Source organism: Rhinolophus sinicus, chromosome 5, assembly GCF_057876585.1.
Source record: "Rhinolophus sinicus isolate RSI-liver-muscle chromosome 5, RSI-T2T, whole genome shotgun sequence".
NCBI classification, from domain to species: Eukaryota; Metazoa; Chordata; class Mammalia; order Chiroptera; family Rhinolophidae; genus Rhinolophus; species Rhinolophus sinicus.
The window spans coordinates 33737480-33881658 of NC_142505.1; the positions used below are offsets into that span (position 1 = coordinate 33737480).

At 39.8% G+C, this 144179-nt stretch overlaps 1 protein-coding gene and 1 pseudogene across 2 annotated transcripts; both read right to left on the reverse strand.

The window, feature by feature from the left end:
• Positions 1 to 15223: 15223 nt before the first annotated feature.
• On the reverse strand, positions 15224 to 100765 carry RYK (receptor like tyrosine kinase). 2 transcript variants are annotated; one of them, XM_088798339.1, is made up of 15 exons: positions 100337 to 100765; positions 74724 to 74845; positions 63733 to 63832; positions 61870 to 62004; positions 59281 to 59334; positions 55503 to 55647; positions 50418 to 50518; positions 47385 to 47510; positions 46054 to 46140; positions 42216 to 42285; positions 36963 to 37095; positions 35695 to 35804; positions 35372 to 35531; positions 17285 to 17421; positions 15224 to 16360 (listed from the first exon to the last, which is right to left on the reverse strand). In XM_088798339.1, the coding sequence occupies exons 1-15, from the start codon at positions 100563 to 100565 to the stop codon at positions 16249 to 16251; spliced, it is 1821 nt and encodes a 606-aa protein (XP_088654465.1). In that variant the 5' UTR covers positions 100566 to 100765; the 3' UTR covers positions 15224 to 16248. The 2 variants fall into 2 exon arrangements, with proteins under 2 accessions (XP_088654465.1, XP_088654464.1); XM_088798338.1 differs by having other exon boundaries at positions 47385 to 47518; positions 50417 to 50518.
• Positions 100766 to 124037: 23272 nt separating this feature from the next.
• LOC109455145 (ferritin light chain pseudogene) lies at positions 124038 to 124550 on the reverse strand (annotated as a pseudogene).
• Between the last annotated feature and the right edge of the window lie 19629 nt (positions 124551 to 144179).

Sequence of the window (144179 nt, forward strand, 5' to 3'; positions counted from 1 at the left end):
TTTAGAGGACACCCTCTGGTTCATAATTGTTTTAAATTCCTAGTCTGATAATTCCATTATGCCTCCCATGTCTAGTTCTGCTGCTTGCTCTGTCTCTTCAAATTCTTTTTTCTTTTAGTATGCTTTGTCATTTTTTTTCTTGATAGCTAGACTTGACGTACTGGGTAAAAGAAATTGCTATAAATAGACATTTAGTAGTGTGATGGGGGAAACATTCTATAGTCCTATAATTAGGTCTTTTACTGAGCCCATGCTTCTGGAATGTGAACTTCACAAGGGTTTCTCAGGTGCTTTTCTCCCCTCTTAGGTGTGAGAGGATGGCTAAAGGGCTTAGAGTTGGGAATTTCCCTTCTCCTGTGTGGAAGCGTAGAGCTAACTGGAGTTGGGCAGTTAGATTAGTTAGTTCTGGTCAACTAGTTTCCCCTGAAGGCAGGCCTAAGGAACAGAGCTCTCCGATGAATTTCAAAGTGGTCCCTTTACCCCCTCTCTTTGCTGGAGACATGAAGGGATTTTTCTCTATTTATTGTGAGAACCTGGCCAAGCTCCTGGAGGTAAAACCCCCAAAATTTGCGGGGAGCTTCATATGACTGGGTCCCCTGGAGTTTTTAACTCTCATAGTTGTCCACACTGAGCCTCCAGAAATGTGTCAATTATGGTTCAGTTTCTTAACCCCGGCACTGGTTCCCACGGCAGTTCCTGCTCATGAGTCTGCTCTGGTAAGCCGAGACTCCTTGTGTTTGCCGGTCTCTCCAATCTTGTGCTCTGTGTCCTCATGTCTCTCACTGATCCAAGAAAAGTTGATTTTTCAGTCTGTTCAGCTTTTAATGGTTGTTAGGATGGAGTGGCTCCTTACATGTGGAACTGGAAACTGGAAGTACCCACACCAAGTTCATTTTAAAAGCTTTCATTTATAACTGCATTAAGTGTTATTAGTTAATTTGGGAAGAATTGATACGTTTGTAATTTTGGATCTTTGCATTCAGGAGCATGTGTGACATCTCTATTTATAAAGGATTGGTTTTTAATAAGTTCAATAATATTCGGTAGGCTTTCATATAAGTTTTGCACATTTGTTGACCTGTTTATTCTAAAAGATATTATATAGTTGTTTTTAAAGCTATTTTTAGAGGATCCTTAAAAAAACTACCATGATTGGTTATTACTGGCTTATTGGAAGGCTAGTGATTCTGATAAGTTATTCTTTACTAGGCCTCTTTCCTTTGTTTTTTGTTTGTTTTTGCTTTTTTGTTATTAGTTCTAATCGTATGTCTAATAGTTTTATTAGCTCTAATTGTCAGTTGAAACTCCTGCACTTTCTAGGTACGTAATGAAATCATCTGTAAATAATTACAACTTTGCCCCCACACCCCCATTATTTCTTGTTCATGTCTTACTGTCCCACTGGATTTTGATCCATAAGGCCAGGCAGAACATGACGTCACAATCCAAGCTTATGGATCACATTAGAAAAGAAGCCACCATGAATAAGTCAGCAAAAGCCTAAGTAGCTTTAGACTTCCAAGAACTTCAAAAAATGGAATGAACAGACCTATATTTAAAAGGCATGTGTACAATGATTAAAGAAACAAAAATGCAATGAAAATCACTCCAATTACTTAGATATATATATACATATATACATATATATATATATATATATATATATAAAGATCTATTTTTACAAGAAAAAACAATTTAGAAACGAAAAACACAGCCATTAAACTTTACAACCCAAATCAATTAAAAAGTGGAGGGGTCATAACTGAAAAAAAGAATTGGTGAATCTGAAGGTAGGTTACCCAGAATGCAGTACAGAATATTAAAATCAGGAAAAATATTAAAGAACGGTTAAGAGACACGCAAGATAGAACAGGAAGAGGCAAAATTATCCTTCAAAAAAATTTTTTTCTCCCTCTTGTTAGGTTTAATTAACACGACAATAAACTCTAGTCCTATACCCACAGCTTTGCATTTTCTCCCAGACAACAGGAAGTTAATCAAATGCTTACTATAGCAAGTACATGTGTTATAAAATATATATTTTCCTTAGATCTTTAAAAACAATTTCAAAGCCACTTTCTGGTATCTTGTGCTTAGGTGAGAAAGTGTATTTGTAACAAAGGCACTGGGCATTAATTTCAACGCATACATTTAAAAATAAATAAATAAAGGAACCTAGTTCCTGGAACAGGAAGGAGTGACGGAAGGCCATTTGTCATGAAGTCACCATAGCAGTTGCCAGTGCCTCCCTTTCATGGTAGGTCAGCCAACAGTGTCAACTCTTCAGAATGACATTCTAGGCAGTGCTTGTGCTGGTGAATTAGAGCAAGGAGTTGGTGATGTCTAGGTCATGGGTCATTTCCTTAGTGGCTCACGGCCACAGGCGCAGCCCAACCCCAGAAGGCGCCTTGTGGTCCAGGTCTGGGTCCAGAGGTCACGGCTGAAGTTGTTACCAACTCCAGAAACTCTAGAAAAGCAACTCCAGAAACTCTAGCTGGATTGTGTACATGTATAAATATAAGTTGAGTGAATACATGAACAGATGAGGCCGACATTGTTCAATGTCATGGGGACACAGCTGTGGGAAAGGTATCCTATCAGTAAAGTTCATGTAAAAAGCTCCCTACATGTGGCTATCTTGCCCTGTAGATCAATAGTAAGGATTAAGTTTATCCATGTCTGTCTATCTCTGTTTCTTTCAGGAGTGTCTTAGAAACCATCTCTGGCATACCTTTCCCTAAGCCTTTTGAATACATTTCGATTTTTTTTTCTGCCAGTAGGAACCCTTGGAATAATGAATTCCATATGTGTATATTTTTCAGTGGGAAGATTACATTTGATCAGTAAAATTACCCTTTGCTCCAAGAATCACATATTTAGGAACTCTAAGTGCTAGAAGTTGCAGAGAAAGGAGTGGAAGGGTCCTCTGCTTGGAGAGCTTACAATGTGATACCAAGAAAACAAAATGTCTTCAACATTCACATGATTCTATGCATCCATACTGGTTGAAGGAAAAACATTTCTCACAATTTTTCAGAAAGTTCAAAATGAATGCTTGAGTGATTTTCAAAAAAAAAAAGGAAACAGAAGGTAACTCTGGTAGCCAGGATAGCACTGGGAAGAAAATGGGGGCAGGTGGCCCAAACTGGATGTTACTGCCAAAGACTGGGGAGGGAGCAGAGGGGACAGAAGAGGCTGGTCCCATTGACCCTGGAGACATTCTAGGGTGATGGAGAGGGCCTTTCAGAGACCCAGAATTCAGCCTCTGGATGACTCAGTAAGAGCAACAGGCGGTGGCTCCCTGGGGAGGCCCAGATGCAAGACCAAGAAGGGAGGATGAGTTCTGTGCTGTCTGTGGTGGGGCTGAGGGAATTGTGTGATATCCAGGTGGGGATGTCCAGAAAGATACTCACAAAGGCCTGGACCCAGGTGTCGGGATGCTGAGCACAGAACAGTTCTCTGGGCATGGACGGAGTCACTGAGGAACAAGATGGAGAGAGAAGACTGGGATGGAACCTTAGGGAATCCTTCACATTTGGGGGAATCGGGGGGAGACGGAAGCCTGTGTAGAAGGTTAAGAGGAAGAAAAGGTCCAGCAGTAAGCGCTAAGGGCAGAGGGTTTCAAGCAGTGTGATGTGTCTGGTAGGGTCAGGAGGATGAGGACTGAGAAAAGGCCACCGAATCTGACAGCCCTGGGAGTCAAAGGACCTATGAAGGGAGCAGCCTCCAAAAGTAAAAACAGTGGTCCCAGGTTAAGGGGTGCTGGCACCCCGAGTAAGCCAAGAGATGGACCAGGAGTGGTTGAGCCCTTAATCCTTCCAGGCAGTGTGATGGCACCAGGCAGGGGAAACAATGAATGGGGAGTAAAGCCATGCTGGGTTTGCAGCATGGACAGAGCGGGAAGCCACCAAAAATGGGGAAAATCATAGGGAATGAAGACGGTAAGTAGAACAAGGCCTAGCGGATCCAGGGTCGGAAGGGATGGCAGTGTTGGCAAGAGGGAGATGAGAAGGCTCTTCTGAAAGCCCAGGAAACCTTTCTGTCTAGTAGAACCACCCTGGCCCTTGGTTTGTTTCCTGGGGCTTCCTCCCCACAGCTTCCAGGGTAGGGAGGTGATGCCTCCTGTGCAATTCCTTCTGGAATTCCTGCCCAGGCCTTCGGGGTCTCCAGCTGTTCTGGAGAATCAAACCGCCATCCTCGGCCACTGTGATGATACACACAAGCCGGGTCAGGAGCCTCCTGTCACAGAATGGCTCATGCAGCTGTGAGGACACTGGACTGGAGTGGGGCAGGCCAGGGGCAGCCCCATTAGGAAGGGGTTCTAGTTGTCCAGGCAGGAGTGCTGAAGGGCTAGACCAGAGGGGTGGTGGTGGAGTGAAAAGAAGTAGGGATGCAGGGACACATTTTACAAGGAGTGGATTGAGTATGGGGATGAGAGAAAGAATGAGGGCTGATCTCATACTGAGTGGCACTGAATGTCGTCATCTGAACGGCAGACTTCCAAGTAAGAAGTGTAGCAGGTGAGTGACAGCCCAGAGTGTTTTTTTCCATGCCTGGGAAACCTCAGGGAACACAGCAAATGTCTCTTTTCCTGAGAGGGTGGGCGGGGCCTCTGGAGGACTGGATGGGAGCAGAGGGGCCACTTCTCATGTCCAGCCTCTGCAGGGGCTTCCCTGAAAGTTTCTGAGCCAGTTCTGGGGGGGTGGGGGCGGCTATGGGACATCCAGCCTTGTGGGACCACCTCAGGCCCGACCTCAACTTCTACCAGCTCCCGCCCTGGGTGCAACCGTGGCAGTCAGGGCCTGGAGGTCTGGCCAGACTCCTCACCATCCTGAGAAGAGAAATCCCCCTTGACCTAATGTGATGTAGCTTTCCACAAGATGGGCAGCTTTTGTTTTTACCCCTGGGAAATGGAGTATTTGTTTTCCAAGAAACAGATTCTTGGATAGAAAGGACTGAATTTGCAAATGCAAGTTTTAACAAAAACAGGGAGGGGGAAATGGAGGAAGGCAGGCTGACTGATTCCAGCTGATGCCACAAGTGGTTTCCTTACTGTCAGCAGGAGGCCCAACTCCAGGGTGTGTGTGCAGAGCTGCAGTCATACCCTGGGACCGGGTGGTCTGAGACACTAGGTGTAGAGAGGCGAGGGCTGGGGGGCTTTGAGGGCCACAGATGCAGTCTCTCATCACACCATTGGGGCCAATTAGAAAACCAAACTCAAGGACAGAAGTGATGGCCATTCACAGGCACTGCCCCTCCAGGGATCACCCCATGTCTCTGCCTGGAGATGCCCTCTCCAAGGGTTCAGGCTTTTAGGTTTCAGTAGGCCTTTGAGAAAGGCTCTCTGGGGCTAGAACTTTGGGGGTGTCCACAGCTTCAGAGCCTTTCCTCCCACAAACATTTCACCATAACTGGTTGGTTACGTGCCCTAACCCCCACCCCCTCGTCCTTACCCCAGCACCAGAATGAAGACAGGAATGGCCTCCTTGCCTTCTCCATTCCCAGGGCCTGGTCGCTTCTCAGTTGTTCTAGTTGAATAAATAGACCAATGACCAAACCCTCAACCAGCTAGTTAAATCCTTCCAGTACAGTATAAACTTATTGTTCCTGAGTGGTGAGGAGAAACAGCCAACTTGTATCTCCCTAAAAACCCCTCCCGTACTCAAGGCCTGGGTGGAAGAGAAAACAATGGTGGAGTTGTATTCCTTCCGACACCTCTGCACCCACAGGTCACAGCCTCGCACTGACACCAGCATGGAAAGCAGCCGGCTTATGCAGTGTCCTGACCTGCCCATTCTGTTTTCCTGCACATGACTGACCAGCTGATGGGAGCTAACATACAGGTAGCTATGGTCTGGTGTGAAAAGATGAGATGAGCTGGGCCAATGAAACTGTCAATCCTGAAAATCTGATACAAAAATCAGCAAAGATTTCCAGTTAGCAGCTATACATAGTAGATATGTATTGTGTATATAGTGGGTTAGAAAGGCCAAAGTGGTCATATGTAAGGTTAAGTTACAAACTAAAAATAAGCAGCAGCAGAAGACAGCTGGTAGCCAAACAGAACCAAAGAGGAGACTTCAAGAGGCTAAGGATCCAGGACAGCCTCCTGGGAGACATGACACATGAGCTGGTTTTGTGGTGAGGTGGAGTTACCTAGATCGACGGGAAATGGGGTATGAACAACGGGTTTAATATGATGAGTAGAGAGGAAGGGAGGAGAGAGGGTGAGCGAGCCAGGAGCCAGATGCTAAGATGGGAAATCTGACCACTACGCAGGGTACACCAAACATGCTCTGTGACTGCCGCAACTCTGGAAACCCGCATCTCACCACGTCAACCTCCTAAACCCATGGCTCCACCACAGGTCCCATCATCTCCCAGAACTAAGCCAACTCTAGACCGAACCCCAGATTCTACTCTAACCACAAACCACTAACTTCTATTCCAACCACTTTCTCCTTTAGTCTCCTATCTACTCTGCACCTCCTAGACTCAAGGCTTCTGGGACCTCAATATCCTGGTTTAACTTCCCTGCCCAGCTGGAGCTCACAGCTGATCAACTGAACTACACCTCATCAACACCCCAAACCTCTTGCACTGCTGTCCTCACACCTGTCCAGAAAAACTCCAATCCTCCATCAACCCCACAGTCACTCTTATCTTCTGCAGCAGGCTGCTAGCTGGTTCCCCAAATCTCTTCTTCCATAGTAATAGTTTTAGTTAGGAATACAGCTACCCAGCTAGACCCATTTCCCAGACTTCCTTGCAGCTAGGTGCCTAAGTTCTCACCAATGAAGTATGAGAAGTGACGTGTACAACTTTTCTCTCTTACCTAAAAGGAAATTATTTACTTTCCAGTTCTCTCACCCCCTTTCAGGGTGAGATGTGGCAGAACCCCAGCTATGGCCAAGTAGCCATATTAGCAGTCTACAGAATGGCAGACCAAGATGGAAGGGACCTAACCCTGAGTGGGTCTGGAAATGACCACTCCTCCAGCCTGGGCTTCCTGCTCCCCTCGGACTGTAATGCGTGAGAGAAACAAACATTTATCTTATTTAATCCACTCCTTGTTACAGCCGATTCTCCTATCGTCAAATTCATGGAGAAAAATGCCCTAACCAATCAGGACAATACGACCATAAACTCCTGATCTCCAACATCAACTGAGCTCCATTTTCATTAGATCTTAGTCAGCTCCCTTGCCAATTTCCCCCAGTAAAGGCTTCAAACTCTCCTGACGTTTTTCAGAGGTCTGTCCAACCCCTTATGTCACTACAAATGTTGAGATTACCCAGTAGGGTCTCCCACCACATCCCTCCCACTCCTGCAATCCTCTCCTCATATCCCAATGGTACAGATACTCTGGTCAGACTCCCTGCATTAAAATAACAGCTCCACTATGTGCTGCCTGTGCGACCTATCTCAGCCTTCCTTTCCTCAACTTTAAAAGGAAGGTGCTGACAATGCCACTTAACAGATATGTGAGGATTAAGTAAAACAGTGCAGTAAAGTGACTTGCATGATGCCTGGTATATAGTAAGCAACGGCCATCTGTTGTTACGTTGCTAAAACAAATGTGACCATACTACTCCCTGATGGAGTCCACCAGTGAATCTCAGTCACCTACAGAACAGTCTACATCTCTCACTGTTAGGCCCTTCATGACACATCTACCATTTACCCCCTGAATCTTCTCTCTTGCTACTGTCTGCCTTGGACACTATGTTCCAATAATACCAAATTGCCCACATAAGTAAAACAATAAAATAAAATCAATGTTCATAAATTCAACAGCTATGTATTAAAATACCCACTTTTAGAGCATTAGTGACTACTCCAATAAATTAATTCCACTTCCTGGGAAAGCACACCCACCTCCCCCAAAAGCACCAACATGAGAGTCTATTTTTCATCTTCTATCTAAGAAGTGATACTGAATTCAGTTTCTTTATTTGTAAAACAACAGACTTAGGTTACTCTCCTTTTAGCTCTAAAATATGACGCGATACTAACGTGGCTGTGGGGAGAAAAACAATCTTTATAGCAACTTTTAAACCTTACTGTATTGCTTAAATGCACTTGGAAATGTTACATCCTGTCAAAAGGGAATGAGGTTCCTTTAAGAGGGCCATCTGCCACATTAGCCACACAGTGAGGCTGGCAAAAAAGGGATGCTAAAGAATAGGAAGAAGTCCCAAGTGGCCAGAGGAAGGTAGAGACAATGGAAGGGCCTCTAGGCAGAGCCAGTCCCAGTCCCAGGTTTCCACAAAGCCCAGCAGTGCCAGGCTGTCGTCTCCTGTCTCTTCCTTTTCCTGCCTTCCCAGAAGGGGCAAGAAAAACCCCAGGGAGTACTTACCAAAAGACAAGAGCCTGCTTAGCTGACCAAGAATGTCTATCAGGTCAAATAAAGCTGCGCTTCTTTCTGCTAAGTCATCTCTGGGTCTTTCTCCGGAAGGAAAAAAAAAAAAAGAGAGAGAGCAAAGGCCAGAAGGACACTGCCTAGAGATTCCAACACAAAACTTAAACCACAGGATTACCAAGACATTGTACTTTCTGATGCAAACACAGGTCGAGTCAAACCCAGTGGCCTGGGCAAAGTCAGACTTAGAGGGAGTTTATTCAGAGTATTAAATAGCTCTGGTGCTTTTCTGGAGCCAAGAACCATGACCAATTCTTTCTCAAGTCCACCAGTTTCCAGATTACCCTGTTCTCTGAGTTATGGAGACAAGTTCTAAGGTGTTCTTTGGATGTATATTAAGCAACGCTGAGGCCAAATAGTTTCGATCCAAAAATTAACAAACTTTACATGAATGCAAATATTGTCTAAATAAAGGTATATAAAATGTAGCCCAATAAATTCATATGCTGGAGCAGTAAATGAATAAATGTTTAAGCTCTTAATAAGACTTTTTATGAAGACATATAGCCAATCTTTGGCTTACTTCCAAAGGCCGTATGTAATGAGACCATGAAGCTAGAGGAAAGGCAGGTGGGGGAAGATACTGCAGGCCAACTACTGAGGAGATCACAGATATCCTTGCAAGCCCAAATCTATAAAGTAGTGGCAGAATATGGACTGGTGGAAAACATTAGGGCCAGAGGCCAAAGTAACAACAACCACAATGAAACAGTAGATTTTCTGAACAGACTTAGAGGCTGAAAAGTTAGATAGTAATTCCTACTAGGCTTTCTCCTCAAATAAAGGCAGTATTCACCAACATTAAAAAGCTGATTGGGGACTCCCTACATTTACTAAGGCTTCACACTCACTGCATCTCCTCTCGTACCTGACAGAACATTTGAAGCATTACCTATAATAATGTTAAAGGAGGCCAGATTCCAGTCCATTATCCCATTTCTGCACAGAAGCAGACACTGCAACTTGCCTACCAAGTCGTTCCTACTTCTTTACCAATGGAAGCCTAATTCTGTTCAAGGTAAGAATGTGCCCAACTGAAAACTCAGTTTCCTCAAATGTACCTAAACTGATGAATGAATAGTAATATATATCCATACAATGCAATATTATTTGGCAATAAAAAGAAATGAAATAGTGGTATGTCCTACAACATGAATGAACCTCAGAAACACGGTACTAAGCAGCCAGACACAAATGGCCACATACTGTATGATTCCATGTATATGAAATGTCCAGAATAGGTAAATCTAGAGAGGTAGAAAAGTAGATTAGTAGTTGCCTAGCGCTGGGGGTGAGAATGGAATCAGGAGTAACTGTTAATGGGTATGGACTATCTTTCTGGGATGGTAAAAATGAATTTGATGGTGGTTAATGGTTGCACAACTCTGTGAAAATCATTAAATTGTACAGCACTTCAAATGGGTGATATGTGAACTACAGCTCAATAAAATTGTTGGAAAATGCACACCAACAAAACCTAGTTTCCCAAGATGCCTAACAGCTAGGGGTGCCCATGTGCTACAGTTCTGGGCAGTAAGATGTGGGTGGAAGTAGGCAATGGGTAAGTCAATAGTCTCCTCCATAAAAAAGGACTCGATTAACTTTTGCCTTCCACCTTTTTCCCATCTTTTTCCCTAATAAAGGTCTAGGCCCTGGGGGTACCTAAGAACAAAACATGTCACAGACGGAAGAGCAGCAAAAATGGACGAAATGGGTAATGGATGATATCCTGGGATCAATGCACCAGCCCGGTTTATCACTCTCTGAATTTGTTATAGGATAGAAATAAATCTGTATTTGGTTAAATGATTAGAGGTGGCTTTCTGTCACGTGCAGTCAAATGCTATCCCTAATGATGCATGCCTATCTAATATCAGCCTGTGCTTATTCTTGGAGCCAAGAAAGCAAAAGGTAAAAACTCAGAAAGATGAAAAAAAAAAAAGAAAAAAAGAAGTTGATTCCAAACGTAACATTCAGGCACCACAGTCAGCCTTAATTTCTTTTTTTTTTTAAGGGTAGTTATTTTATTTCCAAACTATACATGTTTTTTCCCCAATTTTGATATATCACCAGGAAGTGCTTACCCCTCTCTAAAAACAAATCACTAAAAAATGCTTTAGTTTTGAAATACTGACACACCAAGTATGAGCAAACGGCGTATTATTTTCTCAAGAAGGAGTAATTTCAAATATCATCAATTCCCATGTTTTTAAATAAGTTTTAAAACATCTGTTCTTTGAAGAGTTAGGAACAGATGCCCCCAGATTCAGTTTCCTTATATCGAAAATGTAGGTACAACCAGGTGTGGCATAATGATGTTTCCGTCAATGATGGACTGCATACACACGTATGACGGTGGTCCCGTGAGATTATAATGGAGCTGGAAAATTCCTATCGCCTAGTGATGCAGTAGCTGTCTCATTGTCCTAGCACAAGGCATCACTCACGTGTGTGTGGTGTTGTAGCGATGCTGGTGTAAACAAACCTACTGCAGTGCCAGTCCTACGGAGGTATAGCACACGCAATTACAGTTGTGGGCTATACCACCTCGGTTTGCATAAGTTCACTCTATGATGTTCACATGCCGACGAAATCACCTAATGACATCTTTCTCAGAACGTATCCCCATTGGTTAAGCGGCACATGAGTGCCCTCAATACACTTACGCGGGATGTTGATGTGTCCCAGAAAATTAAGTTCAATGTTATCCTGAAATATTAAAAGCAAAAATGAGTGCAGAAACAAAAATTATTAACAAACAACTGTTTACATTTTTCTTGCTTTGCCCCGTCAGTTATATCACCTCCTTTTGATTGTATGAAGTTGGGGTGAGTGAAGGGCATGGGAGAATAACACCCGGGAAACAATCTTCCACTGAAGTCACTGAATTACTTCATTTGGGATCATTATTTTCATGCATAACTCCACATAAAGTTGACCTTGTAGAAATACGAAGCAGAATTTACAATATGGCTAATTATCCCTGTGACCAAAGAAAAAGCAGGGAAAATAAGAAAAAAGGGTATTGGGACTGGAGACGGGCGGCACGTAAGCCAGCACTGGGGTGGGATATGGTCTTCCCTACCGATCGGTCTTTTTATTTCATGCCTTATTGGTTTATATTACATAAAACATAGGCTCTTCAAATTTGAATATAAATATCACATTGATGATAGAACGCAATATTTTAAATATGAGATAATGCTTTAAAGGAGTTAACAGACGTTTAAGCCTTTCTAATTGCTCTCTTATGTAAATTTAGGTGTTTTTATTCATCAATTCGTTAAAGATTTAATGCTACCATATGTCAAGTGCTAATAAAGCAATGGAGATTCAGACCTGGAAACATAAGTTCCTATCCTCAAAGAATGCACAGCCAAGTGGTAAAAAGAAATATGTATGTATATATATGGTCCCAGCTTACCTTTGTCAGAGTGCACACCCAGGGAATAAGGCTGTAAAGCTCCTGCAGGAGCAGGGTAGGCGTAGAGGAGTCTCCTGGGCACTGGGGTAATCTCAAGTGAAGTGCGACCTTCTAAGAGCAGCAGCACATGCAAAGGAAAGGACACGTGCAACAGCATGACAGGCTCAGGCAGAAGTAGTGAGCTGGTGAAGCCGCAGGAGGTGAAACTGCAGAGATGAGTGGAGACTGTGCACCTAGGAGTTCTGAACTCTACCCTGAAGGCTTTGAGAAACTGCTGAAGGATTTTAAACAGGGACAGCAGCTGTTTTAGGAAGCGTTACTGTGGCAGAAGCTGGATGGATGGGTTAAGGGCCGAGGCCAGTCAAGCAGTTATGGAGGAAATGGGGGGGAAAGATTCAAGCAAGATAACTGTGATGGGTCTGAGGTTCTAGGGAAGTCAACTCCACAGACGCAGATTTTCATATGAGAACCATTGAAGTTTTTGTGCACCACCTCCCCTCACCCTTACATTTTTTTCCCCAATAAAATCATAACCTTTACCACAACCAAACGGACTTGGGAGGGTTAGAGTGGAGAGGCTGTCACTCTTGGGGATCAAATGGCAAGAAAGAGGAGTGTCCCATACTCCAAAGGGATTTTTCTTCCTCTACTGGATCGCTTCCATTAGCTTGTGAAACATTTTCAGGTACCTGTATCTTCATCTGGAAAACAAACATGCTCTCCTCTGTCCCCCACACCCACCAAAACAAAACACACTTTGACCTCTAGTTACTGCTCCATTTCCCTTCGCAGCGAAACTTCAATAGCGCTGACTATAGTCGAATCTCAACTTTCCCACACTGTATTCGTACTTCAACTTGCTCCAACCCTACTGCTTTTGTCAATCACCTCTATAATGCCAAATCTCATAGAGGTTTCTCTCTCCATATTGAAATACTTTCTTCCCTAGGCTTCCACCTTCCCTGGGCGACACCTCATTTTCCTGTTTTTGTTGTTGCTTTTTCCATCTGCAGTGACTTCTTCTCAGTCTTTTTGTTGTTGTTGTTATCTCTTCTTCTTTCACTAGACCATTAAGTGCTGGCATGCTTAGGACTCAGTCCTAGCACCTCCTCCATCTACACCATCTCCTGAAGCAATTCGTCATACCCTGGCTTTAAACATAGTCTATATGTTACACTCCGACATTTGTATGTTAAATGAGACCTCTTCCCTGAGCTGCAGGCTCTCATCTATCTACTCAAAATCTCCACTTAGATGGCCAATTGGTAACTCAAACAGCCTACAACAAACTACTGATTCCCCCTGCCAAAGCAAAGTCCTGTTCCTCCTAGTGTTTTTCCTCTCATTATAGTTTGGCCATACAACCAGATGCTCAAGCCCCAAACCAACTAGTCAGCCCTGCTTACTCTCTTTCCGTATCCACCACACCCTCCAACATCCCATGAATCCAGGGTCCTGCCTATTATTTTTAAAACCTATCTCCAATGTGGCCCTTCCAATTGCCCACACTACCCAAACTGGTCCCAAACCACTCTCTCTTCTTCCCTAAACTATGCAACAGTTTCTTAAAAATCTCATCACTTCCATCCTTGCCTTCCTACAATCAAATCTTCATAAGAGTTGGCATAATCTTTTTTAAATGACAAATCAGATCATGTCACTCCCTTACTGAAAAACATCCTTGAATGAAACTCCATTGTATTTAGAATAAAATATAAATGTATCCCATGGCTTAAAAGGCCCTGCTGCCTGCTCCTGCGTCTCCCAGACGTCATCAGGAGCCCTCCCTTCCCTAACTACATCCTAGCCGCACCGGCCTCTGTTCTCTTCTTTCAGCAGCAGCAGCTAGAGGATACACAGGAAGGGCCGAGCCTGGAGGCCAGCTTATTCCTGCTTTAAGGCCTCTGAAATTATGTCCCTTCTGCCTGGATCTTCTCATCGCTGGCTTCTTGTCATTCATATCTCAGCTGAAATGTCACTTGCTCAGAGAAGCCTGGCTAGTACATCTAAAGTTATTCTTTCTGATTCCATTCTGTATTTTTCATAGCACTTACCGAAAGCTAACGTTCATTATCTGTTTCTCCTAACCAGAATATAAGACCTAAAAAGGGAGGAATTTCCCCTGTCTTGTTCCCTACGTATCTTGAACCAAATATACAGTGGGCACTCAATAAATATATATTGAATGAATAGCCCAATACTCTTTGCTTCTACAAGTAAAATATTCTTATAATAGGGGTGTAAGAAAGGACAGGATATAATACAGCTCTCAGTCACTAGAGCCAGCTTATATCACATCAGTGCTTTGTCCATTTGCTTCTTTCCTATAAAAATAACATTTTTCTGCAAAATCTGCTCAGTAATATTCACAGTCTATGACAAAACAACTGGAAGAAGACCAGCCATGAAATTCTTACAACTCCTCTTTTTTTCCCATGTCAGTGACTCCAAGTAGCTCAGCAAGAAAACTCTCTTTAAACTTTTAAACCACCTACTAAACCAAATGCACATACATAAACCAGCTTACAAACAAAAAAATAAGGTTAAAGGCACACACATGCCAGCTGAGAGCACCTCTTCCTACTCGCTAATATAAGATAGAAGTCAGATGTCAGTACTTTTTCTTTTGAACTGATCTTGGATATAGAACTGTGATATCTAAACAATGCACTAACCTGAACACAAAAAAATGTACTGACTGTTGGAAGGGACGCTCGGGTTGAACCACTCCACGGGCGTAACACCATAGTTAGTGCTAAATGATACCTGTTGGTTGAATGCCTTCTGAGATTACAGGTTGTGTATAAAAAGGTATAACGTACAGTTCAAAGAGCTTTAAAAAAAAAAAAAACCGGCCATTCAGGGGGCTGAGTACTTCCTAAAACCATAAAACCAGTGTGAAACGGTATATAGAAAAATGATGCACTCGGCCTGCTGGGGCAGAACATGTACTGTGCGAGCTCTTCGTCCAGAAGTACTGCTGATTCACAAAGCTTCTTTAAGAACAGCAAAAGCCTCCAACTGTTACATATTGTGTGCTGGAGAGGCCAAGAGTAGAGGCAGGCACCCCCAGGCCTGGCTATCTAGGAGCCCCAACGATGCCTTCGGCCGACTCTAACCAAACACAATAAATACATGCATCCCCTAATATAATGGCTCTGGAGAAAAGTTTCAATGTTGTGATACTTCCTGGTAATAATAATGCCAACTTTTTATTAGAACCCAGAGGTTGAGTACTGGTAGCTGTGATTGTGTTGGGGACCGGAAGCCTGTGTGAAGCTCCCATGAAACAAAACAGGGTACCTAGCTGTTGCATGTTCAAAGACTTACCAGACACAACCAATCACTCATTATGAACGAAATTTTCAGTACTGCCATCATATAAAACAAATCCTTTAATTTTTCAAGTGTTTTAAAAAACAATTTTATACTTAAGCCAGCCTTGAAGATAAGCACAAAATTTACCAGTTTACATTTTTTAACCGACATCTCAAGCACCTACTCTGTGCATAGCACTATTCTAGGTGCAATAAAAGGGATTCTTAACCTTAGAAACGTGATTTCACTTTCTGAAATTGTATTATCACCTTTTCCAGAGAGTAAAAATAAATAAAATCATCACTGTTTACTACTCACCTGCCCCCAAAACTCACTTCTAGCGCATGGAAAAGCTAATTTCTGCCAAATTTAAGATGTTTCAATGAATTCAGCTCCTACTTCCCCCAAAATAAAGGAGCAGAACTCCTTTTCATTAAAAAAATAAAATAAAAAAGACACAATTTTACAAAGGGACAGTTTCTGTTACTAATCAATTATTATTTTTTTAATTTCTTTTTTCATACTCTAGCTTTTCGTAAAGTTTTCTTCCTCCAATATTGCCTTTCCCTGTAAGACAAACCAGACATCTTTTTATACTGTTTTTCTTTTCCTAAGAAAAAGTAATGCATCTGGAAGACAATCCATTCCCAAGACTAGTGATAAATATTCCAAAAACTTTAAAGGTGAATCACCTACATTACCTTGATGAAGTCAAAAAATAAAAAGCAATTGGCACTAAGATAGCTATTCCAAATATCTGTGTTTAAACAATTTAAAAAACTGTTTATTTATTTTGTAAGAATGTACCCCTAGTCCAAAGTAACTATGTTTTAAAATTTTTTGGCCCAAAAATTTACAAAAAACTTTTCAGTTCAACCTAATAAAACTGATATCTAGAAAATTATTCCACATTATTAAGTGTGTCTTAAAAAGTTCCGATTCTAAAGCATTCCTAAGGCACGGTGTTCTGGAAGACAAATGTGCTCCTGCTGGCGTTGTGTCATGGATGAAGCGTCCGTGACTGGCTCCAAGCGAGCCCTGACAGGCACCGTCCGCTGGATGCTGTGGGACTGTGGGAGGGGCGTCACACATAGGCCCCCAGGGCTGCATGGAATTCTGTGAGACACTGTACCAGCTGCTGGAACTTGGGCCTCTCCTCCGGATCCAAGGCCCAGCAACAAGCCATCACGGCAAATCTGCAGTGACAAAAATGGAAAATTTGGCAAGTGATGATATAGGATTCCTAACCTTTTGGAAAATCGGATGCCAGTTATGTTTTCTGTATAAATGTGGGTGTGGAAAGGACGACACAAAAATCAATCAATATTACTATCTTTTGGCAGTTCTAAAATGAAAAGAAGCTAAAGTGAGTAATCTGGATTTTACATGTAGATTTCAATTCTTTGTGAGAGCACATGAAAATACATCAGCAAATATAGAGATTTCATGTAAATACCTGTTATCCTATATTTAAGTTCTGAGAGAAAGAGGAAGCTTTATCCAAGCTCTGAAAACCTTGAATCTATAGTAAAATCAGTGCAAAAGCTGCCACATTGCCATGGTGTAGAAACCTTCAGGTGATTCTGGAACTCTGACCACATTCACATGTGCACTCAACCACCTGACTAGCCCCGCCTGCCCACCCCAATCCAGTTATATGGAAGATCAGCTATGCAATGAAAGCAAACAGGAACTATCTCACTGGCTAGCCCAGAACGTCATCTTTATATATCAGCTGACACCAACTGGAAGGCAAGACAGCAATGAGAAAGGCTTTTTATAACTAAGAATGTCCTTAAGGCTCTAGCGGGAAAAGTCAGGTCCTCACTCTACCCAGAATAACCCACATAATATTCAGTGTTTTCTCACTACATACATTCGCCTCTTGGATTAGAATAAACACTACAAATATAAGATGCAGAAGCCCTAACGTCCAATGCACTAAAGAATGCACGAGTCTGGCTGACTTTGTGGTTCTCTACAGAAGTCTAATTCAAGTCCAAAGAGGCATTATTCTCAAGAGGAAAGTCTCTGGATGAATATGGACACCTGCTCTTTTCATTTTATCCCAGCATTGTACAGGGAATGAAACCCATGTCTTTAAGCTCAGAAAAACTTACAGTTCATCAGGACAGTTGATAGGTTGGGCTATTCGGTAACCATCTTTCAGGTATGCGGCCATCTCAAAGGGGTCAATGTCCACATAGGGCGTTTGGCCCAGAGTCATGAGCTCCCACAGCGTCACTCCGAAGGCCCACTGAGGAGAAGCAGCAACACAAGCAGGGGATATTTAAAACAGTGTCAGAGTGCTGCCACCTGGGGCCAGGTATGGCCTCAAAACAGCAGCTCAACCCACTCTTAAGGGAAGCAAAACATTATCTACACAAAGACGTCAACTATATCCAGTTAGTTTATCTTGGTAGGACAGAAAAAAAGCATTTTAATGACTGTATCCTTCAATGTGAATGTCATTATTGTACATGTTAATTAGATCTATTGGAAAGAACGGCTTTTACTGTTGATTACAAGCCCCACCACCCCAAACTGTTAATTAATTTCCTAATATGAAAGCTTGTTACTTAAAAGGCTGGGGCCGGACTGGTGGCTCAGGCGGTTAGAGCTCTGTGCTCCTAAATCCGAAGGCTGCCGGTTCGATTCCCACATGGGCCAGTGGACTCTCAACTACAAGGTTGCCAGTTCAATTCCTCGAGTCCCGCAAGGGATGGTGGGCAGCGCCCCCTGCAACTAGCAACGACAACTGGACCTGGAGCTGAGCTGCGCCCTCCACAACTAAGACTGAAAGAACAACAACTTGAAGCTGAATGGCACCCTCCACAACTAAGATTGAAAGGACAACAACTTGACTTGGAAAAAAGGCCTGAAAGTACACACTGTTCCCCAATATAAAGTCCTGTTCCCCTTCCCCAATAAAATCTTTAAAAAAAAAAAAAGGCTATAGCTCGTATGCATAATTGAGAAGTGGAAACTGAATATAACTTTGGTCTAACTGGATGGAGGAAAGAACACCATGAACAAGTGAAATATGCAAATTATATAAAATATAAGATGTCATGGATTTTTACTATATTAAAAATAATTTAAATCAACAGGTGAAAGTATCCTGAAAAAAATATTTTCCAACCTTGCTTGAGTAAAAGATCAGATTTACTTAAAATCAACATGTTCTATTGGTAGGAGCAGAAATCATAAGCAGTGGCAACAGTGCTCTTTCATGGTCCAATCAAACTACACCGTGGCTCCCGCGAGTGTGTGGGGCAGGCGATGTGTCCACACAGAACTGCTGCCACGTGGCCTGGAAGGACCCAGAATGGGGACTCCCACTGATGTGCTGCCACATGTGAACCTCGAGGTCAGAAAGAAGGTACGCAGGAGATATCTGTGTATCAGGTATCGTGTTTATGAGTCCTTTCAAGTTCTAGACATTTTGCGTTCTTTATCTCACTTCATTTTCACAACAAACCCATGAGAATCATTGGCAGCATGATTTTACAGGTGAGGAAACTGAGGCTCACAGAAGTGACTTGCCTCCAAAAATACACTTTTTGTGTGAAGGAGGAAAAAAGAAGAGGAAAAAAAAAGTCAAAAATAAGTTTGTTTACAAATCTAAGCACAGTGCATTAAATTTTAAGTTACAATTTTTTAATAATAAAATCCAGAAATAATCCCTAAATTATACGGATTTTTTTAAAAGCCTTACATTAGTGAATAGCTTTTTTTCTTATCATAATCTATGCAAACAAGAAAACAGTAGAATGTTATCTTTTAGAATACTTTAAAAACTGTCAATGGAGGGCAGCCAGATGGCTCAGTTGGTTAAAGTGCAAACTCTGAACAAGGTTGCCAGTTCGGTTCCCACATGGGAGCTGTGCCCTCCACAACTAAATTGAAGACAATGAGCTGCCGCTGAGCTTCCAGAGGGGCGGCTCTTAACAAGGTTGCCAGTTCAATTCCTGCATGGGATGGTGGGCTGTGCCCCCTGCAACTAAAGATTGAAAATGGCAACTGGACTTGGAGCTGAGCTGCGCCCTCCACAACTAAACTGAAGGACGACTTGGAGCTGATGAGCCCTGGAGAAACACACTGTTCCCCAATAAAATTCATTTAAAAAAAATTGTCAACAGAAACTACTATACCAAACCAAAATATATTTCAAAAATGAAGGCAAAATATAGTTTTTGAGGCAAACCAAAGCTAACAGAATATGTCACCAGCAGATCTACACAGCAAGACATATGAAAGTACTTCTTCACATAGAAAGAAAAAAATATCTGATGGAAATTTGCACCTACACAAAGAGTGAAGAGTGCTGAAAACATGAGTAACAACTAGGTAATTTTTCATTAAAAATTTTCCTTAATAGGTTGTTTAAAGCAAAAACAGCAACAATGTATTATGGGTTTATAATATATAGAGAAGTAAAATGTAGGTTCACAATAACATGAAGGAGGAAAAGGGATCAGTGGAAATATTACATTATATTGTAAGCTGCTTATATTAAACATGAAGTGGCATAATATTTGAAAGTAAAAGGTATACATTGTAAACCCTAGAACAAGTTTCTCAACCTCAGCCCTACTGATGTTGTGGGATGGATAATGCTTTGTTCTAAGAGGTCTTGAGCATCGTACGATATGTGGCAGCATCCCTGGCCTCTACCCACTCCATGTCCCAAATTGTGATAATTGAAAATGCCTCCAGATATTGCCAAATGTCCCCTCGTGAGGGATGGTGAGAGGGTAAAGTTGCTTCCTTCCAGTTGAAAACTACTAAGCTAGATCGATCAAAGAAAATAAAAAGACACAAATTATCAATATCAGTAATGGAAGAGGGAACATCATTACAGATGCTATAGACATCAAAAAATATTATGAACTCAACTTTATGCCAATTAAATTAATAACTTAGATGAAACGAACATATTCCTTGAAATACACAAATTACCAAAACAGACACAAGAATAGAAAATCTTTATAGCTCTATATCTAGTATTAAAGAAATGGAGTTCATAATTATAAATCTTTCCACAAAGAAAACTCTTTATCCAAATAGTTTCACTGGATGAATGCTATCAAATTTGAAAGAAAATAATACAAATCTGTGTTAGTTTCCTAGGGCTGCCATAACAAGGTACCACACACTGGCTGACTTAAACAACAGAATTTACTTTCTCACAGTCCTGCAGGCTAGAAGTCCAAAATCAAGACGTCAGCAGGGCTATGCCCCCTCTGAAGCCTGTGGGGAACTTCCTTACTTGCCTATTCCCAGCTTCTGGTGGTTTGCTGGCAATTCCTGGTGTTCCTTGTTTTACAGCTGCAACATTTCATTCTACCCTGGAATGTCTTCTTGTAAGGATACTACTCATGCTGAATTAAGGTCCACCCTAAATGAGTATGATTTTATCTTAACATTATATCAGCAATTACCCTATTTCCAAATAAGGTCACATTCTGAGGTGCTACAGTTTAGGACTTCAACCTATTTTTGGGGAGACACGATTCAATCCTACACAAACTCTATCAGAAAACAGGGGAGAAGGGAACATGTCTCAACTTATTTTGAGGCCAGCATTACCCTAAATACCAAACCCGAGTTCAGCCTTTTGGAACTCAAGTGTTTTTTTCATTAACAGTGACCATCAGAGAAGAGCAATGCCCATCCTTGAGGTCTGTGCTTTGAGGGGTGGGGAGGGACAGGGACAGACGAAGATGGATGTATAGTTTTTAAATCGCCATAGAAACAGAGCCTACTGGTTTAAAGAGAATGTTCTAGTCTGCTTCAAAATGGAAAAATGATGTCAAATTAACAAAAGTTAAAGAAAGCTGCCTGCTAGATACAGGTATTTGTCTATCTTAAAACCTTATTCTTTGAACTTTTAATACTGACAGTGACTAGTAAATGTAATGCTTTGTTTCTAAAAGTGTCCAATTTCCACAGGGAAGGAAGTTCACTACACAGATACAACAAAGCCCAAAGAAGTGATACTGGTTAGAAGGGTGTTCCCATCCCTTCTTCATGAGATGAGATGGGTCTGTTCTTATTCACTGATTGTGGCAGCAGCTGTGGGGAATGAATAATCAATCCAAATCAGCTTTTGGAGGAAGAAACCGTGGGAACTGGCCACAAGTGGACACTGTGGCCTTGTACACAGGGCTTAAGTCCATCCACTGACAAAGGAGGAACATTCTAACAACTCTGGGCTGTAAGGGACTTTCACAGCAATGCTGGTGGTATGTGCACTTTGGCGTGTACCCAGGTACCGTAACAGTACAAGCTGACTTTAAAAAATTACTTCTTTCACATTGTTTTGTCCAATTATTGCCGCACATTCACCTAAGGTCCTCATATTACAAAGTGCAATGCTAATGAACACTAAACAAAGAACAATAAAGCCAAAGGGTACACTGCAGTTTCATTTTCTTAAAAGCCAACAAAAGTGATTAATTATACGTTGGTTCACCAACCCTTTAAAAAAAAAAAAAAAAAGAAAAATCAAGATCAACAGCACCAGGATGATTTGTGGAAAACTTGTTCTCTAAAGTCTTCTGATAACTGAACTATTTAAAATTTAGACAGACTTATTCTATAATTTCCCTTTGCTTGACGTCGTTGGAAAGGGGGCAATAAGGAGGTCAAGCTGTTTTTTCCAGAGTTTTTAAAAGGCTGCTGCTATGCCCATTTAAAGAACATGTAGAGAATAACACTGTTCTTCTATTCATCTTCTCCCAACGATTTTATAGCTTCCCAAAATATAAGATATAAAACATTTTTTCCACTAACAACATATACTTATGTGACTTGTCAAAAACTATATAAATAAAATTCTTTTTAAATCTTTAATGTAATGTTTACATTAAAGGTCTATTAAAAAATTTCCATTCTGCGACTTCATGAACTTATCAAGCGACGCTGACCTCAGTGTACTATATATAATGAGGAAAAAACTTTGTCCAATTCTCAATGATCTCGCCTAACCACAGTAAAAGCATAATCAAGTGTTCCCTGACTAGGCCTTTCTGTTAATACTAGAAACCCAACATTCCTTTCTCGTATGGAAATGGGTTCAAGATGACTCAAGTGCGATTAATTTAATCTGGGAAAGAGCTTTCCAAGCTTCACTAATGAATGAGAAGAATCATCCAGGGAGTTAGTTAAAAATACAAATTCCCTAGTCTTATCCTAAAAGTTCTGGACCCTGGAACACAAAAGTTTTAACTAGAGTACCTAGCTGGGTCTTAAGATCCAGCAAATTTAGGAACTAGTCTTAGATATTGAGCAGGGTGGTCAGACAGTAAAGACATTTTTTAAAAATTACAGTATGGCTGACATACAAAGAACTGCACATAAAGTATTAGATTTGTTAAGTTCTGATATGTGTATATACCCCTGAAACCACTGCTACAAGTTACTAAACATATCCATCACCTCGGAAAGATTTTTCCTGCTTTAATCCTGTCCCTCCACCCCTACCATCCCCAAGTAATAACCAATCTGCTGTCACTATAGATTATTTTGCATTTTCTAGAATTGTATATAAATGAAACCAAACTGTACACTTTTTCTTGCCTCGCTTCTTTCACTCAGAATAATGATTCTGAGATTCCTCCATGATGCAGCATGTATGGACAGTTCTTCCCTTTTCCTGGAATTATAGTCCACTGTATGAATAGCAATTTGTTGATCCGTTTACCTGTTGGACATTTGATTTCCAGGTTCGACTAAAAATAAAGCTGCTATGAACATATGTGCACAAGTATTGGTAAGGACATAGGCTTTCATTTATCTAGGAGCAAAATGACTAGATACGGTACATGTTTAACTTTTTAAGAAACTGCCTGTTTCCAAAGTGAATGTACCGTATTAGATTTCCACCAGCAGGGTCTGACAGCTACCATTCTCCCACATCCTTGCAAGCAATTCAGTCTTTTCAATTTTAGTCATATTAATGGATGTGTAAAGGTATTTCATAGTGGTTTTAGTTTGCATTTTCCTAATGACTAAAGAAGTTGATCATATTTTTGTGTGCTTATTTGCCAATCATGTATTTTCACTGGTGAAATGTCTGTTCAAATATTTTGCCCATTTTTATATTGGGTTGCTTCTTTATTACTGAGTTTTGAGAGTTCTTTATATATTCTGCCTATGTCCTCTATCAGATAATTTGCAAATATTTTCTCCAAATATTCAAGTACCAAGATTTTCTTCTATGATCTCTTCCAGAAGCTTTAGATTTCACATTTAGGTCTGTTATCTACTTGGAGTTAATTTTTGCAGATGGAGCAAGGAATGGATCAAAGTTCATTTGCTTTGCCTGCATATCCAATTGCTCTAAAACTGCGTTTAAAAGAGAATTCCTTCTTCACTGAACTGCCTTTGCACTTTCGAAATTAGTTATCAATACATTATGTGGGTCTATTTTTAGATGCTCTGTTCTGCTCCACTGATCTACCTGCCTACCTCAATGCCATCACTACAATCTTCATTACTATCATTTGAAATCAGATCTCCAACCTTGTTCTTTTTTCAAAGCTGTTTTGGCTGTTCTAGCTCCTTAACATTTCCATATGAATTTTAGACTCAATCTGTCACTTTCTACCAAAAAATAATAATAATAAAAGCCTGCAAAGATTTTCTCTGGGACTGTATTAAATCTACTGACTAACTTGGAGAACTAACATCCTAATACTGAGTTTCCTGATCAGTGAACAAGGCATATTCCTCCATTTACATAGGTCTTTAATATCACTCAACAATGTTTTATAGTTTTCATTGCATAGGTCTTCACATTTTTTGTCAAGATATATTCCTAAGAATTCTAAAAATTTCATATTTTTGGATGCTTTTATATTCTTTAAAAACTTTGATTTTTCATTAGTGTAAAGAAATAAAACTGTACATTGATCTTGTGTTCTGTAATCTTTCTAAACTCGTGTTAGTTCTACGTTAGTAGCTAATTTGTGAATCACACTGGATCTTCTTGATAGATGGTTGTGTCATCCACAAATAGTTACTTTTTCCTAGCCAATCTTTTCTTGCCTTTTATTTCCTTGCCTGCCTTAGTGCACTGGTTGGGACCTCATACAATACTGAAGTGATGGGAATGGGCGTCCTTATCTTGCTTCTGTTATTAGGTAAAAAGAATTCAGACTTTTGGCATTAAGTATGATGTTAGCTACAGATTTTGTTTTTTTGGTAGATGTCCCTTATCAGTTTGAAGACGTTCTCTTCTACTCCTAGACTGTTGGGAATTTTTATTAGAAATGAATTTTGAATTTTCTTCTAATACTTTTTCTGCATCTATTGAGATGATCATATAGTTTTCGCCCTAGAGGAATTTTCAGCTTAGTGGGGAAGAGAGGTAATTATGTAACAAGTTACATAACCTTGGGAAAAATAAAGTTATTTCCAGATACCAATAGGCAATAGGATGAAATGTACGTATGTGCGCCATAAAAATTAAAAAAGGAACAAAATTATTTACCATATGCTTAGCTTTATTTGCACATCATAGCAAAATTTTACGGTTGGTAGGATTCCCATGGTAGAGGTATGGAATCTAAGGCCAAGAGAGATGATCTCAGACAGTAAATGGTAAATTTAGGATTTAGACATCAGATTCTAAATCCCATTTGACCAGCTAAGGACTTCTTGGCTTTTGTGTCAATTTTAGCCTCTTAGAGGCCTTAATTATATTCTTGTCCACAGTCTGCATTAGGGCTCTTTTTTTAAGTGTGATGATGGACAGAGTGGGATATTATCATAACATGCTCATGGTCAAGTCATTTTTATTTTTTAAATTTGTTTTTTAAACTTAGTTTAGGTGTGTTTTTCCAGGATCCATCAGCTCCAAGTCAAGTAGTAGTTTCAATCTAGTTGTGGAGGGTGCAGCTCACAGTGGCTCATGTGGGGATCGAACTGGCAACCTTGTTGTTTTTGTTTTTCAGTATGTTAATAACTATATTGCCGTTTGACTTTCAAATGGTAAAACAAACTTGTATTCTTGCTATAAAGCCTATGTGGTCATTTTTAAAATATATTTTTGGATTCTATTTGCTAAACGTTGGGTTAAAATTTTTGCATCTATGATCATGATAGATTATGAGCTATAGTTTTTTTCTGATCTTTGTCTGGCATTGTTTCAGGGAATGCTGAACTTATAGAATGAATCAGAAAGTATTCTTTCCTCAATTTTCTGAAAGCGATTGTGTAGTTTGTTTTATTTCTTCCTGAAATGTTTGGAGGTACTCCCCAGTGCTGCAGAATTCACTCTGGACCTAGAGCATTTGGGGGAGGGCAGGCTTTTAACTAAAAATTCAATTTCTTTAATAGATATAGGACTAAGTTCTAATTATCCACTCCTTGAGTGGGTTTTGAAAGTTCTTATTTTCCAAAGAATTTGTCAATTTCACCTAAGTGTCTGAATTTATTGGGAAACAGTTGTTCATAATATTTTATTACTTAATACCTGTGAGCATCTGTAATATCATCTCTCATTCATTATATTGCTAATTTGCAACTTCTATTTTTCTCATTAGTCTAGCCAAGAGATTTATCATTAATGATAATACTCAGAGTTAAGCATCGGTTTCACTGGTTTTCTCTATTGTTCTTCTCTTTCATATTTCACTGACTTCTAATCTTTATTATTTCCTTTCATCTATTTGGGGTTTGTTCTTAAGGTGAAAACTAAGGCACTCATTTGAGACTTTTCTTTTTTTCTAATATTGGTGTTTAATAGCATATATCTCCCCTTCAGCAGCATCCCAAATTTTTTGAAATATTTTGTTTTTATTTCATTTAATTCCCATAGTTTGTAATTTGTATTTTGATTTCTTCTTTGACACATGGGTTATCTGGAAGTTTATTATTTAGTTTCCAAATATTTGGGGATTTTCTAGTTTCCTATTTTTGATTTCTAAACTAACTACATTGTGTTCACAAAACACTACTTTGTATGAATTAAGTCCTTCAAAATTTACTTGTTTTAAATGAGAAACAGAAACTCATAGACACAGACAATAGTTTAGTGGTTACCAGAGGGTAAGGGGGTGGGGGTGGGGGGTGGGAGATGAAGGTAAGGGGGATCAAATATATGGTGATGGAAGGAGAACTGACTCTGGGTGATGAACACACAACGGGATTTATAGATGATGTAATACAGAATTGTACACCTGAAATCTATGTAATTTTACTAACAACTGTCACCCCAATAAATTTAATTAAAAAAAAATTTACTTGTTTTATGGCCCAGAATATGGTCTAGCATAGTAAATATTCCATGTGCACTTGAAAAGAATATGCATTCTGCGATTGTTGGGAATGTTCTGTAATTGTTAATTAGATCAAGCAGTTGATCATGTTATTCAAATTACTGATTTTCTGTCTATTTGATCTATTGAGAGAGGGGCACTGAAATGTGCTCAGTGATCTTTTAAAGAGATATAAACAATAAAAGAAATCTTGTGCTTTTACCCAGGTAGTTACCATTTCTGGTGCTCTTTATTCCTTTGCAGAGGTCCGTATTTCCATCTGGTACCACTGGTTCCTAAAGGACTTCCTTTAACATGTCTTGTGTAGTATGGGTCTGCTGGTGATGAATTCTTTCAGCTTTTGTATTAGGTTGGTGCAAAAGGAATTGCAGTTTTGCAATTTTTAACCCTTTAACTGCAATTACTTTTGTATCTAATAGTTCTGAAAAAGTCTTATTTCTCCTTCATTTTTGAAAGATATTTTTGCTGAGTATAGAATTCTATGTACACAGTTCTTTTCTTACAGTAATTTAAAGATGTAGCTTCACTGTCTTCTCCCTTGCATTGCTTCCAATGAGAAATGTCCTGCCATCTTTTCCTTGGTTCTTCTGTTAAATACATTACCATGTTTTATTTTTCTAGCTGCTTTTAAATTTTTTATCACTAGTTTTGAGCAATTGGATTATAATGTGCTGTGGTTTAGTTTCTTCAAGCTTTCTGTGTTTGGAGTTTGTTGAGTTCTTAGATCTGTGGGTTTATATTTTTCACCAAATTTGGAAACATTTCAGTCATTATTTCTTCATCATTCTTTCTTGTCCACCTCGCGCCCTCCACTTCATGTCTTTGGGGACCCCAGTTACACATATATTTAGTAAACTAAACTGTCTAACAGCTCAGTGAGAGATCCTTCCTCAAGCATTTTTGGTATCTTCTCTTTCCTTCTATCTCTTGCTTTATTCCTATCTCAGAAGAGAGGGATACTTCCTCCTGCAACAAGATTATACCTTTACCTGGGCTCCTGATACCATTCACCCATGATCTCTTAGATCTCCCCTCCAATAACCACTTGTCCAAACTCTTCCTTCCCACCACTGTTCCCCTGGCCTAGAAACCAAACCAAATAACCCAATATGAAAAATAAAACACAAAAATAACAAATCAGCCGCTCTTGATCCTGCCATCTCATCAAGCTATTATCCTTTCACTCCTCATAGATGAACTTCAGAGTGTAACCCACTTATTGCTACCACTTTCTCACTCTGACAATCACAGAGCCCTTGACAACCACACCTATCTTTAATGATTTATTAAACCCGCTTGTTCAAAAACCCAGTTATTTCTTCATACTTTCTGACCACTGCAGATATGTTTACAGACTAGATAGTTTACAGACTATTTCCTTCCTTGGTTTCTATGACACAGCAGTCTCTGGATTCTCTTTGCATCTTTCTATTTCTTTGTTGCTTTCTTTTTTGACTAATTAAAAATAAACATTCTCTATTCCCTTGGCTTTCTTCTCTCTCTATATTCACTACCTCTGGGATCAATTGCTCTGTTCATTCAATCACCACTGTTAGGAAGCTGATGTGCAATTTCTAATATCCTGCTTCTATGCCTTTCCAGAATTCCAGACCCACATTCCACCCATCAGTATCTTGAACTCAACATGCACCACATCAAATTAATCAGGTTTTCCCCAAACCTCAGATAGTCTACCTGCTGTCCTCAATCGTGTTGTACCTTCAGAGTGATTTAGGATTTATTGCAATAGTAAACTAAAGTACAAATCGAAGATTACACTAAAGTTTTCAGAAACATGGGCCCTGGGTAAAAGACATCTATGCAATATATCTAATAGTAAAGCGGTGGGGGTGCTCAGGCCACAAAGGTGAATCAATAAATCATTTACTCAAATAACTGTGGTCAACAGCACAGATGGAATCTCTGATGTGAAGTCCATGGGAGTGAAACAAGGAGAAATGTGAAGACTCAGCATGGAAATAGAAAGGAGACGAGGACAGTGTAAGATCATTCAGGATTCTTTTACATAGCTCTCTAAGGAGAAGATTAGCACTGCTGGCTGTGACTGTTCTTAAAATAAATGACCCAAAAGGCACAGATATGTACGTCAACTTCAGTTCTACAGCTATGGAACATCTGCTAAAGGAAAATAAGATGGAGCTCCCATTGCCCATTCTGGGAAGAGCGACTTGTCCATAAATATATAAGGCAGTGTGTGACAGATGCTATTAGATACAAAATCCTCTGGGGATCCAAAGAAGATAAAATCAAAGGTCATAAAAGTACCTGGTGTGTTTGGACCCAGAATGAATTCCAGATACGCAGAAATGGAGAATATAAGGAAATGTACAGTGGAAAACATGAAGCTAAAAGAGGGAGATATGGTAACAGAAGGCTCTGAAAAACAGGGGAAGGGGTTTGGATCTTTCTTTACCAACTCCCTTGAATTAAGACTTCACTTTGAAGGTCAAAATATCATGGAGAAATATTCCTAGCAGGGGAACCCTGAGTTCACTCAATTTACCAACATTAACTAACCAATTTTCCGAAGTTTTCAAAACGGATACCCCACTATGCACAGGTATAGGCTTTATTAGTATGTATCCTTTTCCTAAATATCCAGTTTTGAAGCTTTTATTATTCTACGAATTTATTTTTTCAGACACATATTTTCTAGGCCTTTTCAATAACCATAACTGAAATCTACACCTATAGGATTATGTTACTTTAAAAAAGTTTTCCTATTTAAATTTTAAGACTCAATTAATAAATTTATACAAGGATTCCTTTTAACAATTCTTCAATATTAACTGTTACCTACAAATCTTAATATTCCTCCAGATTTATCACTGTGGCAAATTTTTTTTTTCATTCCAGCTAAACAGATGTACAATGACTGTGTACAAAATGCATTGACTGCATCAGTATCAAATTTAGTACATGTTGCTAACTCAGGCACCAAGTGTCATACATGACTGAAAAGAGACCACATGTGCTATGAATCTGTCCTAGGATCTGTGATTAGGAAAGGCAGAGGAGCCAATACTGGATGCCTACCAGGCCATCACACATATCTGCTATTTATGGCACTTTCCTCCACTGCACCAGATGCTTAGATACAGCTCCACCAGAACACTGAGTCTATTTGAAGGGAATGTTAAATAGAAAGTGCAGAACAGTTAATAAGATCTCTTGAGAAAAACATCTATTCTTAGGGAAAGCCAAATACAGAAAATACGTCAAAGGCAACTACTCAATCAAAAGATAGCAACTGGTCACCTGTGAAAATATATTAAGTGCTCCTAAAGTAAATCCATTTACGCCTCATTCACCGGAAATACTAGGACTATTAAAATACTATTAAATAAAACTAAACAATAGCTTCATAATAATGCTCAACTTTAAATCTTTATTTCCTAATGTCTGAATGATACTGTCACCTCTCCAGCTTTTTCTTAATGTCTTTATATCATTATAAAAGTGAATTTAACATTTAAATAATATGTCTGAGATTGTCGATGTGTAAAATCTGCAACCAAAATGGAAACAAATATTAGGAATCTAAGCATTATTCTAAAATTAATAATGAAGAAATAAAATAGAAAGCTTTCTATACTTTTAAAAGTAATAGCATTCTCTGAAAACTAGAGCTTTCTCTTTGATACTACCGTAGTTCAGAAGATCACTCTTCATGGGTATGCTATAAATGTGAGCTGGTGCTACTCAAGTCTGCTCAAGGTGTGGCACTAACTTTCCATGGCACTGAGCAAGCAGGAGTAATAAGAAGTAGTCTGCTATAGATATAATATTTAGATAACTTCACAGATTTCCCTCCGTCTAGGTAATCTTTAATGTTCACAGAAGAAATACCGTAAAGGCACAAGGAACATATTTTAATTTGCCCTGCACCCTAAAAACTGTTCAAGTACCTTGATGGACCTCCTCATGGTCATAAACACACTGATAAGATTAGCATGCAAATCATTTCCTTGACTTGTTTTTCCCAAGAAAATGCTTTTTAAACACAATGTAACACCATAAAGACAAGAAAACCACCAAGAAAGAAACTCTTAATTGTGCATTCTTGATTTCATTTAGTCTCTTACAAGGTGGTCTCTTAATAGCAGAATTATGTTAGCTACTATAATTAGCTAAATAATTCAAAGAAGACATAAATCAAAAAATTATTTTCAAATAAAGGAAAAAAAGTCACCAAAAAAATCTATGGTGGTATTCACATCTGATGAAAACAGAATAAAAACAATATCCAGAAATTCTTATGAATGCCCATGATGACGTCATACGCCTATCTTAAAATAATACTAGAGATTTATAACTAGTCAAATCTAGTTGTGCATATTTCCTAAGTTCAACAGTTAAAAGCTGATATTAACATAAGAATCTTGACATATTGAAATATTGAATCTTTCCATTAATAATTATGAAAACACAACCCAGAGACACAATGTATTAATGTTATTTATAAGATGGAAAACATTAGTGTATTTCCAAACAAATCATGTAGAGTTTTTAACTATAAAGAAACACAAAACTGTTGAGGATTTTTAAAAAAATACAATGTCCCCTTGAAGGCAGTAATATAGTTTGTTAGATGTTACATTTATACCTAAAATATATATTTTACATGTGTAGAGACTCTGGTCAGAGTGAGATTACATTACTTGTTTTGCATATAACTGCATAAAGCCTTTCAGCCCAAAAGGAGAATAATATTAAGCATAGCTTTTAAATTCCCAACTCCAAGAAAAAGTGGGAACAGAGCATAATGATTATACATATACATTTTTTTTCTTTTTCTTGAATTATTTTTATTGATTTTTAACTAGAGTTGACATACAATATTATATTAGTTTCAGGTGTACAACATACTGATTCAACATTTATAAACCTTAGAAAGTAATCACCAGAAAAAGTCTAGTAACCATGTGTCACTGCACAGTTATTACAATATTATTGACTCTATTGCCTACACTGTACATTTCATCCCTGTGACTTATTTTATAACTGAAAGTTTGTATTTAATCCTCTACCCTCTTTGCCACCCATTCTCCCACCTATTCTCCCTTCCAGCACCCAACAGTTTGTTCTCCATATCTATGAGTTTGTTTCTGTTTTGTTTGTTTGTTCGTTTCACTTTCAGTTCATATGTTAAAAAGCAATCTCTAACATTTGTGCTTTAATATAAGAATTCAAAAAATATCCAACCTCACAAAACTGAAAGGAAGGATTTTTACAATAGTAGTCACATCAGCATCACAGAAAACAGAAGGTTATTCCTATTTCTTTCAATCTCAATTATCCAAGGCAAAAGATATTTAGGGGAATATATGTATTATATAATATATGTACACACATGTATATGTATACATATATTTAGGGGAATTTTATACATATACATATATACACACACACACACACACACACACACACATATATATATATATATATATATATATAAAATTTTAAAGTAAATGAATTTATAAGAATTTAAAGAAGAAAAATCTGAACATTTTAGGATTTAATCATGATAAATGTAAATCAATGAGTATTCTCACCATCACATTCCAGGTTCAGCTCAGAAAAACTTGGGTCACACAGACATTTCAAGTAAGCTTATGCCAAAACATGCTACAAGTAATTATGATTTTAAAGTAATTTTCCTGTTAAGTTGCTCACCATTAAGTTCATGGTGATTTTTTAAAGTAAAGCTGTCAAATGATCAAGCAGCAACAAGGTATTTGGCAGGACTGCATTCTGATGGAAGGCAGATTCTTGGATAAAATATATGAACTCTTACAAAATTTATAAACTATCTTAACGATAAAAATACCTAATTTTAAGTATGATTTTGAAATATTTGCTTAACTAAAACATGTATCCTCAACATGGACTTTACCAGCCAATACAGGGCTGTGTACCCAGCTGAAGAGATATACGTAGATCACATTGCTTAGAGACATATTATAAACTACAGTCTCATTGGTTGAAAGTGTATTATCTAATTTAATTTTCACTCTGAAGTTCTTGTGAAATATTTGATCATAAATATTAGAAAAACAATTCATATTAGTGCTTAAGTATACAATAGAATATCTATATAGAAATAAACAAGTACATTAAATGAAGCAATGCATATTTTGGGGGTTTCCATTGTGCAAGCAGACAACCCTACTGGCCACCTTGCATAACCCTCTGAAATATGAGCTAGCAATACTTTTTGTAAGAGAATAATCAAATAATCTCCAATCTCTTGAAGTTACATAGTATACTTATAGATTGTCATTTACGAAATATCTTCTATTTCCTGCCCATTAGACTAGTTTTGGGTTCACCCCAACTGCCACCACATTTCTGCTAAAGCAACTATGCTATTTATTTCAATGAGTAACAAAATCATAAATATTTTAAGTCAACCATTGAAAAAAATATTAATATCCCAGAGATGAGAGAATTAATCTTTTAAATCAACTATGGAATGCGATTTTCAAAGAAATCACTGAGGAAAGTTTCTTTTACTTTTCTACATTCAAAAATGTTCAGGTGTAGGCTCTTCTACTGAAAGGGTGGATCTGAAAACCATACAGCTCTAATACCACTGATACTGTGTTTTAAAAACACATCCTAAAACCAAAGTTAAACCCCTTTTTCCCCTATGAAAACAGCTTTGCTTAACGTAGAAACTGGTAATGAATTCCAGCTACACTCCAGAACTTCTGAATAAAGATTTGGCAAACTTAAAAACAAGCACCTTATCAAGCAGTACAATTGGTCCTTACTGTCACTCAGTACAACAGCTGTGTGCTGGCCTAAAATCAAATTCTGCTTTCTTTTTTATGTTATTTGCGAAAAATAAAAAACAAAACAGCAACCCCTCCCTAAATCCCAGGTTTTCTTTAGATAACCATTAAAACTGTGTAAGTTGCTTTGCATATTTGACTTGTTTTACTTGAAATTTTAATTTCTTGACATTAATGTTCGAGAAGTTTAATTTTATTGTCAAAGTTCTGAAAAAAACAGACTAGGCCTAGTTCCCACTGCTATACAGGCTGAGCCCTCAGAGTTCGGTACCTAAGAGTCTGGATGTATTTCCCCCACTCCCCACCCATCCTCTACAAGCTCCATGCCTCTGGCTGGGAAAGGCTGCAGCAACATGAAGAGCTTCCCGTCCACTATGAATCTCTGTAGCTCCTTGTGAAGCAAAGCATCCCTTCTCATCGACACTCACATTTACTCTATGCATCTGACAGAAGTGTCAGATTTTTTTTTTCAAAGTGGTTGATTTTAAATTAATCTAAAACAAAACATTTTGAAGATATACACAATAAAATACCTTAATTAACAGAAAAAGTTGAAAAAAACAACGTAAATAAACTGTTCATCCACATCAGTGAACACATTTGATCAAGACATTTGGTATGTAAAAAAGGCACAATATATCAGATAGCTAACCTTGCTTCTGAAAAAGAAAAATAAATGTCATTAGATTTATTTAACAAGAGAGGGTTTCTCTCCTTTTCAAATCATTCTCATTTCAAGGATTTTAAATTAAGACATTGGTTTTTCAACAAGGAAATCTTAAATCATTTCAATTACTGAGTGTAGTAAGTTGAATGCTGTCCCTCAAATATGTCTACATTCGAATCCCTGAAACTTGCAGATGTTACCTTATATGGCAAAAGATGTGATCAAGTTAAGGACCTTGAGAACAGAAGCTTATCCTGGATTAAGTAGGTGAGTCCTAAATGCAATCTTATGCATCACTATACCAGAGAGGCAAACAAACACATGTGGAGGATGAGGTGATACAAATATGGAGGAGGGAGAGATGTGGCCACAAGCCAAGAAATGCCAAAAGTCACCAAGCTGAAAGAGGCAAGGAAGGTTTCCCTCTTAGAGCCTCTGGAGGAAGCACAGCCCTGCCTACATCTTGATCTCAAACAGTTGGCTTCCAGAACTCAACTAGGAGAGAATAAATCTCTCTTGTTTTAAACCTCCAAGGTTATAATTTGTTACAACAGCCACAGGGCATTAATACACTGAGGGAAAGAGTGTATTAAAAGAGTAATCCTTAAAGCATACAAACTTAGTAGTAAAAGGATAACTCTATATTATAAATACGTAGAGACACGAGATGCAATAACATAGTAGCCTAATTTTTAAAGTTGTAACTAAGAAGCAAATTACTGTGTAAGAGTCTACATGTTAATACTATCAGGTATCACTGAGTGATTGATTATACAGGGGGACCTTTTCAGCAGACATTTAACCAGTCTCTAAATATTCAACTACAATAATAATAAAGTACAGCAAGCAAGATCAGACTAAAGGATAACAGAAATTAAAAACAATTAAAAATGCTTGCAAAATACCCACAAGTATATGTGACTTCTGAAATTAGACATCACTTAGGATAAAGGATCCCATTATATGATCGGTTCAAATGGGCAGAACCACCCAGAAACTGACAAAAAAGAAGAGAGTGACATTTGGGGAATTATAAATTACACAGGCCATAATACTTAAAGAGGTCATAAATAAATTTAAACAATAAGTCTTTATGATCTGGCAACCACTTGGTCATTCTTAGAAAAATAATCAAATACTGCAACCTAAGCCTCCATATCGTCACCTTTATAACTGGGATAATAGTGTCTACCTACCTCATATCGTTAACAGTGCCCCCTCTCAACGTGTTATTATGAGGATAAAATGAGACTACACACAGATAGGCCATGGTGGGGATCACAGCTTCTCCCCACAAACTGGATGACTAGGAGCTAACTACACTTGCTTCCTCAAAGAAAACTTTCAGGAAATAGTTACTAGATTTTTAAAAATTATCATTTAAAAACAAAGCCTCATTTGCATTTGTTGCAATCCGGGGGTCCCAGTACTTACCACATCACTAGCGCTGGAGAACTCATTATTAACCAGACTTTCCAGAGCCATCCATCGAACTGGCCTGTTTTCATTGTCCCCTAGACAGTGATAGTCCATGGGGAACAAGTCTCTGGAGAGGGCATTGTCTGTGATCTTAACTTGAAGTGTGTCATCAATGCTAAAAAGTAGATATAAACATCAAATGCAATCAGAATATGATTAAAATTATGGATCATGGTCACTCTTAAATACAACACAATTCCCACTGTGACTCCTAGATAGAACCCCAAATACAGGGAGCCCTAAACATCAAATGACAATGATGAGCCCATGGCACCTACACACAGTTCCTAGCAGCCAGATCTTTGTGGATGACTTCCCTTCTGGCCAGATAGCTCATTCCACAGGCAATCTGAATAGCCATATGTACCAGGTCTTGTTGAGAAATTGCCTGTGGTAACAAAAAATGACAATGCAGTTAGCATAAAAATTATGGCAGCTGCTTATTTCGTGCCACAATCCCACTTCATCCCAAAATACTTCTTTATACGTACACAGTGAGTGTTAAAAAGCTATTTTTGGCTACAAATATGTTCCCATAGCTCCCTATATACTTGTATTTTCTATAGTCCTTATCATTCTGTAATTACCATTTACTTTTCTCATCTGTTAGGTACATCTCTCGAACATCTAGCACACGCAGTTACTGCTCATAAATATTTGCTCAATGTTGAATTCACAAGGTAATATTTCAAATGCGTATTACTCAATAACTAGTTCTTTTCTTTTAAAACAGTTTTTATTAGGAGATTATCCCCTGGGGACCATTTCCAAAGTAAGATAAGTCTATAGCTCTCTCTACTGACAGCTCCTCTGGAGCGCATATGCCAGTATTGTGGGCTTAGGGATGAAATTCTTCCTTAGGTGATGCCAGTGGGCCTCAGCCTCCAACCACCTGTTGGAAACCCTGGCTTTAATCCTGTCAATTTAAAAAGCATATCACACTTATTAAGCCAAATACTCAATTCAGCCTTTGAATCCATCTTCTCCTGGCAACTCTAGTAAGTAAATTATTGTAAGTCCTAAAACCAACTTAATGGGGCTATAGGATATAGCGGGAACAAAACACCCACTGGGCTTTACCACTAATACCATCAAAATGTGTTTGGAATCTGACCAAATGCTTCATGCTATGTGCACAAGCAATGCATCTTACAGCCAACATATTAAATATATATCCTCCAGTCATCACCAGCTTTTGGTACATTATAAACCAAATGGGTATGTTTCCACTCCTAGAAGGGAGATCTAATACATGTGCCTTCAAAGAGTTCTCCTCAGAAAAATGACTGAGATGGTGTCACAGAGTGTTTGAGATGATTATGAATAAACACACAACGGATATACAAGGGAAAACTTCAGCAAAGTGTAAGCCTTCAGACAGGAGCCATAAACCATCTTCCTCCTAACCAACAGGTTATAAATATCTCCCGGTTCACTTTCTTTCTGCAGGCCTTTAAACAGTTTCTATTTCAGAATAACATCTGCTGTCAAAGATAGTATCAGAAGCTACCGGTAAATAATTGGCATTTGGGCAAAGTTTTCTCACCTGAGGATTATTAGCCTCTACTAATTTGCACTGCCGTAAAAACAATTTAAGATTCCCCCAGTTCATGTAAGGCAGTATCACCATGGGCTTTTCTCCTTCTTCTATACACACATGGGTAATAGGAAGCAGATTTCTATAAAATAATAAGAAATCAGGACAAAGACAAGTGAAATCTAAAACCATAGGGGCTTCTTTTTAACAAAAAGCAACAAAATAAAGATAGCCTAAAATAAAACAAGAAAATCTCAAACACACTTAAAAACATTATCATTAAAAATGTTAAATTATAAATGCTCTTTTAAACTAGACTTTAACAGTTCCCATGTATGTACTTTCTTGATAGGGAAAAGTTACAAACATTTTTTTTGTTTGTTTCCTATGGACTAGATTCTCTGAAGAGACACTCTAGCTATACTAAATCTTTATTCTAAAGAATAACCAGAGACAGCTAAAAAAAAAATAACTTGACCGGGGCGGTTAGCTCAGTTGGTTAGAGCGCGGTGCTCTTAACACGTTGCGTACGGCGGGGTTTAAATCCCTCGTGAAGATTCTCGTGATCCGTACGCAACGTGTTAACAACAAGGTTGCCAGTTCGATCCCCACATGGGCCACTGTGAGCTGCACCCTCCACAACTAGATTGAAACAACTACTTGCCTTGGAGCTGATGGGTCCTGGAAAAACATGCTTAAAATAAATAAAAGTTTAAAAAACTGTGGGTACAGAATCCCAGAGAGCAGTTTCCAGGCTCTCGGCCTCATGTGGAAAGGTGCTGGCTCGGGTAGTAGATGGCCATCAACTGCGGCTAATTGACCATCAGCTGTAACCAGTTAGCCAATTAGCCACTGATACAACTGCCGTGGCTGCACTGGTTGGTGAGTCGGGATTCGAGAGTCGAGTCAGTGGGTGGGTTGGCAGGCAGAGAAGCAGACAGCAGGTTGCAGGCTATGTGACTATAGAGCCTCCATTGAGACCATAGTGGTATGACTCCCCTACCTATGGCTCCGTGGGTGTTCCTTTTTGGCCTAGCCACATCCTGCGTTCTTATGTGGGGAGCGGGAGCTGAGACCCTGCAGGCCGCCTCGCACGACAAAGGGCGGAGTGAGCAGGGTCCCCCGCAGGACAAAAACAAATTTAAAAAAATAAATAAATAAATGACCATGAGCATGTTATGATAATATCCCACTCTGTCCATCATCACACTTAAAAAAAGAGCCCTAATGCAGACTGTGGACAAGAATATAATTAAGGCCTCTAAGAGGCTAAAATTGACACAAAAGCCAAGAAGTCCTTAGCTGGTCAAATGGGATTTAGAATCTGATGTCTAAATCCTAAATTTACCATTTACTGTCTGAGATCATCTCTCTTGGCCTTACATTCCATACCTCTACCATGGGAATCCTACCAACCGTAAAATTTTGCTATGATGTGCAAATACAGCTAAGCATATGGTAAACAATTTTGTTCCTTTTTTAATTTTTATGGCGCACATACATACATTGCATCCTATTGCCTAATGGCACCTATTCTATTGGTATCTGGAAATAACTGTTTATTTTTCCCAAGGTTATGTAACTTGTTACATAATTACCTCATCTTCCCCACTAAGCTGAAAATTCCTCTAAGGCAAAAACTAACATGGACTCTTATTTTTACGTCCAATGCCTTGTATTCTATACCACAGAAAACAAGCATTTAATAAGTATTTGATAAACACACAAATAACATAGCCTTAAAAACATTTGTATTCCTTAACTTAGCATATTCTGCTTCTAAGGATGTTTAAGGGGGGGGGGAAGCTACATAAACAAGGGCAGTTAATGCAACATTAATAGCAAAAAGTTGCAAACAAAAGTCCAAAAGGAAGTAAACAGTTCGCCTAAAAACAATAGGAAAGTAGGTATCAATTAAATGGTCACAAAGAAGATGTTTGGAGAATATGAGTAAAAACCGATTTTACAGGAATGCAAGATATAAAATTCACATGTTTGCAGGACAATTACAGATATGGAGAGAAAAAAAAACAAAAAAATAACAAAAACCTTTGCATAGAAATATGCCAAGAGTTAAGAACTGTTGTCTTTGAGTTGTCTATCTTGTTTTTCTGTATTTCCTAAAATGTCTCAATTGAGCATGTACCTCTTTTAAACCACTGTCCCATAATTGTGGCCTAACAGTGCACAAGAGAAAGCTGCAGGCTCCCTTTAAGCTGTGCAGGAGCTACTATCAGGAAAAATGAGGTAAACCTGTATGATGTAACCTCAGCTTTATAGCCTACAAGTGGCAGCGATTAGTCCTACTTTACAGGAAACCCATGAGGAAAGAGAGAGAGGTTAGGTCATCTGTCAAGGACAAACAGCAAGTACACAAAGAAAAAAGTTCAAATCTTTATCTAATTCTAAAATCATTACGCTTGCCCTGGGACAACTGGACATTCCCTCCCAGGGGAGCAGGAGGGAGTACAGAAGAGAGGACAGCACCTCTTTTCACACTAAAATGACTACAACAAGTCTGCACTCAGGATTAAATGAGCATACCACAGTTTCAGGGGTAATGTGAAGAGCTCCCGATCTCTTTACCACCACCCCAAAATTACTTCTCTGCTCCTTCCCTCGTGACTAAAATTCACCGAGCAGACTTTAAGGCATTTTCTCCAGGCAAAGTAAGTTCGTTACATGAGATTAAATTGTTAATTCTATCATCAAAGGATTAAAAGCCCTCTGGGAAAGGTAACAAGATGCATGAAAATGTTTCCAAGTACAAATGGCTGCTCTTCATTCTGCCCATTTTATAAAGGAAGGGAGGATAAAAAGGAAGGTCTGGGATCTACAAGAAGAGTGGGTGAGAGCAGAAGCAGGTGCTGCAGAGAAGAACAAGATAGAGGAAGGTAGATTCTGTGGGGACTTATCCATTATCCATCCTGCCGAGTGTGGGCGAACCTGCAGTCAGAGCGGTGAGCTTTCAGCAGAAGAGCCTGCCAGCAGGTACCCGGGGGCCAACAGAGAATTAAACTACCAGTGGAAATAGCTTCAGAATACTTTGATATGAAGCACTTCTGATGTAACTAAAATAGATTGATGGCCATCTTTTATTTATACAGCTATTGTAATTTATAATAAAAATTATTCTCACAAATTCCAGTGGAAACAAGGAGTGAAAGGAATTTCAAAATGCCTTAAAATATTTCAACACTTTACAACTCTTAATCATAGAATGTTAAACCATGAAGTAAACATGTTTTACCTGTGGAATTACATTAACTAGTTTAAAAAGGTAAAATCTAAAACCAAGTGTCATTTCTTGCTAAGTGTATTTAGTTTCCTTGATAAATTCTATATGATCACTGAAGATCATTGTTTCATTTTTATCCCTCATGCCTAGAGTTCCAAGTACAAAATGGGCACTTAATTAATTAGAATGAATGGACAAACAAATGCGTAAATACAACTGAGAGTAGTCTAGCCATCAGGGGTCAAAAAGAAATGGTGGTAGGTCCTAGTCCCCTTAAAAATGAGTGAGTGGAAAGAACAACATACTTTCCACATACTGACAATGTTTTTTGCTCATTAAAAACTAGGAGTCCTGGTATCGCTTTATAGCCAAATAATAACAATTAACCACGATCTGTCTTTAAAAGACTTTTACCAATCACTGAATGTCCAGTATCAAAATAACCCAATTCAGCATGTCACTTCATTCTATCATCTAACGGTAGTGGGGCTGCTAATTCATCCTGGTAGGATGCTGGAAAACCCTAGCGCTTAAAGCCACAAGAGAAAATGCTGCAAATGCTTGCTCTGAACTTTTTTTCAGCCAAAGACTGGGTTAACAGTGAATATAAAACTGCTTCTTGGGAAAATCCTGGCTTTGTCTACATGTATCCCTGCCCCTACTTCTGTGCCGAAGTGGTGCAGACCTTTTATCAGTGTAAGAATAGTAGCTAGGTACCTAAGTACTACGTTAACATTACATACTAGTACCGTGTTTCCCCGAAAATAAGACCTAGCGGGATAATCAGTGTCTTTCGGAGCAAAAATTAATATAAGACCCGGTCTTATTTTACTATAATATAAGACCGGGTCTTATATAACATCTTGTGTTATGTTATATAAGACCCGGTCTTATATAAGACCAGGAATAATATAACATAACATAATACACAAAGTTCAAACATAAAATTCTGTGTAGTCATTTTTTAGTAGAACTCAAGTTACTGCTCAAAGTACAGAGAAATTAAAAGGCAGGATGCCTCCTGTATGTTTCGCTGTTTTTTTTCATAAATCTATAAATATCTTCCAATACGGATGGTCACTGTTCCATTTTTTAAACATGTGTGACCAAATTTTCAGGCCACAAATTAAGCTAACTCTATACAGTGCTGAAAACAACCATGTTGGCCCAATATTGATACTGCTACACACTGTGGTACTATATTCCCCTTTTGGTTTAGAAGGGAGAAACTTTTGTTATAACTCTGTGAAGAGGATTGAAAATCAAGCTTTTTAAAAAAATCTCTTCATAAAGAACTACACGTTATCTGTTTAAAAATCATACTATGACCTAACCATAAAAGACTGGTTAAATAAAATGTGGACATGAATTCATAGTTACTGACATGAAAAGTTAGATACATTGTTTTGTTATATCAAGAAGAATGTTAACCCTGTTAAAGATAATAATAGTATTGTAATCATATAGAAAAAATTATCTTTTTTTTTTTTTAAATGCATACTGGAAATGCATTGAAAGTGTTGAGATGTCCCATTTACTCTAAAATATTTCTAGATGCAGAAATATCTATCTATCATTTATCTAGAGATATGACAGATGCACATATATGTACATACATAAAACAAAAATGGAAAAATGTTCTAACATAGAATTTAGGAGGTGGATTTATTCATGTTTATTATTCTTGTCTTTAGTCTTCTCTACGTTAAAAAATTTCACAAATATTTTTTAGCATATGCATATCATTACCCTATTTTTTAAAAGGAAATATGCACATAAATATGTATAAACTCTTTCTCGAACACTTAGTTATGATTATCCAGATGTGGGCTTACATGCTCCTTATATTTTACTGTGTTTTTAAATTTTATGCAATGCATATGCATTTCACTTTATATTCAGGAAAAAAACAGAGCTATACCAAAAAGCTTTCAATTTAAAATACATCAGAATGTTCTTAAACTAATAATGTTAACATGCAATGTTACCAAGTTAACGCTTAAATGCTGGTGGTTTATCCTCACCTGTGATGAAGACCTCGCAGCTTACAACTTTCAGTGAGCATCATTGTCACCTGAACTTCAGAAGCTTGATCTACATAAAGAAAAAGACATTGTCTTGAATGATAAGACCATATATGACATTGATATTTTCTGCTATAAGTAAATAGTTACCTCAGAATATAAGGTAAATTTTCATTGTAAGTCACAGGTAAATCTAAATAAGTCTAGCCTAAAATTATACTGCAGTAGGTAGTATCTCATTGAATACATCAACATTAACTGAAACCATTAAGGATAAATTTGACTACATAAAAATTAGAAATTAAGTAAGGTTACATAAACAAAGTATAGAAAGTAATAACAGACTGGAAAAATATCTATAGGCATACAGGGCTAATTTCCTTTCTGTCCTCCTCCTTTAAAGAGCTCATACAAATCAGTAAGAAAAAAAATGAAGAGGCATTTCTCCAGTGTTTAAAAAAAATGTTTCTACTATAAAAATAAATAGTACATTTCATTATAAAATTAAAAATTAGTGTCAATTTTTAAAAAAATGATTTGTAGATATCAAAAACAAAATTAAGAGTATAGTGTATCCTTAAAAACACTTTCAAAGAAACCAATTTGTCAACAATAAATTAGTAATAATAATTTTAAAGCTTCTGATCAATGCAGTAAGAGGGAGAAAAAGATAAAAATTCCACATCCTAGCTTTCTACCTAGTAAAATGTTGAAGTAAAATCCACACCACTGAACTCAGGCACTATGATTACAAATCACATTCACTCCTTAGAAGTACAGCTGTCAAAGCTGAGAAATCACAAATTTCATTTACTTCCAACTCTAAACGAAGGAACCACTCCCTCTCCCCCTTCCAGACAGCTTTACTTAGTTAAGACTTTTGTAGGAATGTCAAATGGGTGGACAAAAAGCAAAGGACTTGAAATACTTGGTACTTCTTTGGAAAAGATGCTTCAACCAATGTCTAGTGGAATAAACTGTAGTTGTCTAAAAACTGTTTAACATTTAGGATCATTTAGTAAATGGTGCAATGTGCTTTTATTACTATTTCTGTAATCTAAATAATTTTTAACAAAATTATAGCCAGGACTGTTTAGGGGCTGGTAGGACGTTTTTAGGACTGAAAACTAGTAATAGTTGGAGGTCTGCACCCAGTTGTTAAGAGTTTACCTTCCCATCAACTGGTACAGAGATCCAAGTAAAACAAAGGTAATTTCATAATGTGTCATTTTATGCATAATATTTTTCAAGTCCTTAACTTTGATAAGCATGTTCTATTAAGAACAAGATGATCTAAGAAAACTTTAAATTGGAGAAAAAATAACCTTATCCATTTAGTAAGAAAAACATCATTTTCCTGGATTCCTTTCCCAGTCTAGTCCTAGTCTTTTAATTTTAAATACCTGAAAGGTATCAAGATGTATACATTTGAAAAGAATACTATAAAATAATTTACATTCTAAAAGTTACAAAAAAGAACAAAATGATAAAAAAAATTCCCAAGTTACAAAAATTTAGCTAGTAAAGAAAATAAGAACTTAACAACAATAATCTTCAACTAATTCATTTATTTTATGAAATTCAATGTCACAGTATTCTTTCTGTGAAATTCAGATTCCTAATTTCCATCTCTGAAAATTTATACTGGAATATCTATTAAGTATCTGTGCAAAATTACGAAATTTTTAAGAAGCCAAACTCCAATTTTCTGCTTATGCCTAAAAGCAAAGGTCAATGATCGTTTAAAAGCATACTTATTTTGCATTTTAAACTGCACTTCTAATTGTATAGCATGCAACGAAGCACACAGATGTGTGAAAAGAACTTTCTCAGCTCTATGTAGCTTCAATTAAAAGAATAAAAATAACATTCCAAAAGAATAAATCTGAGAGATATCATGTGGAGTACTCTAACAATTCAGAGGCAAGGACTATGGTCATGCACTTCCTCTTTGTTTCCCAAGCAAACCTTGACCATGTTTTGGGTAAGAACTCACTGTGCTTTCTCTTGTTTCCGTCTGGCTCAAAGAGAACATTATAATTACAGAAGTAAGAAGTAGAAACAAGCAAGTGACTGCAATTCAAGTGTATACGGAAAGAGAAATCTTATCTCGTGAAACAGTCCAGTATCTACATTGTGTTTTCTTATCACTATTATTTCCTTCTTTCCCCTCTTCCAACCTTCAATCCAATTCTGTACAAAAATCTCCTTTGTTAGTTTAAGATTCATTCAGAATTAATAATAGCCCAGTTCTAAATAGTCCATGGAATTTTTACAAACCCCAGAAGTAACATTAGAATTAAGGAGAAATGTTTCCTTTAAAAAATGGGGACGTACACCCAAAGGCAGTGGTTATTAAACTTAAGGTTCAAATTTACATTTATAAAGAGAAATATGTACAATATCCTTCAAAGTTAGTCAGGAAAAGGAACCTAACTTAAATACCGTGTTTCCCCGAAAATAAGACCTAGCCGGACCATCAGCTCTAACGCATCTTTGGGAGCAAAAATTAATGTAAGATCTGGTATTATATTATATTATACCCAATATCATATCATATCATATCATTTCATTTCATATCATCATATGATACTATATTATATATTATATTAAAATAAGACCAGGGCTTGTATTAATTTTTGCTCCAAAAGATGCATTAGAGCTGATGGTCTGGCTAGGTCTTATTTTCGGGGAAACACGATAGATGAGTACAACCCAAATTTTTGGAAACAGTAAACATAAATCCTTCATGCTTTCCATGAATTCTTTTAAGTAAATTTAGAAACAAGTTCTTATAAATTAACTTCATAAGACTGTCACCTCCTACTCATGAAACTGAATTTAATTTTGCCCTCAATTTGTTTTCAAAATGCTAAACTTGTTTTTCCAAAATTAGTATCTTATCACCTCAACTTATGCCAGATCCTGGTAGACATTAAGCACCCTATAAATTACTACATATAGACAGTTTAACTAAGAATCATTTCAGCTTTTACAATCATCAATTATAAATAATTAAAATTCTAATGTTTTAAAAGATCTTACTAATTTACCACTAATAGGGAATAAGCCATATATAAATAATATTCTAGTGTATTCTGATAGGGAATGGCTAACTAAAAAAATTATATATATATCCGTAAGTGAAAAATTAAGTATATACCTTTCTCCAAAAGGTACATATGTGAAAATAGGTTTATGAAAAATTCTGTTCATGAAAAATAAAACTAGTGCTACCTTCTAGAAAATAATCTGGCAATATTTATCCAAATTTTAAATGTAAACACCGCTTGGGGAAGCAATTCTACCTACTGCTATACCTGCAAAGGTACACCAAGAAATACACACATGGATATTTTCTGCAGCATTGTGTATAATAGCAAAATACAAAGGGGGCCGGTAAGAGGAAGGTAAGCAGTGGCTATTCTCATAAGGCACAGTGGGCATGGAGGTCATTTTTTTTTCTTTCTAGTCCTCAGTAATGGGGGGTTGCAGAGAGGAGGGAAAACTAGTAACAATGTTAAGAAAAAAAAAGCAGATAATTTTAATGTAGGAAAAACACCATATTAGATATAGCAACAATGAAGTCAAATTGATATAATCTAACTAGAAGCCTGAACAATATTTACTAAATGTACAATGTCTTAATTTATCAAACTTCTATTTGTTTATACCCTAATGAGAAGAACCAAATCTCCTAAAAAGCCTCCTATGAGCTAAATTAACATGGACTGATTTCAAGGTGTGGCACACACTGAGAACGTGGGGCAGGATTTTGCTAGGACGAACCGCCTAAGCAGGAAAGCATTATGGAAATCGTATGGGGTTAAATTCCTACCTTTAACTGTTTTTACAAATGTTTGTTTTTCTTTATTTGGATCTTTTTCATCTACTAAAATCCCATGGAAAATACGCCCAAAAGTACCTAAAATAAAAAATAATAATTAATGAGATCATATAATAAGCTTCATAAAATTATAAGTACAAAACTTTCTGGCACAATGTAACTTTAAACAAACATAACAAGAATATAAGTGGACAATATTACTCTAGGCCTAGATTAAGACCCAAATCTTGTTTTTTAATGACTGTTAGAAGTTCTTTGTAACTATGAAATATCTTGCTTTTAGAAATTTCTCACAAGTATCTGAGAATTCTTTCTGAATTATCCCAAGTAAACTAATGACACAGCTAAGAGCGCTGCAGCTCAGTAATGGGGCATCCACAGAGGCACTTAGGACTTTCAAGGCTTAACCTCAGAGCAACGAAAAAGGAAAGAAATGGACTATCCGCATACATTGAAAAACAGACAGTTCTGTTAATTTCCATTTGCTGCTGGGGACAGTTCAAGCCCCTCACCCAGCTGTGATTGACCTACAAGCAACCCAACCAAAAGATGAATTCAGATAGCTCTTATGCATCAAAACATTCCAAATGAAATTACGGAAGGGAGAAAAAAGTAAATCTCTAACTACTTAAAGAACTGAATGAAATATTTTATTAATGTCTGTCTTCTTCTTTCAGCATCTCCCCAAGTCAATACCCTAAAACTCAAAAAAGAAAGCAAGGACCAGCAAGTAGGTAGAGGAAGGGTCCTGGTATCTAACAAACACCTATCATGTATTAGTTCATTTAACGTGCATCATTTCATCTAATCTTCATAACTAGTCTAGAGTAGATAATGTAGTCAGAATTTACAGGAGAGGAAACTGGACATATAAGACATTAAGTGATACTCCCGACGTCACACAGATAATAAATCGTGGGACTAGGACTGTAACTTAGGTATGACTTCAAAGCCCATGCATGCTACTTCTGCAAGAGCCTCCACACTGTCACAGAGAACGTTACTTGGAGCATACTGAAGAAGCCTGCTAAGTAGTGATCATCTTTAAACAAGAACTAAATAGAAAATATACTTCAAAGGTAACAAACACTAAAAATATGCTTTAATATACTTGAAAATCAACAATTGTACCAAAGCTGTATTAACGCCAATTAAAGATCTAAAGACAGGGAAATGAAAATCAGTTTTATAAAGGTACAGAAAGCACTGCTTTCTATCCTTACACACAAAATGACATGAAATTCTTAAAATTTGAAACAAAAAGTTTTTATAGTGTTAACATTAAATCTTCCTTGGAAACCTGACTTTGAGATCATAAATACCTTCTTGGAGTACATCTTTTAGAGTTATCCTCTCCCTGGATATTGCTATATCCTTCACCTTAGCTTTGGCCTCCAAAAGAGTGACGCTTCTCAGGTCGTTCTTCTCTATGCGCAAGGTAGGATAACCTGAGGAGCCAACAAAGCCAAACCAAGAAATATAAATACCCTTATTAAGGCATCAGGGTCAAATAGACCAGTTAGAACCTCAGAACTAAAGTCATGGGAATGAATGAATGTTAAGAACCATTAAAGGAAAAAAGCACACATGAACAGGGAGAAATTACTTATGAAGGCTACATTAAATTTTAAAGAAACACTTTTCCACCTACCCCAAAATCTTAAAAAGCAGAATTTAAAATAAACACTAAAGGTAATATTACATTACCACCACTTCAATTGCCTTTCAGCCAAGTGAAACAAGCTTTGATTCATGCAATTTAATTTAATCCCTCTTAATAGACTGTTTCTCTCCCAAAAGATTTTCTAATATAGTCTCTTAAAAAAAGAACTTTTCAAATGAAGAGATGTTTGTAAAAACATCTTTTCTAACAAAATATATAATTAATTTAATCATTCTGATATTCGTAGAACCTAGTCATACCACTGTGAGGTTGGTATTTTTCAGTTCCCTTAACTCCCATTTTTAATACGATGAAAGCAACAACAAAATTTCTAGCCATAAATTAAAATTTTCATTTAAAAAATTAGAAAAATTGGAAGATCTCATGTTAGGAAGGGGGAATTGGAATGCTATTTCTAATGATTTATTTGCTTTGGTAGATATCGGGAAGAAAAATCCCTGAAGAATTAGACCTAAACAATGACCAACAATGGCTGCTGAAAGCACTACATAAAAGGGTTTGGGAGATTTCATAACGGATGGATTCTGCAGACAACACCTGATTCCAGTGATCAATAGTTTGATCAAGCTATGTCTCGGTGTGTGAGTATTTGTGTGTTTATTCCCTCCTGGAGTTCTCTTGAGTTTCTTGAATCTGTGGTCTGTTAAGTTTTGGAAAATTCCGGTCATTATGTCTTCAAATATATTTTTCTGTTCCTTTCTCTTTTTTTACTTATAAACAAATGTATTTCCATTGAGTTTTTAAAGTTATTTGTTTTTATCATATATAATAAATGAATTATCTATCTATTTAAGGTAATATCCACAAAAACAAGAAAATTTCTTATTGATGGTAAAAAAGTTTTAATAAATAAATGTATTTTCACTGACTTTTTTAAAAAAGCATTTTGCTTTTAGCATATATAATAATTGAATTATCTACCTCTTTATGGTTGTATCCACAGTCACGAATTGACTCTAATGAGCAAAGCCTAACATCTAAACATTAAAAGCAATGATGTAGTATGCTGAATAGTATCTGGACTACTTTCACATCTTTCCTGAAGAGCACATATTTTCTTTTGTTGTTGGTGATGATAAACTGCTGTTACTTCTTTTAAATTTCTTTTAATCTAGAATGCCCTTTTCTTTTTCTTGCCACTGTCTTATTAAAGAAACCAGGTCAATTATCCTGGAGGATATCTGGCATCCGCTTCCTCAAATATCACTTAACTTGTTCCTCTATCCCTATATTTCTTGTAAACTGTAAATCAGTTCTACAACCTTGATTAGATCCAGGTTACAGGCTAATGGTTGGAGGAAGATGGGCAAACAAGAATACTCCATGGGTGGTGCCTCACATCTAGGAATGCAAAATACTTAGTTGTCCTCCTTTTTGTGATGCTTGCTATTTCACTAGTGGATTCAGGCCGTGACAGTCTGATCCCTCAAATGGTAAAGTTCCCATTTCCCTTTGTTCATAGGGTTTTAAACATTAACGATCTTTTCATGAATCAAATATTTTATTAGGGGTTGCAAATGTGATTTTCTAATACTACCATTCCTTCCCTATTTACTAGCTGGGACTCTTCTGTAAAGAAATATTTTGCCTCATTCACCAGCACTATCTAGTTACTCTGAAACACAGTTCATGCAGCCAGGTGTCAGAGTGCCTCAGTTACCTCTCATAATGATCAATTTTTTTAAAAAAGTATCATTACAAACTCATGGATTTTTCCACATTTTATGTTACAACCCATTGCTGTCATTATTCTTTAGATGCTTAAATTGTTCCATTTTGGGGACCAGCTTCCTTGATTTTTGGTTCAGCAACATGTCCCAGGTTTATCTCGTACATTCCTGACCCAGTCTTGGAGTTATCCCTTTCTCCAAAGAATCCTGGTTCTTTATAATGGGAACAGTATTGAAAGACCTCAACAGGGCACTGGGTGAAGAACAGAACTTCTTAGTATCAGTTTACTAAAGAGTAAATGTCAGCCCAAGGAAAGTAACAGTTAATTGCCAACAAGAATCTAATTAATCAATAGCATCACTGAGTGGGGCCCTGACTTATAACCCACCGTCTATCTTGACGATTACATTGTTTCTTATTTGTATGGTGAATGAGTCTTAATTATGCCTACATTATACTCCAGGAATGATTATTTCCCCCTGAACAGCCACATGTTAAAGTGTAAAAACTTTCATTAAAATCCTGTTAAAAAAAAAGAAAATCAGATCCCATGCTCTCAATGCTGATGGCAGCTAGCATCCTATCATGATTAGAAAACAATGCAAAAGTCCTTACCACAGCTGGTAAGACCATCAAACAATTCATTAAAATCCAAGTCTCTGTCTTAATGTAGCTCAATGGCTTATTCTGATTACCTGAAAACCTTCCTTCTGGATTTATACAAAACTGATTTAGTAGTCCTTTTAATATAATTAGTCTATGGAAATCTCTGCAAAATTAAATCTAGCAATTAAACTTAAATTTTATTTTTAATACTCCAATTTTAGAATGTTTCAATGTTCTAGAAAGCAAAAGTTAAAGATCAAGCCTTCTGCACTCGTTAGATACTATGTACGTAGTATGGTACACACCTCCCATAAGCAACTGACTATACAGTACCTCTGACGGACAGACCACAGACCACTTTAGTAATCACGTTTAGAATTAAATTAACTCTTACTGGTAATAGGAGTTGCATTATTGGGTGTGTCGGCTCTCAGATACTGGGTCGTCTGGGTAGATGGCTGAGACAGCCCTTGGGAACTACTGCTGGCACTGATGCTGCAAACAATTTTTAAGAGAAATATTTGTCAAGTCAGCTTCAATGAGAAATTTCCTTTTTCCATACACACAAAATACATGTAGACATTATAACCAGCTTCAAGTCCTAATGGAGATCACAAATGCATGGATCTCCACTATAAATGTTCCACATTGAAATTTTTAATGTACCTCATAATGTAAAGCTAAATTTTTTTTTCCCTTTCTATCTCCACAATCATCAAACCAGTTCATCTCATCAAAGTCATTCAGAAATGTAGGTCCTAGTCCTCAGACACCACAGATAGTGGCAGTTCTGAACCTCACACAATGATACGTTAGGGAATTATGAATCATCTTTTAGGAAAAGAGCCCACGACATTCAATTAGATCGCCTTTAAGAAAAGGACAGAAAAAAAAAATTAAAAAAAGAAAAAAGAAAAGGACAGAAAGACAGGTCTCTTTTAATGATGATGGTCCAAAATCAAATGGCATACAGATAAGGGAATAACAAAGCAATAATTATTTGGATTATTACTAATATTATACATCCTCAATCCTTAGAATGACAAGGAACCATAGGGAACCCCTTTTTGGAGTTCTGAGTACTACTCAAAGATCACACTGGAAATTAAAGTTGTTAAAAGTCCAGGATTCAATAATGGGAGGGAAAAGTATTACCAATCCAAAGTGGGGGGAAATAAAGAACTTCAATTTACTTACTCATAAAATGGGATTAAGAAAAACCTACCTCCCAGGATCTTTGTGAGGCTCAAGTTGTATAATACATATGAAAGTACTACGTAAATATTCCCTGCAACCAACATATACTGATGGTAGAATAAATGCTCGAACCCCAAATTATTTACTAACTATTGTGTTTCTCAATATTTGAACAGTAGGTGGCACTCTTGTACCACCTCAAAATTCTTGAAAGGTTGTGAGGATACAAAAATGTTAAGTACGTCCATGTCAATTTTCTGCTTATTCAACAGATATTCAGTGGGTCCCCACAATGAGCAAAGCACTGCTAAAAGATCAGAACAGACCTTTGAAACCCCAGACTTACTGCTAAGAGGGAAGCAGGGAGTGTTAGGGATCTACTGACAACTATTAAAACCACTATCTATTAGGCTGGTACAAAACCACAATTACTTTTGCACTAACATAGCTACATTACAAGAGGTAGAAAATGAACATGTACATTTGTTAGCATTTAATAGTTTAAAAACCCGTCTAAATAAATTATCTCATTTGATTTTCATAAGCAATTTAGTTTTGGAGATATTAACTGTTTTAGCATTGAAGTTAGAAGTTAGGGCAAAGAATTTTCCTCAGAGCACTTACAATTTGTATTTCTCTATTTTTCTGTGTAACTTATTTACTTTTTATTTATTTGTTCATTCATTCATTCAACAAATACTTGTTAAGTGTCTACTACATGCCAGATACTGTGCTGGGTGCTTGGGGATATAGCAGTGAACATTAATAGACAAAGTGAACATAACAGACAAAGATCCCTACCCTCATGAAGCCTGCATTCCAGCAGGGATTTCTTGTTTAATGTCTGTCTCACCCAAGCAGACTATATATAGAGTCCATGAGGGCAGGAAAAGTGTCTGTTTGCTCACATCCTCCTACGCATCAAGCCAATGCCCAGGACAACAAGCCCCAAGTGGGCCCACATGAGCCTCAGCTCAGTGAGAGCTTAATTAATTATTGAATCAATCAACGAAGAGAGAAAACCATACTTCCTTGGAATAAAAAGGCATAAATCAGACAGAAAGGTTGCTTGTGGCATGAGCTGGTGATATATAATGAAAGACGCAAAGAACTATTGGTATAACAAAATGGTTTTTTGCCTCTCTACTCATTCTTCATTCAACATTCATTTAACTGATACCAGTAGGCACTGGATAGAGAAAGAAGTAAAGAGAAAGAAAGGAATAGTGCAGGTGGTGGGGTAATGGAGATAATGCACAATGAAGACATTGCCAAATAACAAGTTCAAGTACCCCACAAAAGAGGAATGAACTTTCCTACAGTCATAACAGGGAAAGACGTGTGGACAGGGTGCAGGTCAGTCCCTCTGTGGAAGGACTTGAGAGGGAATATGGAGAGAAGCTTTGTGTCTCCAGGACAGATTCACCTTGTGGTGTCAGGAGAGGGACAGCCACACACCTGGGCTCCAGCTGCCCCTGCCTGGCAGGAGCTTATCTCAGGCAGTTTTATTCTCTGCCCCTTAAAGAAGCTGTGTGTGTAACAGGACTCTGGCTCCTGAGAGCCTGCAATGGAAGAACTCTCTACCATCCCTGTCCAGTAATTCTCTGGAGCCATGGGTTCCATCAAACCTCACAGGGCCATTGTGAGATTAAGGGGATTAATGGATGTAGAGCACGGGAACAGTGCCTGGCATCCAGCAAGTGCTTTATACAATCACAATACTGAGTCCTTACAATACAGCTATTATAATAATGACTCTCTCCTGCTGCTCTGCCCTGGTCCCAGCAGCTCAATCCTGGAAAAGTTATTCTCTGTAAGCTTGTTTCTTCATCTTTAATACAAGGACAGTATCATGCCCATAGGGTGGCTGTGGATGCCAAATAAGGTAATATGTGTAAAGGGCTTGGTACAGTACCAGTAAAAAATAAACACTCAATAAAATGGTACCGATTGTTACCTCAGTGACCTCTACGCAGAGAGAAGAAGCAAGTGTCTCTTAACTGCTGTTAGATTACTGGATGGGAACATTCTAGCCACCACTGTTAGCTTGCCTGGCACGTAATAAATAATGGCTAATAGAACAGAAAAGAGCTAAAAAAGAAATTGTCCATCACTACTAGCACACTGCACCTGTCTGAAAACAAAAATCAGAATAATGGCACTTACTAAATGCAGTGCTGTGTTCTAAGAGTGTGGTATTTCATTAAAACAACATTCCTAGTAAGTATGTGCCATTAATATCTCTGCTTTATAGATGAGGAAAACTGAGACATAAAGAGGCCGCATACTTACTTTAGGCCATAAAGCTAATAAGTAGAACAGCCAGAACTCAGAGTCCATGCTGTTAACCACTGGGCTATGCTCTGAAAACACGTGATAAAGTAAGTTGCTTTTATTCCAGCAATGTCTGGAAACCTTCACTTGCAAACTAGAGAACTGGAAACAGTTCATGGGTGGTAAAAGATTATTTCAGCAGGCAGAGGTGTATGCCCCATGGAATCTGAAAGGTCTTGCACAGCTCTGGTCTATGTGGGTTCACAGCCCTAGCACACACGCAAGCATCCAAGTGTGTATCAAGACTGACTTCTAAACATCACGTTCTTGAATGACTCCTCTAACCACTTGTATCCTCTGAGTCCTATCAAAATGTTCCTGTTGCCTCATCTCTCCCTCAGTGCTTCCAAATACCATTTCTTCCTCAATTAAAACCTAAATCTACTTTCAACACAAAATATATTCTGAAACACCCATGTATTTCTCTTTTCATTCTTATCTGCTTTCTCTTTTCTCTACCCAGGTAAATAAAGTAAAATAGTGGGAACAGAGAGTAAATAGGGGCAGGTATTAAATCCAGCCAGGCTCCCTGTCCCCTTAGGTTTTTGTTTATGCCACAAACATGCTTACCCACTGTGTGTATGACACTGTTAGGACTGGGGGATTCAGCAATGACTATGACACACCGCTCCCACACTGAAGAAAGCTTATACTCTAGAGGAGAGACAAGTACACAAAAAGTGATCTTAGAAGGAAAAGGCATAATAATTGCGACCAAAATGAGAAAGAAGGAGAAACAAAGAGAGAGAAATGGATAGTTGGGAGGCTTAGAAGAAGCTTCTTGAAAGAAATGGCAATGAAGTTGAAATATGAAGAATGAACAAGGACTGATGGAAAATGCAGGGAGCCCTGTGGGCAGAAGCAAAGCATGAACAGAAGTCCTGAAGGGCAAAGTGTAGGAAAAAGTGACAAATAAGTAATCAGCTGGCTGAAGCATTAAGTAAGGACACTGTAAGAAAGAGAAAGATCCAAAGAATATGGAAGCTACGTATCCACATAGAGGGCATTGAAAGCCAAGTCATGAGGCTGGGAACGTCTTCAATCAGCAACTGGGAAGCACTGAGGAGGGAAACCAGAACTGTGTATTGGGAAAATAAACCTGTGTATCACTCAGTCTTTACCCTCACCCTATCCTGGCTACAATGTTCTCCTCATCTCTGACTCACCCAGGCTGGGACAAACACCTTTTATATTCCCACACTATAATATACATATCACAATCATCAACTTCACAAACTTTTATAATTATGGGTTAATGTCAAAGATTAAATATTTGAAGCCATAAGGTATGTCATTATTTTTTTTCCCAGCACTTAGCATAATATCTAACCCAATGTATCTCAAAGGCTACACATTAGAATCATCCAGGAAGCTTTAAGAAAAATAATGATGCCCAAACATCACTCCAGACCAATTATATCAGAATCTCTGAAGGTTAGACCCAAGTACTGATATGTTTTGAAAGCTGACCCAGGACTCTAATGTGTAACCAGGTCGAGAACCAATGGATTAAATCTCAGCAGGTTCTCAATAAATGTTTGTTTACTGGATGGATGGATGGATGGATGGATGGATGGATGGATGGACGGACGGACGGACAAACAGATAATGATGGAGGGACGAATTAGGAGACGGAAACAGGGCTATTTTAAAAAGGTACTAGGAGTCGGGAATAGAGTCATGTCAAAGGCAATGGGAAAAAAAATGTGATCTCCACCTCTTCCCCATCAACTAATAAAGTACAATTTCTGACTTCACAAATTTAAAAAATAAAATTAGAGAAACACAACAACGGTAATAACAAAGACAGTACTTCTTCATTTGACTGGGGCTTAATCATTCTCCCTCCTTCCCCCGCACCACTGTGTGTGGCTGGCTGAGGGCTCCCATCTAAATAAATGCAAATAACTGCTTTTATTTTTTTTCTTTTTCAAAATATGTACGATACCTGTCATCCAGTTCAATCCTTTTCATACTATGAAGGTGCAAAACAGCTAATATTATTGCTACAAGAAATATTACTGCACAGCAAACCCCTACACTGATATAAAACACACGCGTAGAAGTGGTTGGAGCTGCATGTACAGGATCATCTGAAACAAAAAGGAAAAGCACATTAAGCTTTTTATTCAAATATCATCAATTGCTTTGTGACCCAATATACACAATGATTATCCTGTTCTTTGTAAAAGATTTTCACTTTGTGTGACCATTCTTTCCTAAGATCAGTTACTAGTAGTGTGTGGATGTTAAGCTCACAAAATTTTTTAAATGTTTTGTTGTAGTTTAAAAAAGGGTTTTAAAAAGAACTTTTGATTAATGAGCATAAAATCACAAGTGGTAAGCATACAATAAACACCTATAGCAGTGCTGTCCCAGAGAAAATTCTGCAGTGATGGAAATGTGCTGTCCAATACAGGAGCCACTGGCCACCTATGGCCATTACGCACTTAAAATGTAGCTAGTACAACGGAGGAACTGAAGTTTTAATTTTATTTCGTTTTAATTAATTTAAAGTTAAATCACCACGTGGCTGGTAGTTACCATACAGGACAGCACCGATCTATAGGGCCTCATACGTCCTCATCAGCGATGCATGGAGTAGAGGGATCAGACACCTCTGTTGCCAACCACCACTGACTCACAGCACAGCGAGTTATGCCACGCAGCAACCCACCAGTTTAAAGAATGACAACAAATGTTTAATCTTTTTCTCTTTAGATGGTAACAAATTATTTTGCTTATCTGTTTCTAAAGATAAATGCAGAAAAACAGGACTCTAGTCATGAAATAATATTCAGCTTTTATTATTCAAAAAGAGAGAAATAAAGAAAGCCTCAGTAATAGGGAATATAACTCAAAGACATAATCACACACAGAGGCAAACAGAGAAAGAGATACACAAAGACAAAGGTACAGAGAAAAATGAGCGAGCAGAGTGGAAGACAGAGAAATAGAAGCACAAGTGCAGCTTCAAGTTAAGTTTTGATGAGGATAATCCACATAATAATTCTACTGAACAAAACCTGAGGAATTTGGGTTTATCCTAAATGAGATGGGAAATCATTGCCCAGGTTTCAAGCAAATGACACACATTGTCCTACTTGAAGAAAACAACGAAGATGAGTACAGTGCTGTGTAAAGAACGCTGCGGAGGGGAGCAAGAGCAGAAGCAGGAACAAGTGAGAAGGTTACTACAGTCCAAGAAAGAGACCGCAGTGGCGTGGGCAAGGATGTTATGGTGAAGATGAGACGTTAACGGATTGGTTTGCAGAGTCAACAAATCTTGCTAATGGATTATACTAAGGTAGCAAGAAAAAAAGGAATCAAAGCTTTGGCTGAAAGAATTAGGTGAAGAATAGTACCTTTACAAAGATTAAAAAAAAAAAAAAAAGCAGGTTGGGGAAAGAGAATCAAGAGTTTGTTTTCTCCAAGAGTACCTAGCATACACCTACATGCAGATGTTAGGTTGATAGAAATACAAGTTTGGAGTTCTGGGGACAAGTTAGGACAAAGATAAAAGCTACAGCTTTCAAAAACTTGGAAATAAAATTGCTTCCTAAAACTCAAACTTTGAATCAACAAACAATAAATCAGAACAGATGAACGCAAAGAGACAGAACGGCTTCTAGGGCATCTAGACTTGACTGCAGCCTAAATGAAGTCATGAATTTCCTCAAGAACGCCGTGGGCTATTCGATGTTGGTAGGGGTGCAAAAGGAAAGGCCCAAAGGCAGATAGTGGCAGTACCTATCCAAGCACTCTCCAGGGCACAGAAGAGGACACTGCTCTGCTGGGCAAAGCCCCCAGATGCACCCTGATGATCACCTCCATATTCCAGGCTTATCTATGCACTGTGCCCAGTCCCTTGCTTTGACCTTTCACCTGCTCCCACCTGGTCACCTTTCAGGTCTCAGATGAGATGTGACTTTCCTCAGGAAGCCGTCCCTCAGTCCTTCAGAGGAGACTACATGGCCCTCCTCAGAGTTCCCAAAGCACCTGCCTTGTCACGGTTTGCCACACCACGTTGTTATCCTGCCTATTGCTTTGTCCAGCTTCTCCATTACATTACAAGCCTTTGAGAGCAGGGTCTGTTTTGCTCAGAGTTTAATCCTCTGCCTCAAACACACCACCTAGCACATCATAAACTCTCAATAAATGTTGGATGGATGGATATAGAAAGGGAGGGAAGGAGAAGGAAGAGACAGACAGAGACCAAGAATATGCAATACTCTATTCTCTTTGTGAGAAATAACATCCTACTAGCATAAGAAACGGGTAAAATCACCAACATTTAAAAAACAAACTGGGGGGAGTGATTTTTTTTTTTAAATAGTTGTTTTCTTCTCAAAGATAAATCCAAATGAAACATTCTAGAAAAGTAGAGTATCTCATAGTATTTTACCTTTAAAAAAGGGTTACTTTGGGATATCCAGATACTTTGTGCCTCCTGAGGTGATGAAAAAGATAAAACAGGAAGTACATACTACCATCTATGAACTATTCTTGTCAAGAGTTGGTCTTAAATCTAATCAAGTATGAAATATAACTACCAGTTTATAGGAGAGAGAAAAACACATCAAATGACACCACAGGGACGCAGATGGAAAACTGACTCAATGGGACAAATGGATCAATTTCCTTAAAAAATAAAAAATATTAAGGGGGGGGATTTCTGATTAATATAAAATACATGTCAACCAAATACAGTGTGTGTAGACTTCATCTGGACCCTAATTTAGGAGAGAAACTAAAAAAAGACAGTTTTGAGACAGTCAGGTTAATGTGAACATTAGGAGATATTAAGGAATTATTGTTCATTTTGTTACATGTGATAAATCAAATACAAGTGAATAGGTGTTGGGTGACTGTGGGTTGTTTTTTAATGGCCTTTTAAAAAAGATCCACAATGAAATATTTCTGGGTGAAATGACAGGATACCTGGGATATACTTGAAAATATTCTACCCCTTCTCACCCACCTATCCACATGGAAAAGGAGGAGGGATTCAGTGGAACAACAGTGGCAAAATGTTGGTCATTATTTAAGCAGGTTGCTGGTCACATGGTGGTTCATTAGAGCATTCTCTCTACTTTTGTATTCCTGAAATCCTCCCCCAAAATTTTAAATTTACTTCTACGAAGAGAATCTAATAACCTTTTAATATACTGTTATTAAAACATTCTCAGGAAAAGTAAAACTCAATGAGGCATACATGTCAGAAAAGGTAAAAAGCAGGCTAAGTTACTATCTAAACACAACCATTACCACAAAAGTGAAAATCTATTTAAGTTTCTGTTCTGTAAGTTTAAATAACAAGGTATCTTTAAGCTTACATTTTCACCTAGATGAAATTAGCTGGGGGTTACGTCCAGGTCACAAATCAGATTTTCTAACTTTCTGCTAAAAAGATGAAGATCTTACTCATATTTTATGCTCATCTTTTAATTGTGACCATTTGAAATGATGTGATATGAATTCTTGCTTATAAGTTTTTTTAGATCAGTTGTTATGAAATATGTATGAATTTTACTTCACAAAATTTTTAATATTCTAATAGTTTTACCTGACCAATCTACAAAACATCAGTGAATTAAATAGCTAGTGTCATTTATCTTTTGACAAACTGGAAATCACAAGGCCTCCAAGCTTCATGAAATCATGTTCATTTGCAATCAACCGTTTTCATCTCTAATGACAGAGAAGGATAATACAGTAACACTTACAAATAGTTCTGCTAGTGTTTTTGTCCAAGGCTGAAGTTTTTACTTCTTCAAGTTCTGAATTAAGAAGGAGATATAAGATGCTTTAGAAACTCTTTCTTGTCCATGAAAATGCTTAAATATTATAAATTACATTTTCTGAATTTCCTCTAACATAGTTTTATGTTCTATCAGAACACTGCCTGAAATAAGTAATAAGGTATTTATTTGTGGCAAGATAATAACAGATTACTATCCTTAAAACCATCACTATATGCATCAATCAATAGTTTATGCCAGCATTAACCAACGGGTGTTCCTTAGATGTGCTCAGAAAAAGGGTTTCTGTGGTCAAGAAGTTTGGGGACAGCCACATACTATAACCTCTGTGGAGGGTCACAGAGCATAGTAGCAGAGTGTAAAGGCTCTAAGGCATTCTACAGTAATGAAATTTGTCTGATCCAGTAATTCCCAGCCTATGATCAAGGAAACTTTTCTTGCCTGTGACACCCATTAACATTCGACATGGTACAGATACGTTTTCTGTTGCAGATCGTTTTCAAAATGTTGTAGAATGGAAAACCAGATAAATATATTAGGGTCACATATTAAGAGTCATGAATGTGGGGACGGCCCGGTGGCTCAGGCGGTTGGAGCTCCATGCTCCTAACTCCAAAGGCTGCCGGTTCGATTCCCACATGGGCCAATGGGCTCTCAACCACAAGGTTGCCGGTTCAACTCCTTGAATCCCACAAGGGATGGTGGGCCCGCTCCCTGCAACTAAGATTGAACATGGCACCTTAAGCTGAGCTGCCGCTGAGCTCCCGGATGGCTCAGTTGGTTGGAGCACGTGCTCTCAACCTCAAGGTTGCCAGTTCGACTCCCGTAAGGGATGGTGGGCTGTGCCCCCTGCAATTAACAACGGCAACTGGACCTGGAGCTGAGCTGCGCCCTCCACAACTAAGACTGAAAGGACAACAACTTGAAGCTGAACGGCACCCTCCACAACTAAGGTTGAAAGGACAACAACTTGACTTGGAAAAAAGGCCTGGAAGTACACACTGTCCCCAATAAAGTCCTGTTCCCCTTCCCCAATAAAATTTAAAAAAAAAAAAAGAGTCATGAAGGTGAACTGGATGAGTGGGTGGTCATTAGTATGACCACCAAATAAAAAGAGTGGCATTATATTTAACTTATGTCTAAGACAGAATAGAAAATTACACCACCTGTTAATTTTCATGTACATATTAAAGAAAACGGAGAAGGCATGGGATCATTCTGAGTATCTGCTGCTCATCAACCTTAGCAAACCAGCATTGGTGGGCTCCACAGACTACATCACATTTGGCCATCATCCTGCCGTTAAGCATTAAAGATGAAGCACCATGGTACGGTCACGACCTACCTCCCCTAGGGGTCAGGAACCAGGTATTCTACACTCCTCACTGACTGGTGTGCAAGTTTAGGTGGTCCCTCTAGGGCCCAGTCTCCTCATATTAATTATATAATGACCAGTTGAACCAGCTGATCTAAAATCCACTTTGCCTTTAAAATTACATGAAAGTAAGTACGTACTGAATACACTAGAACTGAAAAATGTATCAAAACACCAAAGCTAACTCTCTATATTAAAAATGTCCATTCTAATGTAATACAGCTTTTTTACTGCATTTATCTGGACATTAGCCATTATAACTCTCTTGCAGGCCTGAAGTGTTTTCCCAACACTCAGCACTAATTTCAATCAGGAAATGTGTTAAGAGACAGTTTGACAATGACACTAAGAGCATGGGTTTGTATCCCAGCTGTACCACTTAGCTGTGTGACCTTGGCGAGTTGGTCAGATTCTCTGAGCCACAGCTTCCTCTACAGATAATGGAGCTAATGAGATACTGCCTAGGGTTATTAGGATTAAATGGGTTTAATGCATGTAAAGCACTTGGAACACAGTAACTCAGTAGGTTAGGGTTTTTTTTTTAGGATTTATTTTCTTTTTCATACCCACTGTAATTTCTTGACTAACAGATTATTCAAAACCAAATACTACTAACATTTATTAAGTAGCCACATATGGTATTCTCAGCTTTAGGCTAGAGTCAATTAATCTAAAAAAAAAAAAAAAGCACACACAAAAAAAAACCCTCTTAAACAGGTTATTATGTCCATTTTACGTATTTAAAAAAACCCTTAGACTTAAAACTAAGTAATTTGTCCGAAGACCCTGCCAAGAGTAGAGCCATAATTCTAAAGTCTTTATCACGCCCCAGGGAAAAGCTTCTGCATAATAGGAACTTTATAAAGGAAACACAGTTAACACTCCATTTACTCAGAGGCACCTATCAGAATTACCTGATTTGTACTTTTAATACTATTCCACATTCCTAATATAAAGTGCTCTAACGATTCTGATAAAAGATTTTAAGAGAGCAGGGACTAAGTGCGGCCTGAATGACATTACTGGCTATGAACTATTTCATCTGTTAGTACTCTTTCTTTTCTCATTTGCAACTATAATCAAAATCTGATTACAAATCTGTAAAAAAGATGACAAAATCTATTTTTGACCTTCTCGCATCTATGTAAAACACAAACTTTGATAAATAAATTCCTTACTTTTGTAGCACATTTTCCTTCGCTTAAAATTTAAGACTGTAAAGTTTTTTGAAGAATTTACTGTCAAGTTGAGCTGCATTAGTATCATAACCTCAGAATCTACTTTGCCAGTACAGGAAAGCTCGACTCGAAACACTGTTAAAAAAAAAAAAAAAAAGAAAGAAAGAAAAAAAGAAAAAAAATTTTAGTTTTCTAAAAATCAACATAAATGCCCATTAAATATTTTAGAATTATTTACTTTTGTTGCAATAAAACTAAAACTAATACGTTTACATAAAATACTCAGCAGAAACTTTCAGAGAACTTGTCTACAGACTACACAGCGAAACACGCCAAGACATAAATGGGTAATTATTTTCAACTTTTGCTCATTACTTTCAATATATCACTTTGTCTTCTAAGTCCTCTTACTATAATATAGTAAAGCTATAGAATCGTATGGTAAACCCTGCCAGCTAACCAGTCACATCAACAGTGACAAAAATTACTTGATAAAAAGGAAAGACAATTCACCACCAAAATACAATATGTATTGCTATTAATCAAAAGATTTAAAAAGAAAAAAACCTGTAAACAAGTCTGATAAATTCTCAACTATGAATTAAAAAACAAACTTTTCAAATAGAAATTGACTTCAATCAATTATTATGGCCATGGAATAAGACTTTGGTGCACGTAATTTTTTTTTCAGTCTTCCAGTTTAAGATTCTTTTTCTACAAATTTAGAATATATCTGTATGAGCACATGAGAGAAATGAATATTTCTGAATTTCTTTACTGACCCGTAAAAATTAACCAGGCTTCCTATGCTTTCTTAAAACTTAGATTAATATATGTCAATAATAAAAGTGACTAAGGCTGCCAGAAAAAATTCCACAAAACTGCTACGGCTTATACTTTCAAGTTGAAAAATTTTTCATTTTCTTACAATCTCACATCTTCAGGGGACTTTCTCAAAGGCTGGTTCAAAAGTAGTTAAATTGATATAAATATGACACTTAAATCATTTACTCAGACATTCCCTGAGTTCCTATCCCAGGCCAGATGCTATGCCAGGGACCAACAAAGGGTAGAGAGCTGAAAAGACAACTCCTGCCCTCAGGGTGGCCACAGGCTAAGGGGGGGGGGGGGGGGGCAAAGATAAAGAATTACAAGATAACAGCCATCAGTTCCAAAACAGCAAATACAAGCTTCTATAGGGCAGGAAGAACAGAAGAGTTAAAAACTGGAGGGAGAAGAGGAGGCAGGAAAAGGACAGTGCAGATTTTGAGTCTTGCAGAATATGTAGTATGAATAGGAGTCTAAAAGCAGAAAACATGGTTTCAAATACAGAGGCCAGCCCATGTAAAGGTATGGAAATCAGAACTGCACGGAGTGTGGAACTGCTGGGAAGCCCGGGCAAGTGCAGCAATAAGGCCAGACAGGCAGGCAGGGGCAGATGATAAACATACAGCACACTGGCTGGAAAGTCTGGATTGTGTTCAGGTGATGGAAGTGGGGGCACTGATGGGCTTGGTATCACATGGTCAGATGTGAGTGTTCTGTGATCACCCAGGCCACAGGGTGGGAATTACAACAAGAGAAACAAGACCAGACATAGGGACCCAAGAGGCCAGTGCCAGGAATGCAGAAAAGGAGATAAGGAAGAGCTGAGCACAGACAGTTCTAGAGGGGAGGGAAAAGAAGAAATGATTTAAAACACAGTGCAAATAATCAATATAAAAATTACTCTTCAAAGTACTTATACATCGTATGCCTATCACGTAAAATATACTACACAGCAGTACAGTATATAAACCTTTCTTCTGGGGATATGGGACACATAGTTGAAAAGAGTATCTTAATTCTGTCTTTAAGACTCACCTGATAAAGTGCGTGGAACTTCCCCCTGAGCAGAAATGTTGACCTGGGGCATGTCCATAGCCACAAAATTGTCTACTTGGAATCCCAGCTTATATTCAACCTGTAAATCGGAGAAATAAACAAACTGGATCTGTGATAACAGCTTGACTTCACTGATTAGCTCATTAACTAACAAATACATGAGTCTTCCATATGTACAAATAATCCAGAAGTTAAAAAAAAAAAAATTCCAAATTATCAGAAACAGTCCTAGGAATTTTCAACTGGATAAAAATTCAATCCAGAAAGTCACACTCTACTTCATGTCCAGAATAGTACCGCCACTCTCCTATAAAACCTGTCATCTAGAATGCAGAAATCCTGATGAGCACTACACAACCACTGACAAAACTGGACAGGCAGATACCAAGAGGCGCTGAGCTGAGCTGTGTAATTGCAGACCATGCCTAGTCACCAATACCTTCTCTGGTTGATAAAACCCAAGCTCTGAGGGGTTTCATGTGGCTGCTGCATGAAGGTCTGCTCCATAGACCGACTCATCCCATAAGCCAATTCCAAGGCACGAATTTCTCATAGAATATCTAAGCCACATTCTCCAGTCTAACTTTCACCATTAAGAAAGGTAATGGTGGGATGCCCATCTAACCTCTGTATCTACTTCTCAAGTGATTCAGAATCCAGAAGGGAAGAGAGGTGACTAAGAAGATATCCCTGGAACACCAATATTACCTGTCAATACCTGGCCTGCAAAGTGTGGCTTCGGAGAACCAACCATCATCAATAAATAAATACAGCCCTGTTGCTAGAGAGATAGATGTTCACGGAAGAAACAATCCCGACTGCAAAACAACAGCTGAAATTCAGAATGGCTGCTACCTTCAAGATCTTCAATAAGGCCTTATATTGCACATTACTCTGTCCTGCCCATAGGTCTTGATAAAAATAGTATCCCTTTCCCATTCAGTGGCCACAAAGGTGCTTTTGGTGGAGGGCTAGGACTGATAGAAGCCATGGGGCAGTGAGATGGGGAAAGAGGGGTAGGAAAGAGGTCCAAGAAACCATTCTTTAAGAAACTTAACCAGGAAGAATGGAACCAGGCAGTAGCTAGAAAGGGGAGTGGGAGGTAGCAAATTCCAAAGCTTTTCTTTCTCTGTTTTTCAATGGGCAATATTAAATGTGTTTGTATGCTAATGAAAAGAGCCAATGAAATGATAAGATGAAAGTTAAGAGGAAAAAATATCCCAGACAGCAAGAGAAGGGTGGCCCAGGGCATGACTGGGCCAGGGGGTGTTTGCCCATGGATAGGAAGGGCTCAATCCAATGAACTTACCTCCCTCGGGGTTTCTCTTTTCACATTTTACCTGAATGCTGCAGGGGTATGCAAATGTGAAACTACTGCTCTGAAGTACAAACAACTGCTAAAGGCTGTACCTGGTAAGTGCAACAAAGGAAATGTTCTCGCTGCTGCACGTCTGACTCAGTGGTACCACAGCTCGCAGTGTTCACGCTCACCTTCACACGTCGCAATACCGGCACTGCCACCAGGGGGTGGTAGAGAGCTACAGCCCAGCAAGCCTGGGCCAAGAACCGGCAGGACTAGCAATTGTCCTTGACTAACATTAAGAGAATGCGTTCACTGTATCCCTACATCCATGCTATCTCTGAACAGGACAACACATGGAGGGCAAGTGCACAGTCAGTAAGAACTGGATTTGGAACCATGAGCCCGTGTGCCCCTAAGGCAAATTATTAACTTTTCGGACTTTTGGTTTTTGTAAAATGAGAAATACAACACGCTGTGAGGATCAAATAGGATAATTAATGTCAGTCTGGCAGAGGCCCCCTCCCATAAATGCAGACCCCAGCGGCATCAGCAGTCGTTCCAGAGTAGCTACCCTACTGCCCCACTGCACTTCCCATAAGCCCCAGCCGACTCCTGACCCCAGAGAGTCTCACATACGCCTTCGTGTGCTCTGCCAAGAACACTGCTACAGCCCTTCTGTTTTGTCCCCCATCTTGGGAACCCACTATTCTAAACAGCTTCTCACACTCTTAGCCTCTTCACAAATGTCTCCCCCAGCTTGTCCCCAACCTGGCTTTCTTTAGAATTCATCTCCTCCCCTGGCTATCACTCAATTCCTACACCTGACCCTCGGGGCGTAGGCAGTAGGGTCAGCATTCTTTTAGGATCAGTTGGTCCTTTCTAGACATGCCTTCCTCATGAAAAATCACCTATACTCGTAAGCTCACAAATTCTACTCATAACGCCCATTTCTCATGACACCAACATCAACAACAGCCAAAGGACTTTGCAGAGGCCTTGCCCTTGGCTCACTGTGTCTCCTGCCATCTTCCTGGTGGCTTCGATAGTCAAGATTCAGTGTTCCTACATACTACAGAACTGCTCCACAACCAAAACCAATACAAAAATCCAGTCCTCTCAAAGATCCCATCACTACCTCTGAGTCCTACAGAACCAGTGCTTGGAGACAGCTCCGCCACTCTAACTCAGCCAACATTTATGAAACACATTTATTCCGTTGATGCAAAAGTAACTGTGGTTTAAAAGGTTAAAAATAATTGTAAAAACCACAATTACTTTTGCACCAAACTAACAGCAGCCAAGTGCTGTGCTCATAGCTGAGACGTAACAGCTAATTAAGCTACTTCCCTCCTCTCTAGCCCAACCACTGATCGGGTTTTACTTTCCCACAGCCTGTGCCCCCCAAAGACAATGTTAGTGCTACAATCATTATCAGCACCCTCAACTAGTTCACTCCCTCCACACCCTTAGAGGGCAACCCCAGCATCCTGACCCCCCCTCCCTCTACTGCTGCCCCACACTGCTGGAGGAAATCACATCCCAGGAGAGAACAGTGCTCTTCCACAAGGTTGATCCCCAAGCTTCGCGTAGGCCCTTAATCCTGCTCAGCTGTCCTTTCCTCACTAAACCCCTCTCACTAGTTTTCTCACCCCAAATCTCACTGGACCCCACCACTGCACCACTTTCTGCCCTGCCTGCTTCCTCACTCTCAGACAATGCTCTTGCCCCCTTTGGCTAGTGCAAAGGAACCCCCTTTCTGCCTTTACTTTCAGCACGAGGCAGCTCTGCTGGAACACCCATCCTCTGCACTCCAGTCCCAAGGAAAGACCTATTTTCCTCTCCAAATGATAAGCCCTTCTCTCCTAGTACACTAGATTGTTGCCCATTTCACCACGGATGGGATTGTGTGTTATCAACTCATCTCTCTCACTCTCCTATATCTTCAACCTCTCCGATATGCCCAATTATCTACTAGACACATCTAATAATCTTAATATGGTCGTCAAATTTAACAGATTCAAAACCAAACTTACGATGTTTCTCTACACTTACTGTCTCCCTTATTTTAGGTCTCGTTATTATAAGCAGAGGCACAGCTAAGCAGGGACCAGAACCCCCAGGAAAGCAGACAGAGTATGGCACGTGGGGTCAGGGTGCCTAACTACAGGCTAAGGGCGGGGACAAGACTCGCACCAGAGCATCTCAGTGTGACAGGGGGACAGCAGGGCAAGAGGGAGGGAAGTGAGCTGTAGGAGGAGCTGGGAGAGTGAGCCACATGAGGAGAGGTGGCAAAGGGGCTCAGTCACAGGTTTGAGAAGGCCAACTCTTTGGCCAGAACAGCAGCCAGGAGGAGTAAATATGGAAGCATGGAAGCCTGCCCTTTGCTGGCTCCCTTTTGGAGGGGCTGCTGAAACATGTGAGGCATTCGCAAGGGAGTTCTCGTCTCCCTCTAGACTCTTGACGATATAAACTTTAAAACTGAAGTTTCTGGGGTTAAAGAAGAAACTGCCCATTATTAAAGTCCCATTTTCTCTATTTTGGCATGTATCAATCTATATGGAATCTCCTTTGCCAATAATCCTTTGAAGAAACAGATCTGTTCTATAGCAAACATTTATAATCTACTGGAACAAAGGAAATTTGAACAGCAGTTGTTTGTCAGAAAAAGAGAATGAGCCAAAATACTTCAGAAAAGAAACCAGAGAAAATATAAATATTTGAATAAGCTAAAAAATAAACATTTTTGGTAATCTTCCCTTACTTGGAAACAAATGGCAATTGCAAATAGGCAACTGATGAGTAAAGCCATTTCCTTCTGGAACACAGTACAGATGTAAAGTGAATATACTTGTCTACAGCCAAACAGCCTTTCACTTTCTCTGAAATGATCAGAAGTGCTGCCTTGCTCATCGAAACCCTCCTCTGCAGGGAATACTGCAGGCTGCCCCCAGGGGCTGCTACAGGAACTCTGGTCAAGTTCCCTACAGACCCTCCTAACAATGATAAAGAATTCCTCAAACCAGAGAATAGCTATGGGGTAGGGGCTAGTAGGGGAGTAGCTGCTACTTGCTGGTATACTTTTCCTTTCAGCTATCTAAAATATATACTGACATAAGAGATTCAGTTGCATGTTTTTTGCTGGATACTGGAGAATGTTCTGGAATATAGAAAAACCTATTTGTTAAGACCACACAGTAGTCTTTGCTTTTTTTGAGTTGTGTGGCCCTGTGAAAGAGAAGCAAAATCAGAGTTCTCATCCCATCTGGAAATGCAATTAACCGGTGGTATTTATCAACCACTCGCTAAGGCAATGTGACACACATATCAAGAATAAGACACAGCTCCAGCCTACAAGGAGACCACAATCTGTTTGGCAAGACAAAACAGAGTTGTGTAAACACTGGAAAACAACACTATTAGCAAAAGCTTTGATGTGTGAAAACGCATGTTAAAATATCTGCAATATGAATTGATATACCAAGGAGTTCTGGAGTTCTCTGGAAGCAAATATTTCATCTTCTGGCAACATCTTAAAAAGAACTGAGAGTTTCTGATAAAGTGTTAGAGCTTGGGAGCCATGACCCTCCTTCTGAAAATTCATAACTGCATTCCAGAGGCAAATGATCAGGTAAAGAATCCTCCTCCATTTCTCTCCTGCCCCCCCCCGCCCCCGCCCCGTGTGACTTTCCCATTTCAAGTCATCTCTACTTCCTGCTGCCTCTGCCCCTGCTACCATCTGAAGCAAGTCTCTTCTCAAATCTGGGTCTTAGTTTCCTTTCATAATAACTGACCAATAAACCAAACTATAATCATATAACAACATACGTACTATGATGCAGTCATTTGAAGGGAAAAAATGTTCAACTCTACATGCAATAACAGAGAAGCTTTACCAGGATACATCGTTCACTGCTCTGCAAAATGCATAAAAGGTATACAGTATATTACTTGTTACACACACACACACACACACACACACACACACACACACACGCTTATCCATGCTCGTACCAATCTCTAGAAGGGGAGACGAGAATCAGGTAACAGTGTTTGCCTCAGTGAAGGGGAATTAGGCAACTGGATTGCTTGGGGGTGGTACTAAGGTATAGCGAACTAATTTTTCATTGTATACCCTTTTTGCCTTTTGAATTTTGTACCATGTGCATATATTGAATACTCAAAAGATTAATTTTTAAAATAAACAAACTTCAATTAATCAACCGTGCTAACGTCACCAGAAATTATGACCTAAAACTGGAATTAGGAGCTGCAATGGTAGCCAAAGCCTGATACTGGATTATCACACACATACTCCTTAGTTTTTGTACTATAAAATGGTTTAAGATACAAGATGATTACTTTCCTCTAAATTCTTATACCTGTTACAGATGAACTTGTGAAATTAGTTTAGCTATATATTCACTCTACTTTACTCAGAGTAAAATACCTGAAAAAGCCCATGTGTGTAACTGGTGCCAAGTGTGCCCAGCCTACACTTCCACGTTTTAGAAACAGGCAATTCATCGGTCCTACAGCAGCATATGCCATCTCTGAAAGCTCTACTGTTCAGAAGATTCCCTGATGAGCTGTGCCCTGTGGCTTCTGCTTGTATCTCTTCTATAGTCAGTTAAGGAGCGCCTGTAAGTACCAGGTTCTAGACCAGGCACTGACTGGGGACACAGAGAAAGACGAAAAGGGGTTCCTAGCTTTGAGGTGCTCAGCATCTAGGAGAGAGACAGAAAAGAAAATCACTACAATATTCTCACAATATATTATAAGAATGAGAGCTATGAGCGAGAAAAGAGCAGGGCACTGTGGGTACAGAAAAGGGCACCTGACACAGCCGAAGCTGAGGGGACACCAGGTCTGATTTTGAGATAAACAGGGGTTAATAAGATAAAGGATAGAGAAAGGCCATTTCCAGCAGGCAAACAGCAGCAATGGAACAGAGCACAATGGCACTAAACAATTACCTGAAGAGAACACAGAAAACAAAGGCAGCGACGAGATCATGAAGGTTTTCTATGATAAAAGCGAACTGGCATCTTAAGATGATTAACCACAGAGCTGGGAGGACTATGGGTGGAGCTGGGCCCCTTGTTAATTCTCTAGTCCCGACTTCCTGTTAAACTCTGTGGTAATTTCCAGAAGAGGGATTCATATAGAGAGAGAGGCCATCTTGGAGAGGCTCTCTTCTTTTTGCACATGGGCAGCCGGCTGGAGCTCCAGCCTGAGCCTGAGGTGTGCATACCCACACTGCTGGGGTGGTTTCGTTTCTTTGTCTTTTCCCGAATAAACTGCTCTTTTGGTGGATTTTCTGGAGAGTTATTTAGGCCAGTCGACACCTAAGAAATCACAACTTTATCCTGGGGGCAACCGAGAGCCCTAGAGCACTTTGAGGCAGGTGCAGCAAGAGGCAAGTACAGACGCAGGGAGATCAGTTAGAAAAGCCATTTCCAAAAGCAGGTAAGAAACAATGAAGACCCAGACTAAGGTTGAGGAATTAGGTCCCGGGAGAGGTGGGAGATGAATTTAAGGTATGAGAGAGAATCAACTGGACTTGGAAAGTGTCAGAAGGTGCTCTAGGCTTTTGACATAGATTTGTAAATAGATGGCGACGCCCTCCAACAAGTCCAGGAACGCCTGCCTTACCAGGAGCATCACAGCAGCAACAGCAGCCAAATGTGTACTAGTGATGGCATTTAATACCTGCCTCTGACGGGGTGTAGAAATTGTGCTCTATGAGATAATGTGAAGAAAATGGATGTACCATTCAAACATAAGTTTCCCATTCAAACATATGCATTCACTTGAATTCTTTCTTCTATCTACTCTCCTCTACTCCAACTTCCTCCTTGGGCCAGCTCCTAAAACCCCTCAAGCACCTACTATCAGTAATGTCAGATCCCTGAAACTCATTCCAGATAAAATAATCAGTAGAAATGTATTTTTTAAAAGGAATGAGGAAGAAATTTGGTTCAATTCTAACTGTCACATCCCACATTGTCTTTTTATTCACAAGTCACTACCCGTACACTTGCCCAGGAAACATTCTCATGATACAACAGCATTCTTGTTTCCTAACTGGGCCCAGAAATAATCACAACTTCTTCAAGGTCAGTAGAGTACCTAGAATAAAATCTCTATTATTTCTTTAGATTTTTCTTTATCTTAAAATATATATTATTTGTTTTTATATTCATCAACATTAAAGATAGAAAAAGTAACAAAAAATTATCAACTTTTGGAAAATGTAAGAAGCTTCTCTGCCTGAAAAATGTTCATAGAAACACTGGATCTCAGAGTTGCAGGGGAACTTAAAATTCAAGACCAGCCACTCCACAGACATTTTGAATTCCCTCTACAAAACTCCCACAAAATAGTTGGCCAGTGCAGATCTGACCTCTTGCAGCGAGAAGGAACCAGCACTGGCTGAAAAGTGAACCCTAGTTCTAAACATAGATACAAGAATTAGTGGTTGAATGAGTGATGAGGAATGGGATTTTCAAATATAATTTCAAATGATCTCTCCACAGGTATTTATCCATCATAAAGGAGAAAACAGGTGAACTGATCAGAGTTAACATCACTGGTAATGGGACAAGCTGACATGTGTAATGTGAAGGACAGCACTTCTGCGGTACTCTAGCCAAAGAGATAGTCCTGAATCTAATCAGAAGGAAACCTCAGATAACTCAAACTAAGGGACTGTCTACAAAATAACTGGCACGCATGTTTCCAAAATGTCAAGGGGAAGAAATAAAGGCCATTGATATGTTCCAGATTAAGAGGGGACTAAAAGGACATCAACCAATTACATGCATGATCCTGAATCAGATGAAAATAAGAGCTATAAAGAACACCACTGGGATAATGGACAAAATGTGAGTACCATAGATTAAATAATAGTATTGTATCCATGTTAAGTTTTCTGATTTTGATCATTGTGGTTTCATTATGTAAAGAATACCCTTGTTCTTAGAAAATACACACTGATGTATTTAGGGGTAAAGAGACACAATTGTTTGCAATTCACTTTCACACAGTTCAAGCGGAAAAAAGTGTGCACAAGCGGGTGGAGAGAAAGCAAGAGAATGAATGATAAAGTAAGTAAATGGAGCAAACCAGTAACAATTGGTGAATCTGGGTAAAGGACATACGAAGTCTGACAATTAAGTTCGCGAACTTGTTGCAATGATGTTGCTAACATTTTTTTTGATATCAAATGGATTATTCATTGTGAATTTGTACCAACTAGACAGCTAACCAAGTTTACTATTTGGAAGTGCTGATGAGGCAGCATGAAAAAGTTAGATGACCTGAACTTTTTGCCAATAATTCATAGCTCTTGCATCACAACAATGCACCAGCTCACAGGGCACTGTCTGTGAGGGAGTTTTTAGCCAGTAAACAAATAACTGTATTGGGACACCCTCCCTACTCACCTGATCTGGCCCCCAATGATTTCTTTCTTTACCCGAAGATAAAGGAAATACTGAAAGGAAGATATTTTGATGACATTCAGGACATCAAGGGTAATACGACGACAGCTCTGATGGCCATTCCAGAAAAAGAATTCCAAAATTGATTTGAAGAAGAATTCAGGTGCTTACTCATTGAAACTGACATATCTCAGATTAAATTAAAATGTCTCAGGTGAACCTTTTCTGAGTTATCTCTACCGCTAATTTTGGCACTTCAGCATATCTTAGGTAATAAATGTTCTTAATTATTTCACCTGATTTTTTCTCTCTTGACCTTCGTTTTTGCAGTATTCACCGAAAGGGATCTAGCCACTCCTAAAAGAGTACCCCCCATATTGTAATACCCCAAAGCAACAATGTTGGACAGTTGGGGTACTCCAGATGGCAAGGCACATATGCTTTACCCAGGATCCAAGCTAACACAACTTTAATCACAATAGTCAAACAGCTATATTTTAATGCATGTATTTGTATGTGCATATGTTTCTATAATGTATGCATGAGTGTATATAGTAATATGAATATATGCATATTGATATAATCATTTTTACTTATCTGATTGGCAAACAAATATACTTAAAATATTTAGTGTTAGAGAGTGAATTAAAGAAGTACCCTTATTCACTTTGTAAGGAATGTTGGTTCATTGGTACCACCTTGGGAGAGGAAAGGGAGAAACAATTTGGCAATATCAATCAAAATTTTAAACATGCACATTCTCTGACCAATCAGTTCACTTCCTAGTGATAATTTACTATTTAGAAATAATGGCACAAGTGCATGAAACTTTCTGAACAAAGATGCCCTTAATGTATGTATACACAAATACACACATATACCAACATATATACATACATATATATTAACGTACACATTCACACATAATAATTTTTCTGTGTTTCTATATTTATCAATAACAAAGAGAACAATAGCAACAAAAGATGAACTACCAATTGTTTTTCATCCTTCCCTTACCACAGACATTGCCTGCCAAAGGAAGTAAAGGAGACTATTTGTAGCAGTGAAAGGAAGCATTGTTTGAAATAGTAAAATGCTATTAAAAATCCATGTGTCAATGAGGCACTTAACAAATAACCATACATCATGCATCATACAATATCATATTATAAAGCCATTAAAGAGAACGAATTAAATCTGTAAGTAGAGAAATGGATAGATGCCAAGATATAGTATTAGATAGGAGTAAAAGTACCATACGACACATGTGTCATAAAATCCCATTTTTGTTTAAAAAGGGGAAAAAATGAACCTTGAAGTATACCAAACTATAAACAATGATTACTTTTTGGTAGAGATCTACAAAGTCTTAAAAGTTCTTAAAACGATTCTGTAATATTTGAATTTTCCCAATAACCATTATTGCTTTATAAGTAGAAATGAAAATCTGTATTAAAGTGGTCAAATGTAAACGACTTGCAACAATACAGGACAGACACCACTTTATAACACTTTTTAAAAACCATCTAACACTAGGTATTCTTATTTGTTTTTAGTAGCAAAACTATTTTTATTTCCCAAATAAAATCCTGATCAGAAGTCTATATATAAAGCTTATAAAAGAAACCGAAGTTGACTGGGGGAAGTGGGCTCTACACTCAGCCTCCCACTCTGTGACCTATGAGGAAACGGATCGTGTTCAAGGACTCCAGACAGTCAGAGGAATTTTGAAGAATTCAGCAAAAGTAAACACGGCAAGAGGTTCCCTCCAGTTGAAGGAGCTCAGCCACAGCACACGGGTGCCTGAGGCAGCTGCACAGTACTCACCATTTCTCCATCAATGGGAGAACTACATCCATTATATCAAACGTGTAAAACACCTAGCTCACCGATTCTGCCACCCCCCCCCCGCTCATGTGGCTTCACCATAACAGCAGTCATTAGCAAATCAACATGTCCCCTCTTCAAACTAGATCATCCCTGTCTGCAGAGCCTAAAAGGATATAAGTGGTTTGTCATGAGCTAGGCACATAAACGATGGCTACCTTCATTTTAAGACTTGAGTAAGCCTAGAGGAATAAGTTAAAGATTTAAAATACGAATGTGAAACGCCCCAGCCCTGCTACAGCCTACACCACCCACTGACCCTTTGTACAAACGGGGGCCACACTCAGGTCCAGCCTGGGCGGCCCTGTCTCGGCATCTTTGGTTGACCCCTCTCTTACCTTGGACTTTGCGTGCCAAGTGAAGTGCAGAAAATTTGTCTCACTGGGTACTAACAGGTTAAAGGACAGAGCGTAGTGACTAATAAGGTCATTTCTTACATAATAAAGTTCTGCATCAAGACCTAGGGAAAAAAAATAGAGAAAAAAGAATTAAACACCTAAAATACTCTCAAAACATTAACCATCATTATTTCAAATACTAATGATAGAGTGAAAATAATACTGATGTACAAATGTACATCACAAATGTCGCCCACATGTGCTGCCTTATAAAGTAGGAAGAACACTAGGTTTCATCAATACCAACAAAGATGAAGAAACTGGAGCTCAAAACAATTAAGTAGTTATCCGGCTAAACATAGGTGTGCTGGAACCAGAACTCTGGTAGCCACCCTGTTTTCTGAGGGCCAACGTGACACTTCCTTTTGGACACCGTGCTTCTAAGAATAACACCTACAAATAAAAGCCCTTTTTCCCCACAAAATTGATGTGCATTTAGGAAGAGATTCAAATGGAGAGAAGAAAGGCACATGGGTAAAAACATCCGCGTGAGCCAAGGCCTCAAGCCCCCGCCAGAGGTAGTCTCTGCTTGCTCTGTCAGCATGGCACACTCACACCAGTTGTCACACAAACACACGTCCTCTTCCCTACCTGGGCTACAAGGTGGAGAACACCATATTTCTCCTTGTATTCTCAGACAGTTCTCTGCACAAAGCAGATGCTCAGTAAATACTTGTGAAACAAGATAGTACTGCTGATAAAGCAGAAATAATTGAGACACCTGAGAAATGCTAGAGACATCACTCCCAAATTTCACTGATTCCGATACCACATTCTTGACCAGCGCCACATCCAACTTCCGACACATACCAAGTTCTCCAATTCCGTCATGCCTTTTCCTCCTATGTCTATTTAACACTTTTCTTTAAAATTGATTCAATTTTTTTAAACAAAAATTTTAAAGGCAATATTAAACCACTATCTTGAGTAGAAAATCAGAAATTATTGCGAAAAAAATACAAGGTACCCAAAAAAATCAACAAAAAGAAAAATAAAACAATATAACTAGATTCTAGCTAAATACTGGTGCTCACCATTGAGCCAAGCTCATTGTTTCATTGTTTACAAAAAGGAAGAAGGGGGTATTAGCAAGTGTTTGAGAGAGGTAAAGACTCAAACAGAGGCTTAATCCAAAAGTACTGAAAACCCAAAAGAACTGAAAGAATAAAAGCAGGGAGTAACTTTCTCTCAATTGATTTACTGTTCTTTAAAATTATGTTTAGGTGTCCCTCTACTAATGCATGACCTACATATTCCACATGTTGGTGGGAAAAAGGTTCAGGGAGACCAACTGAAATGTAAATTTCATATTTACTGAGCCTATACCATGGGTCTGACACCTGGTGTTATACAGAGGAGTCAAGATGGGGACCTATCACTTTCCAAGAATACAGATATAGAAACAAATTACTCTGCTACAGGCACTTCTATAAAATTAGTTTCCTCCTTTCTGAACTGACTCTAATACAATCATCAATTCAGAAATGAGAACTGAGTCTTACATAAGGGAAAGCTTAAACACTGGCTGGGTAACACTGCTTTATTTATATTATAGAGGGTATTGAATGCAATGGGAGAAAGTTAGAGGTTTTCTGCAAAAGGCTCTCCCTGCTGGCAGGACAGGAAGTGCTAGCAAACATCTAGGGAGGGAGGGAGAGAGGATTGGAGGTGTTGGAGAAAGAAGAGAAATGGCAACAAGAAAGCTGGGTACAAAGAAAACATCAGTAATCACAATAATTGTAAATAGCATATATTTGCTTGTTTTAAAAAATGTCGGGAACATTTGCGATCTTGCTCCCCCCATCATATGCTATCGGTTTGGCTCAAATAAACTCTTTAAATATTAAAAAAAAAAAAAAAGTCTTTGTCTTATTCCAGTCTAGATTGATTCTGTTTACAAGAAACACACCGTGAACAAAATTTTAAAATATATGCCTGGCAAAAAATAAAAGACAAAAAAACTAAATGAGGCACTATTAACATGAGACAAACTAGAACTCAATGTAAAAAGATTTTATATTAATAAACACATTAACTAATATAAAATTAATAAGAAAAATTTTATTAATAAAAAACATGAGAAGCTATAGTAGTGCAATTAACAAAAGAACTTCACATGTAGAAAGCAAAAACCGATACAAAAAAAAAAAAAAGAAACAGACAAATCCACAATCATAGTTGGAAAAACTAGGATCCTCTCAGAATACAAAAGATTAAAACAGGTAAAAATTTAGTGCAGACATACGATTTGAACAGTACAATTATGGGACATGAAACAAGGGGGAGTTAATCATTAAGAATTAGACTATATACATTAAAAACAATGGATTCTAAGTAGAAATAATATATAGGCTACCATCTCTGATCAAATACCATAACAAAAAAAAATAACTATAAGGATAAAGCGAAAAAAATGATTATTTGAAAAGATTAATAAAAGTAAAACCCTTTGCAAGACTGATTAAGAAAAAAGAGAGAAAACACAAATTACCAAGATTAGGAATGAAGAGGGAACATCACTACAAATCCTACAGATGTTAAAAAAAATAAAAATATATGAACAACTTTGACAATAAATTCAATAACTTATATAAAACAGAAAAATCCTTGCAAAACACAATTTACCAAAATTGACAAAAATTAAAAATTCAAATAATTGAAAACCTTCCCCCAAAGCTCCAAGTATGAATTCTATCAAACAATAAATTCAGAAATGAGAACTGAGTCTTACATAAGGGAAAGTTCCAACGTTGCATAAATTCTTGCAGAAAATAGTTGAAGAAAATACTTCCTAACTCATTTTATGAGGCCAGCATCACACTGATATTAAAACCTGACGAAAACATTATAAAAGTAGAGACTAACATTCCACATTAACATAGATACAAAACATTCTCCATAAAACACTAGTAAACTGAATACAGCAATATATAAAAAGGATAAAACATCACGACCAAGTGTATATGAAAGGGTAACCTTTAAAAATCAACATAATTCACCATGTTAACAAAATAAAACAAAAACTCAGATCATCTCAATAAATGTAGGAAAAGCATTTGGTAAAATTCACAGCTTATTAATGGTAAAAACTGTTAGCAAACTAGGAAAAGACATAAACTTCCCCAGTCTGATAAAGAGCATAGCTAACATGATAATCATACTGAACGATGAATTATTAAATTCTTATTTCTAAGATCAGAGACAAGGCAAGGATGTCTTCCATCAATTCCATTCAACCTTGTATGGGAGGTCCTGGCCAACGTATTAAGACAAAAAAGTATAAAGGCTGGAAAGGATGAACTAAAACTCATTTTCAGAGATGATAGGATTATTTGTATAGAAAACACTATGGAATCTACTAAAATAAATTCCTGAATTTAGCAAAGTATCAAAATACAAGGCCACTATTTAAAAAAACAATTGTATTTCTATGTATTAGCAACAATTGGGACATAAAATTTAAAAATCAATACCATAACATTAAAAAATACCAGTACCTAGAAATAAATCTAAAAATATTTAAGGCCTCTACAGTGAAAATTACAAAATACGGCTAAGAAAAATTAGAGACGACCTAAATAAGTGCAGAGACACATTCTCTTAGATAAGCCTGAACATTAAGATGTCAAGTCTTTCAAATTGATCTATAGATTTAAAGTAATCCTAATCAAAATCCCAAAGATTTTTTTGAAGAAACAAATTATTTCTAAAATGAAATTTAAAAAACAATCCTGAACAAGAAAAAACAATGTTGGAAGACTCACATTACCTGATTTCACAAATGAAGAGCTACAGTTATTAACACAGTGTGGTATTGGTGTAAAGATAGACATATCTATGAACAGCATCCAAAAATAAACCCACAAATATAGAACCAATGAAATTTCAACAAAGGCAGTTCTATTAAAGAGATGCTAAAGCAACTGGATAAAGAGATGGAGGAGAGGGAAACCTGGACCACTATCTTACATATCACACAAAAACTGATCTGAGATTAATCAGTCTCAATATAGACCTAAATGTAAAAGCTAAAACTATAAAGCTTCTAGAGGAAAATGCGAGTATCTTCACAACCTGGGGTAAGCAAATACTTCTTGGACGGGTCACATGAAACATGAAACAAAAGAGAAAAAAGTGATAAATTGGTTGTCACCACAATTTAAAATTTATGTTCCTCAAAAGACATTAGGAAAACGAAATTCAAGTCACAAACTGGAAGAACATATTCACAACACATCTAAAAAAGAGACTTGTTCTTACTCATAAAAAAGAATGAAATCTTGCATCTACAACAATATGAATGGGTCAACCTAGGGGGTATTAAGTCAGACAGAGAAAGGCAAATTACATGATTTCATTTATATGTGGAATCTAAAGAACAAAATAAACAAAACAGAAACACACTCATAGATACAAAGAACATTTTGAGGGTACCAGATGGGAGTGGGGTTGGGAAAGGAGAAGCGATTAAGAAGTACAAATTGCCAATTTCAAGATAGTCATGGGGATGTAAAATACAGCATAAGGAACATAATAATATTGTAATAACTATGTATAGTGTCGGATGGGTACTAGGTTTATCGAGGTGATCACCTCATAAATTATGTAAATGTCTAATCACTATATTGTATACCTAAAACTAATATAATAATGTATGTCAACTATAATTGAAAAATAAAAAAAATTATTTAAAAAGACTTGTTTCTAGAATAAAGATCGCCTACAAACCAAAAATAAACACAGTCCAATTAAATAAAATGGGCAAAAGATGTGAACATACATTTTGTAAGAACAATAAGTGTATGAAAGGTACTCAACATCAGTTGTCATCAGAGAAATACTAATTAAAACCACAATAAGATTCATTTCGACCCACAAGAAGGACTAAATGTTGGCAAGGATGTGGAGCAATTGCAATCCTCATCCATTGCTGGGAGTGTAAAAAGTGCTCAACTACTTTAGAAAACTGGCAGTTTTTTATAAAGTTAAACATGCCACTACTCTATGACCCAGTAATTCCACTCCTAGGTAGTTATCCAAAAGAAATGAAAACACATGTCCACAAAAACCTTGTATGGGAATGTTGACAGTACTTACTCAGAATAACCAAAAGGAAACAATACAAATGTCCATCAATAGACGAATTGTGGTATATTCATACAATACAATACCAATGAGCAATGATGATTAACTGTTGAGACTTTGTAACAAAAGGGATGGATCTCAAAGACTGTATGAGCGAAAGAAGCTATAACACCAGAGTACAGACTATATAATTCTATTTATATCAAGTTCTAGAACAGGCAAAACTAATTTATGCTGGTGGAAATCAGATCAGCGTGGTTGCTTGGGAAAGGGGTGGGAGGGAGACCGGTGACCTGAAATGCAAAGGGGCACTGGGAACTTCCTGGAATGACGGAAGTGATCTATTTCTAATTGGAGTAGTGCATGCATTTTCCAAAACTCAACCACCTATATACAGTTTAAATCTGCCCATTTCATTACATGTAAAGTTTACCTAAAATTTTTTAAAAAGCGGGGGGAAAATGAGTCAACAACAGTTTTTCCCTCCTTGTTCTAATCTTAGAAAGCTTGAATACAGTAATAAAACAAAAGGATCAAGACAAATGAGATCTGAGATCTAATACTACTGTCAGTTTAATGTCCACTGTGTTTTATACAGTATCTTTTTGTTCATTTTGGAAACTTTCACTATTTAAAAAATTTTTAAATGCTTGTATACCACAGAATGTTACTAGCACTAACATAAGTCTTATAAAGAAATAATCTTAACTTCCGAATTTAAACTTTAAACATCTTTCACAGGGAAGCAAAGAACGCTGGTCCTAATAAATAATAGCTATAATGTTATTACTGGTAATAACAATAATGTGCAAACATTTAAGTTTTCCAGACACAATTCAAAGCCTCAAGAAGATCTAGGCGTTCTGTAAGTTCAACTCCCATCAAGCTGGATGAAAAAGAGCTGTAGGCAGAACAGAAATAAAGAACAAAAGGCGAGCACGTCCTCAAGCCACCACACACTCATTTAATAATTTGTGGTTTAAATCCTACTTGAAATTCTCTGAATTCTTACCTCTCATGAGACTGAGGGATACAGTCAATTCTTTTCCCAGCATCCTGGGGACATCTGTTCTCTCCAAACTGCTCAAGGTCTTTCCAGTCCTACCAACTCACATTCTACACAGAAACCATGGTTCCTAACGAGAAAACATCCCCTTGGAACACACATGAGCAACTTCACAACCTTCTAATTGAAGTCTGGGCAAGGACAGGTGTCTGTAACTTCCTCAAGCTTTTAAAACCTATTTGGACTTCAACTTTTGCTGGCATGCTTATTACCTGGTCAGCCATCCACAACCCATTCTCTTCAATGACCCTTTTCTATACTGTCATCCCCTAAGGCCCCAGTGACTTCCAACGACCTCATCTTCTTGAAGCATAGCTGGCCCGATAAAGCACAAAGGACCCATTCTTCCACCCTCAGTGGGCACTGCCCTGGATCCCTACGACCACTTCATATGCCTGATTACTTGAGTATCCTTATCAGAAGGCCCACTTCCGTTTAGGAATATGCCATCAAACTATGCCACCCTCTATTCTCCCCAGTATCTTAGTTACGTCATTCATTAAGGATTGTGGAAACAGTTTATAAAATTTCTATACATCCTTATCCGGTGACTTATTATGGCAGACTGCCAATGTCCTTGAGACCAACCCACACTCAACCTGCCCTTCAATATTCCTTTTGTTCTTCAACAACTTTCACCCATACTAAAGCTACCCATTTCTACGGACAGTAGTAATATGTACATTATTCCAAAATCTCAAACTGTAATATCTCAATAGCTAGCAGCTGCTCAGCTCCTTCCCTTTATTGTTAGAACAGCTATTCTCAGGGCTCAGAATATCTCCAGTGCCCATAATCCTCTGTTTCTCCCACTCTTCTCATTTTCTCACAGGCCTCAATCCCAATTACTTCAATTACTTACCAGTACCCTCGACTTTCTCCCCACAGCCTACGTGAGACATGATACCCCACCATGAAAACACCCAATCTTGAATTGACTTGAGTCCCCTACTCCCTGGTGCTATAACTGAAGGCTGCATAATCCTGGATGAAGCCATTGCCACAAATGAGAGTCACTACAAAACCATAATGAATAAATTAACAAATAAATTAATATTCATAAGCTGCTGACAGTTTGGAGCCCTGTGGCCCATATCGGTAAACACTTACTGGCCACCAAAATAAACTGAAAATTTGAAATTCACTACCCTCGACTGAGGTATAGAAATTGTAATACAATCATTAAAAATAGTTGCTGTTTTCTGACTACAGATTTTAAAAACATTTGTTTTGAAATGGACATTCTTTATTAACTAAGGTAGTGAATTCCTGATTGCGAAGGGTTTGAATTTTTTCAAATAAACCATGAAAATGAGATTCAAAGTTTTGCCAATCAAACGAGCAAGTACAGTCTGTTCTGTCATAAGATAGGTTGTGGTATATATACACAATGGAATACTATTCGGCAGTAAGAAAAGATGATATAGGAACATTTGTGACAACATGGATGGATTTTGAGAGTGTAATGCTGAGCGAAATAAGTCAGACAGAAAAAGCAGAGAACCATATGATTTCACTGGTATGTGGTATATAAACCAAAAACAACAAAAGAACAAGACAAACAAATGAGAAACAAAAACTCGTAGACACAGACAATAGTTTAGTGGTCACCAGAGGGTAAGGGGGGTGGAGGGTGGGAGATGAAGGTAAGGGGGATCATCAAATATATGGTGATGGAAGGAGAACTGACTCTGGGTGGTGAAGACACAATGGGATTTATAGATGACGTAATACAGAATTGTACACATGAAATCTATGTAATTTTACTAACAATTGTCACCCCAATAAATTTAAAAATACATATATTTCCAGAAATTTGCACTGTAAAAAATAAAAAAAAGACAGGTTCCTGTAACACCAGCTTATAAATGGTTAGTAAATAAAATAACAAAGCCAGTATTACATAGAAAATGTGTCAGTTCACATTTGCATTTTCCCAGGCAAGGGGAACTGGAAAAGCAGGTAAAGAATTATAACTTTCAGTGGGAAAGGAAAAGATTCCCACTCAGCTCAGCTACTCCCAGACAGGCACCCCCTCAGCCCTATTTTAAGAAAACTGAAAATGGGCCCCAGAAGCCAGGGCCCCCTCCTCAAAGGAGCACTACCAGCCTTTGTGTCATTCCTGGATCACAGCAAGTTGCACTTCCTCTTATGCCATCTCTATAACATAAGCAGCCCCACTGGCTTAGAAAGCTACTTTTATCTGCACTATCTCAACACCACGCAAGCCAGCAATTTCCATCCTATTTTGTTTTAATGTCTTTAGCTCTTCTCTGAGGCAGCCCCAACTATTAAAAGTGGTTTGACTGGGCTGTCCAAGTCATCTCATAAGGTACCAATTATGTTTTTGTTAGTACTTGGTTTGAAAATCACAGAGGTCTTGAGTGGTTTGCCCTTAACCTTGTTTTTCCCATAAGGCCTGTTATTTTTAGTGAATAGGCAATCTTGAAGGTTTTTTTCTTAAGAATGTATTTGATGCTGTAACAGAAACACTTATATTCTTAAATATAATACTGAATGTTAGGCAGGCGATGGCAAGCAAGCAATTTGTGAATACATATCAAAGTTTTATAAATATTTATACTCTTTGACTCAGTAATTCCACTTATAAAAATCCATCCTAAGGAAACCAAATACAGATACAAACTTTTAGGTGAAAAGATATTAATCAAAAAATTTAAAACTGAGGAAAAGAAACAATGTAAATGAATGACAACAGAACAGTGATTAATGAACTATAATGCATCCATAACAGAGAACAATAGTTTTCAATAACTTTTTCTTTAAGAAAGAGGTGGTACCCTAAGCCATTACATCCCTTCAATCAAATCCCTTCTTGTTCATCTATGTGACACATTGAGCTTCCCCTCTGAAGATAGGTTTTAATGACCAAAAAACTCTGGAAAAAACTATGACGCCATGAACAGGAGTGTTACAAATAAATTTTAATGAACTAGGTTTTGCTTCGAATGTAACACTAAAAAACAGGCAAGATACAAACTATATAATGCAGCAAATTTTTAACAATGTCTGGCACCTATAATAGATCATCCATACAATAGGTGATAATAAGTGTCCAATGAAGTTAAAAGTATATGTGTACACACGATGTGTGTGCTCTGTTTCTCAAAAAAGAAAGGAAATACCAAAAAATATTAACAGTGGTTGATTATGAATAATGGATTATGGGTTATTTTTATTACATGCTTTTATTTTTTCTTCTCTTAAATTTTATATGAAAGCTAAGTTAAACTGGTCAAAAACATGTTTAAAGAAATACACATACAGCTGTAGCAATTAACTAAAGAAAAATCCAATTACTGCCTAAAATAATCCATGAAGGCCAGTAAGAGCTACAGAAAACCTTTAAACAACAAAACTCAATTAAAAAGTCCCATTGGTAAAGGTAAGATCTTTGATATATCAAGATTAACACTACTAACTATAAATTATGTAATAACTAAAACACCTTCCTCCAACTTTCCGTTAAAATACCCAGATATACTAAAAGGTAAAATTTGGCAAAGCACTATGAACTGAAAAGAGAAGATCAAAGTTTGGCAAGAATTTCCACAATCAACACTGACAACAGGGCTGAAATAAGAAAATTCTTGGACTACCCATGCTCACTATCTGAATGAGAACAGCATGGGAAAGAAAACCTAAATAAATAGAAAGACAGTCCATCTTCATGGCTTGGAAGACATACCTATTATTAAGGTGTCAATACTAACCAAAGGGATCTAGAAGTACTATCCCTATCAAAATTCTGTCTTTTTTGCAGAAATGGAAAAGCAGGTTCTCTAATATGGAATTGAAAGTGGCCCCCAATAGCCAAACAATCTGGAAAAAGAATACAGTTGAAGGATTCACACTTCCCCATTTCAAAACTCACCACAAAGCCACAGAAACCAAAGTAGTGTAGTACCAACATAACTATAGACATGTAGACCAAGGCCAGAAATAAACCTATTAATATTATTTCTAGCCAACTGATTTTTGGCAAGAGTGGTAAGACCATTTAATGGAGGAAAGAATAGTAGTCTCTTCTACAAATGGTGCTGGGAGAAGTAGATATACACAAGCAAAACAATGAAGTTAGACGCCTATCTCACACTAAAAATAAAAACTAATCAAAATAGGTTAACAATCTAAATATAAGACCTAAAACTACAAACTCTCTTATCAGAAAACATAGGGATAAATCTTCATGACCTTGGATTTGGCAATGGATTCTTAGATATGGCATTAAAAGCATAAGCAACAGAAATAGATAAATTGAACTTCATAAAAACTATCAAAAGACATTATCAAGAAGGTGAAGACAACCTACAGAATGGAGGAAACTATTTGCAAAGTATGTATCTGATAAAGAACCATTCATAATGTATAAAGAACTCTTACAACTTAACAAAAGAAAACTCGATTAAAAACCGGGCAAAGAGACTTAGGCAGATAGTTTTTCAAAAAACATATACAAGCAGCAAACACATGAACAGATGCTCAACATCATTAGTCATTAGAGAAATGCCACAACGAGGTTATCACGTCATACCTACTAAGATGGCTTTAATCAAATAATAAAATTTTAACAAAACAAAATAGCAAGTGTAAGTGAGGATGTAGAGAAATTAAAACTTTTGTATACTGTTGGTAGCAATGCAAAATGATTCAGTCACTGTGAAAAACACTTTGGTGGTTCCTCAAAAAGTTGAACATAGAATTACCGTATGACCCATAATTCCATTCCTAGGTATATATCCAAAATTGAAAACAGGTCCTCAATCAAGTACATATACACGCATATTAATGGAAGCGTTATTCATAATAGTAAAAATGTGGAACTAGCCCTACTGCCCATCAACAGATGACTGGATAAACAAATTGTGGTCTATCCACAGAATGGAATATTCTTCAGCCATAGACAGGAATGAAGTACTGATAGGTGATACGGTGTGGATGAACCTCCAAAGCCTCATGCTAAATAAAAGAAGCCAGACACAAAAGGTCTCATATTGTATGATTCCATGTACACGCAATATCCGGAACAGATAAATCCACAGAGAGAGAACGCAAATCGGTGCTTGCCAGCGACTAGGGGGAGAGAAGGAGGAGAAGAAAGTGCACAATGGGCAAGTTCTACTTCAGAGCAATGAAGGTGTTTTGGAACTAGGCAGAGGGGGCAGCTGTACAACAAAGTGTATGTACTACCTGTTACTGCACTGTCCACTTTAAAATCGTTAATTTTATGTTATGTGAATTTTACTTCAACAAATTATGATTTAAAAAAAAAAAAAAGAAAGAAAAAACGCTGTTTCCTGCCCCATAAATGGGGGAGTGTAGTAAAACTCGTTTCCAGTGACTAGAAGGCTTATGGGGAAATTATCACAAGAGTAAATGAGGTTTCAGTTAAGCTGAGAAGATAGAGAAGCACTATGAAGAGTCAGAGGAGACCTCAATACAGCACCGGAGCTCCACAGCACAAAAGGGAAAGGGCCAGCAGGCAACAGGACGGGGCAGGTGACGCAGAGTGGGGGAGGGTGGAAAGGGGCGCTGCTGGAAGGCAGACAGGAACAAGCATGGACAGCCATGAACCGAAGAGGTAGCATTTTGTTATCAGAATGTACAGAACTTTTCTCTTCTAGCCTAGGATGAAAAACACTTCAGTTGTTCAATTACCATTATCAGGCTTAAATTTCTCACTGCCAATTCAGCAAAGCAGGAATGTTCCTCTCTTATTAGAAAACACGTTTGTTCATAATTTTAAAGAACCCAAAGTCCAAGCTGAAAAACCAAAATTATTCCTACAAAACGCTCAACAACCATCAAGAAAATTCTTTTTACCCTAGACAATCTTAAGTTCAAACTTAATTCAGGCCTGTGTTCTACATGACCTGGACTGTCTGCCTCAAGTTCAAATAATGCAATAGTTCAAAAACTTTTCCAAATGATTTTAACAGTTAACTACTGGTTTCCCAAAGCTACAATGGCTGACTAGTGTCAGTGAGCAAATAAATCCCTTCACAAAAAGAGCCACCTTTACTGGCACTTAACAAAATAGATTCCAGGAAGTTGTTTACATGCCTGCCTTCCCCACTACCTTGCACACCTCACAAGCAGAGCGGGGGTCTTAGCATTCGTAGCTATTCGAATGTTAGATGCATGAACGGCTGGCTGTTGATAAAAATCAACTACATCAAAGATGGATTTTGATGAATTGGATGAAATGATATATTTTTTTTTAAAAGTCAGAAATCAGTTAAGGCAAGAAAATAAAAGTGATGTCATGGAAAGAGAACTAAAGCAGAGTTTTTGCTGATAAGTAGCTGAGTGACCTTTGGCAATCAATTATTTAACCACCTTCTCCAGGCATCAATTTTCTCAACTATAAAACAAGGGAGGGAAACCAGATGATGTGACGGTCCGTCCTCAGCCGCAACCTTCTCTTTTCCTATGATGTCATTCACGGCTCCTAAAAGTCAGCCAAATTTCTATTATTCAATGATTACCATCCACAGCTTCCAAATGCTAGTCAAGCGTACATAAAAAATGTATTTAGTCAAGATAATCTTCTAGGATCTGAGGACAGTGTGGTATATGAGCCAGAGAAAAAAAGCCAAAATCACTTACTATGTAGAAAACCATTAAGTGCTCTATATTTTAATCAACGCTAAAAGAAAATACAGAGTTTTTATTTCAAATTTTCCTAGTTTATGGAAGCTAACAAGCTGAAATAGATATAAGAATCTGTCCAGCAGAATCTAATAAATCTAGCTATAGTCAAATTATACCTAGAAAATTAACTGACACCGAATATTTAACTACAACATCAGACAAGGAATTTACAAATGTCAGACTGTAGGAAACGGGCATTTCTTCATAATTAAAAAAAGAAAAAGCACATAAATCTTCTTTAAACAATATCTTGCAGATTAAATAAGATTTTTCATGAAATCCTCTGTTCATTCAGCATTTTCCTGTTTTTCTCATGTCTTGATAGATCTGGGTTGAAGTGTTTATATGTACATAGAGAGAGTATAAAAAGAATTGAGTTTTTAAGAGAAAGAAGATACGTGTGACGGGCAACAGAAGACAATGTGAATATGCCCCCATCTTCCACCCCTTTCTCCAGGATGCCTCCACTTCTCCTACCTAAGACTGGCCTCCTCAGAGGAAAGGCAAGCTGGCCCACCCTTTTCATCCCTGAGAGGTGACTGGGGAGTCAATTTCAAGGAAGGGAACCTCCTGATCCTCCCAAGGAACAGACGGGCGTCCGTAGTCACTGAGCACCTTTCCTCATGTCGCCATTTCAGAAAAAGTGTATGCTATGTGGTCAAAATCAATAGCTCACTTAAAAACAGTCCACTGGAGCTGCTATCAGTTACCACTGCTTTAACAAACGAAGAACCAGGGTGCAAAAATCCACTTACTAGGCATCTCCCCACCACTATCCTGCAGAGATTACATTTCAGATAGGAGCAGCTTTCACTGTAATCCATGATCCCTGAAAAGGGAAGCCCAGAGCTAACCAACACAAATGCTGCACTCAGGTTTGCTTCTCTAGTACCTGTGATGTCACCTTCGGGAGAAATTGTGTGAAGTCAAAGGAAGAGTATGGTCACCTTTGATTTCAAATGCATGATTCAGATGAAAATACTGCCATCTAAACAAAATCCATAAAAGAATTCCCCCAAAGACGTGATGTGGACCACAACTGAGAGCTGTTAAAGGTGATTCCCAAATTCTATCCAAGGATAATAAGGAACAAAGACATATCCCATAATTTCCAGTGCTACAGCAGAAAATAAGAAGTATGCCATTCGACAGTCCCAGAATGTTCCAGTATCTGGTAAAAAGATACTCTGGAAAATAATCTGTCATTGGCCCTGCCCTATTTAAAGAAGAAAATGATCTGACCAGCTCATACACGCCTTGCAGGTCCGGCCCTATCAGAGCGAGGGAGTCATTTACTCATAGTTTGACACAGTCATCATTCAGCTTCTTTCATAGCCAACAGGAACATGTTCTCCATCTCAGTCAGCAGTGGAGGCCGCTGTAACTTAGACTTGGCTGTTCTGTCCAGGATCTCCAAGCGCAAGGGGAAACTCACACGCGTCGCTCCCCCTGCCAGCAGCAGGAAGCACTGCAAAGTGCGAACTGGGAGTCCAGCACCTGGATTCTTCTCTCAGGCAAGTCACTTAGCGCTTTACCAGAATTTAGTTGCTTGAAGGCAAGGATCTTTACGTGTTCTTCACCGAAATATGTCCCAGACTCCTATAACATGGCCTAGGATACACTCAAATAATTGTTCAGTGAGTGAGTGATATATGTTGCTAGTGAAGGCAATCAATCAACCATATGACATCAAAATGACCTCTCTTTCTAACATTCTACGATTTGGGTATTCATCCAAAAACATCCCCGACCAATAACTAAAATAAATTGTTTTGAGGATTATGTAGCATTTTCATATACATGACAGCAATTGCAATAACACATCCTGTTGTTGGTTGAAAAGCATCTCATCTTATACATAAGGAAATCAACACTCAGAAACATTGATTACTTGCCTACCCACATATAGCAGAAGGAAGAGATGGAATTAAAACTCAGTATGCAGACTCCAAGTCCAATATTGTCCCACACCATGATATATATAATACCCACGCATATTTGTGTACATGTACAAGCACACACACACAAAACTTAGAACTTTTTCTTTAAATTGGACTAAATTCTCTCCTTTAACAAATAATTTAAGGAGTTAAACAATTTCTGAAAAGATGCAAACATCAAAAAGATAATCCTTGGCCATTTCTCTTTCTGGACAAGACAAAATTAACAGGACCAGATTAACCCTCTCATCTGAAATAACAACAACAACAACCAAAACCAGACAAAGTATATGAGTTCAGAAAGACAGAGACAGGTAGAGTATGCAGGACAAAGACCCAGCGAGGAGAAAGCTGCAGAGTGAACTTCCAAGATCTCGAGTGTTCATCGGAGTACTGATCAGAGCAAGGACAGGAAAGGACAAAAGGTAACCATGTCCAGCACCTACATAGGATCTGGAATAGCACCTATTCCCACCAGCCAGACTGGAAAAACCTTATGGTTCACAGGTCACTGGAGAAAGTACACAGAATGGTCTTGACTCAGCCGTGGGGAATAATTAGCCCTACACTGAGAACTGCGTCTGTCCTAGCTAACAAGTCTTAAAAGCAAGACCTGAAAGGATCAAACTGTTTCCAAGTAACTTAACTGAGTCCCAGGACAAAAGCCAAGAGTGTTTATCCAGCACACAGTAGGGAAAATTCACAATGCCTGCCATCCAGTCACAAATTCCCTGGCATGCAAGATACGGATGGATGGATGGATGGATGGATGGATGGATGGATGGATGAGTGGATGGATAGGTAGAGAGAAATAGAGAGATAGAAATAGATATATAGATATATACCGTGTTTCCCCAAAAACAAGAATAAGCCCCCGTTAAGATCGTCAGCCAGACAGATGCATTTAGTATGTTATGACGATGCTCCAGAAGAAGACATGACTGTATTTGAATAAATGTAGATTGTTGTACATGAAAAAATAAGACAGTCCCTGAAAATACACCCTAATGCGTCTTTTGGAGCAAAAATTAATATAAGACCTGGTCTTACTTTCGGGGAAACACGGTAGATAGATACATACTGTATTTCCCCGAAAATAAGACCAAGCCGGACGGACAATCAGCTCTAATGCGTCTTTTGGAGCAAAAATTAATATCAGACCTGGTCTTATTCTACTATAATATAAGACTGGGTATGATATGATATGATATGATATATGATATATGATATAATATAATACTGGGTCTAATATAATATAATACCAGGTCATATATATATATATATATATATATACACACACATACATACATATATATATATACATACATATATATATATATATATATATATAGAGAGAGAGAGAGAGAGAGAGAGAGAGAGAGAGAGAGAGAGAGACAGGTGGCTGATACATAGACACATAGATTGAAACCAGCCTAGAACTAGCACGGATGTTAGAATTAGCAGATAAGGACAATGAAACAACTTAAAACAACTATTATAACTGTAATCTGTATGATGAAAAATTAAGTAGAGACGTGAAAGATATAAAAAGACCCAAATCAAATTTACGAGAAATACGAGATACACGAGATGAGAAAATACACTGGACAGAACTAACAGCAAGTTAGGCATTTCAGATGAAAAGATTAGAAATTCTATTTCCCAGCTTTTCATTATTGGAAAAGGCTTTTGCCAGAATCTCTCTTGAATACTTCACACATCCTTTAACTGTAGGGTGGCCCAAGAGTCTCCTGAGAGCCTGCTCCATGCCAAACCCTGAGGTGGCCTTAGTGCAGTAGGGGGAACGCAGAATGTGGTAGGTACAGTGACACGGGTCTGTCTGAGTGCAGAGCTATGGAAGCCAAGATGGGGAGCACCTTACCCTGAAAGGGGAGTTTAAGGGTCAGAGACTTGGGAAAATGAGGCAACTTCAATGAAAATAAGCTATTAAAAATAAATGTATTCATAAGTTCAGTCCAACTCCCCTTTTGGATAATAACCTAGCAGACAATGGCAAGTGATCAAGAGAATGATGACTCCAGTAAAGTGCAAGACAGTGAACACAAAATACAAGTGATTCAGTTATTTATTCATTCACCAAACTTTTCCTAAACATCTACTATATGCCCGGTACTGTTCTAGGTGCAGGGGATATAAAGTAGAACATTACAAAGGGACACTACTCAAAGAGAAGAAACTTTCCTATTCAAGGAGATAGAAACAACAAAAGTACAAGGTGCTTAAAACAGGGTGATAGAACAGAGTGGCACTGGGGACCAACCCTAAAGAGGCACGGCTCTCTGAAGAAGTGGCATTTGAAGCTGAGATTTAGAAGGCTCTGGCCATACAAAGATCTGGGGAAAGCACGTGAGGCAGAGCAATCATCTAATGCAGACCTGAAAGTGAGAATGAGCTTGGCTCCAGAGGAACGAAACACATGGTATGGTGGGGGACAGGGGTAAGACAGGAAACTGGAGGCAGGCAAGCGCCTCTATATAAATATTCATTTATAAATCAGGAAGATCTGAACAGCTTCGATATTTGATATTTAAGAATTACTGTTAATTTCTTAGGTGTGATAATGGTTATTATAAATTTTTAAAGAGTCCTTATCTTTTAGAGATACATAGTTAAAATTGTATGTCTGCATTTGCTTCAAAATATGGTATTTATAAATATGAATATGCCCTCCACGGGGGATTTTTTAGGATAGTAAAACTATTTTGTAGGATACTCTGATGGATACATGACACTATGCATTTGTCAAAACCCGTATAACAGAGTGAACTTTAATGTATACAAAATTTTAAAAATTCTTTAGGAGGTCAGGAAATCCCCGGATGAAATACAGAATGTAACAGATGTCCCCTTCCAAAACCAGCTTTTGTGGAACTCAGATGTACCCATAAGCTTTCCTCAGGGTTCCCTGCAAAGCCCCCGCAGCCTAAGAACCCCTGGCACAGTATATAGAACTTAATCGGTGTGGGTATCTATGCCTGTATCTAGCAAAAGGCCCTAGGGGTTTCGCAAAAAAAGGTTAAGAACCACTGACATTTCTCTTGCTGGCAACTTCCTAGCTAAAAACTGAATTGCTATTACTCTTAAACCTAACGGTAATATCTCACTGCGACCATTGGATTCCCTGCAAGGACATTACTACACAGCCACTACCACAAGCAAGTAATAAATATCAACAGAGAATTTTACAACTCTGAAAGATTCAAAGTTGTGACAGGTACCAAAAAGGAATAAAAAAAAGGAAAGGTGGAAAATTATGTCTAAGTTTCCTTTACAATAATATCTTTTTACAATACCAGATTTCATTTCATCTAAAGTGCACCATTATTTTTGTGCCACTAAGAAAGAAAAACAAGCTGTCAATTATCGGACGACAATCCACTGATTGTAAAATGGTTCTAATTTCAGAGATGTTCAAATGTAGAAAAAAACTATCCATCTTCTAATCAGTGAAACATGGCCTTCAAAAGGCTCGTTAGCTCAGGCTCATCTCAGACCTCCTAAACACATTGCTCAGGGTAGGTCTAGGAATCTCTTTTGTTTCTGCCCTTCAGATGATTTGGACTTTATCTAAAGATAAGGAAACTGCTAACCTTCAGAAGCAGCAGAGTAGGGAAAGCAGCACTCTGGAGTCACACAGCCCCAGACACGTCTGTGACCTCCAGCAAACTCTGTCATTTCCCAGAGCCTCAGCTTTATCTGTAAAAAAAATGTCAATGCCATCTACTTCCTATGGTTGATAAAAGAGAACACATATGAAGTACTTGTACTAAAACACATGTATTTATATAAGAACATATTTATTGATAAGACATATTTCTCTTATAAACAAGAATGAGACCTACGGAAGTAGTTTCCAGAAATGTTCCACCACTCAGCCCGGTCACTGGCTAGGCACAGGTACCAGAATCCTTCAGTACTAAGTGTCTGTCGTGTAACGCAGCCATGCACGTGCATTTGTTTGGGCATGTCACATTTTAAGAGGTCCTACATAAATGAAAGCTATTAAATAACATTTTGACTACAAATATTATACTTGATTTACATCAACAAGGATAACACAAAAAAAGCATACTTCTAAGTGTGATCTAATTTCAGAGTAGCTCATGGCTCTGTTTCATGCCCAAGTTTTTGTTTTGTTTCCTTTTGCTTTGGTATGCACAGCTGGCAAGTTTTTTTCAGAACACTGGCATAATTGCATTAAATCCCCAAAAGTAATGCTGTGGAACTTCTCAATTTAGGGTCCTCAAAAAAATACCTATATGTTTTCATTTGTTTCTAAAGTGACCCTTAAAATCCAAACAGTATTTTAGGCAGCACCTTCAGAACTGACGAGTCCACTCAGGATGTGACTCACAGGGGACAGGTTTAGCTATAATTGGACAGAGTTCTCCCACATGTGTAGTATGAAGAAGAAAAAACTGAAAAGCCACAATTGCACAATGTCCCAGCCTTGCTCTCCCAATGAAGAACACATGGATTCCAACTGACGCTGCGTCACGGCCACCAACCCCACCCAGAGCGCCCAGGGTTAGGAGTCTGCTGCAGAGTGCAAACCCACCTCCACCAGCACCCCATCTCCTCAGGGGCTGGGCAATGGCAGGTTACACCAAACACATCTGCAGAGAGGACACCCTCAGAGTCCTCCCCCACCAAGCACTTGGCCTGAGGTTTAAGAGGAAAAAGAGATGCTGGAAGCAGAGGAACACATGGCTCATCTCATTTTTCTTTCCCTCAACCACTTCCCAAAAGAAAGAGTCCTTTGGTTCAGCTGCCCAAATCTGAAACCCTCCCTTTTCTTTAACCCTCAGGTCTCCACTAAATCTCCAAACTCCCTGTAAATTCTTCACAAATCCATCCCAGCCCTTCAACTGCCCTAGCTGATCCCTCGTATCACAAAGCTGACTCTGTCCCATTTCCCAGATCCTGCTTTTCTGTCCTCAAGCCGCCCTCCTCACTGGGGTCAAAGCTAGCTGTTCTATCCGTCCGTCCTAACTGCACTCTCCTGTTCTAAATTCTTCAACAACTCGTCAGTACCCGTAAGATACAAGTTCCTAATCCAATCTCAGCCTACTTCCCAGCTTTATCTTCTACCACTCTCTGGCTTTGCCAATTTTTCTCAGCCACGTTAGACTTTTCCTACCCCTTGATTTCACACACATCTGCTTCCATAGGACTACTGCTTTGTTCACGCTATTTTCTCTGCCTGGCATGAAATAAATGTTTGTTTCTCTTCTCTGCCTATCAAACTCGTCCTTCAAGATGAGGCTCAAATGTCTCCTCTTTCCTGGAACATCTTTCCTAAACGCTCTAAGCCTTTCTCCTGCCCCGCCCCCACCCCCATAGTCAATAGTCATCACTCTTACAATAACTTACTTATACCAATCAGCAGTGTAACTCTTATCTCAGTGTTATAGTCATAGGTATAACAGTCTCCCCTACAACATTCTCAGTTCCTTAAGAAAAGGAATTTAATAATTTTGAACTGACATTTTCTATGACAGTATATTGTACTTGGTTGGTCTTCAACATTTTTTACTTGATTGATTTGGGGAGCAATGATCCCAACTAGTATTCACCTGATTTTAATAAGATGTGAGCAGTGTTTAAGTCTTCCAGGGGCATTTATTTTAAGAGAGCAGCAAGTTATCCAAAGTGAATTTCTAACTGGTGGGAGGCAGTCTATCCTCAGGAGTCCCTCTGACACCTACAGATTCCTTATCACCACCACCACTGCAGCCATGACCAGTTTATACCATCGCCCCCACTCGCCAGCATTTTATTCCCAAACCCGTAGCACTTCCCCAGCCACAATATCACTTTCACAAGTTCTGGACTTAGGGAATTCAGTACTATCAGAATTATCAATTAGAGAACACGGGAGGATGCAAATAATGACCCAGTCCACAAGCAAGCACGTGTGGTGCAGGCTTGCAGACTCTACTCCTTGTGTGTTTTGGTCCATTGCAGCCCCTCCAGAGCTGACAGAGGCAGTATGAATTCCAGACTGCGGCGGGACTGAGTCAAGGCCTGACGCTCTCCTCACTACCAAAGGGCTCCAAATCAGAGTCCTCACCAGTAAAACGAGAAAATGGATGCCTAAAATGCAGCTTGTTAAGAAAAGTAAATGAGAGCCAGGAAACAGGGCCTGGGACACAGGAATGCCACAGGGATGAAAAGCTCCCGAGGCTTTTGGAGCCTCTGTACGGATGGGCTTCCATAAGGACTGTATGCCCCACTACCAAGCAACGGGGCTGGTTGCGTACCTCCTTCAAGCCAGTTTCTTCGTCTATAAAATGGAATAAGAGTACATACTAACACATGGATCACCTTTGCTTTGTGCCTGACACAGGCAAAAGATTGTCACATGTCAGCAAAAGTGTCACCTAGTACTTCCCATACCACTACTACTCTATTACAAAAAAAACTGCCAAATCCCACCAGCTCTTCAATAGTCAAAGCCCCATCCTAACTGATAGTTACACATTGTGAAATGACCACTAGACTTTATCCCCATTTCCTCCCAAAACTCCTCTAAAATGATAACAATGAAATCTCAAAGACATTAAACCACAAAGACAAACAGAAAGGGAAAGAAGACAACACATCACACATTGAAACAAATTTTTGTAAGACGCGAAGTGGTCGAAGGAGTGGTCACTGCCCCTCAGAATTCCTGCGGGGTTGAGCCCTGGAGCCACCAAGGGCCACCAAAGGCCAGCCTGAAGCTCAGGCCTGACAAAGGGGGAGCTTCCGAAAGGGATATTCAAAGCATTTGGGTCCCCAAGTCCAGCAGGTGACTCCAAGTTTTTCCTGAAGAAACTGAACCACAGAGGCAGGAGAACTATAAACCGAACTCAAAATCTACAGCCTGAAAGGCCGCACTCTCCATCCCTCCCAATGAAACAACTCAAACTCGGGCAGCTGGTGTTTCACCAAGAACAGGAGAGGCAGGAGATGGGAGGTGTCTTCTCTGCAGACACTGACTAGTTTCAAAGAAGATGTGAAAGTGCTGGTATGTGGGGTAGACTCCCAATGAAAAGCCCACCTGCACCTGAAAGGTACTCACTAGACCACCAGCGCACGCGCGCGCGCACGCGCGCACACACACACACACACGCTCTCTCTCCCCTAATCAACTTTTCAGCATCTCGCACTTAATTACAGACAGCTACGGATCACCAGATATTTGTGATATAAACAAACATAAAAGAACCCTGAAATTAATAGGCATCCTGGAGGGAAGCAGGATATTAAAAATATATTAAACATGTAAAAAAATTTAAATACAACATAGACACACACCTTGAAGATAAAACATCCATAAAATAAAAATAAAATGTTTTAAATAAAAGCATGAAGACAAAATTAAGAAAATCTCGGGGCAGCCGGATGGCTCAGTTGGTTAGAGTGTGAGCCCTGAACAACAGGGTTGCGGGTTCGATTCCCACATGGGCCAGTGAGCTGTGCCCTCCACAACTAGATTGAAGGACAACAACTTTGGAGCTGATGGGCCCTGGAGAAGCACACTGTTCCCCAATATTCCCCAGTAAATATTAAAAAAAAAAAAAAGGAGAAGAAATTCTCCCCATTTTCCCACCTCCAAATACAAAGATATAAACAAGAGGCAACGTAAGAAAATCTGAAGGTCAATTCCAGGAGATTCAATCACCAAACAACAGACATCTCAGAAAGAAAAAATAAAGGGTAGAAAATTATCAAAGAAGTAACAGACATTTTTGAAAACTGAAGGATATGAGTCTCTACATTGAAAGGGCCCACTAAGCAAGATGGATGACAGACAGACAGAAGGAAGGACCCACAAGAAAAACAATCCTACTGTACAGATTAGAATAAAAGGATGGAAGACTCTGGAGGAGCAAGTCTCTAAAGAAGAAACCAAGTGGAACTGATTTATGATTTGATGTATTACCTGGGAAAATATCAAAAGGCATTTAACATATTTCTTGGGAGTATTTGAGGGAATGTACCCTAGATACATTAAAAAAAGAATCAAAAAACTTTAAAGCCAATTATTTGCTCTAAGAAAATAGGAAAAGAAAACGTAATCATGGGTCATGATTTAACTCAGAAGTGAGCAATAAATATATACATAATAATGTAAATACTGACTGCTGGTTTTACCAAAAATGTTACGTAACTATACTGGGGATTTAGGGGAGAGATGCAGGCAAGGAAGTACTCAGGTATAATACTAGGAAGTCAAAGGCTTATTCTACACTGATTTAGAAATATGAAAGTGAAAAACAAGAAAAAAAGAAAACAGAACTAGTTTGAGATAGTAGCTTCCACTGGAGAGTAGGACCTGGAAGATAAAAAGGCCAAAGACAGGACACTGCTGTTTTTCACTGTAAGCCTTTTAGTACCATTACGTGCACGTATTCATTGCATTAAAACAACTTATTCTCATATCAAGGGCAATTAGTTCAATTTATAAAGTTGTCACTATCAACTTCATTTATAAGTTTCTTACTTGGAATTCCAAAGTCATTGTCTTAGAAATATTATAAAATAATGGTTAGTTTCCCAAGTCAGCTTTCAGAGGGCATTTAACCCATAAGAATACAAAAATATGGTATAAAGTATTATTTCAAGTAGTCTTAAACACCATAAGAGTTTCTATGGGAAACTGCGTTCTGAGAACTCAGGACGCCTGGTATACACCTCAGCCCTACACACCTGCTCTTCCCCACACAGAGGTGGCCAAGGAATACTTTCAAGGTAGAAGGTACCAGGGAGGTGGGAGGGGATGGAAGGAGAGGACCCGGGTCTAGCAGGATGGAGAGTGGAGAGACCTACAGTCACAGGTCAACTCTATTTGCATTAGAGAAAACAGTGCTTAAGTCCCTCTTGCCCCAGAGATGGACAAGGTTGATCAGTGAGGCCATCCTCTCTCCCTGCTCCCAACATCCCATTCCTGGGCATACACTGGAGGTTCATCAATCAGGTAACAAATATATCATTTTAAGTCTTAATCAGCAATTGTTATTTTTCCACCATGCCATAATCAAACTGCTATAGTATAAACAACACCTTCATTTCATTCAAGAAAACTTTGTGGCTTATTTCAACATTGTTTGATTAAAAAAAAAGATTATAAATTATGTGACCTTGAGCAAGTTACTTAAAGCCTTACTTCCCTCATCTCTAAAATGGGAATGATGATTCTTACCTCACTGAGTCACAAGACAATTAGAGGAAATGATGTTTATAAAACATGTAGGGGCAGGTATAGGGCAGGCACTCAATCAATGTCAGCCTGTGGTTGTCTTGTCCCCTACCCCCACCCAGATTGGTTTGTTACATGTAAACAGTCACAAATTATATACACTCTTTTAACCAAAAAAAAATTTACAAAACCACGCATAATACATTAATACTTTTTAAAAATTAATGTGATATCAGTCGATTTATAAGCATTCAGTGTTTTTCCTAAACCTTAGTCTTATGTGCCAAGTACTAACCCAATTTGCAGTTTTAATTCAGCTAAACTAAATTCAGCTGATTCAGCTAGACTAAAAGGGATTACGAATGGCAGGACATTATAAAAACAGCATTCTTCTTTGGTTAAGGACTACAAACCCATATATGTAACATGTCTAACGAGTCTGCTAAAAGCAATTCCATTTCAACAATTGAGACCACCTCAACAGACCTCAAGAAAGTCTTAAAACTTTAAAAAAAATAAAACTGACCGATAATGGATCTTAAAGAGAATATTTGTTCCCCTCAAACACTCAGATGCACCACAAATCTGAGATGAAATAAAGGGCTATTAATACACAAAAGAAAGTAAATGTCTAGGTATCTGCAACTACTAAAGACTTACCATTTGGGGCCATTTCTATCAGACCTTCCTCTATGGTCATTTCCAGAATCTACAAAGTCCCAACAGGAAGACACCATTATTTTTCAAATGAATTCCCCAAACGACAAAGCTCCTTAAGGAGAACAGAACTGATCCAAAGCCAAGTTCTCTTTTCCCTACAAGGTATTCAAAATAGACGAGTGGCCTAGAAATACAGGATCCGTCCAAACTCCAACACATCCCAGACCAGAACCAAAAAGGTGCTGAAAAAGCTAAAAGGTTCTGCTACCTGGAGATTCCTCACTATTTAAAAGTATGCTATCGGTCGCAAGATTGGGAGACTGCCGCGAACATGTAGTGCCCTTATAACCTCTGTCTCATTTCAAAAGTAAAAGAAAGCATGATGACCAGAAAGTATGAGCTCAGTAGCGTGGCTTCTACTGTGGCATCCAAACCACCGCCAGGGATTTGCAGTTTTCGTCTACAGAAAACGTCGATTTCCAGGCATACAAAATTCAGGGCCCTGGAGTGGCACGCATAAGGGTCAAAGAAAGTTGGTGTGGCAGGGAAGAAAAGTTGTAAGGTCGCTGGACTCTACGGTACAGGGTGAAGGGCTGAAGAGGCTGCATGGAGGATGGAACAGGGTGGATCCCGGTCTTTCGCAGCGGCCGAGGGGTCCCCCGGGCAGCGAGCGCGTATGGGGGGAAGCCAGAAGGCTGACCATGGGCGGGGGCCGGGCAGGGACCACACCTCCCGGCCAGCACAGCAGGCAGAGGCCGGGCCCGCAGACGACCTCGGGCGCTGGGCCGGGATGGGGAGCGCCGGGGGCCAGGGAGGGGACCGGCCCACGGTCCACAGCGCGCTGACTGGGCCGCCGGCGGCCGGAAGCAGCCGGGGCCCGGCCCGACCTGCCCGCCCCGGCGCAGACGGCCCCACTCACCGATGAGCCGGCGCACCTCGTCCTCGCTCAGGTAGAGGCTCACGCTGGGCCCCGCGGCCACTGGCGGCAGCGCCGGGGGCCGCGGGGCCGGGACAGCGGCGGCGCCAGGCACGGGCAGCAGCGGCAGCAGCGCGAACAGGAGCAGCAGCGGCGGCGGCGGGGCCCTCAGGCCGCGGGCCCCCGGGAGGCGGCCCCGGCGCGGCGGCCCCAACCGCGCCGTCCCGCGCATGGCCACCGCCGCCGCCGCCGCCTGGAAGAAGCGATGGCGGCCCGCCGCGCCGCCGCCGCCCACCCCCGGCCCCGAGCCCCTCACAGCCCCGAGCCGGGGGCGGCCACCCAGCTCATTGCGCCGCCGGCCCGTGGCAGCCGGCCGCCGCTTCAGACCGCCGGAGCGCGCCGCCGCCGCCGCCGCCTCCTCGGCAGCATCGTCCACTGCTGGGGGCTGGCCGTGGAGGCGCGCCCGTGCGCGCCGCCGCCGCCCCAAGAACGCGCACGCACGCATCGCCGGCTCTGTGCGGGCAGGGGCTGGGCGGAGAGCGCTTTGATTTTAAAGTGCAGCCGCCCGCGAAGGGCTCTCTGGTCACCCTCTGAAGGAGCACGCCCCCGCCTCACGTTGTCACCAGCCTGCTGTTTGCTTGTCTATTGTCTGTAACACCCCAATCCGGCGGAGAATGCAGGCAGGCAGGCCCGGTCCGCTCCTGCAGCCCAGTGGGCTCCCCAGATCCAGGGAAATGCCGCACTGGCTGCGAAAGAGAAACTTGATTTTTTGTTTACTTAGAAAATGGAGAAAAATAGCAATCACCTTTTATCCCATCATCAGAGGTCAACATTAAGATTTTCTTGTTTGTTCTCATGCATAGATACTCTATTCATTTATTCTCCAAAAAGATCTTACTCAGCAAACTTTAGGAACCTATTGTTACAAGTTACACACTTTTTTTTTTTTTGCAGTCGTTCTGTGTCCCTATTATCAACCTGCATCTGGAATTGTTAACCTGTGGTTTTGTCAAGCTTTGGCAAACCCCCCCCTTCTAAAATGTAACACTGTGTGCAAAAGTGTGTCTGTGCCTCTGTGTTTGTATCTGTGTACATCTGTCTGTGTGTGCTGTGTGTATGCTTGAGCACACACAGCGAAGTGGCATGTACATCTCATCATTTGTCCTAGGGAGTCCCTTTCCCCCAAAGAGATTAAGAATCATGGATATTCCTAAATTATAGAAATGTCTAGCCACTATACTACTGTACAACTGAAATTAACGTAATATTGAATGTCAACTGTAATTGGAAAAAAATTAATTAAAAAAAAGAATTATGGACACACCTCATCTTTTCTAAAGGCAGCTCAGTGAGGTCACGAGTGTACCCTCGGGCCTCCTGACTTGTTTATGTGAGCCACCCACCACTATCGCAGTCAATTTTACTCCAGGTGCCCCCTCTCTCTGTTGGGTGCCCCCTCTCTCTGTGAGACTTCCAAGCGTTCCTGTCTGATCCAAGTCACCTCGCCCCTATGGGCAGATCCCACACCTGACCCAAAGCCTCCCTACGCGGGCTCCTGGGGGAGCAGCTGCTCCCAGGTCAGGCAGCTTCCATGCACAGTTGCTCCACCACTGTGAGGCCCTAGGAGGTGGTTATTTTTATCCCCTAAGGAGGTGAGGGGGAAGAGAGATGCTGATGAGGCCCCGAGTCCTAGAACTTGATTTTCTCTTTCTCCAGTGAGAGGGATGGGTTCTATTTAGAGATAAGCTGTTCTCAACTCATCAAGCCTTAGCCCCTCAACACAATACTGAGCCCATCATCCTATAGGAGGAGGCTGGGCAGAGTATGAGGGCTGAAGAAAAGTCCTCCACCAGAGACGGATCAAAACCACAAAGGTCAGCAAAAATACTTCTGTTGAGGCAGTCACTGCTACCTCTTAGGGGACCAGGGTCCTGTCAAGAAGGGCTTGGGGCTGGAAATGTGCTGTGTGAACAGAGTTCCTGTGGGGACAGAGTCCCAGAGAGCAATTTCCAGGCTCTCGGCCTCATGTGGGAAGGTACTGGCTCTGTTATTAGATGGCCATCAGCTGTAATCAGATGGCCAAACACTGTGGCTGGCTGGCCATCCGCTGTTACTGGTTAGCCATTAGCCACTAGTACAAATGTCGTGGCTATGCTAGGGGGGGTTGGTTGGTTGGCAGATTGCGGATCGTGTGGATCCTGCTTCCTGTGTCTCCAACCCAGCCGCCAGTGAGAATATAGCGGTATGACTCCCCTACCTATGGCTCCTTTTGTGTTCCTTTTTGGCCTCACCATATCCTGCATTCCTGTGAAGGGAGCTGGACCAGAGACCCCGCATGACAGCTCCCAATTCAGATAGGAGGCATTTTTTTTAAAAAGATGACATATTCCCTGCATTTTTAAAAGTGGCTCATAGTCCGCAAGTAAGAAAGCTCTTGTCTTCAAGGCAATCTCCTCTTATCAGTTACTTCTTGAGGTAGTCTGTGATGTAAACACAGCAGAACTGTCAGTCAGGCCTGTCAGGGCTCTGGTACTTGTTAATTGTGTGACCTTGGGAAAATTATTTGAACTCTCCAAGCCTCAGTTTCCTCAGTCATAAAATCGGGTGATAATATCAGACTTACGAGGCTTTTACAGGATTTAATTGGAGAAGATGTGAGTAAAACACCTAGCCTGACTCTAGACTGGGTGGGTGTCACACCCATTGTTATTATTATAATTAATTCCTTACCTCTAATGACCACTTCCTGGAAATTTTTATCACCAATAACCTCCAAACAAACCAGGGATTCAAACCAGGGATTCTCAAGAATTTCATTCAATACAGCATCAAACCCGGCCCAGAGCCAAGCTCCATACATTCCTGCTAGGCATCATGCTTGGTACTGGGACATGGGTGAGCAAGGTATTTCTTTGAGGACATACCATAAACAAATGTTAAATATAAATATAAAAATTAATTGTGTGTATAACATTTTCATCAGTGCTAAGAAGCAAAAGTTAGTGGTTTTCAAAGTACGGTTGCCAGACCAGTAGGATTCTTACCTGAGACCTTGTAGAAAGGCAAATTCCTAGGCCCCACCCCAGACTAACAGAAGTAGCAACTTCAGGGGGTAGCAACACACAAAGAAGTGATATGCACATTTCGTTACTTGTTCTAAGGAGTCCCTGTTCCGCAAAGAGCATCACAGGCCTTCCAGGTGATGCTGGCCATTCTGTCAAGAAAATCTCAGCTCTACTATCTCTCCTCTAGGTTATTATAGTTGTCACCTCACTGGCCTCCCTGCTTTCCCCTTACTCCTTTAGTCTGTTCCCAACACAGCAGCCCAAGCCATTGCAGTAACTGTCAGCCGATCATGTCACTCCCTGGCTCTTAGACTACTAATGGCTCCCTAACTCATTTAGAATAAAAGGCAAGGTCCTCACAAGGTATCAAGGCAGCGCTCACTCTCCATCTTCCTCTCTTCCCTTCTGATCTTATCTCCTCCAGTTCTCCCCCTACTCAATTAGCTCCAACCACAGTAGCTTCCTTGCTGTATTTCCAACACACCAGGCACAATCTTACTTCAGGGCCTTTGCACTGCTGTTCTCTGTACCTGGAATGCTCTTCCTTCTGACATCCACATGGCGTAATCTCTTACCTCTCCAAATCTATACTCAAATGTTAACTTCTAAATAAGATTAAAATTGTGAGCTTTCCAACACTTTAAATTCCCAGAGAAGGAACCAGTTCCCAGTCTCTCCTGTCTCTGCAGGGTACTAGGTTTCACACATGGGTCTCTGGTGGAGTCTCCTTTCCCTACCCCACCAAGGTGTGGGTGGCAACTTTTCAAATTTCCCAATAAGCCTCGGGGTGAAAGTGCTGGGAAGCCCTGACCTCAGCTTCTTGAGGTTTCTTTGCCTAGAGGAAATGAATGCCACAATCACTACCATACTCCACGCACTGTCCCCACTTTTGGTTTTGCTTGTCACTGTGGTTGACCTTATTCTGCTCCTCAGGAGTCAAATTTCAGAAGGCCTGGAAAATACCATCATCAGGACTTGCTTCACTATTCTTTAAAAAAGGCAAGCCTTGAGCTTGAGATGCAGCAGGGTAAGTGAATGGGAATGTTGGGAGGTGACAGGTACAGGGGTGAGGCCTCAGGGAAAATGGAAATCACTGGGCTGTTCCATGCATGGAGTCTGATGCCCCACTTAGAGTCCCAGCTCCTTTCCTCAAAGACAGACATGCAGCTCAGAGAGCTCTGGAAACAAATCCCCAACCTAGGCTATGCTCACTCAGCTGGGGGAGGGATCCAGAAAGGGGTGGCTCTAAGTTCTGAAAACAGCACCTTCCTTTGCAAGGAGCAGTTGGGGATGCTGCCCTGTGTAGCATAGGACAGTTGACCTTTTAAAACGTCTCTTTCCACAGGAGTATATTCACCCACTGTGTTGTGAAGGAGTTAAGAGGCACAGAAGTACACGGAGTAAAACATGAATATCCTCCTTGACACAAACCGTCCTCTCTCTCTCCCCCACCTCCCAGTTGGGTGTATGTTTTTCATCTGTTTCTGTAGATATTTACCTACATACACACGTATTTAGACATGCCACTATGTGTGTGTGTGTTTATTCAGTTTTACAGAGATGGAACCGTACAAAAGGAAATGGGGCTACATGATTTGCTTTTTTCACTGATCAAAATAAGTTGGGGTTTTGAGGATGCTCGTCTAACAGGTAGACAGAGAGGCCCGGGTATGGTGTTCTTTGCATTGGGGTGTTCCATGCATGCAGTCTTATTGGATGGACCCTAAAGATTTTACATTTCTGGTGATCGACTGCACATCCTTGCACAAGCTTCTTTGTGCACATGGGTGTATATAGACAGATCGATTCTCAGAAGTGGGATTGCTGAGTCAAAGGGAGTTACATTTCCACGTTGACAGACCGCTTAATTGCCCTCTGAAAAGACTGTACCAATATATACTTCCACCGATGGCATAAATGAGAGAGACAAGATACTACAGTGTATCAGTGTTTTTCATTTTGCTTTTGACAGTCTGAAGAAAGAAAAATAACTCGTCGTTTAATCTTCATTTCCCTCATTACTAGTAAGGTTCAGCATCTTCTCATATATATGAATTGCCCATTGATTTACTTTGTGAAGTATCTGTATATTATCTTTTACCTCCTTTTCTAGTGGGTTGTTTGTCTTCTTATCGATTTGTAAATAATTTATTTTACTGTATCCTTTGTCATTTAACTTTGGTTATGATGTGCTTTGCTCAGTTTAAATGTTTGATTTTTATTTTAGATAAATCTACCAGTCTTTTTCTTTATGGCTTATGGATTTTGTGTCTTGTGTCTTGCTTAAGAAGGACTCCACAATTAATAATTTTTATATTGTTCTCATGCTTTTGTACTTTTCTCTTTAAAAAAAACCAACTCCTCCATCCATCTGGAATTTATGTTTATATACGGCATATGACATGATTTTATTTTTTCCATATGGAGAGCCATTTATCTCAAACATTATTTATTGTGTTTATTGCATAGTCCACTCATAGTAGTTGCAACCATCTGTATTAGTCAGGGTTCTCCAGAGAAACAGAACTACTAGGAGATAGATAGAGATAGAGATAGATAGATATAGAATGATTTTAAGGAACTGGCTCATGTGATTGTAGGGGCTGGCAAGTTTGAAATTTCTACGGTAGGCCGGCAGGCTGGAAATGCAGGGAAGAGTTTATGTTGTAATCTTAAGTCCAAACTCTGCATGCTAGAAACTTAGATAGAATTTCTATGTTGCAGTCTGGAGGCTGAATCCCTTCTTCTCTTGGAACCTCCAGTCTTTGCTCTTGAGGCCTTCAACTGATTAGATTGAGGCCCACCCATGTTATAGAAGGCAATCTGCTTTATTCACAGTCTGCTGATTTAAATGTCCATCACATCAAAAAATACTTCCACAGCAGTGTCTACACTGGTGTCTGACTGAACAACTGGGCATAAGGTAACACATAAAATTAACTATGGCAGCCAGCCTTCCTGTTCTTTTCCTTTTTACTGCACACGGCTATTTATTGTTATTCATTCTTGTTGATGTTGAGAAACATGTGTTCACGACATGTTGACTACTGTGCTCAGTCAGCCACACAGCACTCCAGGCATCCATGCTGCCTAAGAGATCGTAGGGTGTCATTTACGCTCAAGGGTCAGAATTACTCCATGGCTATCCCAGCCCCACACGGGGGAAGCTCCACTGGGACTAGGATTTCGGTGGCCTGAATTTCCCTTCCCTGGCTTCGTTGTTTGACTGAAGCTGTCTCTAACCTTTCCTTTCTTTTACTACAAATATAATCATCACAGTATATTTGTGACATGATGCATTCCTGAAAAACATCTTTTTGTAATGGCACTATTAGGGGTTCCTGCTATGAATTCATCAACCAAAGAAAGAAAAAGCATTGTTTTTTTGCGGTTCAAGAGGATCTTTAGCTCACGGTATCCTTAAACGTTTAAGGTCAGCCTGGCTCTCCTTACCCCCAGGAAAGAGTTACCAGACCTGTGCTCTCAGGAGCTTGGTTAAAGAAGCCAAATTGGATGAAGTGGGAGTCGGACTAGATTAGGGCATCCAGGGAAGGAGGGATGAATCCAGCTGCCAAGAAAACCTCACAGACACTGAGAAGGTTGGAGTGTTTCAGGTTCTGTGAAGAGACTGGGTATCTGTGGACACTAAGTGGTGGCCCTGGTTGCCACATGGGCCTCTATAACTGAGCCCCGTCTATGAGGAAGGCCCTGGGGGGGGCCATTTGGGAGTCCTCCCTGGAGCAGCAGTGCTACTCCAAGCTGTAGTCCAAATCTGCGCAGCAGGAGTAACACTGGTGAGACTCCTAGTGGTCTATGATAACCGGAAGCTCATCTCTCCCCATTGTTCTGACTAGACAAGCCTGGGCTTCTGGTATCACCCAAGGGAAGGAGAAAGAGTCGCAGAAAATGACTGGTACCAGACTTCTTGCTGACCATTATGAGTGAGCCTCGGAGCCAGGTTATGTTTGACTGAAAAAATAAAGGTATATATCTTCCTTACCATTTAAATACTGTGGAGTCGCCCTTACCTGTTCGGTGCATGTTCTTTTAGATCTGGCCTCATCTTCCTCAGATTCCTTCTGCTAGATTCTGTCCTTTCTTTCAAAGCCTGTGGAGTTCCTCCCTTTACTCAGAATGTCCCTGCTCTTCAGCATCTGTCTCCACCCAATACTATCAGGAAATATATGATACCCTACAGGATTCTGGGGGTTCTTCATTCTTCCTGTAGAAAATATCATCCTTATGGGTGGTCAGTTTGCATTACCTAAAATCCCTGATTAATGCAATGCCTGCATTTCCTCAAAGTAAGTGCTTTTCTGCAAGGGAAGCCAGAGTTCCCAAACTCTGTTCTACGATCCACCAGCTTGTAAGAGGTTAAGAGTTTTTCCATCAAACTCTTTATCCAGTAAGTTCGGGAAACATGGCACAACAAGGCCTGATTTTGGAGAATCAAATGCACATTAGCATATTGAAGATTGTGAGAAGTCCTGTTAAACTTTACTTACCTCACTAATTTTCACACTGAATCACAGGACACTTTCTCATGGTGCATCTATTGGCATCAGCAGTTCTGCAGACTCGATTTGGGAAACTGGTGCAATGGAAGAATCACTAGGCTTGGAATGAGAGGAAATTTGTCCTTGTGCACTGGGCCTCCTTGAGGGAGGGTCACTGTACTTCCTTAGAGCAGCCTCTTCTAGTTTGCAAAATGAGGTAGATAGACTTGAGTTTGAATCCTATCACAATCAGAAAATTGGAGCCTACGGAGGAGCTGAGAGTTTATCCATAAGTAAGAAGCAGAGAGCACTGAATAGCAGTGAGACAGATCTGGGCTCAGACCCCAGCACCCTGACCCACTCTAGCTTTGTGACTCCTGGCAAGTTGTAGGTCCTTAGATGTAAGTGGAATTAATAGCACCAATTCTGCAGCTGGGATTTCAAAAGGAGGGCATGATATTGTGCATGCAAAGCACCTAACTGGTTGCCTGGCCCATAGGAAATATAGGTGTGAAATGATTGCAATAGTGATGATAATACCCAGAGGAGAAATGGTGATATGCTTTGAAATTTAAATTTAATTTATTTGAAGCCTCATCTTTGCTTCCAATCAGGTTCACACACCCCCACAAAAAAAGAATGCCCTTTTGTTCCTAGGATCTGCAGGTTTCAATTTCATCCTACCCAGAATTCCTAGTGTCTCCAGGGGCACCCTCCACCTCTGCTCTTGTTCTTTGTGCGGAGCAGATCTAGACAGAATACAACCCCTTTCCTCCAACTGCAGGATCATGCCGGGCAATGTTTATGTAATAAACTTTATTAAAGATGCAGGGTAAAGTGAAACGGGGTTGAGGGCAGAATAGGAGGCGTTCTAGACCAACACAGAATTGTCCAAATCTTGAGAGAACATGTTAGACACCTGTAATCTCTATATGATAGTCCCACTCCTACCACAGCCCACTTTTCTCCAGCCACCCACTGAGATGGTGAGATGGCATTTCTCCACCAAGGCTTTCTTCAGTTTTCTTCCCTTTCTAGATGCCTTTTAATACCCCGATTCTGGTTTATGTCCTCTGCAGAAAAGTTTCAACTATCTTTGTTTTATATTCTCAACTGTTCACCTTCCACATCCACCCAGGTGTTTTGTCAAACAAAGAGCCTTGTGCGCAGGAGGAATGCATGCCTGAGGGGAAGATGCAGCTGCAGTCTGTTATGATTTTAAATATTAGCTTTCCTCCCTTTCTATTGCAATTAGAATTATTGCTGAAGTATGCCTAGGAGAGATGTGAAAGTCAGACAAGCACGTTAGATGGATCATTTTGATGAAGATTTAGAGGATGGACTAGAAGTGAAGTGCTAAGTCCAGAGGCTGGGAAACCAGGCAGCATGACTTCCCTGATAGGCTAGGTGATAGAGAATTGGGACTAAACGAGACAGGGCAGTGGGGATAGGAATGGGGGACCCGATGTGAGGGATAGTTATGGGATAGGATCAGTCGGGTTGATGATACACTGAGTAAGACTGGGAGGAAGAGACAGAGGCCAAGGATGAATCCAAGTGTTTGAACTGGGACCAGGTGATGGTGGTGCCTTTAGGATGGATAAAGAATAACTGTTTTGTTTTTTTAAAGTTTTATTAAAATATAGCTAACATACAATATTATATTAATTTCAGGTGTACACCATAGTTATTCAATATTTACATACCTAAAGAAGTGATCACCATAAATTCAACAACCATCTGACACCATATCAAGCTATCGCAATATATATTTCCTATGCTGTACATTACATCCCCATAAATTACTTGTTTTATACATGGAAATTTGGACCTCTTATTCCCCTTCACTTTTTAAATTTTTCAATTACAGTTGACATTCAATATTATTTTTTATTAATTTCAGGTGTACCGCACAGTAGTTAGTCATTTGTATAATTTAAGAAATGATCCATCCCCCTGACTAGTCTAGTATGGCACTATACATACTTATTACCATACTGTTAACTATATTCCCTGTGCTTTACTTTACATCCCCATGACTATTTTGTAACTACCAGCTTGCACTTCTTAATCCCTTCACCTTTTTCACCCTGCCCCTTAACCCCTTCCATCTATCACCCCAACAAACCTAGTACCCATCTGACACCATACTTAGTTATTACAATATTATTGACTTATACTATACCCTACATCTCCATCATTACTGTGTAACAACCAATTTGTACTTCTACCTGCAACCTTGTGGTTGAGAGGACTGGCACCAACCAACTGAGCCATCTGGGAGTTCAGCAGTAGCTCAGCTCAAGGTGCCGTGTTCAATCTTAGTTGCAGGGGGCGGAGCCCACCATCCCTTGCAGGATTTGAGGAGTCGAACTGGCAACCTTGTGGTTGAGAGCCCACTAGCCCATGTGGGAATTGAACCGGCAGCCTTAGGCATTAGGAGCACGGAGCTCCAACCGCCTGAGCCTTCAGGCAGGCCCACCAATTTGTACTTCTTAATCCCTTCCCCTTTATCACTCACCCTCAACCTCCCTCCCATCTGGCAACCATCAATATATTCTCTCATCTATGAGTTTGTATCTGTTTTGTTTGTTTATTTTGTTTTTTAGATTTCACATGTAAGTGAAATATCATTGCATCTGTCTTTCTTTGTCTTACACTCCACTCAGCACAATACCCTCCAGGTCCATCCATGCAGCCACAAATGGCAAGAACCCATTCCTATCCATGGCCAAGCAATATTCCATTTTATATATATACCACCTCCTCTTTATTCGTTCTTCCATCGGCAGACACACAGGCTGCCTCCACATCTTGGCCATGGTAAACAATGCTGCAATGAACATATGGATGTACATGTCCCCCCGAAGTAGTGTTTGGATTTCTTCAGATAAATACCCTGAAGTGGGATTACGGGGTCCTTCTTTGTCTCTCGTTATAGCCTTTATTTTAAAGTCTATTTTGTCTGGTATAAGTATTGCTACACCAGCTTTTTTTGTTTGTTTCCATTTTCATGAAATATCTTTTTCCATTCCTTTACTTTCCATCTCTGTGTGTCTTTCATTCTGAAGTGATTCTCTTGTAGGCAGCATATGTAAGGGTTCGGTTTCTTATCCATTCAGCCCTCCTCTGTCTTTCAATTGGAGATTTTAATTGGAGCACTTAGATTGAAAGTAATTGTTGAAAGATGTAGCTATTGCCATTTTATTATTCATAATTTTGATCTTTTTATTTTTTCATCTTAAAAGAAGTCCCTCTAACTTTCCTTGTGATACTGGTTTGGTGAGGATGAACTCCTTTAGCTATTTCTTTCTGAGAAGCTCTTTATCTGTCCTTTGATTCCAAATGATAGCTTTGCTGATTATAGGAATCTTGGTTGTAGGTCCTTGCTTTTCATCCTATTGAATATTTTCTGTCAATCCCTTCTGGTCTGCAAAGTTTTTGTTGAGAAAACAGCTGATAATCTTATGGAAGCTCCCTTATAAGTTGCTAGTTGCCTTTCTCTTGCTGCTTTTAGGATTCCCTCTTTATCTTTAACCTTTGCCATTCTAATTATAATGTGTTTTGGTGTGGGCCTGTTTGGGTTCATCTTGTTTGGGACTCTCTGCACTTCCTGGACTTGTATGTCTATTTCCTTCACCAGGTTGTGAAAGTTCTGTCATTATTGCTTGAAATAGGTTCCCAATCCCGGCTTTCTCTCTTTTCCTTCTTGTACCCTTATGATGCAAATGTTGTTATGTTTGATGTTGTCCCAGAGGTCTCTTAAATTATGCTAATTTTTTTATTCTTTTTTTCTTTTTGCTGTTCCAATTGGATGTTTAAAGCTACCATGTCTTCCAAATCACTGATTCAACCCTTTGCTTCATCTAGTCTGCTGGTGATTCCTTTCTAGTGCATTCTTCATTTCAGTTATTGTATTGTTCGCTTCTGAGTGGTTCTTTTTTGTGGCTTCTATGTCCTTTGTTATGCTTGTTATCTCTCTGTTGACATTCTCACTAAGTTCCTTGAGCATCCTTATAACCATTGTTTTGAACTCTGTCTCTGGTAGATTGTTTGCCTCCATTTCATTTAGTTATTTTTTCAGAATTTTCTCCTACTCTTTCATTTGGGAAATATTTCTTTGTTTCCTCATTTTGACTGTCTCTCTGTTTGTTTCTATGCATTAAGTAGATCTGCTATATCTCCCAATCTTGGCTGGGTAGCCTTATGCAGTAGATGCCCTGTGGGGCCCTGGCACAGTTTCCCTGATCACTTGCTCTGGGTGCTCCAGGAGTGTCCCTTGCATGGGTTGTGTGTGCCCTCCTGTTATAGTTGAGCCTTGATTGCTATTGGCACATCAGTGGGTAGGACTGACCTTCAGGCTGATTGGCTGTGGGGTTTGGCCATATCCACAACTTACAGGCTGCTGTGTGGTAGGGCTTACCCCACTGAGTCGGATTCGCCCCAGTGGGCTCTGGTACCTGTTGAGACTGCCCTTTGGGTGTGCCACTTGTGCGGCTAATTGGGCAGTGCTCTGCTGTGATCTGAGCACACCTCCAAGTATGTTGGTTCTGGGGCCTCTTTCAAGAGGCTCTGGTGCAGGCCCAGGTCACCCACTGCCTGTGACCAGCCAGAACTACCTGGTAGGAGCTACAAAGTGATCTGCAGTTGTTCACTGACTGTGCTAATCCTGGAGGTGGTGGGAGAGGCTATGGTGCAAATCAAGGATGTTTGCCACCAGTACCCAGCCTCGGGTAGATCCACAAAATGCCAGGACACCCTGAGGCCCGCTGCCACCTGCTGGCTCCCTTAAGGTTCAGGCACTGATAAAGCCATGGGTGGTATACAAGTTGGGTGAGGCAGGGTCCAGGGTTTCACTAGAGTGGGAAGTGTTGTGTTCAACAGGTTAATATAGACCCTGGTTTGATGTCAGTGCTGAGCCTGGAGCTACTTAGCAGAAGTCCCAGAGCACAGTTGCTGCCACCTGGGGCCTGTGGACTCTCATAATTTTCCACAAAAGAGTGCAATTGGATGGGGCTGGCTGCTCGTGGAGAAAGTACCTCTGGTGTTGGGCGATTTGGGTGGGGTAGATTCCTAGTGAGTCAGCAGGGTGGAGTAAGCAGAGCTCATCAGACCAATCAGATTCAGATTTGACCTGTGGGGGAGGGCTCAACACAGGAAAGATGGTGCCTGCTTGCCAGCTGTATGGGAGAAGTAGCTCCACACAGGGAACATGGCAACTGTCCTCCAGCCCTTTCTATGAAGCCACACCCCTCAGTCTGCCCCCCATATGTCTCTGACACTCCCAGAGTTAATGTCCCCCACTGGAGTCCAAGGTGAGTGCCTGTGAGTGAGAGAGTCTGTGAGTGGGCTGTTTAAGAGTATGTCTGGGTTTCCTGCAGCCTTCTGTCCTACCCAAATGGTCAGAATCCCCACTGTTTTTCACAGCCATATGTTATGAGGGCTTCTTTTCCTGGCACCAGTACTCTGGGCTGGGGAGACTGGTTTGTGGCTGGGACCCCATGCTCCCCCTGGGGAACCTCTGTGGCCAAGATATCCCTCGTGGTTCTCAATCACCACATGGATGTTTGGGGCTAGCCCGTTTCACGTTTTTGCCCCTCCTATCAGTCTCGACATGGCTTCTTATATCCTTAGTTATAAAACTTCTGTTCAGCTAGGCTTCAGATGATTCTCCAGGTAGATTGCTCTACAATTTAGTTGTAATTTTAGTGTGTTCATGGAAGGAAGCAAGCACAGTGTTTATCTACTCTGCCATTTTGGATCTCCTCAGAATAATAGCAATATTAATGCTAACCTTCCAGAGTAGTGGAAGGGAAAAGGTTGTAAGGAACAAGGTTTTAGAGGCTAGGTCATGGTGTCTAGCTTAGATAGTTCCCAAGTGAAACCATAAAGGGCTGAAATAGAATGAGATACTTCTGCTTAAAGATGGCAGATTGAACACAGCTTTTATCTCTGCAATCTCCCTAAACCCTACTAAAATGGCAGAAAAATTATATTTTTTTTAAGGGCACAAACTCAAATGACAAAGGGAAATAGGAGCAGGGACAACAGTAATTATATTTTGGAAGCTGAAAACAGATGAATAACTGACTTAGCTAAAACCTAAGTCAGGAATTGAGGCACCAAGTGTCTCTGAAAGAGGCAATGCAGTAAGGGGTAAGAATTGGAGAACTGATTGAGTATCTCTTTGAGAATCATATAGATCCCCAGATCTTCTCCCCAACTTAAGCACAAAACTTAAAGTTTATGATTTTGATTTGGAAAGGATACAACAATGTTCTTTGGACTGGAGAACATCAGGCACTGATGAGAGCTGAGATACCATACTGAAAATAGGAGGATAAAATGAAAGTCTATGCACTAAATAGAGAAAACCACTCCCACCCAACTCTCACCTCCAGCCCTCTTCCTTTACTTAGCATCCAGGATGCTGGCAGCTAGGTAGAAGATTGGAAGATTTTTCTCCAAGGAATATGACCAGTCTGGTAGAAAATATCTAAAAATACTGACATTTGGTGCTCCCCTCATCTTTATCACTCTAGGTAAATGTCACTAGTCAATAATCAGATTTTTAACTTCACTCCTACATATAAAAGGAAAGGCAACAGATATCATAGATCACTAGACATTTGAGGAATTCTTCAACATGAAAGGCAAAAGACCAAAATAATCAGAAGAAAAGTAATCTGTATAAATAGAGACGATGTCAAGAATAGAAGAAAATATTTAAAGTATGATTAATAATATTGCTAGAGAAATGAGAGATAATATAGAATCCACAAAATAAGAACAGGTTGTTTTAATAAAAAAACAAAAAATAAAAATAAAAAACAGGTCCAAAACAAAGACCACTCAGAAAATAAACTATGACAATAAAAATTTAAAAGCCCATATAAAAGTTGAAATAAAAAGTTAAAGACATAGCCCAGAAAGTAGAACAAAAATATAGAGGCAGAAAATAGGAGACAAGAGCTAAGAGAATAAATATGAGCTGATAACTGTGCCACAGGTCAAGAGAGCTGCAGTCCAGATGGTGAGATAGAAGGATAGGAAAGCAGTCTCCAAGAAGAGGACAATGATTTAGAGATAAGTACATAGAAAATTAAGCATAGGGGGTAATTATTAACTCCAAGGAAAACAAAAACTTGTTTGAGAAAGGAAAGGCAATTCAAGTATACTATAGAGCTCACCTGTGACTTGTATTTATTTTGTCAAAACAATGTAAACCCTAAATATTGGTGGACAGAGGGGAAGTTAGTTTGTGTGGGAGTCTTTAAAAAGAGCTAAATCTTCATCTCTCTTACTTAAAAATCAGTAAATCAGTAAAAGTCAAGAAGTAGCAAGATAATCCCCTTCTTTAGAGGAAAATATCAAAAGAATCAGCTAAAGTGAGACTGGGGATGGAGGACAGGAGAGGGGACCAGAAGACTGTTGTTTTTCTAATATTTTACTTTTTAAAACTAGATGTGTCTATAACTTTCATAAAAATTAAATTAAAAGATTGGAATGAGATATAGCAGAGTCAACTGGAGCACAACAAAGGGGGTTCTGCCCACTGCATGAATTGAGCAGCCTGGTAGACCTCCTTCCAACTATATTAATTTAGTAAAAACCCATGTACCTCATGAGACAGGATCAAACATGAAGTATCAGTTTGAGGAAGTCTAATCGCCGTGACATCAAATAGCATATTCACTCCCCTCAACCACCACAAAAAGCCTGCTAACAGCAAGAATGGCAGACTTGTTAGTTTATCATTTCAAAGAAGTTCTGTTTTCTGGTGTGTAGGAGACAAAACAGTCTGGGAAGTGTGCACAAACTTGGAGAACTGGTTTCCACTGTGTGTGTGTGTGTGTGTGTGTGTGTGTGTGTGTGTGTCCCCCTTCCACTTACACACAAAAAAAGCTTTGTGCTGGGGGAACAGGGAGACAGAGGAGACAGAACTATAGAGGAAGAACAAGAGTCATAAGTGGTGGAACACACTTCCCCCTCAACATTAGTTTTGATGTGAGGACCAAAGGAAGGGAAAAAAGAAGCATGGCTCTGGGAGGGTTAGGGGACCAAAGAGAAAGGAAGACTTATGGGCTCAGTTTCCCAGCTGCAGTTGCTCAGATGGGTCTTGCATCTTTTGACAAAGGGAAGCAAGAGAGATGGTGGCATGGTACATTTAGTTGTGAGAGGGCCCCACTTTTTCACAGACCCAAGTGTTGCTTGGATGGTTTCTGTGAACTCATAGGGTTAGCTGAGCCACAGGTTAGCATGTGCGGCATGCTGTCTGGTTGGGGAATGAACTTGGCCAGCCCCCGGAGGTAAGGGAGGGACACGCCTATTCCCCAGAAGTGAGGGCAGGATGCAGCCAGACTCTTTGGTATGGAATAGAATGTGCCACTTACCAGAGCTGCCACACTGTCATCGCTGAGAGAGCACCACAGACCACACAGTGCGTCAGTAGCTGACAATAGCATGGGTCCCAGAAGCACGGGAGACCAAAAAGGGACCCACTTCTCTCTGTACACAGTATCTATACTGATGAGCAAAATTCTCAGATAATGCTCCACCAAGGAGGAGTGCAGAGGAAGTAGAAACGCAGCTCTGAGCTCCAATTTGATAATCACCCCAAATTTGGCCAAGAAGTCATTGGGGTGGGACAGCATGCACCAGGCAGGGTCAGATTGTCCTCCAAAAGCCAGAACAGAGCCACTGGGTCTGAAATTAAGACCAGTTCAAGAAATGACTAAGGTTACAATTTGTACACTTGAATTTTGTGAATGGCCATAACTGGCTATTATTTCTGTTGTACTTGTGTTATTTCTTTTTGACTTGAGAGGCCACAGAGGCCTGAAAACATAGTTGTCATAATAGTTTAGGAGCTATTGTTATTGGGTGCCCATTAAGGGCCAAGTGTTTTACACCCAGAACCTCGTTCAATCCTCATGTACCGAGTGATGGGGCACCATTATGATCCCCAGTTTACAGGTGAAGGGGCTAGAATTTAAATAGATGAAGTAACTTGACCAAAATAGGTAGTAAATAGCAAAGCTAGAATTCAGACTCAATCTATACTGATTCCAAAACCTGTGCTGACATTGAAGGATGACATGTCCAAATTGTTCTTAGCCGTAGAGCCTGGTTTTCTAGAAAGTAGATCGTGTCTCAACATCAGTGAATGAACAAACATATTCATTTTATGGGGGGGTGGGGAGGGGAGGGGAGGATTGGTTAGCACTCCAGAAAGGTGCCGTTGGAGCTGGAAGGTGTGGTCGATGGTGTGGAATGGCCGCCAGGTGAAAGCCCAGATGTGCAGATAGGTGCTCTAACCTGTCAACAGTAGCAGAGGCAAGTACTGAACAAGAACCCTGAAAGTCTTCCAGCTCGAGGCACGCTTTTTCTTAAAGTGATTTTGAAACAGTTGAGGAATTTCTTAATTTTGGAATGTGTTCAATAAATTTCTGTTAAGTGAGGTATTCAGTTCAAGTTTTTTAAACTTGTGCCAAAGAGCTGTCAACTTAGATCACAAAGGATTATAACATTAAAAGCTCTCTGTTCTGGCAAGATTCATCAAGCCCCATGCATTTCCCTATTAAATTCTTCCACATCTGTCCTCTCCTTTCTCAGGTCCCCACACTAGCCTACACCTTTATCCCATCCAGCCTAGGCCACTGCGACAGCGTCGTCCATGCCTCTGTCTTGAACACTATTCTGTGTCAGGAAGCAGAGTCAGTACTGGGACCAGAGATGAAGAAAATGTGGTTCCTGCCCCCAAGGAGCTTCCAGACCCAGGAGAAGAAGAGCACTTGTGGCACAGATGACCACTGCCCACCCCAAACACCCCTCTTCCCTAGTAGAAGAGTTATTGTTCTATACGGCTTTCATTGATGTAAGAAACTTCCAAACCTGTAGAGAATTTTTATGAGTTTATTTGAGCCAAACTGATGACAAAAGCTGGGAAACAAAATCTCGATGGATTGAGAAAATGCTCTGGAGAATGGCAGTTTTGCAGCTTGTTTTATACATTAGAATGAAAGGAGGAGGCATAAGGAGGGCTACATGAAATCCATTGGTGGTAGATTAAAGGGGTGGGGGAAAGCAGAGGTGAAATCTCTGGGATTGGATAAAAGGCAAAATAGAGAGACACACACTTCTTTTACATTGGTAAGTACAGGACAGTTAATAATTAACATTTATAGCACACAGAGAAGATATATGGACAACAAGAGAACTAACGATGAGGGGGTCCTGTGGTCTCATTTTCTAGTGCCAGTAGTTATGCCTTGAGGGGTCTGGAAAGGTTGTTCTGACATTTCAAAGTTATATTCCCTTAGATGCAAAAGGACAATAGACAGGCTCACTTAAGGTAAAGATTGACCTTTGTCCAGGAAGCTACAGGCCTAGGACGTGACTACCTGCTATAACCTGCTTTCATTTAGGAATTTTTATGTTCAGACCATCCTATGTGGTTACTTTTGATCTCTGAATTTGTAAGGTTCACCATGGAGGTCTCCCCTAGGCTTGTCAGGTTTAGTATGTGGCCCCTTTTTCATCCATAATTCCCCCTTTTGGTCATAAATCAGTCCAAAGGAGGCATTGCTGACCAAACTCTTGGTTGGAAAATGTGGTCCCACAGGGCTAGGAAGGCTCATTCTTAGGAAGTCTTAACGAACACGTATTCTTGAGATGATGGCATTTGAACAAAATCCAATTACCATACCTCAAATGGACTTAAAGAAAGTGGGAAATGTCCTTGGGACCCATGGAATGATTTTCCAGGGTTATGTTTTGGGCAAATATTTGCTGTACACTCTATGAGCTGCAGTAGGAGAAGGTTTCCAGTAATATTGCTTACTCCATGAAATAATCTTCTCAGGACCCCAATGTGTTAGCTCATGTACATGTTGAAGTATAGGTAATTAAGCCCCTATAGGTAAGATTGGTTTCTGACTGGGTCCAAACTGTGTCTGTTTGTCTTGGTCAAAGGTTCCCTCTTTTTGTTGCCATATGATCTTTTCTTCTTCTGTAGCTGTCCATTGAAACTGTGAAAGAGTCTTTTATTGAGTTACCATGTTTCCCCGAAAATAAGACCTAGATGGACCATCAGCTCTAATGTGTCTTTTGGAGCAAAAATTAATATAAGATCCGGTATTATATTAATTATATTATACCGGGTCTTATAGAATATTAAAATAAGACCGGGTCTTATATTAATTTTTGCTCCAAAAGACACATTTGAGCTGATGGTCCGGCTACGTCTTATTTTTGGGGAAACACAGGAATAGGGAGCATGGAACACTCTCACGTCTAGATAATTTGGCTGATTATTACTACTTGTGTAGCTGCAGCATCAGCTAAATTATTTTCTTTTGCTTCCATGGCGGCAGCTTTAGAATGTCTCAGAATTTTGATAATTGTCAATTGTTTCGGTTTCTGTATGATATTTAATAATTCTGCAACCTGTTTTCCATTCTTTATGGGCTTCCCTGAGGAAGTTAAGAAACCTCACTGCTTCCACAACATTCCGAAATCATGAGCTACACCAGAAGCATAACAACTATCACTATAAATGATATATTGGCTATTTGATCTTGGGCCAATTGACAAGCTTGAGTTAGAGCAGCTAATTCAGCTTGCTGGGCAGATCTTATTTCATTCAGGTAAATAAGAACTTTCAATTATGTCAACCATGGAAGTTATTGCATGTCCAGTTATTGCATATTGATAGTGTCCCTGTTCATCTTTCAGATAAGATCTATCTGTAAACCAAATTAGGTCAGCATTATCAATAGGAGTTTCCTGTAAATCATTGCTAGGAACAAGAAGGTGGTTAGTAAGTGAAACATAATTATGGATGTCTCTATCCTGTAAAGACGGTCACAAAGTTGCTGGGTTAAGACTGTTACCCTGTAGGGGTGGAGTGTGGGGACAGAGCCCCAGAGAGCAGTTTCCAGGCTCTCGGCCTCACTTGGAAAGGTGCTGGCTCAGGTAGTAAATGGCCATCAACTGTTATTGGATGGCCATCAGCTGTGGCTAGTTGGCCATCAGCTGTAACCAGTGAGCCATTGGCCACTAATATAACTGCTGTGGCTACGCTAGCAGAAAAATGGGGGCTAGCAAGAAGATGGTGGCTGAGCTAGCAAGGGCGGAGTGTGGGTTGCGGATCGTGTGGCTCCTGCTTCCTGTGTCTCCAACTCAGCCGCCAGCGAGAATATAGTGGTATGACTCCCGTATCTATGGCTCCATGGGTGTTCCTTTTTGGCCTCACCATGTCCTGCATTCTTATGTGGGGAGCGGTAGCTGAGACCCTGCCTGACACCCTGCATGACAAATGGTGCAGCGAGCAGGGTATGGTGCCGGCCAAAGGTCTCTGAAGGTCAGTGGAGCAGTTTGTGCATATGAACATTCAGTCCCAGGAAGACCAGGAGGAGCAGCTGCTGGAGAGCTGGACCCCCGTGGAGGAGTGGGAAGACGTGGATGGTTCTCCAACCAGCAGAGGCCAGAAGAAGTGAAGTTTGTTGCCGTCCTGTGGGCTGGGAACTACTTGCTGACCCAGCCCAGATGCGGGACTTGTCCCAGGAGGAAACACTTGCTGAGCCCTCCTTGGGAGATGAGGGTGAGGTCAAGTTCGTCCCTCACGCCCAGGACAGCCCTGGCGAATGACGATGGACTATGGCGAATTGCCTTTGTGGGGACAGAGCCCCAGAAAGCAGTTTCCAGGCTCTCGGCCTCACATAGAAAAGTGTTGGCTCAGGTAGTAAATGGCCATCAACTGATTGGATGGCCATCAGCTATGGCTAGTTGGCCGTCAGCTGTAACCAGTGAGCCATTGGCCACTAATACAACTGCTGTGGCTATGCTAGCAAAAAAAATGGGTGCTAGCAAGAAGATGGTGGCTGAGCTAGCAAGAGCGGATTGCAGAGAGGCGGATGCCGCCAGCGAGAATATAGTGGTATGACTCCCGTATCTATGGCTCTGTGGGTGTTCCCTTTTGGCCTCACCATGTCCTGCGTTCTTATGTGGGGAGCGGTAGCTGAGACCCCGCCAGACACCCTGCATGACAGGTGCAAAAAGCAAGAGTACTTCATAAGAAGCCAGTCGACTGACAGAGAAGTATTGAGTGTGATGAGAGTTCAGTGAAGATTCAACAGAATGAGGAACGTAAATAAAGGAGAGCCCATAACTGTTTCTTCTGTTTGTTTGCATAACATGGCTGTAGCAGAGATGGCTGCCAGGTATGGCGGGAGCCCGTTGGCTAGTGAGTCTAATTGCGACCTATGCTATAAGTCTATGATGAGCTCTCTGTTTTTGAGTTAAAACTCCTAAAGCACTTCCTTTATTTTCATGTATGTGGGACAGAATCCTAGAGAGCAGTTTGCAGGCTCTCGGCCTCATGTGGAAACGTGCTGGCTTGGTTATTAGATGGCCAACCACTGTGGCTGGGTGACCATCAGCTGTTATCGGTTAGCCATTAGCCACTAATATAACTGCTGAGGCTATGCTAGGTGGGGGTGATTGGTTGGCAGAGAAGCAGACGGCGGATTGCACCTAGCAAGTGCAGTTGGCAAGCCGATTACGATTACATTGCAGATCGTGTTGATCCTACTTCCTGCGTCTCTCACGGCCGCCAGTGAGGCATTACTGTCCAAATAAACTGGTGATCTTCTCAGGCCAAAGGAAAGAGGTATTGCCTATCTTTTCTTTTTTCTACAGCAATGCTCAAAAAGGCACTCAAATCTATCACTGAGAAATATTAGCAGTCTACAGGACTGATAATAGGGTATGCGGATTTGGAACCACAGGATATCTGGGAATAACTATTTCATTTATAACTATGAGATTTTGTACAAATCTCCATCCTTTCCCATTGGGTTTCTTTACTGGAATGATAGGAGAATTATAGGAGCTCGTATATGGAATTATAAGCTCCCTTTTAAAGTAATTTTGTATAATGGACTTAATTCCAGGTCTTAAAGGATATTGGTGAATGTTAGCTAGAGGCAAAGTATTGCCAATAGCTATTTTAATAGGAGAGGCTGACTTAATTTTGCCAATATCTGTACTGGAAAGGGCCCAAAGTTGCATTGGAATGTCCTACAACAAATTTTCAATCTCAAGATTAATTTCCTCTTGTAGAGCTTCCTTTAAAAATCATTATTTTCCCAATTAGTTCAGTATCTGATTCATTTAGTTTGAAATACATTTTGCCTTTCTGGGAAAAGGACATGTGGGCACCATTGGTTTCAAAAAAGTCTTGCCCTATCAGGTAAATTGAGGCAGATTTGTATAATAAAAATGCTAGTAACATTCCCTACCTGGAAGGGAATAGGTTCTGATTTAAAAAGAAGACATTGGTTGATTAGCTGTGCCTACTATCTGTACAGAAGCTTAGTCCAAGGGAGAAGGCAACTTAAGTGGGTAGGGTTAAGAACAGATGAAGTAGCCTCAGTATCTACAAGGGACTTAGTAGTTTCCCTTTCATAGTAATTTCCATTTTTCCTGTAGTATTAGTAAAAAGAAGTGGAAACGCCCTCTCATAATCCTTGCAGCAGCCCTATGCTTACTTCTGTTTCTTTTCTTTTTCTAAATCTCATGTAAGTTTTCTATGGTCCTTCTTAAGGTGACCTGCCTTTTTACAATAAAGGCAGACTCCTCTATCCTTTGTCTAAAAGACCTTCGGGGAGGTCTGGCCTGATTGCTTAATTGCTGGAGCTGTAAGTTCATGATTTTGGCAGCTTTATCTTTTTCTAACTCTTTTGAATAGTTTTAGATTGTTGATCAACCAGAATTGCCAGTTCATCAGTACGAGTGGTCGGCCAGTTTAATTTATGTTGTTTAATCAGAGTTACAAGCTCTTCATCCAGTCCTTCCAAAAATGCAGAATTTAGTAAGGGATCATTTTGATGATCCTTAAAACTGTCTGGAGACAGACCTGAGTGTTGTTTGAAAGTTTTTTGAAATGTTCAAAGAAATCAAGTACTGGATCATCAGATTTTCTTTTACATTGCTGTATCTTGACTCAGTCCATTTTCCGGGGATAATCACTGGATATGACTTGGTAAAGCCAGTGTGCTAATTCCCTGCATTTTTCCTTGTCTGTCTCTGTCTGTTTTAAAAAGTCCTCTCAGGGAGTTTTCCAATGAACCTTGTTTAGCCATTCTGTTGCTTTGTTCTCAGAAACCAGTTAGGTATGTTAATTGGAATAGATCCGAATGACCAGGATAATACATTCTAACAGTTAAATTCCTTTGCAAATCTATCAGGGTCCTGGAGAGGATCAGGGAAATCTTTCGATTTCTTTAATTCCTAGGACAGATTCGTTAATTTTCTGTCCTAATACAAGGAGAGTAAATTACAGCTGGTTCTCCTTGTCTTGACCCTGGCTTTTCTCTAAAAGAAGCGGCCAGAATTTCTGTTTTTTGTTTTGTTTTTCCTAGTCTATCCAGGTCTAGTTTTCTATTCTGAGTCTCTGTACCCTAGGTGGGTACGGAGCTGCAGTTGACAAGGTGTAGAAGAGAAGGAAGGGGGAGGAAGAAGAGGAGAGTAAGTTGGCACAACAGCGGGGCAGTGGGAGAAGAGGGGGAAATGGGGTGTTGGCATCGAGCAGCTTTGGAAGCCTTCTTTAGTTCAGAGACAGTCTCTAAAATTTTCTTCTTCCTGGAGAGAAGAAAGTCTCTCTCTGCTCCATTTTAGAAGCTTCTATTTGCCAATTGAGGTAAGCCTCTCATTCATTCAGTTTAATTTTGAAGCTGGTTTTTTTTTTTCCTTTCTATTGTGTGCACACAAAAAAATTAAGTGTCAAAAGAGCTCCATTTCAGCTATCTTAAATTGATGTCACTTCTAGTTAAACCTCCTCATTTCTGTAAGAACTTACAAATGAAGGCTACCTACAAATTGTACATCTGTAGGAGTATTAATGGGGGCTGGGGAGTTTTCTGCCTTTGAGACACAATTTCCCATGTTTTTCGTTTGTTTGTTTGTTTACTTGTTTTTTGCTACAAAAGGCTTTATTGTTTCAATTTGGTCCACAGCATTGGAGAGGGCTCCAAGGTGGTTAGAAGGCTGCCTAGTGGTTGCAGGGAGAGGCTCAGGCAGAAGCCCAACACCAAGATGATGCAGAGGGGCCCCTCAAAGGACTCCGGGCTCCAAAGACTCCTAGTGGTGCTTGAGGGTGAGCCTTTTAAAGAGATACTCACCAAGCCGGGTCGGGGGGCTCGCCAGCCTGCAGAGGTTGGTCAGGTGGTCACCCATCTTCTTAATGAGTTTCACCTCCTCATCCAGGAAGTGGTTCTCCAGGAAGTCACAGAGGTGGGGGTCTATGCAAGCAGAGCCCAGGACATGCAGATCCAAAAGGGCCTGGTTCAGTTTCTTTATGACCATGGCAGCTCCCATGGCATCCTGAGTTTTACTCCACTCATGTTGGGAATGCTTCTGCAGGTCCTGGAAGAGAGCACGGCCGCCACGCTGGTTTTGCATCTTTAAGAGACATTCGGCACCCTGGTGCTTCTCCTTGGCCAACTCGTGGAAGAAGTGGCTTACACCCTCATCACGGTGGAAACAGAAGCCCAGAGAGAGGTAGGTGTACGAGGCCCACAGATACAGGTTGACCAGGCTGTTGATGGCGGCGTCCACCTGGGTGGAATAATTCTGACAAACTTGGGAGCTCATGGTTGCTCAGCAATCAGGAATTAAGCTCCAAAATATGGTGTTGGCTGGTCTGGGAAGCCAAAGATGGCTGAGTTGGTTCTGAAGGTTGAGACTGGAAAAGAGGCCAGAGGGTGGTTGGAAGCTGGAAGAAGGGGGGCACTGAATCTGTTCCATCCAAACACTGTTGAAGCAAGAGAGAGATCCAGGGGACCGCCGAGGACACAATTTCCCATGTTTTAATTTTAGTTTTCTTTTGAGATCTGCAGAGTCTAAACAAATTTCTAGGGTTATTGTGTGGTCGGTTGAAGTGTATTGCTTATGGATTGAGCACCTAAGGGACTGTCATTTCTGAGTCATTCTAACCCTCTTACGTGTCCCAGTTTCTTTCTCTGGTTGTCTAATACAACTGTGAGAACTCAGAGCATTCAGTAACCAGCCTTTATGAACACAACCCTGGACGAGTCAATTATTTAATTACAGTTGTGTTGGAATTCCCTATGGGGCCCTGCTTGTCTTGAGGGGTACTCTCAGACACAGAGATTCCAAGTCACCTAAGAATACCAAAAATTAGAGCTAGAGGGAGTAAATGTCTCTTATCTTTAGAGCTGAACGAGTTCAGACTCTCATTTATCTAGCAAAAAGTTTTGTTCAGGCTCTTAGTAAGCAATTCCAATCAAAAATCCAAATTTAAAAACCATCCACCCATTTTTTTCCCTCCTGTCCCTCAACCCTCAATCTTTATCCATTAGTGACACCTCAAGGATTTTTTTTTTTTTTTTTTTAAGAATAGCTCAAATATAGTCAGGGCCTCCTACCTTAAAAAAGGGAGGTCCAGAATTCTAAGAAAAACTCCCCCAAGTTCACCAAATGCAAAGCAAGAAGCCAGTGGGGCACAATGGGTCCCTACTGGTATCCAGCACTGGGTCCAGATCCTCAGGGTGGTCCTGGGTGGGCTTCTTTGGAATCCTGACGACTATGCCAAGTAAACGCTGCTATAAGAAATGTCCAAACCTGTTGAGAATTTTTTATGAGTTTATTTGAGCCAGACTGGTGAAACAACTGCCAGGAAACAAAATCTCAGTGGATTGAGAAAATGCTCCTGAGAGTGGCAATTTTGTAGCTTACTTTATACATCAGGATCAAAGGAGAGGGCATAAGGAGGGTTACATGAAATCCACTGGTGGTAGATTAAAGACGGAGAAAGCAGAAGGGAAATCTCTGGGATTGGATAAAAAACAAAATGGAGGGACACATTTATTTTACATTGGTAGGTACAGGATAGTTAATAACCGACATTTGCAGATGGTCTGCAGAGAACAAGATATTGATGATGGGGTCTGTGGTCTCATTCTCCAGTGGCAGTTGTTGTGCCTTGAGGGGCCTGGAAAAGATGACTCTGACATTTCAAAGGAAGCTACAGGCCTAGGACATGACTACCCACCATGACCCACTTTTAGTTAAGAATTCTTTTGTTCATATCATCCTATGTGGTTACTTTTGGTCTCTGAGTTTGTAAGTCCTGGCATGCAGGCCTCACCTGAGCTTGTCAGATTTAGCATGTGGTGCCTTTTCATCCATACTGTCCAGCTGGACTACATTTCCCCAGTTCCTTTGGGCTTAGGTGAGGCCACATGACCAAGTTCTTGACAAAGTCATGTGAGGGAAGTGATGTGTGCCAAGACATTAGGCCTGCCTCCTCTGCCTCTCTTCTGTCTTCCAGATTGGCTAAAGCCTGGGTCTAGTGGTGACCAAGTTTTTATCATCTGGTTAATGCCATTGTCCAAGGGGATAGCAGCGCAATGACATAGAAAGATATGAGTCCTTGAATAACCATGAAGAGCAGCTCTCATCTCATTACTGTTACATGGGAGGGAAAAACAAACACCTACATAATTTAAGCCATTGTATTTTGGGAACTCTTTGTTATAGACACTTACTTTTACTCTAACCACAGCAGAAACGTTAAAAAACAAACAAACAAAAAAAGTAGCCATAATATTCCTAGTGCTATGGCAAAAGTGAGAAAATCGCTTCAGGTAGGGCAGAAAGTAGGAAAATGGAAGAGGACAGGCAGTGGAAATCTGTGCCTGGTAGAGAGCACTCTTCACTGAATCTTGAAAGACAAGTGTTTTCAACAAACTCTGCTCACAGTTCTCATCTACCCTTCATTGTTTTGGTTTGCTATTTTTGTTCATGTGACTGCTTTCAAATATATTTTCTCTATCATCCCTGTGCTTCCCCTATTAAAGTCTACCCAGGCTTTGAGACTCAGATTAAATCTTACTTTCTCCTGGGGAGCCCTCCTTGGTCAGCTCTCCAGAAGTGATATCTCCTTCCTCCAAAATCCTATGGCACTTTTTATTATTTATTGATCACACATTTAATATCTCTTCTACCAATATCTGGCACTTTTGGTAGGCTCTGCAGCATCTGGCACACTGCCTAAACTTGTTCTGGGTTCCCCCAAAGGTGTAGGCATGCCCCATATAGCTATTGCTTTGTAACAAACCTATCGCAAAACTTAGTGAATTAAAATAACAGTTTATTTGTGTTGCTCACAGTACTGGGGTTGGCTGGGCTCAGCTGTATATTCCCTCGTATGGCCTGTGTGCTGTTGCAGTCAGCTAACAACTGGGGCTGGAGTCAACTGAAGACTTGACTGGACTAGATGTTCAAGATGGCTCACCCATATGGCTAACCATTGATGCTGCTCTCAGCTGGAAGGTCAAAGTCCTATTAACCAGAGAGCCTACGTTTGGCCTCTCCATGTGACTTGAGCTTCTCACATAATTATACTGGATTCCAAGAATGAATGCCCAGGAGGACCATGCAAAGGCCTTGTGACTTAGCCTCAAAAATCTCAGAATATCACTTCTACCACATTCTATTGGTCAAACAAGTCATTAAGGCCAGCTCAGAAAGGAAAATTACACTCCACATCTTGATGTGAGGAGCAACAGGTACATTCAGAGAGATAAGGAATTAATGACAGCCATCTTTGGAGACCATCTCACCACACCATGTAAGCACGGGATGTGGAGTGATGGTCGTTCCCAAATCAAAACAAGTGACCATCCTGCATTTCCTCATCTACAGATCAGGGCCGATGGAGGAAGGGGTGCTTCCCTTCCTCAGTCAAGGAGAAGGAATCAGTGTTATTCTGGCATTTTCCTAGGGATTGGAGAAACATTCAAATGCCAAGATATCCACCAGAGGGGCTGAAAAAGGCCATAGAGAAGAAAATGTCTTTGAATTGGAGATAAAGGTAGCTGTTCATCCTTGGAAAGAAAGATTGAGAGAACAAAATAGAAGCCAAAGTCTTTTATAATCTAACCTCAGAAGTGACTTGCCATCACTTATGCTATGTGCTGTTGGTCAAACAGACCAACCCTGGTACAGTGTGAGAAGGGACTACAAAAGATGTGAATAAAAGAGGGCTGTCTTGGAGTCTGGCTACCACATTCTTTTGCATGTATTAGCTGGAAATCTATCATGGAAAACTCTCCTTCATCAGCTATTCAGTTACTATGAAATACAGTTTGTATAAAAGAGATAAAATAAATTCTTTACCACTTTTCAAACTAATGAGTTGGTTCCCTAGTATCCACTTATCTGAACAATGAATTTTTTTAAAGATTTTATTGGGGAAAGGGAACAGGACTTTATTGGGGGACAGTGTGTACTTCCAGGGCTTTTTCCAAGTCCAGTTGTTGTCCTTTCAATCTTAGTTATGGAGGGCGCAGCTCAACTCCAGGTCCAGTTGCTGTTGTTAGTTGCAGGGGACACAGCCCACCATCCCTTGTGGGAGTCGAGGAGTTGAACCGGCAACCTTGTGGTTGAGAGCCCACTGGCCCATGTGGGACTCGAACCGGCAGCCTTTGGCATTAGGAGCATGGAGTTCCAACCGCCTGAGTCATTGGGCCGGCCCTGAATTATTTTTAATGTCATTATGAGCTGATAATTTTAATATGTGTATTGTGTTTCAGTCAAGTTCACAGATATGTCATCATTTCCCCAGACATTTTGTTTTTATTTTTTGTTTATTTTTGATATATAAATTTTTCCATCTTTTGTTAGTGGGAAGTCCTTCCTGTTGGTTGCTCTGTCCTTTTGGCACAAACCCAGCAGTCTGATAGCATCCTTGATTTCTGGTACCACAAGATATTTTAGGCTCCTTTTATATGTTTCTGGCCCTCGCCATTTCTCCAAAGAGCCCTGGTTCCTTTTAGTTTTGGGTTTGTTCTTCTATTTTTTTCTTTAAAAAAAAATATCATATCAAATATCTATATGTACACACAGCCATATTTCACCTGCCTCGTAAGGAGGGCCCAGCTCACAGTGGCCCATTCGGGGATCAAACCAGCAACCTTGGTGTTACCAGCATCACACTCTAACCAACTGAGCTAACCGGCCACACCTTGCCTGCTGCTTTCTTAAAGGTAGCATAGTACATACACTGTTTTACACATTGTGGTTGTTTTTCACTTAAAATTAATCCTAGAGATCACTTTGTTAGCAGAATATATCAACATTTCTGATTACTTTTTACAATGCATAGTATTCTTTTGTGTGGATGTGCAAAGTTCTCTAATAATGAACGTTTGGGAAGTTTCAGTAATAGCATTTTAAAAGAAAGAGTTATGGGGGAAATATCTGTAGTTCAGTCAATTTAATGAAGGTTAAGTATTCAAATGAGTATACATAACTCCAGGGTTTTACGTGATGTAATCTTTTCCATTTATTTTTGATATGTAGAAGGGGGATAGAATCTTAAGCTGATCTTATTTCTAAGGTAGGTAAATTCAAGTGCAAAGAAAGTGAATTCCCTTAGATACTCTGGATTTTATTTACCCCTTTATCTCATAACTAATTTTATAGCAAAATTTGTATTGGTGACTAGAAAGATGTATTAGGATTCTCTATTTTATTAGCAGTAAGCCATCTCTCCACCTTCAATTAAAACAAACAAAAAAAAAATCAAAGTGAACTTTTGTTCTTTGTAATGAACTCCTTGGCCCCACATACCTCTGGGGCTCAAACCGCACTCTACCTCCACTGTAAATGGTTTTCCTGGGAGCTGCAGCTATACAGCCTTCTCAGTGTAGAGACCTGACTGTACGTGATGATGCAAATCACAACATTAATCTGTGACACAAACCCCAAACCATTACCTGTTATAGACAACTTGAGGCAAGAATCCTGAAGCAAGGGCGCCTCCCCTAACCCTCCATTCTCTTCACCAACACTCAACTCTATAGATGTTATACTCAAAAAAGAAAGAAGAATTCTATCAATTGGAATTCATTCTGTTCCTCTGAAGGGGCTCTGATGGAAAAGGGGTTGACCAGATGGGTCATTCCCAACACTGTTCATTCATCAGAAACGCAAGGGGGTGGGACTAAAGAAAGTTTCTATTCCCAGGCCCATCCCTAGACCTGATATGCCCTGAGATACTTTTGGTTGAACTTCATTTATTTGTTTGTTTGTTTATTTGTTTGGTTTAAGGGATTGTAGGAAGTCTTACAGTTCCTACTTGTTGGAAAAGGAAATGGGACAGCTCTAAAGTAAATTTCATTTGATTAAAGATTTAAATATCAAAAACAAATCATAAAAGACAAACTAGAAGAAAAAATCAAGTATTGATCAAATTTCTGAACAGGAAATATATTTGTAAGCATTGAAGTAAAAACTAAAAAGATAGGAAAAAAAGAGAAAAAAAGAAGCCACAGAGGAAAGAAACCTGATGAATAAATAAACATTTAAAACCTCTGCACAAACAAGGCAAAACTAATGCAAAACCTGCTAAAACAATGGAAAAAATAAAAAAATAAAAAGTTGAAGAGACCAGAGTGGGAGTGGTGGGGTGGAGGCTCTAAGATGTAATTACCATGACCAGAGACTAACATCTTTGTCATATAAAGAATTTATAAAAATTGGTTTAAGAAATTAAGGCTTGAATAAATAAAGGAACCAACAGCTGTGCTGACAAATCACACAAGTGGAAACATTGTTATAAACAAATGTGGCAAAAGAGTAAAGCCTGTGCTAATTACAGAAATACAAAGTAAAGCAAGGAAAAAGTATGATTTTTGTCTATCACAGAGACAAAATTTAAAACAATAATTCCTAATCCTGGTGACAGTGCAAGAAACTGATATTATGGTAGATAGTGCTTACCCTCCATGCAAATCTTGGAAAACAATTTGTCAACTTGACTTAAGAGCCATAAAATTATCTTAATACTTTGACCCAGTTATCCCACATCTGGGAATTTATCATAAAGAAATAACCTAAAAGAAGAAAGAAACTCTTCTTGGTGATGTCCATTGAGTGTTACTGTCATCTCAGGGGATTCTGCATGGCCTGGCCCTACAATGCTCCTGGTTGGTGGCACTGGGGACACCCCTTCCCACAAATATGTGTTTGAATCAGTTGATGGGCATGGCAGCTTTGGGGTTTTGGTTGAAGAGTGAGCAAAAGGTCTTTAGGGTGGATAAAGATGAGGACCATGGGGGATAAGAGGGTTTGAGTCTCCACCACCCAAGGCCTGGCTGCTTCACTGGTTTTGATGCTTTCTGGGAGAAGTGGAAGGAGCAGAATTAACAAAGGGCTACGTGAGACTCCACATCCAAGCAGGGTAGCTTCGGAGCCTAATAGTCGAGTGCCATGCAGAGCAGGGAGGTAAGCGTTCTCCTCCCCTCTCCACTCTGCCGTAGACCAGCAGACTGTCTAGGTGCAGATTTCTTGGCAATGTTTCACAAGGTTCCTGGTAGCAGAGGTGGTGTGGGCAGAGGATGATAGCATGAATGGAGTATGTGAGGGCAGGGGCTGCATCTGTCTCATTTTCTGCTGTGTCCCCAGAGTGTATATCAGGCTAGTACCTCACATACAGCAAGTACTCAATGTGTATTTCTCAATGAGTAGAATTTGAGGGGTTATCACCCACCTGAGAACTCTGGGAAATAGTTGGGGCTGATTTGGGTGGCTGGGGATGAGAGCTGAGGCACTGTGTGAGAGGGTGGTGACTCAGATCTGACAATATCAAGGACAGTGTGGTCCCAACTATAAACATAGTGAAACCGGGAAGTTCTAATTATATTTATAACATCAAAAAATTGGAAACAATCTAAACGTCTAACCATAAATTATGGAATGAGCAATTAATGAAAAGTCACGCGAACATAAAGTTGAAAAGATGGCTCACAGGTACTCTAGGTTCTCTTCTTCCTGGACGCATGGAAGACTACATTTTCCAGGTTTCCCCACACCTGCCTTATAACATGGCTTCGTAACTAGGAAGTGATAAGTGTTCTCCTGGGTTCAAGCATTGAAGAGCCCAAGCATGATCCTCTATCACAGTCAAGGAGAAGACCTTTTTTTTTTTTTCTTTTTTTTTTTTTTTTTTGCTTCTTTACTCCTATTTCCCAGAGCCCTCAGTGTTCAGATAGAGGTGACCAAAGGTTGAAGTAGCCTCCATCTCTCAATCACCGTGTGGCAGCTAGCCGCGAGAGTCCCTGAGATCCATATGGGACATTGGGTAAATAAAGAATAAGCCTTTATTGTATTAAGCCTCTGAGATTTGTAGGTTGTTTGACACTGAAGCATACCCTATCTTATATCTAAGGGCCAAAATAGAAAACATCTCACAATATTTAGATAATGCAAACTTACTCAGAAGCATGGAAAACACACGATATTTCAGTTACCATACTGAGGTGGTGAGTGTTTATTAGCATTTTTGTTTATTTACTCCTAACTTTAAAAAAAACGTTTCTCTACCAACTTTACAACTGAAAATAAAATAGCATGAGGGAAGGAGAAAGAGAGGGAGAAAGGAAAAGGAATTGGGAAACCCCTGCTCTTCAGTTTCATTTGCTCCTTTTTCTAAGTTTTAGGATCCCACTGAGTTCCTCTCAACCCACCCAACAGCGCTAAACAGACTTTAATAAAATAACAGTCAGTGCTGAGCACCATATAAGCTCACTATATATTATATCCACACAAAGGTCTATATATTGGATGCTATAATGATCATTTTACAAATGTGGAAATTGTGATTTAGTAAGGTTGTCACTTGCTCAAGGTTACATAGCAAGTTGGTGGCAGAGCTGGGATTCAAACCTAAGGCAGCCAGCCTTTCTGGTAACCAGTCTGTTCAGCTCTACAACTTAGCTCACAGGTAAACCTGGAAAGTGTGTGATTTTTGAAAATCTATTACACTTTGTTCCCCACCTCCCGCATGATAATATACTTGCTGTTCCCTGAACAGAACTATTATCTGATGTTTGCATCTTACTTGTTTAACAATAACAGGGAGGTAGCAATGATGGCTTCCCGTGTATGTGGTATGGCTAAAAAGCCCCATGGAGAACCAGTTATGTTCTTCCCCTCCCCACTGCTCTGTCCTTCAAAGGAAATATGAAGTGGTGATGCGCTCAGGGCCAGGCAGAGGCAAACAACTGCTAAAGTCCCAGTAATGCCTGTTATGAGCTCTGTGACCTTAGGAAATTCTCTTAACCTTTCTGACCCTCTGGTTTCTCCTCTAAAAAGATAATAATCTCTGCCTACTTCTTGTGAAGCCCATGTGGAAGGAAAAATTATTTTTAAAATGTCAGTGCCAGACAAATAAAAGGTAATATTATTTTCCATAGCAGATATGGGATCAGGAAATGGAAAAGGAGGCATAATTGGTGCCTGTATCACCCAGAAAATCATCTTATTCCCTAGTTCAGGCAATTAGAGTTGGGTCATATTTGATCTCTTCCTCTTGGATAGACAGGGCTCATTTGGGTTCTCTGAGCTCTGAGTGGTGAAGTGGGTGAGTAGATGAACATCTATGTCTGAACTGACCCTCTCACCCACTGTGCCTTTCCTTTCCTTCCCCAAGGTTGTGTCTGGGAAGAGACATCTATTTCTTACCAAATATCTATGTGCTCTCCCACATTTCCTCACCCTTCTGCAATTGTGTGGAGCTATGTGACCAATTCTGGACAAAGGACTATAGGCAGAAGTGATGGTCCTTCCTTCTGGGCTGATGCATTTAAGAACCAGGGTGTACCCCTCCATCTCTCTCTTTCTCTGACCGGATGACCCAGCTATAATTCAGAAGAGTCTCCATTTAGTATGGGTATCTGAGACTCAGTCCAGTGGAGTTTCTGCCAATTCATTTTGTACATGTGTCATGAGCAAGAAGTAAATTTCTCTTTTATGTGACTGAGATTTTGAGGCTGTTGGCTACCAAAGTAAAGCCTATCCTCTCCTAGATAAGACAGACTAGAGAACTGGTGATTCTCTGCAGGGAACTTGGGCCTGGGAAAGGACACAAGGAAAATGTTTAGTGGCATTTGCTGTTGGCTGGCAAAGCCCCCAAATCACTCTTCTTCACACTTGACATACTAAAAAAATAAAGTATATTTTTAGAAATATTACTCATTTATTTAAAAATTTAAAAACATAAGTGGCAAAGAGAGATAGGGAGGGGAAGGGGGAGGAAAGGGGGGGGAGAGAGAAGGGTGAGCTGTGCCAATCAGATTATTTCAGTCTTTTGATGGCTCCCCTGAAACGTCCTGGTGAGGCATGGGAAGATGTCCAAAGGGGGCCTTGAGCAAGATGAGTAAGTGGAGAAAGATTAGAGCAAGCCTGCAGAGAAAGAAAAACAAAATAACCTCCCCCCACCCCCATTTCTTAACTTTCCTGGCTGTACTTTTTGCCCTTGTGTTTCAACATTAGTTTAACAAATATTTATTGAGTGTCTGCTATGTGCCAACCAGGGTTCTGGTGTTGATATTCAGATTGAACAAAATGTAGTACCTGTCCTCATGGACCATACATTTTAGTGGGGACCCAGAGAACAAATCAATAAATATGTGTAATGTGGTGCATTAGAAGATGACATATATGATGGATAAAAAGCAGGGAGAGGTGATAGGAGGTAGGGTGGCTTCAGTTTTTAAAGGATGGTCAGAGAAGGTCTCACTGAGAAAGCAATATCTGAGCAAAAACCTAAAGCAATGTAGCTGTCTGGAGAAGTGCAAGGGACAGCAAGGGGGTCATTATGGCCGGACCAAGTGGCTGAGGGAGAGAGTGATGGGGGATAAGATCCAAAGTATACTGATGAGGGCAGATCTTGGTAAGAGCTTTGCTCAGAGATGGGAAGCTATTGGTGGATTTCGCGCAGAGGAATGTTATGTATATATAAAGCTAATTTACATGGAAAAGAATGACTCTGGTTGCTACATGGATAGGGTTGCCAGATGTAGTAAATAAAACTTTATAATGTCCGGTTAAATTTGAATTTTAGATACATGAATATATTTTCAGTAGTAGTATATCCCCAATAGTATTTGTGACATAGTTATACTAAAAAATTATTTATCGTTATTCAAAATGCAAATTTAACTGGGTGTCCTCTATTTTATTTGGCAGCCCTATACATGGAGAAAGATTTAGGGTAGGTAGGAGTGTTTGAAATAAACCAGGTGAGAGATGAGGGTGGTTCTGACCAGGGAAGGAGGTAGATGGTAGGTGGTGAGAAGTAATAATAGTTAGTTGGATTCTGGAGGTATGTGAGCCCCTGTGTATTCTCTCTCTCTCTCTCTTTATGTGAGCTAGTTTGATTAATGTTGCAACCAAAAACAGAGGAGAAGGGGTGGTCGTCAGTGGGAGGATGTGGGTGGGAAGGATGTGAGTTTTACCGTAAGTTTCATGTTGTTTTAGAGAATCCATGAGAATAGACTTTGTCGCTCAAAGGTAAAAAGAAGCCAAAGGTCAGTTGAGAGCCCTAAAAGGGCTCTGTCCCTCCCTGCTCAGGGACCATGTGATAGGCCCCTGGAGGGGTGGGAGAACACTTCGTTACAACACTTCCTTTTTTGGTTCCTTCCTCTGTATCTTGCTGCCACCAGACATCTCTTGGCTGGACGATGGCTGGAGGAATGAATGGTGACCTGTAACTGAATCTTTGTATTCAGATCTCTTGTTCTGAGCCAGTATGCTGAGGATGTTCTTAGAGGATAGGGTTAACATCTTACAGATTGTTGGAGTTGGAGGGAAGGCAAAGAGTCCCTGTAATGTGTGCTAAGTGCCAGGTGCATTCCTCACAACAAGCAGGATCCAGACATCACCGTTTTCACAGATGAGGAACTGGCACAGGAAGGTATGGCAACCTCCTCAGGATTGCTTTGCAGCATTTAACTGATTTGCCATCATCTTCACTTGTCTAGTTCAGTAGAAATCACTTCGGTGCTAATGAACTGAGAGCCTGAGAGGAGAAGATAAGGCAGCTGTACAGTTTTTATTCCGCTAAGAATTTAAGACCAAGTGTTTGGTCAAAAGAGACCCACATAAACATAATCCGTACCAGCTGGCCTCCCTCTCTGCCTGCCTCCTGCCTCATTCCTTCCGTTGTTCAACAAAAGTGTATTGAACATTTTCTATATGCCAAGTTTTATGCTAAGCCCAAGGATGCATTAGTGAACAAAGACTGAACTATAAATTTGAGGTTTGAAGGAAAAGAATAGTTAACTAGGTCAAGGCCGAGGGATGGGGAAGATGTCCCATGAGGAAAGCTTGTGCCATGCTCTGTGGTGGGAGGGTGGATAATACCAGGGGCTGAAAAAAAGGCTGGAGCGAAGACATGCAGAGGCAAGGACGCTGTGTGAGAGTGTCTGGCAGGTCACATTTAAGGACTTTCATTTTTATCCCAGGAGCCAGGAAATGCCATGGAAGTATTAGGTTGGTGCAGAAGGAATTGCGGTTTTTTCCAATTATTTTTAACCTTTTAAACCACAAGTACTTTTGCACCAACCTAATACCTTAAGCAGGACTGCAGCATGGTCAGATTTGCATTTTGGAAAGATAATACCTAGATGTCGGTCACTGGAAGACAAGTTAGATCAATTAGGATACATCTATGTATCCAGGCATCTGTTCAAAAGAACAAATATAAACTAATAGCATGATCTCTAAAAATATTGTTTAAAAAATGTAAGGTACAAAACAATATCTGTTGTATACTATTGTTTGTACAGGATGTACATATATATAAACAGTTCATTCTTGTTATGCCTGGGAGTTGTGTTCTATAAAGTTGCCACAAACACTGACGTGGCAGATGCAGAACTATTTATTGCTCCCAGGTAGAAACACAGGGTTAGGTTTCTGTGAACTTCGGTCACAATAGTTTCATCAACAAATGAGTACACTGACAACCTTACTTTATGTGTGTTTCTGTTTAAAGATATTTAATGTATGTTTCTGATTTACTAACATTGAACTCAAAGCCAACAGCACTGTAACTCATGCCTGAACGAAAGCTTACCTAGCACATGTATTTTCTCTAGAAGGCACACCAAAGTTTTGTTGTGTCCTTAGGAGCACTAGACAGCACTTCAGCACTATAATTAGAGGCCATTTTAAACTGTGAAATCATCAACTAAAAGCACCAAAATGTGGCACTAAATAGGCTGCAAACAGGACACTAGTTTACAGTACAGGAGCTGGACCGAGAAGGCAGAGCGCCACCTTGTTTGACCTCAGTTGGGAACATGCGTGTTGGGCAACTCAGATTTTTCACTGCTTTACACAATCTATGGATGACTGTGAAAGAGGCTCAAGGATTGATTTGGGGGTTAGAAATAAACTTGAGCAGCAGACAGATGTGCAAATATGGAACATGCGAAAATGAACGTCCACTTTTTAGAGGAAATAATCTCAAACTGAGTTAAATTACAAAAATAAAAATGGTACATGAATATTCATGAACACTTTACCCAAATTCACTTGTTGTCAACATTTTACCCCATTTGCCTTATCATTTGTGTCCATCCTCCCCCTCCCATGTGCAAACACACAAACACATATTGTTTTTTTTCTGAACCATCTACATGGTTTTCTTTTTCTGAACTATATAAGTTATATACATCATGGCCCTTTACTCCTAAATATGTTAGTATGTGTTTTCTAAAAAAGTGATTATCTTACATAACCACAGTACACTTATCTACTTTGGTAAATTTAACATGGATACAATACTTTTATAATTTACCATTCTTAATCTGGAACACGTCCGCAGCCTATCTTTGTGTTTTGTGATATTGATGCTTTGTAACCAACACTTTAAAAAAAAATAGAATGTTCCTCATTTTGAGTTTGTCTGATGCTTCCTCATTGTTCAGTTCAGGTTGTGCATTCTCCCTTAGAATGCTGCATAGGTAATATGTATAATATAGTTGCTCTACAACACATGGAAGGAAGCTAAAGAAATGAGTGACAGGGACTGTCTTTGGAGAAGGCAGCTGGGACCTGAAGGAGAGAAGAGGGGAGGAGAGTGACTTTTCTATGTTCTTATATACTTTCCAAATTGTGTACTAGATGTACGTAGTACCTATTCAAAAGCTAAATTAAGAAAAAGTCTGCTATTATTACGCCCATTTTCCTTATGGAGAAACAGACTCAAAATGGGCAAGTGAACATCAGGAAGGCCTCCACTCCTGGCCTATGGACCTATGGCAAGTGCCATGCCTGTTGCCACTCAAACTGCTGCTCTGAAACTAAGTGTGTAGAGAGGTTACAATGAATGCCCAGAGGAGAGGAGAGTGAAGGTGGGGTGTCAGGGAAGGCTTCCGGGTAGAGAAGATACCTGAGCTGAATGTGGGAAGGTGAGAAGTTAGCCAGGTGTCCAAGGGATACAGGACTAAGAGATGGAGAGAGGGAAGAAGCAGCAGGAAGGAGGGTATTTCACACAGAAACTGCCTTGGATACTTCCAGGCTTGCAAATGTGCACACACCATCCAGATCTGCAAAGAAGATTACGATCTTCCTTGGTAATCCCACCCTATTGTGTAGTGGGAAATCCTGCGCTTGCCTTTTCACAATAGACTGGTCTCTTCACATTGAACAGCCTTTGACAATAGATGTGTCTCTTCACATTGAACGGTCCCTTCAGCCTGAGGATTTAGTCTACTTGGAGTCACACTCCCTCGTGTGGCTGGTTTCACTCTCTTGGAAAACTCACTGTCTTTCTGAGCTCAGGTCCTCTCTTCCTCTACCCAAGATGTCATCTGGGTATCTGGGTAAATGAGAACCCTTACTCTATCCTCTGAAATTGGGGCGGGGGACTCAGTACACCAGGTCCTCTGAACCTCTGCTGCCCTCTGAGGAGAGAGGGGCATTGGCTCCTGGCTGTTGATATGAGAGAAGACACTGGTCCCAAAGGGCATCCTGGGGTAATGTGTTGCCAGCGCCAGCTACACAATTTGCAGGACTCAGTGCAAAATGAAAATACGGAGCCCCTTGTTCAAAACGCAAGGAAAAAGTACTACTACAGGTACTGAAATATTAAAGGTTAAGAGCATTTAACTTACACGCAGCATCACGGAAATTATACAGTTTATAGTTTGTAGATTGTGCATGCATTTGTATTTTATTTCTTGATATACTCACATTGTACCAACATTTTATGCCTTCTCTGATTATTAAAGAAGGATGTAAAGGGAGCTATGGGTTGCTCTAGCTTTTATCTGTCATCATTTTCAATGTGAGTGATTGTCTAATATAGGGAAGTAATATCAGTGAGAAATGATATAACTGGGTTCCTTGGCTTGTGTTTCTGAGAAGGTCATTGCCTTCTTTCTGCATTTGAAGCAAGTTCTGGTTCGAATGGAAATCATGGCCTCTCAGGGTTGTCAGCTTCTGCTTACTCAGTCATGGTCATAACATGCTTACCTTGTCTTGCTAAAATCCCACACATTGAGGGTCCACTGAAATTCTGTGCTCCTGCCGCATTGTTGGCACTATATGCAGGTGCCAACAGGAGGCAAGATACAGAAGGCATGCAGATTGACATGCTACCTATCCTACTGGACATCACTTATAATACACAAGTTCAAAGATAAAATTAATCAAAAATTGCAAACAAGAATAGCAGAGCATTAAATTCATGCTGGTATGGAGGCCCTTCTGAGTGTGAATCCAATACATGGTAAGCATGTCACGGAAGCAGCATAGCAGGCATTTCCTATGTTGAATGAAAATGAGAGCCGCAAGGACTGATGACACACATGCATATTGTATGGATCTCCTGTGCTCATGTACATGTTCAGTCGTCCCATCAGACTTCATTTACAAAAATGCAAGTTCAAAGAGAACATTATTAACAATTCCAAGACGATGACAGTCCACCATTAAACTAAGTGTGGGCCTTTCTGAGTGTGAGGCTCTAGGCAGTTGCACAGGTCGAATGACCGTGGAGCTGAGAGTGGCGAGGGCTGCTTTCCTCTTTCTGCCTGTTGGTTTTGGTGGGTCTAATGGTGCAGTTTCAGCAGCCACCTTGGACCATGTGGATGAGGGCCACTGTAGGAATGGCAGAGAGAAAAGATCTGGCAGACTTGGGTCTCTCACACTTAACCAGCACTAGAGCGTGAAACTTTAGGCTTCTACATGAAAAGAATAAATCTGCATGTGTGCTCTAAGCCACTATTAGATTGTGTGTTTTTAAGCTTCTATAAAGTCAAACCTAATCCTGTCTGATATAGTACCTTTGTGTCCCTTCCCCTGAGACACAGGAACCTCCAGATCTCTGTAAGCCACTTGCAGGCCATGGAAAGACAGACATGGGACCTCTGGCTCCAATATCCAGCTACCCAGCTAACTCCTACTGTGGCTGCTGAGCCATTTCCTGCGTCCTACGTGAAGGGTCTTCCTGTGGGGTTTGTCATAGACCAGGGGCTGGCAAACTATATAGCCCATGGACTGGTCACCTGTCTTGTAAAAAAAAGTTTGAATGGAAAATAGCCATCGCATATTTATTTAGGTATTGCCTATGGCTACTTTTGAGCTGTAACAGCAGTGTTAAATAGTTTTGAGATAGTTACTATTTGACCTTTTAAGAAAAAGTTTGCTGATTCCTATCGTAGAAGATTTCGCTCTCTAAGAATGCCACCAGTTCCGTCACAATCCATCTAATCCTGTGGGTTTAAACCTATAAAACCGTGCTTTCGCCACCTTCCTCTTTTTCCTTTTGCAATCCTTCAGGCTAGAAAAATCAGGCTCTCCCAAGGGTATGCTGGTAAATATTTAACAGGCTCCCTGGGAGGAAATAATCCCTCTGTCTTCTGTATGTTTGCCCATATCGGTGGTGTAAATATTCTCACTATGGCTAATTTCAAGCTAACAACATACTGCCAATGAGAGTTGGGAAGAGATGAGGCTGTCATCTCTAAGAGGCAGTTAGAGACAGCTCCAGTACATCACTGGAGCCACTCCTTTACATCTGACCTGGGTTCTTCCCCCAGTTTTGCATTTAATAGAACCCCACACTCTAATCAGCTAGGCCTGGCTTTTGATATACTGCTAATTGCAGCTAGAGGAATTTAGAGAATTTAGCTCCCTGGCTTTCAGCACTATTTTCCCCTTTACTTTGTCAAGGTTTATAGTATTTACATTCTGCTCTGTTGATTTCATTACATGTTTTGACTACAGATTGAGTCTAAGATAGTAAACGCCGTAAAAATAACATTATTGTGACTTATAATTACGATGTCATGATTGTGTAAATATATTATTTGCTGCAGAATCAAGTAGTATGACCAGAGCTCTTAAGGAGAAAATAACCTTAGGTTATTTCTAATAAATGTGTGTATGTCAAAGGACAATATTCTAGGCATCAAAGTCCAAACTAGTATCAGTTCATTCTTTTTCTATGTTTATATTTCTTCTTACAATCAGCTCCCATTTAAAAATCTCATTTATTCTTTTTTGAATTATTTTGTTTTAGTGGGACATCTTGAGAAATTTCTTTATATATAGTGTTTGAATGGTAAATTTTCTGACTCCTTGGATTTCAGAAAATATCTTTATTTTGTCCACACTTTGGGTGGTAATTTGGCTGGCTATAGAATTCCGCATTCAAATTAATTTTCCTGCAAAATCTAATGTCAGGCTGGATCTCATTTCTTCATATGTAACCTCTTTTTTCTTTCTGGAAGCTTATATGATTTTCTCTTTATGCTTTAACTTCTGAAATTTTACCCAAGTGCATTTAAATGTGATATTTCTTTACTCGCCCTCATTGGCCTTCAGTGGGTTCCTTAAAATAACACAAAACCAAAACAAAATGTTTACTTGGTTTAATACCAAAATGTATTATGAGGAAAATAAAGATGGCAATAATAGCACCATTCAGATAACCGCAGTTAACATTTTTTTAATGCATAAAATAACAGATGATCAGAGTGTCTCATTCACCACTTACTTGTTAATCCGAGGTATTATCAAGCTTTCTAAGTACTGCCAATCTGGGTAGCTGACAATATTGGTGTTTTCATGTGTATTTCTTTAGCTGAATGTACAGCTTAGTATTGTTTCCTATGTTTATTGGCCATCTGAATTTCTTTTTCATGCCTCCTCATTCAGGTTCTGGTCCTTAATGGATCCTGTCTCGAATGGCTTATGTCTTTCTTTGCCTCAGGAAAATATCCTTTGGTTATTTCCTCAATTATCTCCACCCCTCTGTCTTCTCTGTCTTTTCACTTGCATCCAGACATCTAGATTTGCCCTTGTGTCATTTTATTTTTATTTCATATCTTTTATCTGTTGGTCTTCTCACTCTGCTTTAAAGGAAATGTTTTCAACATTATCTCTGATATACTGCTTGCATTTAAAACATATTTAGATTACTATTTTTAAAAAAATATCGAAGTAGTACGTGAGCGTTATTTATAAATAAAGTGTGGCTTATACAGTATATAAAGAGCACTGTCCTGCAATTTCTTACTCCTGATACCCTTTCTTAAACTTTGTAGTTATTTTTTTCTGGTATGTACTTCCGTATTTCTCAACTCTGGACCTTATTTTTGACTTCCTGTCATGGAAGGTGAAGATTTAGAACTAATACAGCCTCCGTGCCTCCACTGCCCTTCCCTCCATCCTGCTACCAACTTTTTGTTAAATTATTGTTACTTTTTTTTTTGGGGGGGGGGGATAAATAAATATGTGAGTGTAGTTCATGGCTGAGTCAGAAAGCTGATTATCATAGTTGTTTATGTTTTTTCCCCCTGGAGTTAATTTCTTTTTTCTCTTAGATTTATACATACCTACCTTTAACTAAAGCCTTATAAACCCTCCAAAAGGAATTGTAAAAGCTTGAATTTGGAAGAGCCCTTTTCCATGGATTGACTCCTTTCTTTGTTTCTCTCCCTCTTGAGGTTTGAGGACAGAGCCAGGAAAGTCAGGATCACGATGTCGGGGAGAACAGAGAGGCAGGAAAAGGCTGGGGGCCTGCAAAGGGGTAAACAGCTTCACAGCAATCTGGGAACGGAGCTTTAGGAGTCTGTTGTCTGACCTTAGAAAGTCTCTACAGAAACGTTTTCAACGGTGGATGGTTCCCACCTCTTCTCTCCCAGTCCAGCCCACCCCCAAGCTGGATAGCTATACTAGATCTTTGCAAGAGAGCTATGATACTGTAGCAGTATTATTTTTCAAGTTAGGAAGTGAGCAGAAACACTGAAGCACCAACAGTTTGCATTTATCTGAAATGGCTGTCTGGGGCCAGAAGGAATATGTGATGGTTCACTCTCTGTGAGGGCAGAAGTGGGCCAAAGGCAGGCCCTCAGTGCCTCAAGGTGGGCAAATGGAGCAAGGGGGGTAGGAGAGAAAGTCCAGGTCATGAGAAGCTTCAACCTGAGCAGGAGCCCTTTCCTGACCTCAGCACCCATCCTTCCCTACCCCTAGTTTCGTTAACCCTGCCCAGCACATAGTAGGTGTTTAAGAAGTAATATAATTAATAAGTACCATGAGCTGAAGGTGCCTCTCAAGGCTGTTGGGATGGATATCCATAAATCAGAGGTTAGTACCTTAGGGACAGAATGGGGAGCGGAGCAACAAAATGTCCATGCATTTTGATCTTTCAGTTCATCTGGGCAAATGTGAAATTCCTTCCAGATTGTGAACGGACCAAGAATCCCGTAAGGACTCCCCCAGGGGCGGGCAGGTCCTGGGTATTTCTTCTGAGCCAGCAACTCCTCCCGATTCATCACCAGTCCTAGCAAGGTCTGCATCCCCTTCTGCAGGTGGCAAGGAGAAAGCTGAGGAACTCTCAGAGGTTACTGGTTTTTTGGGTTTTTTTTTCTAAATGTAATTTTTAAATTTAATTTTCAGTAAAATATTTGCAACAATCTTGCCTGAAATTATAAATTAACTGTTCAGCGTTAACCAGAAATGGATTATCTACTGAGTTTATACATTTAGCTTGTAGAAATAATTTTTTTTCCATTATATAGCATTCAAGAAAAATAAAGCTGTCTTGAAATTTTAAATCTGAGAAGTCTGTGGCAAGAGTTTGAAAAAAGTGCACTGATAAACGTACAATGTAGCACACATATTCCACACCCACCCACCCCGTGAATTTGTAGAACAGTGGTTCTCAACTGGGGCAACATTGCCTCCCGGCAGACATGGCATTTGATGTCACTGTGGCTGTGACGGGGGATGGATGGTAATGGAATTAGCAGGTAGAGCCCACGGGCGCTGCCACACACCCTTCAGTGCACAGTATGAGCCTCCACGACAGAAGTATCCAGCCGCAATGTCAGCAGTACCAACGGTAAGAAGCCCTGCTGCAGCATATGACCCAAGTTCCATTTTATGCATAGCCGG

Bases quoted from the DNA above. Each gene is read 5' to 3' on its own strand.
- RYK (XM_088798338.1), bottom strand. From the start codon at position 100,565: ATGCGCGGGACGGCGCGGTTGGGGCCGCCGCGCCGGGGCCGCCTCCCG. The intron at 47,519-50,416 runs TAAGAGTTAATT...TGGCTTTGTTGG, and splicing joins AATGCAACTCCTATTACCAG to CTCCTCAGGTTATCCTACCT. The intron at 42,286-46,053 runs GTAGGAATTTAA...TTCTTTATGTAG, and splicing joins ATTTGTAAAAACAGTTAAAG to ATCAAGCTTCTGAAGTTCAG.